Source organism: Theropithecus gelada, chromosome X, assembly GCF_003255815.1.
Source record: "Theropithecus gelada isolate Dixy chromosome X, Tgel_1.0, whole genome shotgun sequence".
In the NCBI taxonomy this organism is placed as follows: Eukaryota; Metazoa; Chordata; class Mammalia; order Primates; family Cercopithecidae; genus Theropithecus; species Theropithecus gelada.
In genome coordinates, this window is record NC_037689.1 from 108,328,795 (window position 1) to 108,471,127 (window position 142,333).

The 142,333-nt window shown below is 41.7% G+C and overlaps 1 protein-coding gene across 1 annotated transcript; it reads left to right on the forward strand.

The window, feature by feature from the left end:
• The first annotated feature begins 70,340 nt into the window (after positions 1–70,340).
• Positions 70,341–107,705, forward strand: RTL9 (retrotransposon Gag like 9). Its single transcript, XM_025372569.1, has 4 exons — positions 70,341–70,419; positions 96,512–96,627; positions 101,928–106,022; positions 106,564–107,705. The coding sequence occupies exons 3-4, from the start codon at positions 101,979–101,981 to the stop codon at positions 106,681–106,683; spliced, it is 4,164 nt and encodes a 1,387-aa protein (XP_025228354.1). The 5' UTR covers positions 70,341–70,419; positions 96,512–96,627; positions 101,928–101,978; the 3' UTR covers positions 106,684–107,705.
• The last annotated feature ends 34,628 nt before the right edge of the window (positions 107,706–142,333 follow it).

Sequence of the window (142,333 nt, forward strand, 5' to 3'; positions counted from 1 at the left end):
TATTTATGTAAATGTAATCATTTGACTACATGGTTACTTTTTTTTTGGCATTTCTCAATTATTTTGGCCAGTTTCTCATCCAAAAGAATTATTATTATAGCAACTTCTCAGTACAAAAGATTAATTATTGTAGTAACTTCAGTGCTCTTTTTCTACCAGATCCGCAGTTACTTTGTATTTAATAAGCTTTTCAAGGCTTTGTTGAACTTACTGATTTCCATTTCAGTCTTCTTTCTCATTTATTCTTTCGATACTAGAACCCACCAGGAAAAATTATTCAAAAGCTGGTAATAATTTAGGTGACTTGTTTTTTCTTCTGACCTACCTAAAGCAGTCCCTTTTTGCCTAAGTACTTAGTTTTCCATTCTGTCCCTATAACCTAGAATTCAACAAAACACTCATGATCCATGCAAACTATGAATTTGCTTTAAACTACACATTTACATACTACATTGTTAAACACAGGCTTTGAGAGAAAAAGTGCACTGCAACTAGAGACTTATGATATTATCTTGGCAGCAATTATTAAAGATTTTTAAAAAGTAAACCAGTGATACTTCCATCTCTTGGGTTATTGAATTGCTATTAAGAAGAATGAGGTAGATTTTTATGGGCTCAAATGGAAAGATATAAAAAATATACTGTCGAGTAAAATTAGAAAATCATAAAACAATATATAATAAGGTATAATTTATGTAGAAATATATATGTATGTGTATGTGTTCTTATGTATAATTCACATTTATGTATATGCATAGAAAAAGGTCTGGATGGATATAAGTCAAATTCTTTTCGTTGTTGTTATCCCTGAGAAAGGGGAAGTAAAATGGGTGGGGAAATGCATGTGAAAACAGGTTTTTACTTTTCACTTTTTGTAAAATTTGAATTTTTCACAAGTATATATTACTTTAAAAAAACTAAAAGCCCCTTATGCCATTTGCTGTTATCATCCCCAGGCCTGAATTGTTAAATGATCAAAAGAAGTTCAGTGATAGGACCTCATTGGCCTTAAAACAAGAAAATAAAAATAAAATAACAACAATAATAGTTGCCATTTGTTCAACAATTATCTTGAGTTAGATATTTCACAGGAATTATCTAATGCATGCCTTATAATAACCCTGAAAAGTAGGTTCTGTACGCGATTAGGTATGAAAAAATAAATCTCAGAGAGATTAATTCGTCAGAGGCCGCATAGCTGGTCTCTTAACCTGTTGAGGCTGCTATATCAAGAATACCCCAGATTGAGTGGCTTAAACAACAAACATTTATTTCTCACAGTTCTGGAAACTGAGAAGTCCAAGATTGAGATTACGGTGCCAGTGTGCTCAGTGTGGTGCAGGCCTTCTTCCTGGTTTTCTCACATGGCAAACCCAATTACCTCCCAAACCCAGTTGCCCTCTCAAAGGTCTAACCTCCAAATACTACCACATTGGAGATTAGGGCCTCAACATATGAATTTTGAGGAGAACAAAATTCAGTTCATTTGTATTTTTATACCAAATTCAGCTGGTAAAAGCAGTTGGGCAGGAATTTCAACATGGATTTATCTGGCTCTTAAACCTGTGTTGTTGTTACTGAACAACATAGCCTAATTGCAAGTACATAAATGGAGTTTACAATGGTGCTGGGACTATTTTTAGTATTTTTATACTGTTCTAAGTACTTTTTGTATATAACAATTCATTTATTTCTCACAACAATTCTGAGTTAGGTATTATTATTGTTATAGTTTTATCATCCTAATTTTTCAAAATGAGGAAACTGAGATACATACACATTACTTGTCAAATGTGTAAGTGGCAGAGCAAGGATTTGAATGAACCCAGGCAGTCTTATCATACATGCCACTGCATCTCTAGGGATCATGTGTAAGAAAGTCCTGTATGTGTCTCCCATTTCCCATTCTCCCATCAACGAGATTACGGAAAAGATGACGAATACTGGTAGAACCCAGACTTAATCAAGCTAAATAAAGTTGGGGCTCAAAGAAAGCCTGCCATCTTATGCTTTACAAATGAATTCTTAAGTATCTATACAATTCTCAGTAGGCTATCTTTCAAAAATACTTCCATCTGAAGTGAAATGTTCCCCAGTTTGAAATCCAGAATAAGGTATAGGTCTGTCCCTTAAGACATTCTTGCCCTGTTTTGAGAATATGAAACAGAAGAATTGTGCCATACCAGAGGAGAGAAAATAAAAGTGGGCCTGAGGTTTCCATCTTTGGTGAGAGGCTTCTAGTTTCAAATAAAGTTCACCTTACTCCTCAACCTGATAAAAGGTACCTATAGAGACCCGACGGATAATATCATACTTAATGGTGAAATACTAAAACTCTTCTGCTAAGATCAGGAACAAGAGGAGGATGTTCACTCACTCCACTTCTACCTAACACTGTACTGGAAGTTCTCAACAGGGCAATTAGGGAAGAAAAAGAAATAATAGGCCTCCAGTTTGGAAAGGAAGAATTCAAATGATATCTATTTGAAGATAGCTTGATCATATACACAGACAACCCTAAAGAACCCACAAAATAATTATTAAAGTAAATAAAAGAGTTCAGCAATTTGCAGGAGAAATATACAAAAATCAGTTGTGTTTCTACACACTAGCAATGAACAATCTGAAAATGAAATTAAGAAAATGATTCCAGGTTGGGCATGGTGACTCATGCCTGTAATCTCAGCACTTTGGGAGGCTAAGGTGGGATTGTTGCTTGAGCCCAGGAGTTTGAGAACAGCCTGAGCAGCATAGTGAGACCCCCATCTCCACAAATAATAATAAAAAAATTAGCTGGGCATGGTGGCACACACCCTGTGATCCCAGCTACTCAGGAGGTTGAGGCAGGAGGATCACTTGAGCCTGGGCAGTTGAGACTGCAGTGAGTCATGATCGCACCGCTACACTCCAGCCTGAGCAACAGAGTGAAACCCTGTCTCAAAAAAGAAAAGAAAAGGATTTCATTGCATCAAAAGAATAAAATAGGAATAAATGTATCCAAGAAAGTATAAGAATGTACACTGAAAACTATGAAACATTTTTGAAAGAAATGGAAGAGAACATAAGTAAATGGAAAGAAATTCCATGTTCATTGTGTGCAGGAGACAATATTGTTAAGATAGCAATACTACTCTAACTAATCTATAGATTCAACACAATCCCTGTCAAAATCTCAGTGGCTTCTTTGCAAAAATTGACATGATGATCTTAAAATTCATACGGAAATGCAAGGGCTCCAGAATAGCCAAAACAATCTTAAAAAAGACATTAGTTGGAGGATGCACACTTCCCAATTTCAAAACTTACTACAAAGCTGCAACAATCAGTATGGTACTGACATAAGGATAGACATATAGATCAATTCAATGGAATAGAATGAAGGGTCCAGGGATAAACTCTTACATTTATGTTTGATAGATTTTCATCAAGGGCACCCAGACATTTCCACGAGGAAAACAGAGTATTTTTAACAAATAATGCTGAGACAACTGTATCTTCACATGCAAAAGAATGAGGTTGGACCCCTTCCTCACACTATATACAAAAATTAACTCAAAATGGAGTGAAGATCCAAATGTAAGGCTAAAATTATAGCACTATTAAAAGGAAACATAAATGTAAGTCTTCATAGCTTTGAATTAGGCAATACTTTCTTAAATAGGACACCAAAAAGCATAAGCAATAAGAGAAAAAATGATAAACTGACTAAATCATAATTAAAAATTTTAATGAATCAAAGGAAATGAAAAGACAACCCAGAGAATAAGATGTGAAAGTGTTTGCAAACCATGTTTGATAAGCACTTGTATCCAGAATATATAATTCTTACACAACTCAATAAAAAAGACAACCCAATTTAAAAACAGGCAAAGCAAAAGATCTGAATGTACATTTCTACAGAGAAGATATACAAACAGCCAATCAGCACAAGAAAAAGATGTTCAGCATAATTGTTAGAGAAATGCAAACCCAAACCACCATGAGATACCCCTTCATACCCTCTAGGGTGGTTATAATTTTTTTTTAAAAAAAGAGATAATAACAAGTATTGGCAAAGATGAGGAGAAAATGGAACCTAAAGGGAATATTAAATGGTACAGCCTCTGTGGAACATTGTCTGGCATTTTCTCAAAGAGTTAAACATAGAGTTATTATATGACCCATAAATTCTACTCCTAGGAATATACCCAAGATAAATGAAAATACATGTTCACACAAAAACTTGGATATGAATGTTCATGGTTGCGTTATAGCCAAAAAGTAGAAACAGCTCCAATATCCACCAGCTGATGAATGGATAAACAAATGGTGGTCTATCCATACAATGGAAATGAATGGAATACTGATACATTCTATAACATATAATGAACCTTGAAAATATTATTCTAAATGAAAGAAACTAGTCACAAAACCCATCTATTATACGAGTCTATGCATAAGAAATGTTTAGAATAAGCAAATCTATATTGGCAGGAAGTCGTTGGTGGTGCCCTAGGGGTGGGGTGGAGAGAGGGTTTGCCAGGTAATGGGAGTGACTACTGATGGGCATGGAGTTTCTTTGTGGGGTGATGATAATGTTCTAAAATTAATTATGGTGATGTTTGCACAAGTCTTTGAATATACTAAAAGCCATTTAATTCAACACTTTGAATGGAGAGAGCATATGGTATGTGAATTATTTCTCAAGAAAGCCTCTAAAAATTTCACCTTGAGTTACTCATGCAGCTGCCAAGTGTGATTAGAAGCAGTGGCATAATTAATAAGCAGTTCCCCTAAGACTTTCAGATAGATAGCTGTCACATAAATTAATTCACCCAACAAATATTTATTGAACATGCACTGTGTTAGCCACTGAGAACCAAACAGAGAAGGTGGAAAAAAAAACTGCCACCATGAAGCTTACATTCTGGTAGAAATATTAACAAAACTTATAGCATTTATTATTCACTTACTACAATGCCAGGCATTGTTGTAAAACTTTTATATGTCTTCTGATTTAGTCTTGGTAGGTTGCACTTTTCTAGGAATTCATCCATTTGTTCTAGGTTATCCAATTTACTTGTGTATAGTTGTTCATAGTAGTATCTTATGATATTTTGTATTTCTGTGGTATTAGTTGTTACGTCTTCTCTTTCATTTCTGATCTTGTTTATTTGAGTCTTCTCTCTTTTTTTCTTTGTTAGTCTGGCTAACAGTTTGTCAATTTTATCTTTTTTAAAAACAAACTTTCAGTTTTGTTAATGTTTTCTAATTTTTTTCATCTCTATTTTGTTTATTTCTGCTTTAATCTTTGTTATTTCCTTCCTTCTGCTAAGTTTGGGCTTACTTTGATCTTCTTTTTCTAGTTCCTTGAGGTGTAATGTTAGATTGTTTATTTAAGAGCTTTCTTCTATTACGTTGCAGGCATTTATTGCTATAAACTTCCCTCCTACGACTACTTTTGCTGCATCCCATAAATTTTGGAATGTTATGTTTCCGTTCTTATTCCATTCCGTTCTTGTTTATCTCAACATATTTCAAAGTTTCCTTTTGAATTTCTTATTTGACTCATTGATTGTACAGGAACATATTGTTTAATTTCCACATATTTATGAGTTTTTTAAGGTTCCTCCTGTCGTTGATTTCTACTTTCATGCCATTGTGGTCAGAGAAAATAATATAATTTCAATCTTAAATTTGTAAAGACATATTTTGTGGCCTAACATGATCTATCATGGAGAGTGTTCTATGTGTACTTGAGAATGAAAGAAAACCATAAAGACCCTACCAAAATCTGTTAGAACTGATGAATAAATTCAGTAAAGTTTCAGGTTACAAAATATGCAAAAATTAGTAGTATTTCTATATACTAACAATGAACTATCTAAAAAAGAAACTAAGAAAATCCTATTTATAATAGCATCAAAAAATAAAATGTTTAGAAGTAACTTTAACCAAGTAGGTGAAAGATCTGTATAGTAAAAACTATAAAATATTGATGAAATAAATTGAAGAAAACACAAATATGTGGAAAGATATCCCATGCTCATGCATTGGAATAATTAGTACTATTAAAATTTCCATACCACCCAAAGTGATCTACAGATTCAATAAAATTCCTGTCAAAATTCCAATGTCATTTTTCACAAAAATAACAACCTAAAATTCATATGGAACCAGAAAAACTCTTAATAGCCAAAGCAACTTTGAGTAAAAAGAACAAGGGTGAGGCATCACACTCCCTGATTTCAGCATACAGTCAGCCCTCTGCATCCATGGGTTTTGCACCTGTGGATTTGACCATCTGTGGATCAAAAATATTACCAAAAAAGTGTCTGTACTGTACATGTACAGACTTTTTTCTTGTTATTATTCCCTTTAAACAATATAGTATAAGAACTCTTCACATAACATTTACATTGTATTAGGTATTATAAATAATCTAGAGATGATTTAAAGTGTGCAGGAGGATGTGCATAGGTCATACACAAATACTATTCCACTTTATATCAGGAAATTGAGCATTTGTGGATTTTATTATATGTGGGACATCTTGGAACCAATCACTTATGGATACCAAGAGATAACTGTATATTAAATAAAGCTATTGTAATCAAAACAGCAAGATACTGGCATAAAGACAGACATATCAACCAATGGAACATGATAGAAAGCCTAGAAAGAAACCCAAGTATTTATGATAAATTGACTTTCAACAAAGGCGCCAAGACTATACAATTGGGAAAGGACAGTCTTTTCAATAAATGGTGTTGGGAAAACCGGATATCCACATGCAGAGGAATGAAACTAGACCCCTATCTCTCACCAACTCAAAATAAATAAACTTGAACATAAGACCTGAAACTGTAAACCTACTACAAGAAAATAGGGAAAAAGATCCACAGCATTGGTCTGGACAATGATTTCTTGGCAACAAGAAAAATCAGAGGCAACAAAAGCACAGACATAGGCGACAAAAGCAACATTAGACAAATGAGATTGCATCAAACTAAAAAGCTTTTGCACAGCAAATGAAACAATTAACAGAGTGAAGAGACAGCTCACAGATTTGTAGAAAATACTGGGAAACATACATCTGACAAGGGACTAATATCCAAAATATATAACGAAATCAAACAATTCAATCGCAAGAAAACAACCTGATTAAAAAATGGGCAAAGCAAGAGTTCAAGACCAGCCTGGGCAACGAAGCAAGACCCCTGTCTCTACACATTATTTTTTAATTAGCAGGATGTGGTGGTGCACACCTGTAGTCCTAGCTACTCAGGTTGCTGAGGTGGGAGGATTGCCTGAGTCCGGAAGCTGGAGGTTGCAATGAGCTGTAATTGTGCCATCACACTTCAGCCTGGGCAACAGAGCAAAACTCTGTCTCTAAACATTTTTTCTAAATTTAAAAACATGGGCAAAGGATTTGGATAGACATTTCTTAAGAGTTGTGAATTGCCAACAGATATGAGAAAAAAAATGCTCAACATCTATAGTCATCAGGGAAATGCAAAGTAAAACCACAATGAGGTATCATCTGTTAAAATGTCTATTATCAAAAAGATGAGTGATAAGCGTTGGTGAGAATATGGTGAAAAGAGAACCCCTGCACACTGTTGATTGGAAGGTGAATTCGTATAACCATTTGGAAAATAGTATAAAGGTTCCTCAAAAAACTAAAAATAGAATTGCCGTATGATACAGCAATGCCACTTCTGGGTATAAATCCAAAGGAATTGAGATCAGTATGTCAAAGAGATATCTGCACTCCCATGTTCATTTTAGTATTATTCACAATAGTCAAGATGTGGAAGCAACCCAAATGTCCATCAACAGATGAATGGATAAAGAAAATGTAGTACCTATACACAATGGAATACTATATGGCCTTAAAAAATAAGAAAATTCTATCATTCAAAACAACGTGGATGGAACTGGAGGATATTATGCTACGTGAAATAAGCCAAGCACAGAAAGACAAATATTGTGTCATCTCCTATGTGAAATCTTAAAAAGTGGATCTCATAGAAACAAAGAACAGAAAGGTGGTTACCAGAGGTTAATGGGGAGGAGGAGGGTTGGGGAAAGGGAAGATGTTGATCAAATTATATAAAATTTCAGTGAGACTGGACCATAACGTTTTTTCTGTTTGTTTGTTTTTGTTTTTGAGATGGAGTCCTACTCTGTTGCCCAGGCTGGAGTGCAGTGGCACTATCTTGGCTAACTGCAACCTCCGCCTCCTGGGTTCACAAGCGAGTCTCCTGCCACAGGCTCTGCCTCCTGGGTTCAGGCGAGTCTCCTGCCACAGCCCCCTGAGTAGATGGGATTACAGGCATGTACCACTACACCCAGCTGATTTTTGTATTTTTTTTAGTGGAGATGGGGTTTCACCATGTTGGCCAGGCTGGTCTCTAACTCCTGACCTTAGGTGATCCGCCTGCCTCAGCCTCCCAAAGTGCTGGGATTACAAGCGTGAGCCACTAGGCCCGGCCAACTAGAGGAATAACTTTTAGTGATGTATTGCACTACATGGTAACCACAGTTAATAATAATGTATTGTATATTTCAAAATTGCTAAAAGAATAGCTTTTTAGTGTTCTTACCACAAAAGAATGATAAATTAGTGAGGTGATAGATATGTTCATTAGCTTGATTGAATCTTTCTATAATATATACATAGATCAAAACATCACATTTTACATCACATATATATATATATACACCTTATCATTTGTCAATTAAAAATAATTTTGAGAGGAAAAAATAATAATATTTTGTATGTATTATATTTAACGCCCACATCAACCTTATGACATATAATATTATTATTCTCATTTTACAGATGGGATAACTAAAGCTCAGAGAATGAAGTTACTTGCCTGAGGTTGCATGGTTAGCAAGAGAGCGGAAGGAAAATGGAATCACTTCTCCCTGATTTTCGAGTCTGTGTACCTAACTACTACATTATAAATTTTGCATTCTTATATTAAAATATTGAAATGAGTAGCTCAATGAATTTAGCATCTATTTTTAAGCATTTTTGAGAATTACTTTTCAAAATTCTTCATTTCTGTCTTCTTTTTTCAAACCAATTCATTAGTTTGAATTTTGCAAATAGAAAAATGAGAACTGAGTATGTATACATTAGCTTAGATCTATTAGTATAGATCACACATATACATGAAACTTAACACTCTATTTTTGAAAGATTTAAATGAAAATTTAATAAAATTTTTAGATAAGTACATGGGAAAATCAAGTGTTTGGTGGTCCTCCAAAGTAATGTAGGTGTATCTAATATGTTGCACAGCAAGTGTTGAGTGATATATATACATAAAATCAGAAAAGAAAAAGTAACCGCTTCATAAATCTTATAAATTGTGCCTTTTTACACTTTTTAAAAATATTTCAGCTTTTAATTTATTTGATTAGAAGCATTTGAGAGACTGATTTCTTGATATGAAATGCAAGTACACTCATTAGTGATCATGGTCAAGACCAAATGGTCGGTTTCTGCCAGCAAACGATTAGCTTTGATGACAGATGTGTAAACCAAAAATAATTAAATTATTTGGTAATCATTCTTCCTTGCTGTAGGCATTAAATAGTATTAGATCTTTAGGCATGAAATATATTTAATCCAGTTGTTAGATATAGTTACATTTTCAAAGCTGGATGAATCTTGTATTCTCACTGAGTACAGTTCTCCAACTGATGTGTCAAGGATGATGCTTGTATCATCAATCACAGGAGGGAAATCCTCTGTGATTAATGCAGGGAGGAGAAAATACTATGCTTTTCCCTGTGGGTGCAGGGCATGTTTCTACACACCCACATTGTGTGGGAGGCAGAATGGTTATACTTGCCCTTCTTGGATTTCTTCTCAAGGCAAGACCCTGGCCTCATCCTCCAAATGCATGTTCCAGTCCCTCTCTCACATCAGGGGTGCTTATGACACTGACTTGGATAACTTTTGCAAAATATACTTGCCTGGCCCACTGTCTCCCCATTGGACATTTGCTTCATGAGGAGTATCATTTCTAGGGTAAAGGCAAGGATTTTGAAACAAAAATTTTTTTCTTTGCCATTTTTTCAGAAGAATCATATTTAATGAAATTAAAAATAAAAATAGGTGATTTTGATGTTCACCCTAGGCTAAGAGGACCACTGCTGTCTTTGAGGCATTTACAGACATATGGAAATCTGAAGCATACTTAGAGTTGCGGGTTCTTTCTCTGTAACTCTTTTGAACTGGGCATAAACCTCAAATGGAGTGTAAAATGCAGAGTGTTGTCAACTTATCACTCTAAGAATATTTTTTTGCACTTTTTTAGTTTGGAAGGGTCAAATTGAGATGACAGAGGAATAGTGGATAAGAGCTATAGTGCTATTAAATTACATTCTAGAGTTGGGAAAATCGAGACCCATAATCCTAGGAATTATTAATGATAAGAGCTAACACTTTCTGAGTGCTTGCCACATGCCAGGCCCTATACTGAATGCATCATGTCCATTTTCTCATTTGATCCTGACAACCACCTGTGAGGCCTCATTTTAAAGACAAGCAAGCTGAGGCTCAGACCTTGGATTTGTCCAAGGTCACCCAGTTGGTCATTTACAGAGCCCTGATTCAAACTCTCTTTTGCTTGATTACAAAGCCATTGCTCTAAAAGATTAGATTATACTGTCTGTATTTGCTTCTGGGAGCTTATGGAATTCACTCCTATCTGTTCTCACAAGGAACTCTATTGGGTTTTGAAAAAGGCTGAAGAATTGAAAAGAAACTTTGTAGGCTGGGAAACATAGTGTCCTTTGAGCAGTGAGATAGGCTAAGCTCAGAGGACTGGGTTCTGGAATGTAGAAAGGAGACGTGTCCACTGGAGAGCAAGTCAGAACTTTCGTGAGCCCTGCTCCAGGTCCCAGGAGAAAGTGCCAGCCATGAGGATTGGAGTATTGCCTGGTAAGGAGAAGATTATTATTTTATCTAACATGTTCTTCTATAATGCTCTATATGCTAGGCACTGGTCTGCACTGCTCTAAGCACTTTATAAATATTAACTCCTTTACATCTTATAACACCTCCCTGAAAATAGGCGTTATTATTACCCCCATAATACACATGAGTAAACTGAGGTTCAGAGATGTTAAGTAACTTGTTCAAGGTCACACAGCTGGTTAAGTGCCAGAGCCAGGCTTTGAACCTAGGCAGTCTGGATCTAGTGGCTGTGTTATATTGCTTCTCAACAGAAACTTGATTTTTCTTTCTTCTGTGTTCATCATCCTTTCTCAATCACTCCTGGGCAAGTCTACTTTGCTAGCAAATTTCCCTTACCCCTTTGGCTTTTTTTTTCACCCATGAATCCTCTAATGTTTTCTGCAGCTTCTTTGAGCTCATTCTTTATCCTCCACACTGCCTTCTTTGGCATCACTCATGAACGACATGCTCTTTTCATTTGCCAAATATTTTTTCCATAAATTATCCCATCTCAACTTGGGAAGTCACAATGGGAAGTATTGTTCCTATTTTGTGAATGAGGCAACTAAGGCAAGCAACTTTCCTGAAGTCTCACACAACCACCTAGTGGCAAATTGGACTAGAATCCAGATTCTCTGATTCTGAATCTAATGTTCTTGTCCATTGCATCATCTGATGGAATTTATCTATTCATTAATTTGTTTATTCATTAATATTGTAAAAATATACTGAGTGTCTTGCTGTATGTTAAGGCACTGGCTGCAAAAGTCGGTATAAAAATTGTTGCTCTTAAGCAACAGACAACACAATGAGATTAAGTCTCACCATAAAAAGTTAAATAGCAGCACATATACTAAGTGCCAACTGAGTGGTCTGGTCACATCGTACAAGAATTTTGATGCTGGACATGTAGCATCAAAGACCGCTCTATGAGAAAGGTGAGACTTGAATTTGGCATAGAAGGGTACTTAGAACTTAGAGAAGAGAGTGGAGCAGCACTTTCCAAACCGTGGGAATGGTGTGCATTAAAGCAGTCCTTCACAACCTTTATTGTGTCATGGCATGCAGAGAAAAGCATAGTATTTGTAAAGCACACTAGGATGAATGGAGGAAGCAGTTTGACATCTAGAGGCAAGCATCCTAGGAGTTTCAACAGCACTGCCTCTGGGCTCAGCTGAGGAGAGAGGAGAAATCTCATAGGCTTAGACACTTGTAATATGTTTGGGAAGGTCTGCACTAGGTATTGGGGCATACTGTGGTCATGGTGGGTCTAAAGACCACTGACAAGGTCACAGGGATGAAATGAAGGGAATTTCCAGAGAAGCCATAGTAGATACCATTGGAAGGAAAAGTTATGGGCAAATGATGAAGGACTGTTGAATTTTATTCTGTGGACCTACAGAATAGGTAGGCAAAATATACATAGCACTGTTTTAGAAAGATTCCACTGGTTTCCATATGGAAGATTAACTAGAGGGAAGAAGAGTAGTCAAGAGGCTATTACTGTTGTCTAGATGGGAGGTGATGTTATCTTGAACTAGATTGATAGTAACAGAGACAGAGAATGGTGGGCAGAATTGAGTTATATTTTGAAGGTAAGAAAGTCAGGGTTTGTTAATGGAATTGCACAAGGGAGAGTAGAAGGGAGGTGACAAAGAGGATTTCAAATTTTCAAGTTTGAGCAAATGCTTATGAATAGTGATGCCATTCTCTAAGATAGAGAGCCCAGGAGAAGTAGAAAGATTTTTTTGGAGGGGAAGGACAAATGAGATGATGAGTTTCAAGTTGACGTTTGGAAGCAAGGAAACCAGTTAGGAGGCTATTTTAAAAGCCAAGTAAGACAAGGTGAGATCCTGGACTATAATGGTAGCAGTGGGAATGGAAGGAAAATGGTGAATTGAGAGACATTATATAGGAAGAATTGACAGGATTTTGTCATGGACTAACTTCTGGAGTTGAAAGGTAGAGGAAGGTTTAAAGCCTAAGATCTCTTCTGTCCTTTATCTTCTTAGTGATGCTCTGATCTTCATGGCTTAATATACTATCTATTTGCTGATGAGTCACAAATCTGTATCTCCATACTTTTATGCCCAACTGCCTGCTGGACATATCAACTTGCATGCCTAACAGGTATCTTACCTAATAGTAATAGTAACTTACCATGTTCAAAACTGCCCCTGCCCACCACCCCCAATAAAACCTGCTGCACTCACAAAATCTGCTCCTCACAGTCTTCGCCAACTCCCTAAATACCAATTTCATTCTTCCAGTTGCTCAGGCAGAAGACCTAGGAATCAATCTTGATTTTTCCCTCTTTCATATCCTAAATTTATTTGATCAGCAAATCTTATTGGTTCTACCTTCAGAATATATCTAGAATCTGACCATTTTTTCATTGCTACTATCCTGGTTTATATCACAATGATCTGCTTCCTGGATTATATTGCACTAGCCTCCCAACTATTCTCCTTGCTTCTGTTCTTGCCATCACTTAAGTCTATTATTCTCTCACTGCTTTTTGGAACCAGGATAATTTTATTATGTGAATGTCAGATCATGTCATTCCTCTGCTCAAAACTCCTCCAATGGCTTCCCATCTGACACTCAGTAACAACAAAACCCCTCATAATGGCCCATAATGCTGTATACAACCCAGATATTGACATATTCACGTCCTTCAGGTGATGGATCAAATATCCAACTTGGTAAAATCTTCTCTGACTACCATATTCAGTATTGCAAGTGCCTTCTCGCCATTTTCTATCTGCCTTCCATGTTTTATTTCTTTATACTTTGAATACTACCAGATGATATATGTTTATCTATTTATTTGTTTATCATCTATCTCCTTCTGCTAAAACAGGAGCTGGAAAACTTTTTCTGTAAAGGTCCAGATAATAAATATTTTAGGCTTTGTGAGTCACGCAGTCTTTAACACAACTACCTACCTCTATTATTGTTATACAAAAGCTGCCATAGATGAGCATGACTGTGTTCCAATAAAACTATATTTACCAAAACAGGGGGCAGGCTAGATTTGGCTAATGGACCATAGTGTACTGACCCCTCCTAGAATGTAAATTCCAGGAGGGCAAGGACTTTTGTTTGCTGCTGTATCTCCAACATCTAGTATAGTACCTGGCACATAGTAGGCACATGATATATTTTACTGAATGAATGAATCAGTGGGAGATTGGAGAGCTGTGGAATAAAAAATATATATAACAGAGTCATTGATGGTGCAGAATCCTGAGCAGAATCTAGCTTTGGATGGGTTTGCGGCATATCAATTCTCCTTCCTTCTTTTTCCCCTCATCCCTACACTAACAGTTAAACTTGTCATATAAAGTAAAAGTTGCTTTCATTGCCTGTGCAACTCTCCCGATGTGTGAAATTTCATCTGACTTCCTTTACTGTTGTCATTTGTCTATTTAACCCTCCTGACTCAGACTCCCGCTAATAACAATAATAACTCAAATACTCTGTACTAAAACCAGAACGCTGAAATCAGTATTTTTAATTAATTTGAAACAACTGCTAGCAATAGCTTCTATTGACAACTCTACACTTTTCAACACTTAATCATATTCTGAAGTACTCCCAGAAGCTAGGCAACTGTTACTGTTATGATATGAGATGTTATTTTCCTTCCATGCATTTAATGTGAATGGTTTGTTCTGAAAAACTTCAGCTTTCATGTACTCCTAATGGTAAGAATCACATGGTAGGAAATATGATAAATGAAGTATTTACCAGTTCTTACTGACTATTCTTTCATACTTCCCTGGATCTCTTACAGGCACTAAAGATATCCTGTAGTTATATGACTTCCTATTGAAAATGCACATTCATTCATTCATTATTTTATATAGTCATCCACACATTGTTAACATTTACCAAACATTCACTATGTATGTGGTATTGTGCTGGGGGCTTTATATATATTTATTCATTTAATTCTTATAAAACACCTAAGTGATATATACTATCATAATTTTATAGATGAAGGAACTGAGGTACCAAAAGCTGAAGTAATTTGCTCAAGGCCCCACAACCAGCAGAAAAGGAAGTTAGTATTTCAACCCAGGTCTGCCTAACTCTAGAGCCAAGATTTATCCATTGTTTTTCATCACCTCCACAAATATTTACCATATGCCATGCAGCACACTAGGCAGTACCTACAAGGATGAATAGGGCATGATCTCCTTAGCCTTCCAGAGGTAACACTAATTGGGGCTATATGGATGGGAATGCAGTGTCAGATGCAGAAGCTAAGGAATTTTCTGTTTACAAACTGGTGGGTGAGAAAGTAGACACAGCACTGTGAATTTGTGGAGTTTTGAAAAATGGACCGAGGGCTACAGACTGAGAGCGAATAGGGCCACCAACTCTAGAATTAAGGTCAACCGATAGGGTAGAAACATGCCATTCTCAGGGGCTTAAGCTGACAAAGAAATTGCCCACTGTAGAAATGAGATTGGCTGCCCACAGAAAAGTATTTACTGATAGATAAGGGACCTCCCTATATGTCATTAAGAAGTAATGCTCTAAAATGTAATCAGTGGAAAACACAACTGTAGCCTTGGAAATGCTATGGCTGGGAAAGTCCATATAACTAAGACGGGGTTCATGATATTGTGACATGTACATACAAGTTATTTGACCATTATAGAAAGAAAAATAAAAATAATTAGAAAGAGAAGTTGCTTTTATTACTCTGTGCCCTGGCCTACTGACACATTTATTGGCTTTCTGATAGGATGACGGATGGATGCAACAGACTGAATAAACTACATGACTCCATCTTTTCAGATCACCCAACATAATATACTATCTCTTCACTCACCAGTAATAACAGTCACCATACAACTAGTGCCTACACTGAGCCAAACACTTTACATAAATTATCTTATTTAATCCTCAAAGCAACTCTATGATATCATAGAGTTCTATTATTAGTTCCATTTTCAAATGACAAAACTGAGGCTCAGAGAGGTTACGTGACTTAAGCCCATAAAACAAAATGAGTGGTATATTAGTTTACTGTGACTGCCATAACAAATTGCTACAAACTTGGTGGCTTAAAACAGCAGATATTTATACTGTCACAGTTCTGGAGGCCAGAAGTTCAAAATCAAGGTGTTGGCAGGGCCATGCTCCCTACACAGGCTCTAGGGGAGATTCTGTTACTTGCCTCTTCCTAGCGATTCCAGGTGTTGCTTGGCTTGTGGTAGCATCATTCCAATCCCTGCCTCTGTCTTCAGATGGGCTTCTTCCTTGTCTCTGTGCCCCATCTCTTATAGGGACACTTATCATTGGATTTAGAGCCCACCCTAATCCAGGATGATCTCATGTAGAAATCCTTATCTTACATACATCAGCAAAGAGTCATATTCTAAATAAGTTCACATTTTGCGGTTCCAGTTGGATGTAACTTTTGGGGGCGGGGACACAATTCAACCCACTACATATAGCCTAGCTGGGACTTTAGCCTATCTGACTCCAAAACTCTGGCTCTTTCCACTAACTAAAGCAGGCTGCTCCCACCAAACAAATAGCCTTTTGTCTTTATTTGGTTTCCTAAGTAGATTTCCTACTGGGATTTATCAAGATGAATTAATCAATTGACATTTTGGCTTCCAAATTATTGCCTTATAAGTTTAGGTTGTGTGAAATTTGTCCCGTAGAGCCTGATCAATCCCTGGTTAAAATGGACAAAATTGAGTTTTGGAACCTGTGAAGCTGATGAATGGATCCTGAGGACCAAGGTCCATTTAGAGTGTAAGCATCCCACAGCCTACCAGCCATACTAATTTCTTGACTATATATGTGACCATAATATAATGGTATAGCACAATATTCTGAGTCTACAGAAGAATGTCTAATCATCTAAGAGCTTACAGGGTGAATTTTTATGTACCTTTATATCATATCCAGAAATATTCCCAGTAGTGCCTACTGTATTTGTTCCCGAGCCTTAGCTCCCTGCATCAAGTCACAAGGAAGATGTCTCTAGGAGTTCATTATCACATTCAGACAAGGATTCTGTAGAAAAATGGGAATCTAGAAACAGTAGGGACTTCTTGTACCTCTACATCAGTGTCTTTGCAGGGCAATTGCCCTAGCTGACCAGTTGACACTGTCCTGCTCACACCTTAATTATGAATAAAATATTCCTAGGGATGTCTTTCTCAGATTGTGATCAGTTTGTGGGCCACCTATTGTGGGGGTCCACTGAGTGACACCTGGGGAGCTAGTTAAAAATGTCAGTTTCCTGGTCCTTGTAGTAGGCCTACTGAGTTAGTATATCTGAAGATAGGGTCAGGAGCCTGTATTTTAAAACAGGATTCTGGAATAATTCTGATACACATTCAAGTTTGAGAATCATTGCCTTCTGGTGAAATCAGGCTTCCATGACATTGAAATACAGAATAAACTCCAAATGTTCATTTGCAATTCCAGCCAATAATCACTCACCATATTGCATTCTTGCAGCATGATCTGTATGCTTTAGTTCATGTGACAATATCATTTCATATGACTTAATTTAAATGAAAGCAAAGGCAGTTATGGCAAGATTTCTTAATCCTGCTCTCCTGAGACAATTTACATAATAACTTTTGGGGAGAATGCAATAACCTCTCTCTAATATCTTAAACTGATCTCTAAGGTTCCTTTTGGCTCCAACATTCTGATTCTAAGAATGTTCCTAGGGTTTCAAATCTGTTTGTGCAAAACACATTGCTTGTTACAGACTGAACCTATTTTCCTTCTTCCAGGCAAGAAATTTCTGAAGAAAATTAATTGCTCATGATCTTTCTGGGTGTTTTCTAATAACATATACCTTCTCACAATATTATTGCAAAGAGTGAGTGAGGTAATATATGCAAAGTGCCAAGCATAGTGCCTGACACAAGGAAGTGGTTAGTAAATACGCATACTGCTTCCAGTGCGTTGTGACAATACTATCTCTTGAATTATTGAAAATATAACATCAGGAAACTTCAGCTGAATGAAAACTAGGGAATTAGCTGTATTGACAATATTAGGTTTATTTGGCTTTAGGGGAACTAGATAGAACCGAGATAGAACCGAAATCTCTGCGGACTGGCTCAGCTGCGGAATAGTGAGATGGCCTGGGGAGGACATGTGTTGGCTCCTGCCATGCATATTGTCTTGGAGAAAAGCTGCTGTGACTCTGGCCCAACAAAGGTTTTGTCCTAAAAGTCAGCTTCCAATCCCCAACATGCTTCTTAAGCTAGCATTTCTCAAAATGTGTTCCATGGAGTACTAGTTTCTGAGGATGAATGTTGACAGTATTATGTAAAGAGCTCCATGAACAAGCAATGTTACAAACCACTGGATTAGTCAAATGTGGTCTACTGGCTGCGAGAATATTCAGAGTCCTTAATAGGTCAACAGATAATGTGAATCTCCAAAAACTAATGGGGTATACTGGATTTAAAAATTTTTGTGACAGGGATGGTGGTGAGGGACTAGTGGTTCTGAGAAATGCAATTATGAGAACGCTACTCCAACGTGACTAGTGACTTGCTAACAAAGTGACTTGCTAACAAGAATGGACACTTTGCAGCCCTTACATGATAGAAGTTAAGAGAACAATTATATGCTAAACCACAGAGTGCTGACCCTCAACTCCCTAGTGTCTCCATTTTCTTCTTTGCTCAGCTTAGATTCTATATCCATCCTTAAAGTCACTATTTAGCTTACACCCTAGCTTCCCTGGGCTCTCTCTGCTTTCGTGTGATTTGAATAACAGACATCCAATCGTTGTTAAATCCTACTCTCTGTATTCCCAACCTGCCCCAGCACCTGAATGAGATTAGATAAAAGCTTATAACCGTGCTAACCAGTCTTGCTTAGATTCATGACCACTAACTTCAAATGGGCCCTTAGTACTATCCGCTAACTTCACTACAGTTATTTCATCCATTCATTCCTGAATGCTCCTGGATGACTGTTTTACATCTTTCCTTTCCTCAAACTTCCAACACTTCTTTCTACATTTTCCCTTTCAGCTGCTACGTTGCTTCCTATTTCACTGAGAAAATAGAAGTTGTCAGAAAAGAACTCCCACCAACCTATTTGTATTTGTATCCACACACTCTGCCTTCCCTCTTGTCACTGTGAGCGAACTGTCTGGGATTCCACTGAATGCTGACTCCTCTACTTATGCACTAGATTTTATTTCTTTTTGCCTAATCAAGGTCATTACTCAAGTCATTCACTCCTCCCTCATGACATCAATTTTTCTTTCATTGAACAACGTCTTCAATGTTTAAAAAATCTGTTCTCTTCACCCAAGCCACAGCCCCATTTCTGTCTTCCTTAGAGCAAAAATTCTGGAATGAGTTGTCGCTGCTCATTAGTTCCAATTTCTCTCCTCTCATTTTCTTTTGAATTATCTCCAGTCAGGCTTTTGCCATCATCACTCCACCAAAATGATTCATATCAAGGTCAACAATATCTCCTCAGTATTAAATTCAATGGTCATTTTACGATTCTCATTTTTTTTTCACCCAACAGCGCCATTTGACACAGTTTATCACTCTCTCCTTGAAACACTTTTTTCTTCCACTTGGCTTCCAGGACACCGTGCAATTCTTGGCTCTCTTTCTACTTCACTAGCTACTATTTCTTAATATCCTTTACAGGTATGTCTTCATTTTCCTGATAACTAGGTTGTCTGATTGGCATCTCAACTTGAAATTATCCAAGGTCAAAGTGACTATTTTCCTTATACCTGCTTCTCCCACAGCCTTCTTTATCCATTCTTCTGGTTATTTAGGCCAGCCTTGGAGTCTGCCTTGACTCCCTTTTTCTCTCACACTCCAGGTCCTATCCATCAGCAATACTTTCAGCTGAATAGTTCAAAATTTATTTATTTAGAAATAGCATCTCACGCTGTCACCCAGGCTGGAATGGAGTGGCACAATCATAGCTCCCTATAACTTCAGGCTCCTGGGCTCAAGGGATCCTCCCACCTCCGATTTCCCAGTAGTTGGAACTACAGGTACTCACCACAGTACCTGGCTAATTATTATTATTGTTATTGTTATTGTTATTATTTTGTAGAAACAGACCTCTTGCTTTGTTGCCCAGTCTGGTCTTGAACTTCTGGCCTAAAGTTATTTTCCCACCTCAGCCTCTCAAATTGTTGGGATTACAGGTATGAACCACTGTACCTGGCCTAAAAGTATATTTAGAATCTGAACACTTCTCTACTGCTATAACCTTAATCCAAGCCAGCATCATTTCTTACTTGGATCATTACAAAATCCATTAAACATGTAAATCAGATCATGTCATGCTCCTGCTCAAAACCCTCCGTGGCCTTTTATATTGTTCACAATAAAAGCCAAAATCTTTAGAATGACCTACAGGATTCTACATGAGCTACCTTCATTCCTATTACCTCTCTGACCTCATGCCCCGCCACTCTCCTCTTTGATTACTGAGACCAGCCATATGGCTTACTTGCTGTTTCTCAGACATACCAAGAAAACTCCCAGAGGTCCACTGCTTTTCCCTCTAACTAGGCTGTTTCTTCCTCATAGAGTGTCATGCTTACTCACTTGCTTCTGTCAAATCTCTGTGCAAATGACACTTTATCAGTGATACTTTCTTTACCATCCTTTTTAAAAATTGCCACTCTCTGCATGCTTCCTACCACTTTACCCTGCTTTATTTTTTTCTCCATAGTACTTGTCATTTTCTGATATAATAATATTGCTTGTTTATTGTCTATCTTCACCACTAGCATGTAAGCTTCAGGAAGGCAGGAATTTTATTTTGTTGCGTGTATCCCCAGTGTGTAATGTGGTGGCTAGCACATAATAGATGCTCAATACATTTCAACTTATTATAATAAAGAATGATTCCAAGTGCAATAGGAATTCCAAGATTCCTGGCATCTTCAGATGGACACAGATATCCTTCATCATCTACAGCAATCCCCCTCCCAGTGCCAAACTCTGTGACACTGCATGTCTGGTAGTGAGTTAATCTTTACATGAGGACTTCCAGGAAGTTCCATACATTCTTAAGCAAAGTACTCCATTATTGAAGCTATTTAATTCCTAAAAAGATCTTTGCGGCCGGGTGCGGTGGCTCACGCCTGTAATCACAGCACTTTGGGAGGTTGAGGTGGGCAGATCAGGAAGTCAGGAAATCAAGACCATCCTGGCTGACAGAGTGAAACCCCATCTCTACTAAAATACAAAAATTCAGCCAGGTGTGGTGGCACATGCCTGTGGTCCTAGCTACTTGGTAGGCTGTGGTGGGAGAATCACTTGAACCCAGGGGGCAGAGGTTGAAGTGAGCAGAGATGGCACCACTGCACTACAGCCTGGGCAACAGAGCAAGTCTCTGTCTCAAAAACAAAAACAAAAAGAAAAACGAAAACAAAGAAAGAAAGAAAAGAAAAAGAAAGATCTTTCCCAAGGGTCCTTTTCTGATACATAATATTTTTTGAATAGGTATTAGGTATACATGATACAAAGTGCCAAATGTTCAAAGAGCAAGTAGTGAAAAGTATATTCTACCACCTCCCGCTACTACCAACTTATTCCAAGCCACCAGCATTTTTAAACCGGAATTAAGGCACAATTTTTTTTAGAAACAGAAGTTAGATGATGTCACTCCTCTGCTGACATCAGCCTGGGGCATGTGATCACACTCAAGGTAAAAGCTAGAGTCTCCCTCTGCCCCCAGACACCAAGATCCCTTCCTGGAGGCAAACACTCTTACTAGTTTATTGTGAAATTTTTAGAGATAGCATATATATTATACACACATACCTCCGTGTGTATAATTCATTTTTAAACTGTACACACTATTTTTTACATTTCTTTTTTCTCACTTTATTCTACCTCATTCTTTTTAATAGCCACAGTTGTATCAGTATGGCTACTGTATTCTCCAGAGATTCTTAGTCTGGAGTCCATGTATGGGTTTCATTGGGTCTATGAATCTCCTGAAACTGCATGTTGACACCTGTGTGCATGTGTACGTGTACATCTTTTAGCAGAGCAGGCCCATATCTTTGATCAGATTGAAAGGAATCTGAGACCCAAAATGTGTAAGAACCACTGTATTGAGTCTGAATCTGCCTCCTGAAACACCTACCCTTTAGCCCTATTTCCACTTTTTGGAGCAGTTCTGTCAGGACCTGGTACATAGAGGACATACAACAGGTAACTTGTGAAATGGATGAAGAGACAACATAAAATGAATCTATTCTCTCTCTCTCTTTTTAATTTTTAAAAAAATTTTTATGTATTTATTTATTTTTAAAGACAGTATCACTCTTGTCACCCAGGCTGGAGTGCAATGGCACAATATCGGTTCACTGCAAACTCTGACTCCCAGGTTCAAGTGATTCTCCTGCCTCAGCCTCCCCAGTAGCTAGGATTACAGGCACCTGCCACCATGCCTGGCTAATTTTTGTATTTTTAGTAGAGACAGGGTTTCACCATGTTGGCCAGGCTGGTCACGAACTCCTGACCTCACGTGATCCACCACTTCAGCCTCCAAAAGTGCTGGGATTACAAGCGTGAGCCACTGTGCCCGGCCTATTCTCTCTTCTTTATGTTAGCTTTTGGTTAGCCTGAGGAAACCATCATTTTCTAAGTCATCCCTTTTCTAAAGTTAATGACTTAATTTTCTTAACTTTTCCTAATTTGACGTGGTTTCCAAACCTGTAGGCTTTCCCTCCATGCTCTAATGTGGGTTTCTTCCTCAAATGCCATCGGGGCAAGTTGATAATTTTAAAAAGTGAAGTGGATCAGATGTGAGACAATGGCAAGTGGTGGGACCTGTGGAGTCCACCTGGCGAAGATGTTCACATTCAAACTCACGTATAACACATCCATAATCAAACAAAAAATATTTTCAGGACAGTTTTGGACTATGGGCAGGCAGCTTGCAAATCTAAAAATTTGGACCTCCTACAGTTTGTTGATACTCCTTTCACATCTTCTGCACTCTATCAATTACTTTTGTCCTCCCCATAGGCCTGACAATTTAATCAAACTAAGGTAGTGCCTGCATCTCAAATACCCCTTAAGATTCCTTGCTATTATTCCCTTGCCAATATGGCTCTCTCTGTATAAAATGCCTTTGTGGAATATTCTCTATTTGCCCCTCAAGATCCACTTTTAAAAATAGACTATTTTTTAGAGCAGTTTTAGGTTAACAGCAAAATTGAGAGGAACATAGAGAGTTCCCATATGGCCCTTGAAGATCCAGTTTTCACCCTTCTTCACCCTCTTTGTGTACCTCCCAAGACTGACCTTTATAGACTGCATTAAAAACTATTTTTAGTTATTGTGGGTACATAGTTGGTGTATATATTTTGGGGGCACATGAGATGTTCTGATACAGGCATGTAATGTGAAATAAGCACATCATGAAGAAGGGGGTATCCATACCCTGAAGCATTTACTCATTGATTTGCAAACAATCCGATTACAGTCCTTAAATTATTTTTAAATGTACAGTTATCACTGGCTATAGTCACCCTGTTGTGCTATCAAATAGTAGATCTTATTCATTCTTTCTATTTTTTGTACACATTGACCATCCCCAACTCCCCGCAGCCACCCACTACCTTCCCAGCCTCTGATAACCATATGAATTGGCTTCCTTGTCCTCTGAATTCTTCTTGGATATGGCCAGTGTAAGGCACTAACAGGGAATTGGAGATCAGAGACAGGTTAAAGTCTGGGTATTCCTTCTCCTGGCTCCCTCTTTATGGAGTGCGTGCAACTTGGCTTCAGCCTGTTAGAAGGATCTGCTGTGAGTATAGCTACGGCTAGGTTCTGGTTAACTGCTCTCTCCCTTTGGCTCTTCAGGTCTCAGGGTGGTAAGCGCTCTCTGGGGTGCTTCACCATCCTTTCTGCTTTCCCTTGACAATGCTCACACTGTTATAAACAGTCCCTTCATTAAACTCCACTCACTTCCCTGTTGAATATGCCCTCAATTTCCTACTAGATCCTTTACTATTACAAATGCCTTCAATTCCCTTGTGTACTTGGTATATTCCCCATTGTTAAGGTCCCAGCTCCTGGGACAATGTGGTGCATTCCTAGATATCATTTCCTCTGAGAAAGTTAACTATTCCCCCACCTCCTTGAGAACATTTTTTACAACACCCTGTGTTTAGATCTTGGGTTTCTTATCATTGGGAATGAAGCCTATTCATTATTGTTTTCTCAACTCCTGGCCAAGTAGATGTTTGGTGAGTATTGGTTATCTTTTTTGCTTTGTGAGGAGGATATAAAATCAAGGAAGGAGGATATTTGCTTTTTATTTATTTCAAATTATTTGATTTTAAAAGAAATGCCTACACATTATTTTTTAAAAATTAAAATGAAAAGAAAAAAGTAATAAAAGTGGCACTGCCCTTCACATCCATGCTAGAAGTAACAGTGGTAATGGTTTTTGCTGTGCGTTCTTCCAGTATACTTTTATGCACATAAAGGCTTAAGTTTGTGTACATAAAATGTAGACTCACATATTTTTCTGTTCCTTGCTTTTTTTTTTTTTTTTTGCTTAACAACACGGCTGTATTTCTATATCAGTCCATGTAAGTATACAGACCTACTTCGTTATATTTTATGGATGCACTGTATTTCATTTGATGAATTTGCTGTAATTTATTTAACGAATTCTCTATTATTAGTTTATCTAATATTTTCACTGTTAAAAGCAACACAGCTTAAAACACAGAGACATACTGGATCAAATTTAAGCCCAAAAATATATGGCTGAACTCCAGAAGCAAGAAAGGAAAACTGTCAGATTCCAGAGACCAGAGAAAACTCACAGTCACAGCAATGAGCATAAATTGAAATGTCACCACTCACAGGAAAAATGGGACCAGGTATATTCCTTAAAGGATGAGGTTATAAGTCTTCTGTAGGGCTTAGAATTGAGTTAGAATTGTTCTTCCTGCGTAAAACAAGGAGTAGAAGGATGCTGCCCCATTTATTATTTAAAAGCAGATTTCTCAAATAGTCAGGGGCACAATAATAACAAATCTTATTTAGTACTTACTATGTGCCAAGCATTGTTCTACATGTTTTACATGTATTTATTTATTTAACCATCACAGAAACCCTATGATATTAGGTACTATTATAGATTCCATTTTATAAGTAGGGAATAAAACATTTAAGTAACTTGCCCAGCTAGGAGGTGGCAGATGTAAAATTCAGACTCAGGCATCCTGACTCTAGGACCATACCTGTAAGTAAATGTGCTATACTGCTTCTCCACAAACAGGATGTAGGTCATCTTCCTTAGGATGAGGTGGAAATAAACTCACCCATAAGAAGTTTAAAACTTTAAATCTGAGCTGCACACTAGTATGAAACCAAAATTCGCAGTACCCACATAAGGCAGGCACCCTGGGGTGAGAACTTAAGATAAAACCTGGCTCAGAGCAGGAACACAATGAAACTCTAGCACAGGCAAATGAAAAACCGCCTGTAGGCCCACCTCCATAACTCAGAGTCCAATTCTCACAGCAGGGTTCTAACAGAAAACAGTTCCTGCAGAAGATAAGCTCACATGCAAAAAAATGATAAAGCACATGAGGAAATTGACTGGAATTAGTTAGTTGCTATATACAAGAAATGGGAGAATTATGTCCTAAGGAACTACAGATAATACAGTAATCTGAAAGGACTTTATTTTTTGGGTTTTTCCCTTCTTTTCATAGCCCTCATGTTGTATGTTTGAAGGTTTCAAGATGTAAAACAGGAACACAATACATAAGGCAAGAGCACAACTTTCCTCAGTGTGTGTACACCAAATAAATAGGCCAGAAATGAAGAATATAGAAAATTTGGGATGAGCATTGTAAGATTTTAGTTCTAGCCTCAATGAAATATTTAAAAAGCCAATTGACAGTTTAAACTACAAATACGTTATGAGTGAAGAGAGAACAAATGGAATAACAAATAGAGCTGAGATAATCATAGAATATAGCATGGCACTATAAAAATGCTAAATATGAAAGGGAAAATAGAAGACACACATGATATAACAAGAAACTTCACATTCATCTAATAAAGCTCCAGAAAAAATAGGAAGAGATAATGTTCAAAGAGAAATAGCTGTTAATTTTCTAAAACTGAACAGGACATTAGTCCTGAGATTAAAACCATGTACCTAGTTCTAAGCAGAGTAAAGACAAATTGATACCCTGTAGATGCAACAGGGTGAAACTGTAGAACATCAAAGATAAAATGAAAATCTTGAAACCTACTATAGACGAACAATGCTGCAAAATATTTCTGTAGAATAGATTCCTAAACATGGAATTTCTGGGCCAGGGTACATGCACATTAAAAAAGTGAGTATGTTTTAAATGCATGAGTGAGTGAATTAATGAGTCTAGTATTATTTCTCTCAATCTAAACATATATTTATTTTAGTACAACCTGAGATTGGATCCCCCAGCTATCTATTTATTTATATATTTGTAACTGTATCACCACTATTGATTTCTATTAAGCATAAGACCAATTAAAATCCCCAGGACTTTTTCAAATGAAAGGCTATCAAATGAGGTCCTCTTTAACATGTACTTAGGCAATTAATCTTTAAAACTTAGAAGCAGGGTTATTAAGATATTGGTGCGATCATTGAGAGCTCGAGCTGTTAAAGAAGGTTTCATAAAGGAAGTAGGACTTAGGCTGCGTAGAATTTATTTTCAGTGGAGGGTGCAAAGGACAGCTTCTATGTTTGTGGGATGGAGGTAAGAAGAGTGATAAGGTGCATGAATAGACCATAGGATAGGAAATGAGCTTGGGGTGGTTATGTGGAGGGTGGGTGAGTAAAGAGATAAGGTTCAAGGGAAGGGGTGGGGCAAGATTATGGAGGGCCTAGGAAGCCAGGGAGAGTGTCTGCATATGATATTATACATGGGCAATTGGAAGTCCCTTCAGCCTTTTTAAAGGAAATTATGTGCTATCTGACTGGCCAGAGAAAGGTTAACTAACACAGGAAGGAGGAAGGAGGCTGGGTGAAGTAATGCAGGCCCCTAGTTCTCCTGTTTCTGCGTTACTGGATAGGTTATATAGCAAGTAGTCACGCTTAACAAATAGCTCAGGGACACTAGGGTGACTTGATGTTAAACTGCCTGACTAGTGAGAACTAAGTGTAATAAAACTGGAATTGCAAGACTAAAAATGGTATTTAGGCAGAATAGTCTACTAGCAAATTCAGGGTGCTTTAGAGCTGAGTGGGAAATATAAGAAGGAAAGATGCTGGATGCAGGGGAACAAGAGATAGAATGAGAAAGTGGAATATACACTGGAATGAGCAACAGGAACCCTTAGTTCTAGTCTCAGCTCTACTCCTACTAACCGCACAACCTTGTGCAGATTACTTAAACACTGAGGCTAGTTTCTTTCTCTGCAAACAACCTAGAATACAAACTCTAGAGGGTGGCAACCAGATCTGCCATGTTCATCATTGTATCTCTAGTCACTGGTACAGGGCCTAGCACATAGTAGGGGCTCAGTAAATTTTGGATGAATAGATGAATGAATGAATGAATCAATTAGAGCCTGCCCTGCCTGCCTCACAGAGTTATTATAAACTTCAAATGAAATCAGGGATGGGGAAATATTACATGAACTTAAAACACTGAGCTGTCCAATGGTAAAATACTACAGCTACTACTCACAATTATTATTTTTAAAATTAAATTAGAATGCTATTTGTAGTACTTTAAGGGTGAAATCATAAGTGGGCTAATGATTTCAAGTTTTCTTAGCATGGAAAGTAAGAAGAAAAGGAAAAGTATAAGACATTTTGAGTGAGGTAAATAACACATCAGGATCTGTGTTCTGAACCATGTTCTGTCATTTGCATTCAATGTGTTCATGGTAGGGCTAATATTGATGTCAGTTCTAGTTACCATTCATTGACTACATACAGTAATGCTATGTCTTGTCTGTCCTTAAAAAAAAAAAAAAAAACAGAAAACCCTTCAAAGAAGGTAGTAGTATTCTCATTTTAGTGATGTGGAAACTGAGATTCAGAAAGGTTAAATGACTTGCTTAAAACCATGGTAAGGAGGTTGCAGAACCAGACATTTTCTCCCAAATCTTTTTGTCTCTGAAGCCAGTGGGAAAAAACTGCAGATAAATAGATTTCTTTACACCATAAGGATGCCTTTGCTAAGAGACAGTACTTCAAAGATGGAATGGGCTGCCTCCTGAGCTAATGAGTTTCTCATCACTAGACGCAGGATCGCTATGTAATTTGCAGGGCCCAGTGCAAAATGAAATGGCCTTATGTCCAGGAAGCTGGTCTTGACTGGTAGTTTGCAAGCAGAAGTTAGCCTGCCTCCAGACAGGGATGTCAGAGTGAGGCGTCAGCATGAGCTGATGCACAGGACCAGATGGCCTTCATCTGATACTCCATGGCTCTATTCTATTAGCACTACTGGGTTAAGGGAGCATCCCAAGGTAGCTAACATGACACCTTAGAGGCTTCAAATGAGAAAGAATTTTATAAGAGGACTCGGAGAAAGTCATGGTGCTATGATCATCTGGGACACTGAAAACATGCTCTGCCCTATGAGGCAGCACCAACACTCAAAAGAAAACAAAAAAGAAACTCTTTTAGTGAAGGTGAAGTGTAATGAAAAGAATTACACAGATGTGGGTTCAAATCCTGGCTCTGGCAATTACTAGCTAGCTATTTGCTTTTGAACAAATCACTTAAACCTCCCTGCGACTGTTCTGTCATCTAGAGTATGATCATAGTACCTGCCTTGCAGGGGTGTGGGGAAGGAGGCAAGTCAAGTGTGTCTGGCACTGGGTAAGCCCTCCATAAATGTTAACTGTTGGTTGTGTTTTTAAGCCGTTGGGAGTGGTGATGGTGTGACATTGGATCATTTGCCTTTCCTTGAGCACTTAATGGACCAATAGCCAAATCTGCCAGACCCACCTAGGGGCATGGAAACCACTTCCCACTCTAATGCTGCTAACTACAGCACTGCAGTAGTGGTAGGCAGTGGGTGAAAGTGGAGTGGGATCACTAGTAGATAGTAATAACAATAAACTTTCCAGGAGAACAGGGCCCTCAAGCTTTTCTCCTAGCCTTGAAGATGCTCACAGGAGATAACTGCCCAAGTCCAATCTTGGAATCCTGCTAGTTGAGTGTTTTACCCACAAGGACATTTCATGAGATCAGGACTAAGAATAAAATTCACTCCTGCCCAGTAGAGCTATATGCATTAGTCACTTGGAATAGCAACAACCTTAATATCTTTCTATTTGTCTGCAAACCCCACCATCCCACCTCTTTAAAATTCTGTGAAATGGCCAGAATAGCGTAACACCGATACCTACAGTTTTCCAGGAACTTCATTGTCCCTTACGCAACATAGAAAGAATGGTATGAGAACTAAGGGAACATTGCAGTAAATCACAGAATTTCTTGGCTTTCTTTTTTTCTTTTTAATAATAAAAAGCACTCCAATCAAACTAGTAATTAACTTGGAAAAGGTTGGAACCGTTATGTACTAATCCCCGCCCATGTCCATGTGCTGCACAGTATTTTCTTACTCAGGTCTGGTGGAACATTTCTTTTACTTTTGTTTGAAAAATTACTTTTTATTTGGCCTTGGGCTGCTATCATAACTTCTCTTTTCACTAGATTGCATAAGCCATACATCTGCACACATTTTTGATTTGTACAGGGAGTTTGAATTTTAATATCTACCTCCATCTTGAAAACCTCTCCTCTTTTGTCCTTTTCTTCAAGATCCTGATTTCCTTGTGGACATTCATTTTGAAATCTTACATAAATCTTGCGTTATTCTGCCCATTTTTTTGGCTACAAGGCTCAGCTGTGGTGCTATAAATGTGAAATATTTCTATCATAACCTATCTTTGGGTATGGGAAGGTCCTTAATGTTGGAGGGAGGAAAAAAGTAGGTCATGGAAGTTCATTGAATAATTACTTATTTTAATAGATGTTTATTTTCATTCACATTTCTCCCTCCACTCCACCCCTTGTGGCAGTACCCTAGTTCAGCTCTTCATCCACTCTCTCCTTGACTGTTGCGATAGCCTCCTAAACAGTCACTCCACATCCAATCTCCCCATATCCAAAGTATCCTAAACATAGCTACCAGTCATCTCTCTAAACCACAGCTTTTGGCAAAAGATCCTTAAAGTTTCCCTTTTGCCTAATGAGTAACGTACTAGTTCCTCATCCTGGCATTCAAAGCTTTCTATGTTTATATGTTTGCCTATCTTTCTTTTCCACCTTCTTTCCCATTACTCGTCTGCACATAGCTTTAGCTTCTGCCAAACGACCATTCTTTGTTTTCAGAACACACCCTATATTTTCTAGCATCAGTGTTTCTTCCATCTGGAATTAACTACCTGCCACAGAGATCTCTGTTCATCAGCCTATTCATTCTTTAATGCCCAAGACACATGCCACCAATTTCATTTGAATGGTCCTTAGAGACACTGAAATGGCGCCTGCTGTACACTCGTCCACCCTCGACTCCCGCTTCCCACTGCTGGCTCTGCCAGTCTTGTGAAACATTAACCTTTCCTAACAGCAAACACAGCTTCTCCATGGAGAAGACACTGAAATGGCACCTGCTGGACACCCGTCCACCCCCACCCCTGCTGCCTACTGCTGCCTCTGCCAGTCTCGTGAAACATTAACCTCTCCTAACAGCAAGCACAGCTTCTCCATGGGGCCTGCTCACTCTGGCCGTCTGGTCCCACCATTTTTCTCACTACTCAAATAAAGTTTGGAGACCTTTCCCTGATTTTTAAAGAACATGCTAGCTCTTTCGTGATACTCGTTATCATACCACCCCCATCTGCTTTTCATTGTACCTTTCAATTGCTCTCTAGTGTTCCATTCTTGATTGTTTTCCATTTCTACTATAGTTTTCAAGGAGAGTCTTTACTTGGCCTACTTTCTTAGTAAATGGTTTGGTGAGATTCTGATTTTCATCTGATATTAATTCTTTCTCCATGAGGAACAGAGAAAAACAAAAAAAAAATATTGCCTTTAGTTATTCTTTTCATATTCTTTGAAATTCTGAGTCACAGAAGTCTTCTGTTAGGCTGCTACCTTCATTTTAAGAGACTTCCCTCAGTGACAAATTGTGACTTCAGAACTAGAGAACATGGCAGCCTCTCGTGGCTTTCTGCTCAGTCCTATTTTTCTTTTCTGGATCCACTCCGGGCCTTCTTTAAAGTGACTCAACTTCCCAAGCTTGTGATTTTATGTATTTTAAAAACAAGCCTTGTTTTTTCAACTCATTCCGAAATGTGGCTGCCAAAGTAAATACCCAGCCCTCTCTAACACATACATACCCTCTTTCACACACACATGCACATGTAAACATACTCCTGAGGGATGAGGAAAGCAATGGTAAATGGGGAAGCAAAAAAGGACCATTTTTCATTTAGACAGACTTCCCAGTACTGATGAACTAAAATTCAGGGATTTGTGATTTGAAATGCATGGATGGCCTTTGAATGGTCTTTTCAAATCCCCTAAACATATCAATTTAATAATTTATTGAGCATCTACCATTTGATGAGTGCTGGGTAGATGTAGCTATATATATCATATAATTTATTTCTCGCTACAACTTTCAGAAGAGATTATTATAATTCTTATTTACAGATGAGGAAACTGAGTCTCTGCGAGAGGAAATGACTTGCCCAACATCTCTCAGTCAGTAAGCAGCAAATCTGACTTTGAAACACGGGTCTGATTCCTTATCCCCATCAGATTTCCCAGGCATTCTGGTACAGTTGGTGTTTCAACAGATGGGAATGGGGCAGGGTGAGAAAGATAGTATGCATAAAGGTACAGACATGGGAAAATGTAGCTACACATAGGACAGTAGTAGGAATTAAGGTCGCAAAATTGTGTTCGGGACAGAACACACAAGGATTAGAAACTTGAACTTCCTTCCATTGTCTTGAAGGGGCAGTAAAAAATTTTGTAGTAGGAAAACAACATAATCAGAGAGCCAAATCAAGAATGCAATCCATTTACAACAGTCATACAAAAAAAAATTAAATACCTAGGAATACATCTAACCAAAGAGGTGAAAGATCTCTACAGGGAGAATTACCATACACTGCTGAAAGAAATCAGAGACAACACAGATAAATGGAAAAACATTCCATACTCATTAATCAGAAGAATCAATATTGTTAAAATGGCCATACTGCTCAAAGCAATCTACAGATTCAACGCTATTCCTATCAAATAACTAATGTCACTTTTCACAGATTTAAAGAAAGATTTTAAAATTCATATGGAATTTAAAAAGAGCCCACATAGTCAAAGTAAACCAAAGCCAAAAGAACAAAGCTGGAGGCATCACATTACCCAACTTCAAACTATACTACAAGGCTACAGGAACCAAAATAGCATGTTGCTGGTACAGAAAAAGACATATAGATCAATGGAACAGGATAGAGAATGCAGAAACAAAGCCACACACCTACAACCAAGTAATCTTTGACAAAGTTGATTAAAAATAAGCAATGGGGACAGGACTCTCTCTGCAATAAATGGTGCTGGGATAACTGGCTAGCCATATGCAGAAGATTGAAACTGGACCTCTAGCTATCACCATATACAAAAATTAACTCAAGATTGACTAAAGACTTAAATGTAAGACTTCAAACTATAAAAATTCTAGAAGAAAACCTAGGAAATACCCTTTGGACATCAGCCTAGGCAAAGAATTTATGACTAAGTCATCAAAAGCAGTTACAACAAAAGCAAAAATTGACAAGTGGGATCTAATTAAACCAAAGAGCTTCTGCACAGCAAAAGAAGCTATCGACAGAGTAAACAGATACCCTACAGAACTGGATAAAATATTCGTAAACTATGCATCCGAGAAAGGACTAATATCCAGAATCTATAAGGAACTTAAGTCAACAAGCAAAAAACAACCCCACTGAAAAGAGGGCCAAGGACATGAACAGACACTTTTCAAAAGAAGACATACAAGTGGCCAACAAACATGAAAAAATGTTCATCATTACTAATTATCAGAGAAATGCAAATCAAAACCACAATGAGATACCATCTCACACCAGTCAGAATGGCAAAACGTCAAAAACAGCAGATGCTGAAGAGGTTGCAGAGAAAAGGGAATGCTTATACATTGTTGGTGGCAATGTAAGTTAGTTCAGCCACTGTGGAAAGCAGTTAAAGATTTCTCAAAGATCTAAAAATAGAAATACCATTTGATCCAGCAGTCCTCTTACTGAGTATACATCCAAAGGAAAATAAATCATTCTACCAAAAAGACACCTGAACTTGTATGTTCATCACAGCACTATTCACAATAGTAAAGACATGGAGTCAACATAGGTACCCATCGATAGTGGATTGGATAAAGAAAATGTGGTACACCTGCACCATGGAATACTACCCAGTCATAAAAATTAACAAAATCATGTCCTTTATGGGAACATGGATGTGCTGAAGGCCATTATCCTAAGCAAATTAATGCAAAAAAATCAAAATATCACATATTCTCACTTATAAGTGGAAGCTAAACCTTGGGTACACATGGACATAAAGATGAGAACGATAGACATTAAGGACTCCAAAAACTATCTGGGTAATGGAATCAATAGAAGCCCAAACCTTAGCATCATGCAATATACCCTTGTAATAAACCTGCACATGTACCCCCTGAATCTAAAATAAAAATCAAAAAAAAAAAATAAACAGGTGCATTTTAGGCAGATTAATCTGATTTAAGTCTGAATCTACGCTGTTGATAGTATTTTTAAAAATTCTTTCCTAAGAATTCTTTATTCACTCCAGGCCTATGCTTTGGCCAGAATTCTCTCTTTGTTTTTCAATACTTTAGTGAAAATTCAGAAGGCCATGTGGAAAAAAACATAGAAGAAACAAACCACACACAAACACAAGATAATTATATACAAGTCTGGGAAGAAAGAGCACAATGGGTCATGATGAACTTTATTGAACAGAGGGTGAATAAGCAATGTTCTAATTGTACAGGAAAAAAAACAACCCAGCAACCCAAACACCACCGACAACAATAAGAAACAAAGGCAGCCAGGATCTGGGAGACATGGATGAAGCTTGTGAAAATGGCACTTTAATACTTTCTGATTCCCTTTCTTAAAATAGCAGAAGAGAAACTAAAAAGGATGAAGTGGAGAACCATAGATTTGAGGGTTAAACTAAAAGGAAAAGTAGAAAGGAAATAGGAAGGAAGGGTGTAACTCATAGCTGGTTTTGATATATCATTGCAGTCTGACAACCAAGGCCGTCTCCCTGCATTAGAAGGCCACACTAAAAGTAGATGAGTTAAAAACAAACCTCCCACTGGTCATTAGTTTGGCAAATTAGTGGGTTATCTCTTAGAGTCCTCTGTTTTTCTCCTTCCCTTTTCCTCTGCATTCAATTTGTCACCCATTCCTACAAGTCTACCCCAGAAGGGTTGCCTGAATCAAAGCCCTTCTCCCCATTTCCACTCACGGGGCCACTGTGTTAATTGAATTCCATGTCATTTCTCAGCTGGACCAGGCTTCCTGCCTCTGATTAGTTTCTTCCTTCCTCTAGTTGAGGCTTCAATCTGCCCCAATATTGAGCTTCCTATACTCTCTGGCTTATAAACCTTCTTTGGTGACCCATGGCCTATAAGGTACAGTAGAACTCACTCAGTTTTACATGATGCAGTGGGAGCGGAATCAAAGGGTTCCCCTAGACCCACGGATGAAGAGACGACTAAGGAGCTAAGTCTGGGATCAGAAACTCTTGCAAAAAGCCAACTAATAGCTTTTTCCTCCTCATCTCAGAACCACCCCTCTTCCCAGAGTGCGTGTATATGAGATGAGTTACTTAAGATTGCACCCAACCTGATGGTAGATTGGAGAAGGTTATCTGTCCCTTTCTCAGTTGAATATAAGAGGGTCTTCTTCCCAGGAGGCTTGCCCACAACAGTCTTCTTTTCCACCATGGCCCATCTCCTTTCCAAAGAGTATACATTTCACACCCTCCTCCCTTCAAGAACTCCTATCTTTGCTTAGCAAAATTCATTTCCCAAGCTTGGAGAGAGGAAAGGGGCCTTTTCCCAAATCAGGGGTAAATAAAAAGGGGCAGAATCTTACAGTAGACATCATATTAGAGCTCATTTTAATGAATTCTTCTACTGTATATAAGGTCCTCACTTTCTTATTACTCAGTCTACCACTCCAGTTTCATCTTCCACTTTTACTGCTTCTCCCCACCCCTTCACAATCCTGACATACCCTAAACTCCAGTCATACTGAACTTTCCAACATTCCTCAGATAAATCAAGCCTTTGCAGAAATTCATGCACAAGCTGTTCCTTCTCCTTAGGACATCCTTACTCTTATCTCGCCAGTAAATTCCTACTCTCCTTTAAGACCCTGCGCAACTATTGCCTCTTCTGGGAACTCTTTCCAGACTGTTCCAGATAGAATTAATTAATCCTCCTTTGAGCTCTCATAGCATTTTTCCGTGTCCCTATGATAGCACCATCCTTATCATGGCAAAACAATATAACAACTAAAGGGATGGGCTCTGGAGGCAGACTGCCTGGGTTTGAGTTCTTACTCTGCCACTTATAAGCTATGTGATGTTGAGCCAATTACTTCGCCTCTCTTTGATTCAGCTTCGTCATGTATAAAACAGAGTAAATAAGATGATACTTGTAAAGCCTTTCGGACAGAACCTGACACATTGCAAATGTTAGTAAATATTATACATCATCATTTCTTCTATTGTTTCACTGTTATCATATATTTAACCTACTTGTATATGTAATATACATGTGTTATTATATAGCACTATTACAGCATTACTTAACTTTTGTTGTGTCTGTGTCTTGTCTGCCAAGCTGGTTTAAAGTGTTTTGAGGGCAGAACCGTTGTATTACTCTCTCCCCCATAGTGCCTGGTGTTAAGTATGGGCTCATTAAACATTTGTTGGGATCAGTATACTATAGTGAAAAAAGCACTGGAATCTGAGAGATTTGGGTTTGGATCTTGATTCTGCTCATAATTGTATGATCTCAGTCCTCCTGAGCTCCAGTTTCCTCATCTATAAAATGAGGGTAATAATAAGAGTACCTACCTCACAGGGATATTTTAAGAATTAAATAACTTAGTACATATAAAGCGTAGCACATAGTAAGCACTCACTAAATGGTTTTTATTGCCAACTTTGTATCCCTTTGCATTTAACTTAATAAATACTTTTACTTGAATGAATGAACCCAGCCATCTTCTGGAACTTGAGGATCAAGGGAATCCAGGCAGATACTCTGTTTGTTCCTAGGAATCCAGAGGAAAATGTGAGTCATCTCCATTCTGTATCATGGCTCACTCTGAACTGGGTCACCATCCTCCAGAAGGTGACAGATGTGGCTGGCTGAGTCACTATAAGAGCTTTTCTATAAGGATTTGCCCAACCCCCCACCATAGCTCACTGGACATAGTATCTTTCATATTAGGTGCAAGGTGCATACCCTTCCTGAAATGGGCAAAATAAAGAGGTGCAAAACACCTGGGGAATCAGAATGGCTATGTATTCACTCCTCTTTCTTATTCTGTTGCCTCTTTCCTTTGTTTGGTTTATTTGCTAACCAGCTTTCCCCACACTCACATCTAGTGTAGCCCAAGTCTGTGCAGAGAAGACACTTTGAAAGCCTAAGACTCTATCATAGTTCCAGCAGAATAATAGAAAAATAACAAGTGTTGACTATTCAGTTCCGATGTAGCACTGTATTGAAGAACATAACACTCTGGATCCAGATGGCCTGAATTTGAATCCCAGCTCCACCACCAACTAGCTGTGAGACCTCAGGCAATTACTTAACATTTGCATCCCTCCATTTCTCCATCTGTCAAATAGAAACAATAAAAGTACTTACCTACCTCTTAGGATTTTGTGAGGGTTAAATGAGTTAATACATACAGAACACTTAAAAGAATGTCTGGCACATGGTAGGTGCTATACAAATATTAGCTTTTAAAAACAGCTTTATTGAGATATAATTCACATACTGTAAAACCACAAAATTCACCTATTTAAAGTGTACGGTTCAGTCATTTTTAGTATTTCACAGAGTTGTATAACCATCACCATAATCTAATTTTTAGAAAATATTCATTACCCCAAAAAGGAACCTCATACCCACTGGCAGCCATTTCCGTCCCTGCAGCTCCCTCTCCCCCTTCCCAGCTCCAGGTAATCACTAACCTACTTTCTGTCTCTACAGATTTGCCTCTTCTGGACATTTTGTATAAATGAACTCATACAATAGCTTCTCTCACTTAGCATAACTGTCTTTTTAAAAATTGCAACTTGCATTTTAGATTCAGGGTGTACATGTCCAGGTTTGTTACATGGGTATATTGCATGATGCTGAGATTTGGGGTGCAGTTGATCCCATCACCCAGAGAGTAAGCATCCAATAGGTAGTTTTTCAGGCCTTGCCCAGCTCCCTCCCTCCCCCGTCTAGTAGTCTCCAGTGTCTGTCGTTCCCATATTTATGTCCATGTGTACCCAATGTTTAGCTTCCACTTACAAGTGAGAACATAGCATAATGTTTTAAAGGTTCATCCATGTTGTATATGTATTAGAGCTTACTTCCTTTTTAAGGCTGAATAACAGTTCATTATATGAATATATCACTTTTTTTTTCCATTTTATCAGTTGATTGACATTTTGGATTGGTTCTATCTTTTGGCTAGTATGAATAATGCTGCTATGAATATTCATTTACAAGTTTTTGTGTAAAGGTATGTTTTTAAATCTCTTGGGTATATATCTGGGAGTGGAATTGCTGGATCATATGGTAACACTATGTTTAATGGTTTGAGGAACCACCAAACTATTTTCCAAAGAGCCTGCACTATTTAAAATTCCCTCCAGTAGTGGGAATGAGGGTTTCAATTTTTCCACATCTTCACCAACACTTGTTGTTTTATTTTATTTTATTATTATAGCCATCCTACTGTGTGTAAAGTAGTATCTCATTGTGGTTTTGATTTGCATTTCCATGATGGCTAATGAGGTTGAGTATCTTTTCATGTGCTTATTGGCCATTCTTATGTCTACTTTGGAGAAATGTCCCTACAAATTCTTTGCCCATTTTAAAACTGGGTTGTCTTTTTATTATTGAGCTGTAATAGTTCTTATATATTCTGCATGCAAATCTCTTGTCAGATACATTTGTGAATATTCTGTCATTCTGTGAATTGTTTTTGAATTTTCTTGAAGCTATTATTATTAAATAGACATTTATAAGTTCACATATAATAAAGAGGACAGATTGTATTGGAAAGAATGAGATCTAAAATCACCTGATGTACCCTACGGTACACTACCCTGCTCCTGCACTCCTTTGAAATTAAATTCAAAACAGATCAAGCTTCTCCTCTGTGCCAGGCACTGTGGGGGAATAAGACCTAACCTCTATTCTCAAAAAGCTTTGTAACTCAGAAGAGAAGATGCAAACATGTGGAAACTTAAATAATTAGAACATATTTAAATGGCAGTTCAGGACCACAACAGAAAAGATGCCACAGGGCACTGTATGATTAATTTCCAAATGAATTGCATGGAAAAGAATTGCTATGGGAACTCAAGGGAGGGAGAAAGCACTTGGGGCTGAGGTGGTCGGGGAAAGCTTTAAGGAGAAGGGATCTAAGCAGTCTATAATTAACTACAGCCATGCCTGTGTAATACTAAACAAAGACTTGAAGAGAAAAAAAATATTGACTGTTTTTGAGATGAGGCATATTAATGATTAAATTGATACCACCATTTCTTTTCAACCTCTCCAGAAATCCCCACAGTCCCACCTTTCCAGTGAAGACTTACATGGCCTCTGTCTAGTCCAGAGGTTACCAATTAACAAAGTTAACAAGCCACATCTGGCTTACAGACACATTTGGTTTGGCCCAATTAAAATATTAGAACTAGCTGGTAAAACATTTAAGTGGACAAATTTCACATAAAATATTAATTTCCAGTTTCTCTAGAAAAATCAGAAGACCTGGCCACCCTGCATTGGAACATGCATTCTCTAGGACCATGGCCAATGGCATCCCTGCTTGCACCTGCAGAATTCAGTTTGAGACTTCCTAACTTCCTAGAATCATAGTTCTTAGACTAAAAGGTATCTTAAGAGTGCATCTGTTTCTATTCCCTGCCTTTGGGGATGTATGGTATTATAATATTACTCTTAATTTACAACTTGATTTAGAATGTCAACTAAAACCCGCAGAGATTTTGACTTGCCGCAGGCCACAGGGCTATTAACTGGAAGAGGGAGGGCTAAAACCCATGTTCTCTACTTCTCAACGGAATGTTCTTTCAACAATCTGTCTTTACAGTCTGGATGCATATTGTTCAGTAGCATTCTTCTGGCACTTCCTAATCACTGCTTTGTGTTGTTGGACGATTTTTGATATGATCGTTATCTCTCTTCAATGACATTGTAACATCCCAAACTGCAGAGGAACCCACATCAAGTTTTTCTATGAAAGCCCGTGACATGGAGCACAATGCTTTGTACTAAATAGGCACTGAGGTGATATTTGTTATTGATTGATAGGATTGTGAAGAGCTCAGTATGTAACCATCCTTCCAAACCTAGGTGTGTTAAAATGTGTTTATTGTTCAGAGACAAAGGTCTGGTACCTTTAAGAAGTCTCAGCTTTGCAATGAGTTTGTGGGGCAGCTTCTTGGCATAGATCCTGGGGAGGGACAGGGAGGAGACCATTATGCAGGCACATGTCGCTAGGATGTACCTTACTTTGTCTTGGCTGTTTTCTGAATGGTAAGAGGAAGGATGAAATAATAGCAGGTATAGGAAAAGTGATTTAAAGCCTTGCCTTAGAAGATCAGTGGTTCTCAGGCGTGAGGGTGCATCAAAAGCCCCTGGAGGGCTTCTTAAAACACAGATTGCTATATCCCACCCCTGAGTTTCTGATTCAGTAGGTCTGAAGTGAGTGGGGTCCACAAATATGCAGTTCTAATAAGTTCTCAGGTGATGCTGATGATTCTGGTCCAGGGACCACACTTTAAGAACCATTGCTCTGCCAGGTAATTGGCTCAAGAATAGCTAATTAGAGAAATCTGAGCACAGTTAGCAACTGGAAGCAAAAAGTCCATGAGGAAACTGTGTGATGTATGTAGTGGGGAGAGTGTGAATTGGCTAGGAAACCAGAATGGTTGGATTCCAGTACCAGGGGTATCATATCTTTTTAAGCAGTGTCCAAAGAATAAGTACTTTTTAATTCACATATTCCTGATTCATTTTACTAGTGTTTCCCAAAATGTGCACTGTGGAACCCTAGAAGATATTAATAGGTATGCAATGAGATTAAAAAGGATCCATAGTCAAAGAAGTTGGAACATTTTGAGTTAAAGAAAATTGAACAGGGTTCTTTATGGCTTCTAAGAGCCTTTAAAATGTGAATGAATGCACTGCAAATCTCCAAGGAAATACAGAATATGCAGTATTTATTTTATTAATTTATGCAGAATATTCAGACTTAGTTGACAAAAGATCCTTTGTTAACTGTTTTTCTGTAAAATGTTGTTTAGGAAACCCTCATTAGTTTACACCTGAAATGCCACAATATTTTATCAATAGATGAGGTTGCTTGCAACAGTGGAAACAGCACTGGACTGAGAGTCAAAACATCTGGGATTTTGTTCTGTCTCTGCCACTTAGGTCTGCCACAAGTTGGCTTGCTACCATGAAAAAGATGGGTATGACTGAAATTTATCATCCCTTTGCAAATGGTAGCAGCCAGTAGCTCCAGCCAAAATAAGTAAATAAAATCTCACATTGTCAATTTTTTAAAATCTAGTTTACCATACCCTTAAGGTTATTCAATCTCTTTTTGTTTTTTTTCCTCATGTTACCTTGTGTAACAGGTATTCAACCTTCAAAGCCAGAAACATGAGAAGCCTTATGCTGAGAGTTTGGTAGAAAGGAAGGGAGAAAGGGAGAAAGTAGAAAGGGAGAAAAGGAGGAAGGGAGGAAGGGAGGAAAGGAGGAAGGGAGGGAGGGAGGAGAGGAGGAACAGCAGAAAGAAGGAAGGAAGGAAAAATAAGAAGTCAGACAGTCGGGTCATTACAGACCATGATTCCATCTGAAAACAAAAGGCTGAGAAGCATAGATACATCCTGTGTTTATTTGATTCCTGGCTCTAGGAGAAAGTTTTATTTCACCAAGGACACTGAGTCAGCTCGCTTGTTTACCACAGAGTATTGGAAGTGTGTGAAGTGTGTTTGTCCCCCAATTAACCATTAGTTGTTTTTCTTCACTTGAACAAGATACAAACTTGATCCAATGGAGAAACATTGCAAGTTACATGTGGCAGGATGCCATAAAATATCTACATTGATATTTAAATAAAACACATGCCTACATTAAACAATGTTTGAAAAGAAACTGATGGGATTCAAGGCTGAATTATATTTACTGAATTCCTACAAGGTACATAAATATATGAAACATGGAGTCCCTTATAGATCCATAATGAAAACCTATTTTTTTTAAACACAAGGGTCAATTCAAGTTGAAAAATAAAATAAATGTTTACAAGCTTTCTGCCTTTTTTAAAATTTCAAAGTAAAAATAATATTTAATTGCATTGAAATTTATACATATATTTTAATAACTCTGATTACCTATTTGATTGCATAAAAGAATGACGAGAACATCAACACTGCTTTTAACCACAATATTTGAGAAGTAGCAGCTCAGAAGTGTTTTTTAAAATATTTTATCTTGAAATCAGATCTCATGTACGTAGGTGAACTGAATATGCCCACAGAGGATCTCAGGGGACTCTCCACTGCTGTAGATCCAAAAAGCAGAGGGCTAAATAGAAATCTCACATGCTGTCGTCCAGCAAAATAGAGATGGCTCTGCTGAGTTCTTAGATCATGTTTAGTTTCAGGAGGGGTTGAGCTGTAATGACAAAATTATCTGGTCACTCTAAACAAACAGTTAATTAATCTAGTCAAACAAACTTATCAGTCATGAAGGTGAAATTGTTCTTTCATCTAGAATTTGATCATAAGGGCTTCCAAGAAGGAAGCTTCTTGTGTCTCCCTTGTAAATCCTTTCTGTAGTATGCCTTTCTTTCCCACGACTGTTGAAAATTATTTATTCTTGAACCAGCTTCAGTGGTGAACAGCAGCTGGTTGCTACCTTCTCATACCCATTTTTTGGTCAACTGCAACATGGTTATTCAGCATAGCCTCGACTTCAAAAGGTGCCTGATTTACTCTGGGATTGGGAATGGAGAGAATAATTTTGAAGCTCTTTCTCTTTGCCTGTTTCCTTCCTTCCTTCCAGAACTTTGGGTTATTTTCTAGTGATCTTCAGTGTTAAAAGGTGTACTGAAAGCTCTTTTCTCCCAGGCTGATTTTCAGCCTGTCTACTGAGCTTTTTTGGGTTTGGTTTTATAGAAGGAAGTCCCCTTTTTTGGTTTTCCCCACATTCACGCTGAGGCTGTGAATGTCCACCAACTCAATTCTGAGCTACAGTTGAATAGTGTATTAAGAATACATGTAACTGCCACATGGGCCCTGGACTGCTGAATTCATGATCAAATCATTGTTTTCCCAACCATCATGCTTGGGGGCACCACATCAGTCTACAGTGAACATGGATTAATAAGTGCTGATTTAGACTAAATAGTTTTCTGATAAGTGGTACATTAAAGATTTCTCTTCCCCCTTTCTATGATTTGTATAGTAGCCACAATTTTCTATAACATTATTGCAGCCTCCCAGTACTACTTTAATGTAGAAATCTTGCACATTCCTACTTCTGGCTTTTGCTCAGACTACGACTCTATGGCAGTGGCAGAACCGTTTTAGGAATGTCTTCTGCTGTAATTTTCTCTTCCTCCCACCACTTCCACTTTAAACTTCTGGTATATTCCCTAATCAAAGAGGCATCTAAGTTGTCTTTAGTGAGAAACCATCTATCTATACAAAGCCATAACATGTGAATGAAAAGGACATACTGTCAACTCTCTTGTGCCAGACACCCAGATGTTGGCAAGTAGTACTTGGACCGAACAGCCTAGTCATTGAACAGCATCCTCTTCCCCTTTTTTAATTCATCCAGATGTTTTGGCATCATAAACACATAACCAGATTTCATCCCTGATTTTGTCAAAGGCTTAAAAAACGTGAAAAATATTATGCTTCTCCTGTGATGAACAGTTACCAATGAACTCTGTTCAAAAGGGAAAACAGATAATGTTTCATTTTAAAAGACCAATAATATTGAATTAAGATAAAGTTCCCATGAGAGTATATTTTACATTCTCATGAATCGCGGATGAGTTTATTATGATCCATGCTTGTAGGAAAGACTGACAAATAAATTCATATTGATTTGACATTTAAAATAGCATGTCTAAAAATGTACAGCATCACATTAAGTGTCAAGTAATTATTCAACTATCAGCTTCAAATGTACATGGGAGAAAATGGGTCCAGAACCCAAAATGTAGTGAAAGATTTAAATGCTCACATTTCTACCACAGGTGTTTTGTTTTGTTTTGTTTTGTTTTGTTTTGTTTTTTGAGACAAGGTCTCACTCTATCACCCAGTCTGTGTGCAATGGTGTAATCATGGCTCACCGCAGCCTCAAACTCCTGGGCTCAAGTGATCCTCCCACCTCAGCCTCCCAAGTAGTTAGAACTTACAGTCATGTGCCATCATGTCTGGTTAATTTATTTTATTTTTATTTTTGTAGAGACAAGGCCTTGCTTTGGTGTCCAGGTTGGTCTTGAACTCCTGGCCTCAAGCAGTCCTCTCACTTCGGCCTCCCAAAGGACTAGGATTATAGGCATGAGCCACTGTGCCCAGCCTTCTATCAAAATTTTTAAAGAAGCCAATAGCATACATTTACAAGGGCTCACGCAAGAGTGCCTTTTGAGCCTGTGTTTGACAGGAAATTTATATTCAGATCATTGTGCCCAGAGTATATAGAGGGGTTACAGCAAAGTGCTGTACTTTGGGTTACAGTAAAGTGACTCAATTGATGTACCAAGATATTGATCATTTACACCCTTTAGGCCTGAAAAATATATTTTTCTTTGTGTTCCATGAAATTAAAAAGGCAAGGAAGCATTAAAGAGACAGCAATAAAAAGACTTGATGGTATATATATGTGAGTTTGAGTGTTTGAGCTGGGGTTGTGAGTTTGTGGGTGGATTAGAAAGCATATGGCTAAAGACATGTGCAACAGATGCAAGGGCCTGGGCTTTAGCCTTCCCTCTGAAACTTCTTTACGGGGACATGTGCAGAAACAAGCCTTGCTTCCTGGATTAAGACCACATTTGCACAATTTGCACATTGTCCCTCTTCTTGGGCCTGCTTCCCACCAGAGATTGCATCTCCCATGAAAACAAGGCAAGAACTAAAGCACTTAAGAGAGCTGATTGTGAAGTCCAACTACATGGGTTCAAATCCTGGTACCGTCATTAATTAGCTGGGTCGTTTTGGACCAGTTAACTTCCAGGACCCTCACTTTCCTCATCTACACAAAGGGCTAATAACAGTATTTACCTCATAGTTGTTATGAGAAATTAATAAATTAAGGCATGTATAGTGCTTATCCCAGAGCCTGGCAGAGAGCAGACCCTAGTTGATCATTATTATTATTGAGCAATTACTATGTACCAGGTGCTTTATTTTCATCTCTGATCCTCACAACAGCCCTACAAGGCAGATACTATTATCTTCAGTTTACAAGTGAGGAGGCTGAAGCTCAGTGAGATAAAGTACACTACTCAAGGTCACACAACCAGGAAGAGCAGAAACCAGGCTCCAAGCCCCTCTGTCCCTCACTCCTAAGGCCTGTGCTATTTGCCATATCATCATCCCACTGGTGCTTCTAAAAGTTTCTTCTTCTAGAGTTCATCCCTCTTCTCTCTTCATCCGCCTCTTGGCCTACCCTGGCCTGAGAACTACTTGGTACAAACCTATACAGCAGGTCCTTGAATAATGTTGTTTTGTTCAAAGCCCTTTAATTATAATGTTAATGGGGAAAATTTGGTTTTCCCCAGGGCCACTGTCCATGGACAGGATGGCGTCCTGTCCAGGGTGGTTCCCACCTTTCGTGCTCCTTGTGTTGCCAGGATGGGCTCTGGCCACCTGTGACCCTGAACTGGAATAAGCGGGTTAGAAAATAACTGAATGAGTGAATACAAATTATTGGAAAATGAAAACTTGTAAAGTACACAATGACCATACAAACCCATGATAATAAATGACACGATAGGAAAGCGCTCAGTGAGTCGCCACTTTTGTGATTCTTCTGGAACTACTGGGTGGGCAGGAGGGGCTCCTTATGATTTTACTTTGCAAATGTTTATTCCTTGACCTGACCCGCCATCGCTACAACCGCTGTCACTCATTGATTCACCAAAAATTCGGAAAATAATTCTCTTACTTGTTCTTATTAATCTTTCCTAAATGTATGTGTAGCTTACACTTATTGTTAACGTTTAATTAACTTATTAATGTTTAATATTATAAGTGTTTGGGTGGTTTTTGTTTATTTGGTTTTTGTTTGTTTGTTTTTGAGACAGGGTCTCACTCCTCTCACCCAGGCTGGAGTGTAGTGGCGCAATCACAGCTCACTGCAGCTGCAACCTCCCAGGATTCAGGTGATCCTCCCACCTCAGCCTCCTGAGTAGCTGGGACTACAGACATGTGCCACCATGCCTGGCTAAATTTTTGTATTTTTAGTAGAGACAGGGTTTCACCATGTTGCCCAGGCTGGTGTTTGGATCTTTATTTAGAAGTTTGGTGATATTTTTTGTGACCAGAAATAAGCTGTGGGTACTTAACTCTTGTTTACATCAATTAACCTACAGTAAAATTAGTTTTGTTATTCGTTGTTTCACTTAAAGTCCAGTTCCCAAGAACCTGTCAAGGACGTTCAGTGAGGACTTACTGTACTCAGAGACAGCAGAGAGCAAAGGGCAAGAAGGCCGGCTGAAGGACGAGGAGGCCTAGAGCCCCTTGCCGGCTTTTGCGCATGCATCTGCTCCTGGTGGATGACTCACTTAACCTCTCCGTGCTTCTGCCTTCTCAACTGGAAAATGGAATCTGTAAGTTGCGGCACTAGGGTTGCTTCTGTAACATTCTACTTGGCCTCCAGGAAGAGGAGGCCATCCCTCTATATGTCCAGCCAGCATATGGGGGACAGTGGGGCTGTGTGTGATTCAGCCGGTGGTGTGCCAGCCTCAGGCAGCCCTAGGCTTATACTCCCAGATCCTGAGCTAGCAGCTGGAGCTTTGGGATCTGGAACTGTTACAGGGCCAAAGAACCTGCTCAGTTGCAGGGCTGTTTCTAGATAACTGCCAGGGTGTGGGAAAAGCATTTGTCATGGAAGGTGGGGAGTGTGTGTAGGTTGTTTCAGGGGCTGCTTTGTGGGAAGCCAAACGTTTTGGCAATGGGCTCAGAACTGGCTTTCCTTTTTGGGTGTCCTCTAAATTTCGAGGGTGCCCCCAAACCAGAGGGTGACCACTTCTGCTCTCCCTAGCCTAGTGGGGAGATGAATCTGATCTTTTGTCTCAAAGCCCACATTGAAGAGGACCATTGCATGCTTCATCACCGGGCTGTGATTCCGAGACCTCAACTCCTGTCTTTTCCCCTCTTCACCAGGGCAGAGGCTAGACTGTTTCCTCTCCTCTCCCTGAACAATAGCAGTGCCCAGATTTTGGAGGACATACCACCTACCTGGCACTGTGCTAAGTACTTTGCCTGCATTTCCTTGGTAATCCTCATGTCATCCTACAAGGGAAGTACCATTTTGTCATGATTTAACAGAAGAGGATACAAAAGCTCAGAGCCTGGAGGTGACTTGCTCAAAGTCACACTGATAGTAAGTGATAAAGCGGGGATTGAAACACAGGTCTAAATTTTGAGACAATCTTTTTTTTTTTTTTTTTCCTCTATTTCAATTACATAATCCTGTGCATGTTTGAGGGGGAGAGACAGGTGAGAGAGTGATATGGCAATTTGCTTGTGACCTAAGGAGGCCCTGAAATCTCCTGGGGATGAGGATGGGGGTCCTACATGAGTTGCTCAGGAAACTGGTAATGCAGCCCACACCAGAAGTCAGTGATCTCCAATGTGGAGGGCTCCAGGTCTGCCTAGCTGCTGGCCACTGGAGGCCAGTAAAAGACAGCTCCAGTGTCCTTCTAGGCTGGAGGTGGTTCTTACCTCCAGGGCTTATGGAAGAAATTTTCAGACAAAACTCTGCCTTTCCAAGCAGAAAAGTACTTTACAAAGAACATAGAGAGGTGAAGTGGGCACTTTTCAATTTTTGTCTGATTATCTAATATCTAAATGCCTTTTCTTCACTTTGGAATCCTGACTTGACCTGTTTTGTGCCCCGTCCGCCCACCACCACTGAGTCAAAGCTCAGGGCCTGGCATCCAGTATTAGTCATACTATTTGTTGCCTGAATGAATGGGGCTGAACCCTGGTCTGACTCTAAAATACATGCTTGAAAAAAGTTATTATGGAAATTTTCAAATACATACACAAAAGTAAAAAATATAGTATAATGAACCCCCAGGTATCCATCACCCAGATTCAACATCTATCATGATTTTCTATGTTAGCTTTACCTACCTCTTTTTCTTTTTCCCTTTTATGCTTTACCCCTACATGTTTCATTATGCAACTCAAAAATAGGGATATTTTTACATACAATGACGAAATTATTATCCCCCTGTCACAAAACTAACAATAATTCCCTTCAAACCATGCTCTTGAGCACTACACTGGAGTTCCTCCATTCTACTTTCTTTCCCAGTCCCCAACAGGAAGCATTTCTCAGGCATCTCCTCTTGTACCTCCTCAGAGCTGGAATTACCGTTTGATGTGTATTGGGTACTCAAAATGTGCCCTTTTAGGTAAGCAGGCGGCCAGATTCCCCTCTCCCTGTTTTATAAAGAAGAATGGAGACACAGAGCTATTAAGGGCCTTGTACAAGGTCACACAGTCAATTAGTGACTGATAAATGGGACTCAAGCACTGTGGCTGGGTCTATACAGCCCCAAATACAGTTTGCAAGGAAATTAAGTGAAGGGACTCGTGTCCTGGGGACAGTACCATGTGTTTTCTGTTGCTGTTGAAGTCATTGCACTTCACCCATCAGAACAGCCTGATTGATGGGATCAGTTGGACTCCTATGTTTGTTTTCCTCCATCTGACTGGATTGCAACAATCACCTACAGGCAGGCTGGCCACATCCATGAGTTTTTCTCTTCTTTTTTCCATGTTCCTGGAGCTGACTCGAGAGCCCTCATTTCTCCTCTCTTTCTAGGCTTGGACTAGCTCTCTGCCAAAGCAGATGACTCCCAGATCAGCCACAGTCTGGGACAGGGCAAATGTGAGAAGCAGAAGGACTAGCTTAACTGCTTTTCTGTTCCTGCCTCCTTCTTGTTCCAAAGACTTACTTTTATGTGCTGGGCTCTCCTGAGCTTGACCTCCATGTCTAATTCTCTAGACCTCTTCCACTCCCCTGATATCCCAGCCAGAATTTTCCAAGTAAGTCTCTCAGAGCCTTGTGTTCCAAAATACAAACTAGCTAGTGGAAAGAAGGAACCATTGCTGTTGGCGAGTAGATGACTGATCAGTCTGAGTCCAACCAGGAAAATAGAAATCACTGAGTATTTATTTAAGGGAAAAGGAATTCAATGCAGGGAATTGATTACACAGGTGATGGAAAAGCTGTGATGCCAAGCAGAGGACAATGAAGCAACCTAGAGATTAGTCACGGCAGGGAGCTGCTACTGTTCCTTGGCTAGAACCTCAGGGCTGGGACACTTAGTAGAAACTTGAGCCACAGTAACCTGGTCAGCAGAGCCAGAGCCACAAAAAGAGACACACTCACTGCTGGGGACACCACATGAAGCAGAGGGGGAGGGAGAGAGAAATACCCTGGTTTCTCTCTCCCTTTTGCTTTCTAATATCCTAACAGTGCCTTCCATTGGCCAAACCCATCAGAGCCTGGGGAACAGCCTGCAAAGGCCAACCTGCCCCAACCGCTTCCCTGCTACAAGAGCAGAGATGTGAAAAGGAAGGAATGGACTTGGGGCGCAAACAGGCCTGAACATAGCACGGGTCTCCTCCTCCCCGCCACCCCCCAAGTAACTTATTTAGATATGTTAGGGTCTATTTGGAAACAGTGCATTTACTCAACAGAATGATTCTAAAGCTGACAAGAAAGAGTTGTAAGGAAAAGGGGGTGGGTGGAGCACGAACCCGCTTCCTTGACTACCTGCAAGTCTTATCATCCAGATTCTACCCCAGTCCTCTTATTTCACTTCCTCCTGCATGCTCCATCCCTCCTCCTCCCACGCATAGGCTGACTCCAACAAAGGCAAGTCGGCCATTTTGCTTTCTGGCAGTGTGTGATGCATTCATTGGCTCCCAGGACTGTGTAAACCCAACCTTCTTGCCTGCAGGGCTTCAGCTTGGCAGCCAGGCTCTGAACTGCAATGCTGTCAGGCAGGTAAACCTGCTGGCACCACAGTCCCGAAAACATATCTCCTGATTCCTCAGGTGTTCTACAAGTTTGAATGTGTAGGTGAAGGGAGATGGCTGGGAGGGGGAAAAGAAAGACATCAAACTACTTATGTGCTTCCCCACACCTTATTTCGTTTACTCTCCACAACTCCTCAAGGCAGATGCCCTTCTGCCCATTAAAAAATAAATTTTTAAATCTTAGAATAATTTTAGATTTATAGGACAGTTGAAAAGAGAGTACAGAGAATCCCTATGTATCCTTCACTCAGTTTCTCCTGATGTTAACATCTTACAAAATCATCTTATGTCTGTTTTTACAATTGATAAACTGGGGCTCAGAGAGGTTAGTGACTTGCCCAAGGTCATAGAGCTAGGACACAGCAGAAGAAACAGGCATAAATCCAGTTGATCTTAACTGTATCACAACACCAAGTTGAATTATTTGTTTCCAACTCATTATATTAAGTCACTCTCTGAACCTTGAACCCTTCACTTCACCTCATAGTTGGGTTGTAAACATTATCAGAGAGGATTTCTCCCATAGATCCATAGTATGTTAACACTAAAAGGTACATCTAAGACCATTTAATCTAGGGAAGGCAAATAAGTTTCATTTCATTTGCCAACTTTAATTGAGCAGTAGAGACTGTTTGGAATCCAGTGCTGAGAATGATTCTAAATCTATGTCTTTGCTCATTAGGAAAAAAATGCTATGATTGATTACTGATGCCTGCCATAGATGTTGACTAGGAGAGTGGTGGAACTCGTGTTACCTATTAGCCATCTCTCAATGAATGTCTCTGCCTCATTAGTGGTACAGCTCAGAACAGAACTCAGGCTCCTGACTCATGGTCTCTTGTTCTTTCTGGTTTACAATGGACTCACAATAACAATAATAATAATAATATAATACAGTGTATCACCTAATGAGTGTCTACTCATTGCCAGGTACTCTCCTAAGCATATTCCACTTTCTGTACCTTACTTTTAATTCTCACAACAACCCTTCAAGGTAGGTACATTTATCCCCAAACTTAGAAATGCAGAAGTCTAGGCTAAGTGAATTTTTAAAACTTACCTAAGGTCCACAGTGAGCAAGTGGTAAAGCTGGAATTTAAATGTAGGCTGGTCTGGCTCCAAAGCCTAAACCTTGTGGTCTCACTTCCTGCGAACACAATGTTGAATTTGCCCTCACAGCAGGTGGAGATGACCTTGGTCCCATTGCTTTGATTAAGACTAAACTGGAGTGGAAAAAATCATTTTTGTGCTTACTAATTTTCTTAAAAAGATTTATCCACAGGTCATTACTTAGATGGAACTGATTTCTTTGGGCTGTTTCATATTAGATGTGATAAAAATGGACATGTTAGGAGAGCTGACGTGAAAGGCGACCTGGTTCACTTACAAATAAATGATTAATATAATCTCATTGTGTGGCTAGTCCGCATTACTGATTCTCTCACTTGGGAGGCTCAGAAAAACAACGGGTCAGAGAATGAAATCCTTGCTAGAATAAGACTATAGTGTGGGATGACCATGGATGAGTCAGGGAGAATAAGAAGATAATTAACTAAGAGGGAGTTCTATGGAGTTTGAAGATAATTAAAAAATGTTCCTTCTCTATCCTAAGAATATCTGACATTATTAGCAAAGGCAATGAATAAGATAAGGGGAAAAGGTGAGTTAATTAGAATTATGAGATACAACATTTCAAAGAAATTGACAGGGATCACATTTCAAAGGAAAGACAGTCAATTCAACCGACTTCATTAGAGCAATTCAACATTGATTAGGGACATGTTATGTGTGTGGCTGTGCTCTGTGTGCTTACAGGAGCTACTGAGATGCTGTAATCTTCTTTCCTGACATTCTACTGAATAGATACCCAAGTTTTGGCAGCGCAGTGAAGAATCTCTTACACACAGATTTGGGTGCAATTTCTAAAACTGTTTCTGCAAAATAGTATTATGTGCCACTGAGTAGATAACTTGTATGCCAGATATTACTGTTCCTGTCAGGCTAAATGTTCAAACAACATGGAAGCCTCAGTGATAGCCAATCCATTATTTATCTACCTATATTCACTTCAGTTGTCAAAACTATTCTAAATATAAGGAATCCCTTCCTTAGAGGCCCCAATATGGCTTTCCTTACTGTTCTGAGTCCTTTCTAATTGGTTAATGCCCATGCCATATTGGTTATCATAAATTTTGAATATCATCTTTTCTCTGCTCAGAGGTGTCGCTCAGTAATACTCTACCTCTTCTGACTCCTCCTCCAGTGTAATCTCTCACCAGTCCTCACTACGTCCTGAACTGATGTTCCAGCTCCACTTAAATCTGTCATGCTTTGTCCCTTAACATATGGTATTCCCTTTACTTGGAATACACTCTCTTTTCTTGTCTGCCTAACAATTGCTGCTTGTCTCGCAAATATTTTCTCTGTGAAGCTTTCTCAGTGCCCTTAGGTACCCTCAGAGCCCTCCTAAATTTATCTCTATTATAATGTTTTATATTGTATGGCAAGAGTTTGTTGGATCTTTGCCCACTTGAATGTGAGCTCCTTGAGAACAGGGACTATTTTATTTATGTCTCAGTCTCTAGGGCACAAAAGAGGGATTCAGGGCTTATGTGGTAAATGAATCAATGAATGTTCCCAGTTCTTCGTCATCTTTAGAGGCTACTTCCAGAGCTTTTAAATTTGGACTCCCTTTTCTTCCAAGAGGTGGTGAAGAGCAGGGTAGATGGACATGATATTTAATGAATTTCTTTTAAGTACCAGACATTGTGCTGAGCCAAACAATCATACATCTCAAGTCGATGTTTTTATTTTCATCCTCGTTTTACAGATGAAAGTGGAAAATTCAGACCAGTCACTTGCCACATTCAGAGGAGTAACAAAGATACATAGCAAGTAGGCTGCAAAGCTAGGATTTGAACCTAGGCTCCAACACCTGCATCAGCTCCCTTGCACTGTGCACTCTTCCCTCGCTTGTGTGTATGGCGAGCAGAGTCAGCTCTGGGCAAAATGGTGAAATAAGCCAAATTTGTCTTTAGCGTCTTCAGACTCCCAGTCTGTCTCGGGGACCCGGTGCTACAGTGCCACCTACACACTGCAACACCTACTACGGCTCCTACAGCCCATCCTGCTGAGAGCGTCTCCTTCCCAACTCCTTTAGGACCTTGACCTCTGGTTTGTTTTCTGAAGGTAAACTGCCTTAACCTAACCTTTTCCAGAGCACATATTACATTTATCGATACCCTCCCAGAAAGCAGTCTTTAGCTTAGGAGCAGGCAGCTCCCACGGGAGGCATGTAGGTGTTTCTGTGTTGTGGTAAGGGGAAGGGGTTGCCTGGGGGCCTCTATCAAGATACACCAGGGAGGCTCCCCCTACAACCAAAAGGTGTTTGGCCCCTTTCTCAGATGGCTGAGGGCCCTGGAGTCAGATCAATAAGCATTTGAATCTTGGCTCTGCCATTCACTGATTGCGTGATTTCCCACAATTAATCTCAGTGAGCCTTTGTTTCCTCCCCTGTAAAATGGATCTAATAATAGTTCTCATCTCCTAGATGTGTTGTGATGATGACATGAGATAACACAGTTACGGTGTCCAGTACAAAATAAGTATGTAAAAATGTTAACTGTTCCCTTAAATTCATTTTTACTAGTCTTCTGCCTCACCCCCATAACCACCCAGGGCTCTCTTTGCTTCTTTGTTTCTCTTTTCCTCTTCTCACCAACAAGTATCTTTCTTCAAAGTCTCCCTTTCCTTTCCCAACTCCCTTCCTCCAGTATGCTCAACCTTTGGCAACCCTCTGTCCCACACTCTCCAGCTCAATCCCAATTCCAGATAATCTCTCTTGATATCCAACTGCATGACCTGATTTGAATGGGAAAACAGAGTGAAACAGAATCCCTTCCTCTGAGGAATGTTGCTATGGTCTCTCTTAGATCAAGAAGACAAGAGCTGACTTGGTGGCCCTACATCATAATCTGATGAGCACTAAGAAGGCTCACCTTGCCTATAAATATTTCTTTTTTGCCTATGAGTGATGCCAGAAACCGTCATAGTCGGCATACAATTCCTTTGAGTCAAATTGCAAGGTTTGTCTGTCAGGGTTGCCTTGGTAAGGCAGGGTTATTATTTATATCTGAGTGCAAATTCCTTGATCAGAGCCTTTCCTGTCAGGGAGAGGAGACGGAGGGGTTCCAGGGAGGCTACTCCCCAAGGAAGAGGAAGGCTGTGCTAGCATGGGTGGGGCATGTGAGTGTGGGAGCTCAGCTGACTGAGAGCTGTGTCCCCAGCTCCAATTTGCCTAGGGGTGGGCCCTGTGTGTTGCAACAGATGTGTGCTTTGGAGTCACCAAGGTTGGGAAGCCAGGCCTCAGAGGGAGTGGCTGGAGGCTGATCTCATCCTGAAATATGTGGGCTTGGATTCCCAGAGGGTGGAGAGGAGGACCAGTCCAGAGAGGAGGACATGCTTTTAGAGGGAGGTCTAAAGACAAAAAGAGGGCTTTAGTTATTTTTTTGAGCTTAGGTATAGGTGATGGTTGGGGGTAAGTGAAAAAAGAAAATAGTTTCTGAAAGGGGGGTGTCTCCTTCCATGATTAGGAACAGAAGAATGAGCTCAAGGACTTCCCCCTTTTCTTCAGGAAGCAAACAACTTCTGAGGGTGTGACAGGGTTCAGTGGGTGTTCCCCTTTAAGGGAGGTTAGCCCCTACGTGAAGCTGCTTGACTGGTAGAGGATAACTGGGTGTTCCCCAATCCAGATAAGCAGAAGCTCAGGTGCCCCTCCCTGTAGGCTTTTCAGCTTTCTTTATCACTAGCTAGGCAGGCCCTGCCATCCTTGGGAGTAGGTATGAGAGAGGGAGTTGGGAGGCCAGGCTTTCCCTGCCCCTGCTCTTCACAGAACACAGCTGAAAAAGGAAGGCCAGAGATGCGACACCCCCCAACCCCAGGGATTCCACCACACATTGCAAACCTCACAGAGGATGCTTATTCTACAAAATTTGTGGGCATATTCATAGGGACTATGGAGCTAAATAATTTGAAAACAATAACAAAACCCATTTACTGATTATTTGGTTGATAAAGACCTCATTCTTTCAAAGCATGTTGCTAGGAGCCACTGAAAGTGGACTTGACCTGAGGAGCAGCAAGGAGCTTCCTCCTACTGTATACATGGACACACACAGACATACACACACACGTGCGTGCACATGCACACACACACGTGCACATGCCCGACTCCTCCAAACATGTCCGTGATACCAGGGCAGCAGAATTGGGACACATTAGAGACATAGGCTCTGCCCGCATTCTGAAGCTCCCTGTCATTCCCAGATCCTGGTGCTGGGCCAGACTCCCCTTACCCAGACTCATAGTCTCATAGCTATCATTCCAAAAACCCAAAAGCTCTGGAAACTGAGAGCCTTTGTAAGTTTATGACAAACTCATTTGGCAGCGCAACTTGAACTGGCATGAGGTTATTTATAGTCTTTATTTTTCACACCCTGTGTGAATATTCATGTGTTTTTGCTTCAGAAATATCAATGTACGTGATTACTGGGTACTGCCTCAGACCCCACTGGAGGTGATATATATGTGCTATATACACCCTATCGCCTTTTAAAAGTCCAAAGCATTCTGAATTCCTTCAATTATACTATGCCTCCCACTGTCTTATAATGATCTGTTTGGCATGTCTCCCTCATTAGCCTGTGAACTTCTTCTCCGGTGCTCAGTACACAGTCCAGCATGGGGTGGAAGCTCGACTAATGTTTTAGGAATGAAGAACGAACAGTCTTTAGTGATTCAGGAGACTTGTTGTCATGTTCTTTCTTACATCTAAACTAAAGTACGTCATGCTACCATTCGTTTATTCTGTGCCATCAATAGCGAGGAAGAACAGTTGGTCAGGCTCCTTCATTTTTTCCCTCTTGAGGCTAAATCGTCCTTATAATCCTAATGCCTTTAACCTTTTCCCCTAGATCCTCTTTTCCAATCCCTTAATCATCTTCCTTGCTGTCTTCTGAAGTCTTTACAAGTTCTTTCCTTCTGAAATTGTGGCCTAGTGCTTAGGATAGGGTTCCAAAGAGCCCGGCTATTACACATAATAGGCCTCTGGTTTCTATGGTGCTTTTCCAATCAGTTTCATTTGGCTGGGCTAAGAAGCTTTGCCTTTAAAAATACACTTGCAGGACAAACTCTAGGGGCATGAATGACTTTCTCCTGAGCATGCTGGTTGGTAATAGGAAGGGAAAACAGCACTGTCTGATCATAAGAAACTGTAATTACGAAAGCTGAAAGCAACAGGTAACACCTGCAATAGGCACCTGCATACAAAAACCACTGTTGATAATTACGGTACCTCAGCCTATTATTTTTACCTTGGGAGAACCAGCCTTGTTTGTGCGCATCATGTGCCTTTTCTCTAATAAGGTTCCTAAAGGCCATTTCTGACCACTTCCCATTAAATTCAGGGAGTGAACCTGATTCTGTCAGGGTTGCTGCAAAATCACCGGATTAAGTTAAACTCACTAATTAAGCCTGTTAGACTTCCTGTAACTCACAATTTTTCTTGGCATAAGTAAAAACATTTGACTCAGAAGCAAAATGTATTATATTAATAACCAGGAAACAACAAAATACACATAGTAGCATTTTCGGAAGCAAATTCTGTCATCCGCATTCTGTTGAAACTGCCATTGTCATTTCTCCTAATAGCCTAAAGTGTTTACTTTTGGGGTGGAAACTATACATACTGTGATGGAGATTCAGAGATACAGTTCTGTCAGTTACATTCGAAAAATATATTCCGGTGTGCTTGTTGCTTCCCCCAAGCATGAGTCAGAGCCTTTTGTGGGGTTTTGTGCAAATGTATTTTCTAAGAGGCGCTGTTGGGATTTTGCATACAGGTCATTCTTTTTAAAAAGGTCAAATTGCAATTTTTCTATCCTTTCCTGTGTTGTTATCCCTCAGGCAAGAAGATGTAGAATGCCAAATTGCAAAGGGAGCTTGTAAAGAGGGGAATATTAAAATTGGACGACCAAGAGCTCCCAGAGAGGGCCTCAATGGCTGAAAGGAGCCCCTCCTGGGCAAGTGGGTGGCAGCATAAAGCCAAATTAACCTAGGAGGAGAAGGTATGGAACTTTTGGAGAAACGCTTTGTTTACCTCACCATCTTACCACGTCCAGCTGGCTGTTTCTCCAAGAATGTTAGTGCTCCAGAAGGGAGGGAAACCTGTCCCCATTGCTAATAGAAGAGGTTGGAATTTTCTTTCAGAGTTTCCAGATGTCCTTGGCAAATGCTAGTGATAGTCATTCTCTGTCTTTTAATGATTATAATAAGCTGCTTTTTAAGGGAACATTAACTGTGTGACAGGCTCTATGCTAAGTGTTTTATATAAGGTATCTCTATTAATCTTCACGATGATCCTTCCAAAAAGGTATTGCTATTACCCTCCATTTCCATAGGAAGAAACTGGCTCAGAGAAGATGGACAACATGGGCAAGATCACCCAGCTAGTAAGTGGAGGAGCCAGAACTTAAACCCAGATCCACCTGACACCAACACCTGGTTCTGAACCATGGTGTGCAAGTCCTTGTAAAGTCAAACAGCCCCTTTAATAAGCTCGACTATATTTTCTCTTTTACCAAATCGCAGAACATCTGGTCTGCTTAATTTTATGAGACTGTAATTACAGTAACGAAAAGGATGTTAGCTTACTCTGAAAACCCTAGCTGAAGGGCTTTCTATTGCTTTGTTTAGAGATTTGTTCTTTTCACTCCACCTCCACCCCCTACTCCCCAAATTGGATAGTAAGTTCTTTAAGGAAGGTTCTGGAAAGTTTTTTTGTTTTTGTTTTTGTTTTTTTCCTTTAAGTTCTGGGTTACATGTGCAGAACTTGCAGTTTTGTTACTTAGGTATACGTGTGCCATGGTGGTTTGCTGCACCCATCAACCCATCACCTACATTAGATATTTCTCCTAATGTTATCTCTCCCCTAGACCCCCACACCCCACAGGCCCCTCCTTGTTTCCATGTGTTCTCATTGTTCAACTCCCACTTATGAGTGAGAACATGCGGTGTTTGGTTTTCTGATCTTGTGATAGTTTGCTGAGAATGGTGGTTTCCAGCTTCATCCATGTCCCTGCAAAGGACGTGAACTCATTCTTTTTATGGCTGCATAATATTCCATGGTGTATATGTGCCACATTTTCTTTATCCAGTCTATCATTGATGGACATTTGGGTTGGTTCCAAGTCTTTGCTATTGTGAACAGTGCTGCAATAAACATATGTGTGCATGTGTCTTTATCGTAGAATGATTTGTAATCCTTTGCGTATATGCCCAGTAATGGGATTGTTGGGTCAAATGGTATTTCTAGTTCTAGATCCTTGAGGAATCGCCACAGTGTCTTCCACAATGGTTGAACTAATTTACACTCCCACCAACAGTGTAAAAGTGTTCTTCTTTTTGGTTCTGGAAAGTCTTATGCCCCTCTGCTTTCTATAGTTCTCATAGGGCCTGGCATACAGTGTGTACTCCATAAATATTGACTGATTGATGAATGTGTGGATGTTCCGTGCAATAGTTTTTGGGTTGTTCAACACCATTTCTTAATGCTAAGCAAATAGGTTAGAACCTTCAAGATGTCTGTTGTCTTAATCTAGCTGCTTGCACTGAGATAACTTTTTAATATCATCTCTGCACAGGAGCTGAATGCTTTCTTTGGCACCTGGATGATTGATTGTGTTTTTCTCCTTTTCCTCGGAAAGCTCTGGTATTGTGCAGATGCTGCTTTAGGTGATTAACAATGCTGCCAATTTCACCAGCCACCTTTGCAGACAATTCTTGAATTTTATAGGAAAGTGGAAACCTGTTTAAGTATAGTTTCTAGTTAATTCTGCTTCCCCATCCTGGTTTTCTCAATGCTACATAACAGATTTTCTTTGTGGAATGAGACAGAATAGAAAAAATAAAAATACATTCTTGATGGCTGAGAGAAGAGAGTCCTTAAGATTTTACCAGCTTGGTATTTCTCACTGTTGGAACTTCAACCCAGGATGCAGATTCATCCTAGTGAGCCCCACAGGAACCTCTGCTTTGGTCTAGAAGATACAGTGGAAATATATAGGATAGGACAGATAAGGTCAGCAGAAGCCAGTTTTCAGCACATACCATGTGATTGCTAGAATAATAAAGATAACAACCATTTACTAGCAGATTACTACGTGGCAGGTACTGTGTTAAGCATCTTATAGACATTCATTGTTGTTGCCCTTTTTCCAGGTGAGCAAACTGCAGCTCAGAGAGTCTAAGTGAATTTCTTTGTCTTTAAGCAGTATGAGATAGACCCTGGACTTGAACTCAGGTCCGCCTGATTCCAGAGTACATAGTCTTTTTGCTACAGTGCTTTGCAGGGAACTGTGCTGGCTTCTCAAATGGTTTGGGGCTATCTGCGTGAGGCTGACAAGAAAACTATTTAAAGGCTGGTAGAAGAGGGCCCTAACAGAAGGTCTGACTCTCATTTTCTTTCTATTTGCAGAAGATAATTATTCCCTGTTTCAATATCAGAAGGGGATCTAGTTGAAGGCAAAAGGCCACAGGGTTCTGGTGAGGCACAAGTTCAAACCTTGCTGTAGTTGGACCTGTTCTACTGACTATCAACAACCTGGGTCCATGGGTGATGATAGTGTCTGGGGACTGGAGATTGGAGGTTCAGAGTGGAAGAGCTGGCATATGCCGCAAAATGCACCCTCTTGGGATGGAGCAGGAAACTCAACTGCAGCTGTTTAGTGGGGCACCCAAAGAGAGTGGCCACAACAGATACCAATTTAGAGAAGCTCTTGACTTTGGTGAAAGCAGAGGTCCTGCCCAGCCTAGCTGAACTGAGCAGGAGTAGGTGAGGCTTAGGAATCCTACCAGGTGCTAGTAGCAAGGATGGGACTCTAGTCCTTGGAGGCAAGGGTGAAGGAGTTCGGAGCCTGGGAAGAACCAGACAAAACCCCAGTCCCACTGAAACTGAATGACTAGACTGGTGGCGCTCAACTGAGACAATACTGCCCCCTAGGGGACTTTTGGAAAATGCAAGAGGATATTCAGAGGACTGGAAATGGGGATGCTAGATGTTCTCAAAATGCCCACAACAGACTTGCAAAATGAAAAATAGTGTAGCATCCCGAATGATTTTTGAATGTTCTGCTGGACTTCTATGGAGCTGAAATCTGCTTTTCTAATTATCTAAACTTTTACTATAAATGTTTTATACCTAAGTACAAAGAGTTTTGCTTCCCCCGCCCCGACCTGACAGTTTTAATGAACTATTCTGTAAAAATATGGAATATTACACGGTTACAGAGGTTCACACAGACTCATTCATTCACCATTTCAGGAAATCGTGTCAACAGTTGTGATGGTGCTTTTGGAATTGATCAATACAGCATATCAGTTTGTGTCCATAACTGTTGCATTCATGGGGATTCTATATAAAGGCACAAGCTTCTGACCACTTCATTTAATCTTTCAATGTAGTCCTGTGTGAGCATTTACATAATTAAATACATAGTGTTTTATTATGGATTGCTTTATTTTCTCTTTATATGGCAGGACATATATCTATCTTTTTGAACTTATGAGTGTAGGTAGATTATAGTACCTAGAAATTTAATTTCAGGATAGTAAAGGGGTGAAGCAAAAGCAGATTTATTATAAAAAAGAGGATGTTAAGTCTGATAAGGTTGAACACCACTGTGCTAGCCTGATGGCTTCGTGAGGGTCAGGACCATGTCTGTTTTGCTTCCGTTTGGCCTAATTAACTGAGGTGCTTATAAATAATGAATAATGAATGTGTATGCAAGCACACAGCTGGAGTCAGGCATGTAGGTCAGCATAGTCGGGGTGTATAACACTGGCAGGAGATGGGGACTTTTGATCACCAAAAGAGGGCAGGATCCCAGTTATCAGAAGAGAAACTGTAGTTCAGAGTTTGCCTCAAAGCTAGAGCGTCCTAATGTCAAGGCCCAGGGCTTCTTACAGTCCTCTTATCTCGAGACATGCTGGAGCCAAGGGACTGACGTCAGATGGTCCCAGTGGTGAAGAGTTGTGTTTACATTCTCACTTGCTGGTATCAATCATAGGGGCCCAAAGACCTCACTGCCTAAAAAGAGGGCTGTTTTCCAGCTTGGCTGTACCTCTTTGCATTGTTTTGTCTGGCCAAGACAGAGAGGATACCAGGGAAAATGAGGCTCGAGTATTGTATGTATAATCTGTCAATGCCCTCCATGCTCCCATTAAGATCTCAGGCTGTTTTGGCCTTCAGGCAGATCCAGCCCCCTTATTTTTCTGTTGTTGCTGCTGCTGTTGTTGTTTTTTTTTTTTTTCCACTCCCCTGATCCCATCAATAATATGTGTACTCCTTCCTTCTGGGTCCTGTCCTCAAAGGTAACTGCTAAATATCTGACAAATGAATCGCTAAAGCCTTCAGGGCTCCTGATGAGAGAATGGGCTCCCACTTAGCATGAAGGGCAGGGGGCAGCACCTCACTTAGAGATATGATGCATAAGTACAGAGGGAGGTATTGAACCGCCTGTTGTCAGGAGCAGAAGGGACCCTGAGGTCATCTGGTTCACTAGATCCCAAACCTGGCTGTACAATGGAATTACCAGGAATGCTGTTGAAATACAGATACAGTGTGGCTCCTAATCCTCAGAGTCTGATTCAGTAAGTCTGAGATGAGGACTTGAATTATCTGCATATTATTAACAGTATCACTGGTGATTTCAATGAGGAACCTAGTTAGGGAAACCACTCAAACTGACTTCCTCATTTTATGAGTAGCCAGTTGAGTCACCGAAGGGATGATGACTTGCCCCGGGTCACATAGCAAGTCATGGCAGAATTGGAAATGGAACTCGGAGTTTTTTCTCCGCTGTATTGGTGGTGGGACGATCTGACATTATTAGTGTGGGAAGAAGGACCTTAAATTTCACTGTACAAGCTGCTGCTCACTCTGCCTAGAGGTAGAGGACAGAGGGCATCTTAAAGGTTGTTTCTCCTTATAATAAGCAGTACATTTACTTCAGAGTTTGGAAGTGAATCAACAAAATACCCATCAAGATTAGTAGGACAAGAAGAACTCGCCAATATCTTTGACGATGTCTATCCATAAAAAGCCAAGTGAAATAATGGAGGTAATTATCCACCTATTTTGTTCGAACAGTTTGACCGAAAATCTCCTGGTAACTGAGGGAAAATAGAAGCTTTTAAAAATTGTTGTCTTAAGTAGCCTGAATGTCATCAACTCCCACTTCACTTTTCTTTTTCTGTGGAGATGCTCTCCCAGATGCCTGTCTCCTGGGGGTAGCAGCTTTCCACAGACAAAATGTCCACAGCTTTGGGAAGTATGGAGGGAGAAGGGAAATATTAAGTGAAATGGGATGTCAGGTCAAGCTGCGTTGGTTTTGATGTAGTCACCTGTCCTTTCAAGATAACCTTTTGGATCCTAGATCTGTTGTAGCTGGGGCCTTGGGACAAGTCCCGGCAGCCTCCAAGCCACAAGCTTATCATTTTGGCATAATTCAAGGCAGCCTCCTTGAAAGGCTCCACGATGGCAGCTGCTCCATTAGCAACTGGATGAAAGCAATGCCAAATCTCTTTATTTAAAATTAGACACTTCCTATTTTGGTTCCTAAATGGCAAATTTATCTGCTCTCTGCCTCCAGTCTTCTGTGTCCAAAGCTGCCTTAATGTGAGGTATTTCAGCAGCAATCAGCAAGTGTCCGCCTATTTATAAGCAACAGAGCTGCCATGGGTCACTGCACTTGTATCTCTGAGCAAGAGAAGTCAGGGGGTCCATTGGAAAGGAAAAATGCTGTGGCCTCCGGCAGTGAACCTTGGCGTGGGTCAGGGAAGACAGTTCAAGTGCACCAGAGAATGGAGCTGTAATGAGTTCAGTTGTGTATCACTGGCATGGAAGTCAGCAGTCCCAATATCTAGGAAGAGTTTGGTCACCACTAATTTGCTACATGACCCTGGGCAAGAGTTGCCCCTTCTTGGGCCTCAGCCTCAACATTTCTGGGGAAAAGTATGCACAATTTAATGCATGGTGCCATTTACTGTGACAACCAGCCTGCCATCAAAATATAAAGCTGAATCTTTATCTCACTCCTTATTCCAAAATATAATCCAATTAGGTCAGATTTAGATGTTAAAAAGAGAACCATTAAAAGATTAGAAGAAGGCATAAGAGAATATTGAGGTAGGGAGTCTTTGCAAAGCAACAAGAAACTGAATGATAGATTTGACTATGCAAAATTTTAACAACTTGAGTATGGTGAAAGATATCTCATGCAAAGTGGAAAGACAACATATAAACCAGGATAAAGTCACAACATAGAAGGAAGACAATGGTTTATTATTCAGAATACTCCAACAGCTCCATTGTAAGAGGTGTGTTATTTTCTTTACAGTACTTACCATGATTTGCAATGACATGATTTAGCTATTTGCTTTTCTATTATTTCCTCTGCTTACATGTTAGCTTCATGAAAGCTCAGGCTTTGCTAACTCACTATTATATTTCTAGTGCTAGACTGGTGCCTGGCATACAGTAGGTACTCAGTAAATATTTGTTGAAGGAATGAATAAATGAGCTTCTATAGATCAGTGAGAAAATGATGAACAATTCACTAGCAAAATGCTCAAAGAATAATGAACAGGCAATTCACAGAGGAAACCCAAAGGGCCTATGGCCTATTAAAAGGAATTCCAATCAGTAATAATTAAGAAATGCAAATTAAAACAATATTGAGATGATTGAGATGTCAGTTTTTACCTCTCAAATTGGCAAACATTTAAAAGGTCACGAAAACCCAGGGTTTGTGAGAATGTGGTGAAACAGGCACACTCATTCACTCTTGATGCACACCTGGAGGACAACTGGAAATGTTCTTTGAGTCAGCAAGTCCTCTCTTAGGAGTTTATCTTTGCAAAATGCTCCATGTATAAGGATGTTCATTTAAACATTATTTGTAAATAGGAACAAATTGAAAAAACTAAATGACCTCGGTGAAGGACTGGTTAAATCATCTATAATACATCCCAATAATGACATACTAAGCATTACTATGCTAATGATTAAGAGTTTGAGCCTTGGTTAGACTGCCTAGGTTTGACTTCCTCCTCTAGCTTTTATGAGCTATGCGACCTCGACCAAGTTTCTAACCTCTCTGTGCCTTTTCTCATCTGTAAAATGGGAAAAATAACCATTCATGAAGTGGTGAAGAGTAAATAAGATAATTCATGTGAAATATTCAGATAGGACCTGGCACAGAGCATTTAATAATTGCTATATTATATTTCAACTACTAGTATAATGACGACAATGATGATGTAGCCCCAAATAAAGACAAGCAAGGTCTTTAAATACTGATGTGCAATGACATCTCCAATATAGTATTGTGATAAAAGCAAGTTGCAGAAGAGTAAGTATAGTAGGATCTGATTTTTGTTAAGGGTATTATATGTTACACATACAGGAAAAGACTGGAAGGATAGACAGACTGTCAACACTGCGGAGTAGAATAGGAGAGGTAGATTTTCCCTTGAGCAATAATTAGAGTTGTTTGAAACAAGCATGTGTTACTTTTATAATAAACAAAAGATGTAAAGGGGAAAAAAAGCTCCATTTGGAATTCCGAGGACAGTTAATCCCACCAGGCTTCACATCCCCCAGTTCTTGGCCACAGCCCAAACGTTAAGCCTCCTTGCTCGTCATCTGTCCTCTCCCATACCATCCTCATACTGCTCAGTGCTCCCATCCCCGCCACCCCGACTCATCCACCTCCCCACTACCACCCTCTCTCACTCTTCTCAGTACCCTCTGGAAGGCTCCACCTTGCAGTAAACAATTCCCCCTGCACCCTGGATAAATTTTACAGAACACTATTGTCTACCTCCGGGCCTGAAGTGCTGAAACCTGAGTCTCCACGGCGGATCTCACGGCTTTGCCACCAGCGCCCTCTAGTGGACACTGTTCACACTCCCACAATACAGGCACCCTAGGGCTAGGAGGTGGGATCTGTGCTCTAGCTTCCCCTGTTTGCTTCCAGGCTGTTAGTCCTCCGTCCTCAGCCAAGAACTCCTCCTTCTCATGCCATCTGGGTACTTCTCTCCTCGTTGACGCTTCTTTATAACCATCCCCTCCTGGTCAGCCCCCCTTCCCCACATTCAAAGAAGAGTTCGACATCTGGCTCACTGTCTTCTTCTCCACCCCAAGTCCTGACATCATTCTGGGTGAGTTGGACATCGTGATCCATGTACAGGACACACTCTCATCCTAGCCTTACCATGCTTCATCATCAGTCAGAACCCCCTACCATCTACACCTTGCTGGCTGGCCTCAACACTCTTCTTTTTACCTCAGGAGGCTCTCCAGGTTTCTGAGCCCCCTCCATTCATTTCTTCCATCCCATCAGCCCCTTTCACCTTACTACCTTCCCTCTCCATCCTCCAAAATGATGATGATAAGAATAACAACGAATATGTATATGCCAGGCATATACTACCCATCTTATGACATCATTTCAATAATCTCATGTTATCCTCACAATAACTTTATGAGGAAGGTACTCTTGTGGTTTTCCTTTTAATGAGGTGACTGAGGCTCAGAGAGGTTGAATGACTTACCCAAAGTCACACAGCAGAGATGAGATTTGAAGTAAGGTCTGTTTGCTTTCAGAATCTTGTGTATATCCCCAACTCCCTTGCCCTGTGTCTTTCTGCTGCATCCATGAGGCAAAATCCCAAGTCTGGATAAATTTAACTGACAGTTTCCTCCTCTGTGCTTATGCCCAGATGGAGGAACATTGCTGGAGAAAATCCCATCACTTTGTTGGTTAGTCCCACCAGAAAGTCATAGTTTCCAACCTCGGCGGGGCCCCTCGACTCAGCTAAACAATCCTTCTAACTAACTGTCCTGACAATAGCACTTGCAAACTTTCTCCATAGCCCTCTGGAGTCAGACTGTCTGAGTTAGAGTCTGCCTTGGCCACATCCATGCTCCATACCATGCCAGCCTTTAAGAAAGGGTGAAGTGGAGGAAAAAGGATGAGGGGAAAGGGGAAGTGACATGTATTGAGTGTCTTCTAGGTACCAGCCACTGTGCCAGGTGCTTTGCATGCAGTATTTCATTTAATCCTGCCAGCAGCTCTGCAAGGTCAATACTCCTGTTATTTTTGCTTTACAGAGGAGGAAGCTGAGGCACAGACAGGTTAAGTCACTCACTAACGTGACACAATTTGTACGTGGAGAAGCCATCTCATTCGTTTAGACCTTCCTTATCTTGATGAATTATTGTGACAAGCTGCTAAATGGCTCCACTGTTACCTATCTCACGGCCTACAATCTACCTTCCATTCTGTTGCTGGGACAATCTTTCTAAAATGCACACTTGACTGTGCTACTACTCTGCTTAAAGTCCTTCCAGAGCTTCCCCTCAGTCTTCAGAATGAAACAGAAACCTTTGATCTTAATGATTTGGCCCCCTCCTTCCTTTCTCACTGCATCCACTACCACTTGCCCATGCAGTCACACAGAAATATTTTTGGTCACCTGATGACACCTTGCTTTCTTCTGAAGAAAGAAAAAAGCATATATATATATATATATATGTTCTGCCTCCCCATCCTCCACACCCTTTCCTGTGCACCTTAAATGCTCCTCTTGTGTGCTTTCTCAGCATTCGTGTTTATCTCAGTGTGTTATAATTTCCTGCTGTCTTGTCTGTTTCCCCCATTAAACTGGAAGCAGCTTGAGAACTGGGATTGTGCCTTAGTCATCTCTGCACTCCCCAGGGCCGTAGCACCAGAGCCATGGTTAAATCTATGTTAGCTGAATGACTGAATGAATGAATGAATGGAGTGAATGAGAGAAGAAAAAGCTCTCACTTGGAAAGTTTAGTGACATGAGCTGTATGGTATCTGATTCTTGGCTGAAGCTGCTGCAGTTTTTCCCTATGACTACAGTGCTATAAAAATATGTCTGCACGTGGATAAAGACTGGAAGAGAACTTTCCACACAAAATTAAGAGTTGTGTTAGAGTGGTGAGTGATGGATGCTGTTTTCCCCATTTTCAAAATGTTCTTTAGTACTGCTTTTGGATTGTTTTGGCAACGTAGCAGACATTGTAGAAATGGAATCTGGGGCTCCCATGGAGGAACCGACAACCAATATGTATTGATGTCCAATGTACTCTGCTGGGTTCTGGGTGCCGTGGGGAGACGGGTGGGTAAAGGCGACTCATTCTGACTCAGGTTTGCATGGTCAGGTATCTTGCCAATTAGGTTGGATTTGCTGGAATAAAATGAGAACTTTCAAGAATTTTCCAAGCTCCTGGGTTGAGGTATTTATTTTCTCCCAAAGCTGGGCCGCAAACAAAGATGGCTTTTGTTTGCAGTAAAATACTCATTCCTTCAATTTTGTCCTGCAAAGTGACTTCTACAGCTTTGGGAGTCAGGTTTGCTGAGTGGGGAAACTGATTGTCCATATTTCGGTGGTTTAGAAATGACCAAAAATGTTTGCCTTTTCTGGCTCTTGAATAAAATGTTTAGGAATTACATTGGCAAAATGATGAAATTGTTCCTTTACTGCTGCAAGATTTCCGAAACTATATATTGTGTGTTAACTCAGAAGAGGCAAAAAATGGGAAGCAAACTCAGATGATGAATACTCTGCCTTAATTGGGTGCTTACTCACTCTGCCGTGGCAAGGCACTGTGTTCTGGACTTTGGAAATATCTCATTTAAAACTCTCAACAGCCTGTGGGGAAGGGACTGTTATTGTTCTCATGGTAGAGATGGTCAAACTGAGTTTCATAGAGGCTCAACTCTGAAATCATAAGACTAAGATTTGAAGCCAAGTTCAGCTGGTTCCATGGGCATGTGCTAATCATTTGGCAACAGTGCCTCTAGACTAGTCTGGCTACAAAGGGACAGAGGTATGTATTTATTTTGACTTAACGAACAGTTGTTTAGTGTTTACCATGTCCTGGGCACATGATAACTGCTTTACAAATGTTAGATTATTTACTCCTCATAGACAACCCTGTGAGGAGGTACTATTATTAATATCATATGACAGGTGAGAAAATGGGGGCACAGGGGTGTTAAATCACTTGCCTGGGGTCAGTCAGGCTAGCATGTGACAAAGCCAGAGTTACAATCCAAGTGGCCATGTTCAGGTGTGTGGCCCATTACCTTGACTCTGTGCTGGTTAGCATGCTACCCCCTGTGCCCTGTCTACATAGCTCTGGCTCAGAAACACTGAAGACATGGGCCTCTTTTTGTGGTTTTGTAACATATTTGTACTTTTTAAAGTATTGTCCACCATTAAAGCTCTACGTTCTGCTTCTAAGGGTCCTGTGGGGTTGGTGGGAAGAGCGAATACATACTCCGTCCTTCTATAGCAAGACTATCTTAGAGGCAAGGTTGCCCAGTGGTTAAAGCATGCCCATGGTGCCAGCTGAACTCACCTTCAAATCCTGGCCTCATTATTTCAGAGCTGAACCTCTCTGAACGTCTGTATCACTATCTTTGCTAAAGGAAGAGGAAGCTTTCTCCCGATATCTTCATTTACTTCCAGTTTTTGGTTTTGTGGGGAGAGCTGGGTTTCCTCCACAGCTAGGCGCTGGTGGCGAAGGGCTTTTGGACTGTCACCACTTTTCATTCAACAGATACTTCAGGATAGCACCCTTCAAAGGCAGTCTGTTTGGGGTCACCAGGAACAGACAGAGTGCTCTTCCCTACTGCGCTCATCCCACCTAGTCCCATCTATCCTTCCTTACTCTGAGTCCCTCCTCTCAGCACTGCCTCATTCCCCAGAGCCAGGCCTAGACAATGGTGGCTGCTCAGCTTGGAGGGAGGGGGGATGAAGAGGCAGCAGGCCCAACCCACCAGCTTGAAAGCTTCATTTGACAGGGGAGGAGGCACATCTGGTTTGGGTTTTCAATTCAATTCAACAATGATTTATTGTGAGTCTGCCAGCTGCAGAGGTTCTGGGCTAGGCTAGGCAGCAAGAGATGCAAAGATAAGTAAAATACTGTCTGTGCTCTTAAAGGAGTTTTCTAGGTTGTAGAGGTGTGTAGACCCAAATGAGCATTTTTTTTAATGTGATAAGCCCTGTGCTTAGTAGTTTGCCTTGCCTACATTATTATGTCTTTGCATCTTCCCAGCAGGTTTTGTGATGGAGGTGGGTAAACTATTATCCCTTCATTTGACACACATGAGGAAACAGAGCCTCAGAGAGGAAGAGACTGGCCCAAGGTCACATGGTTAAGAAGTGACCAAAGCAGTCCTGGAACTATTACATTCTTCTGCTTCTCAGAGATGATGAAGATGATGATGATGACAAAAAACACTTACTGAGCTCTGGAGGCCGAGTCTTGAGCTATGTGGGCTGCAGATATTATTTTATTGGCAACTTCCAACATCCCATTGAGGCTGATGTTGTTATCCCTTTTTCTAGAAGAGAAAATGGAGGTAGCCTTGGGAAGTGATGGAGTTGGAATTTGAAACCAGGTCATTCCAGTCCACCAGCCTGTACCATAAAAGAGGTAGACACGGGGTGGTATGTTCAGGGGCAAGAACAATGAATTGTGCCTGGAAAGGCTTCATGCCAGAGATGGCATTTACATTTGGCCTTGAAGGGTGAGATGGGGTTATGCTTGGTACAGTTGGGAGAGAGGGTATCCCAGTTAGAAGGGATAATCTGAGCAAAGAACCCAAAGAGATGACTTGTGGAGCATTTTGATTGAGAGGTTGTAGGTTCATCCAGCATGCAGGCTGGGGACTCTGGGTGTAGAGGAACAATATGAAGGAAACCAGAGATACACCTGATGGTCTTCCACATTTTTGTCAAGTTGAGGTTCTTATTAAGAGCAGGTACTCTGCCCCAAAGGCTTTTCAAATGATACTATCTTGCAACCCATGAGCAAACACCCTCGAGACTCTCACTGTGTAAATACTACTGTGCTGAGAGCTGCAGTGAATACAAAAGAAAACAACTCAATTCCTCAAGTGTGTGCCGAAGGCCCCCGTGTGGTTGAGGAGGCAAGATACACACAATCAGGAAAAGCAGCAGCTAGCACAGGCAGCTTGCGATGAGGGCCAAAAGAGTTTTCCCAGCCTCAGATTTCAAGGAACATGAACGAGAGGAAGGCAGGCAAGCTTAAGGCCGGGTGGGGCAATCAGTGTAGCTGGCATCAAGGGCTCTGGCGAGGCCTCCCTTCCCCAAACTGCCTCGGTCCCCAACCATGTCTTGACCTCCCAGAGTTTGTTAGGGAAGATGGGACCTTATGGGATGAGAGACAGCCCATGGGAGCTGGGAAACCGAGCCGAATACCTGATATTCCTGATCCTCCAATTTTCTACACTTAGTCTCATTTCCTGGCAGCTCCTCCAGCTGCTGAATTGTATGTGTATGTGTGAGCCGTATTTTAAATTAAGCAGTGAGTTCTTTCAGCTCATCATAAACATGCTAAAAAGCTTCAGCCACGGCCTGAGCCCACCCCCGCTCTTTATACACACAGGCAGCAGCTGGGGCCACTCGACCCCACACTCTAATGTGCATTGCCTATGACTCACCAACAAAAACGACTGTATGTTTCAGTCTCCCTGGGTAGCTGATTCCTAGTTGTGGTGGGAAATCTCAGTCCGATTTGGAAGGCAAAGGGCCTCAGCCCCGCCCTACCGACTGTGAATTCTACAACATATGGAGCGCCTACCTTGTGCAAGGCATTGTGGGTAAGTCCATTCATCTCTCTGGGCTTTCCATTTCCTCAGCTTCAAAATGCATGTACTAATCCTGCTGGCTTTACCTCCCTCCCAGGGCTGTGTGTCTTAGCCACACTGGTCTTTCCATTTCTGGAGCATTCTCAAAGTCTTTTCCTGCCCCAGGGCCTTTGCATGTGCTCCTGCCTGGACTGCCCTTCCTCTTGCTTTTGGCATGGGAGGCTCCTTCCTAACCTTTCAGTCTCAGCTTAATGTTACCTCCTGAGATGAGCCTTCTCTGACCACCCACAGTTAGATGCCTCCTGTTCCTCCCTTACATGTATTTTATTAGCAATGCTTCCTTAACCCCACTTACTGCTCTGGGTAATTATGTCTATTTATATTTGTCTTTTTATGGTATGTCTCTCTCACTGGAATGTAAGCTCCAAGAGGACAGGGACCTTGTCTGTGTCACTCAGCAATGTGTCCCTCTCCTCTAGAGTGGTGCTTGGCACATAGTAGGCTGACATAAGCAAAACCATCTGGAAAATATTTTCTTCCTGAGGTTCTTGCCAGACATATGGTTGCTGAGGGAAAAATTATGGCAGAACTGTGTCATTCCATAGGAAAAAAATCAGGCTAAAAGGGAAGAGTTTGTTGAAAACAGTTCTGTTTTAGAAACCAGTCCTTTGAGTCTCATCGCCAGACACAGTCTTATGAAATTAAACAAAGAAATAAAAAGCATAAAAGCTAAGTTTTTATTGGGTATTTACTATGTGCCAGGAACTGTTCTAAGTGTTCTACACAGATTATCTCATTTAATCCTCATAATAACCCAATGACGTCATCTCTATTATTAGCTCCATTTAACAGATGAAGGAATTGAGGCTCTGGGATGTTAAGTAAAGTGCCCAAGGTCACACAGCTAGCAAGAGGCAGGACCAAAAGTTGAACCCAAGGCAGTCTGAGTCCAAGTCCACAAACTAAATCATCTCACCTGCAGCCCCTACATCATGTTACCCTACACCTCCCACGCCACCCCCAGGCACCATTCTACTACAGCACTGGCCACATTGCAGAACAGGGGTTTGTTTACTTGTCTGTCCTTCCTATGAGGAGATTCTCAAGTGCAGAGACTGGATCTTCTCCATTTTTGCTTCCCCTGTGCCTGGAAGAGAGCTTGTTCTGGAATAGCTACCAAGGAATATTCGTTGAATGAGCAAATTAGTGAGGGAGTAAGTGGATCCATATTCCTCAATAATTTTCAGGCTTCAGGCTTATGGACTCATGTGTATTTCCCTGGTCAAGCATAACACTGGGCACAAGGGTATTCTGGTGCAAGAGGTCCCTCTCACCACAGGGTACAAGGAGGACTAGCTCTGACTGGGAAAACCAAAGCAGTGTTCCACGGAGCAAGGCGCTTGATCCCAAAGGTTTCATTTTGTCATCAGTCTAAAAAGTAGCTGGACCTGTTTAGGACTTAAACAAACTTTCAGTGTTCCAAGCCCATCTCAAATCCTTTGCAGAATGAGGCAGGGTGTGGGGAGGTGGTGGTGGGGCAGTTATAAATAAACAAATACCCACAAACCGGCTGGTTTTTTAAACAGAATTTGCTTCAGTCATTGCTGCACCACATTTTCCCAACTGGCCTCCGTCGTGAGAACAAGTGGGAACTTTCATACTGAATGGCTTTATTTTTATTCCGACCAGATGAATGGCAGGAGTTTTGGCTCGGGAAGCAGGTTTCCGATCCTCAGCACACAGTTTGCTGCCCTACTGTGCCCCGTCCATCACACACAGCGCCCTGCACAACATACCCAGTCATTGCATCTGCTGCCTCAGCCCTTGAAAATAATTGGGTCATTGTTTTATTACACCAGCGAGAGAGCTGCAAGCCTGTTAGGATTATGTCATTGATATTTGCGTGAAAAGGCAATCATGATATGCTGGTCATTTAACACAGCTGGGAATGCAATTGTGTTGTCATTGTTTAAGGTTCTCATCCAGCCCCTCTGACTTTGTTGCACAGCCCAGCCAGTGTAAATGGATCGCTCTGATGTATGTCACCTTTAAAATGCTTTCTAGCCCTTCAAGGGACCAAGCAGGATTTAACTCTTTTCATGCACTTGGACTTTGCTGCTTGTAGGCACAGCAGTCTGAAGGTGAGAGATGCTTGCTTTTCATGCGTGTGGGAGTTGTGCACCCTAGTGGCAGGATGCTGCAATACAGTGTCATTTGTTCACTAACTGCTGCTCAGAGCCAAGGACAATTTTGGCTCAAGAACAAATGAGACCTAATGTCTGTGAGGGAAGACTATGTAGATAAGCCACGGGTCAGAGTTGTGTTGCGACTTGTGTTGTGTGCTAGTTTCAGTGGGACTTGTGCTTTCATTGCAATTGTCACTATGCTCAAGCAGGGGTCTCTGCTAAGTAAATTCAAGCATATTTGCATTTATCGACAGGTATTACTGATGGCAGAAAATCTTATTTCCACATAAGGCAATGAGTAACATTGATTATAGAAGTGTAAACAAAGCTCAAATTCATGCGCCATTGCAACTCATCGATCCTCTTCTACTGGCACACTAGCCTGAGATTTATGGCATATGGCCATTAAAGTATTGTTCAGAGGAATCTGTTGCAGACACCTGTTCATCCCTCTTCTGGTCCCGGTCCTTGCCAAACCAGCTCTGTGCCTTTGCCAACCACCTTGAGGTATGACAGGAAAAGTTGACTCAATAAGGGAGTCAGCTGAAGGGATGGAGCGGCTTAGATGCAAATCACCAAATCCCAGTGGCCATGGCTATAAGGAACACAGATTCCTGAAGTTTTCTTGGCAACTAGCTCCAACTGCTTTGCCTTCTTGGTGCTTTGGTATTTGTGTTGTTCTAAGTTCCCAGCTTTGATCTGTTTTTGCCTTATGGCTTCAGCTTCCCTTTCTGGAAAATGGGGCTCTTGCTGGGATCAAATGAGAGAACACACCCAGACTTGGCATAGTGCCTGGCACAGAGTAAGTGCTCAACAAATCGTACCTGTCGTCTCTTTTTCCCTGTCCAGGTTTCTTCTGGTTCTGTTCTCTGTACCTCCAGTATTGGCCCAGAACCAGGACGTCTTCCCTCCCCTGACTGGCAAGTCAGATTACCTGGCCCTCAGACAAGCTGGGCTCCCTTTTCTGGCAGCCTTTTGTTGTCCTTACCTGTTGCCATGTGCCACTCACTGTAACCACAGGCAGACCTCTGCCAGTTGCTGACATTAACCTATTGAATCCTGGCAGAGAAGAATGAGTTTGCAGATTGGAATTTGCACGTCTGGGCCAGATACGAGACCAGGAGGCAAGGCCATATTTGCCTGTCCTCCCCACTTGTGAGCAAATCACCCACATTCTGGTTAAAACCAGATGTTTCACACCCATGACTGCAATGCCACACATCAAACAGTTGCTCACAAAGAACACAAAGTGGTTTTCACCTCAGAAATGTAACCTGCTGGTCACTTCTCAAATTTCCTAGCAGCAACTACCATGCCTGGGTATTTTTCCCTTAAAAATGACAACCGTGTTGGGTCTCCTGTAGGGACTTTAATTTGGAAGCCCTGGGAGAACTTATATGCTCTTTCCAAGAGGGTCTCTGATGGCTTTAATTCACATGGAGTTAATATATTGGAAAAGATAAGAGATCTTCCCCAAACTCACTTGCTCCTTGAAAATGCTATTCAGTTGCCTTGGCGAACAGCCAATCCAAACATTAAAAAAGAGATAGAGAATGCAGGAATCCTAAATGCTATTCTCAGTGCATGTCCAAACAAGAACTGGGGGCTGAGGGGCAAAGAACAGAAAGAGGAGAAAAGACAGCTTTTGTAGCCTAGGCCATGAGTTGATCCCACCCCATCATGTCCTGTACCCTCCACACTCATAAAGAAGAAAGAGGAGGCTGGGCACGGTGTCTCATGCCTGTAATCCCAGCACTTTGGGTGGCCAAGGCAGGCGGATCACCTGAGGTCAGGTGTTGGAGACCAGCCTGGCCAACATGGCGAAACCCTGACCCTACTAAAAATACAAAAATTAGCTGGGCGTGGTAGCACATGCCTGTAATCCCAGCTCCTTGGGAGGCGGAAGCAGGGGAATTGCTTGAACCTGGGGAGGCAGAGGTTGCAGTGAGCTGAGATTGTGCCATTGCACTCCAGCATAGGCAACAGAGTGAGACTTGGTCTCAAAAAAAACAAAAAAACAAAAACAAAAAAAACCCCAAAAAACAAAAAACAGAAAAAGAAAGAGGAAGAAGACAAAGACAATGACGAAGATGAAGACGAAGACGAAGACGAAGGAAGAAGAAGAAGAAGAAGAAGAAGAAGAAGAAGAAGAAGAAGAAGAAGAAGAAGAAGAAGAAGAAGGAGGAGGAGGAGGAGGAGGAGGAGGAGGAGGAGGAGGAGGAGGAGGAGGAGAGGAGAAGACAAGAGAAGAGAAGAGAGAAGGGAGAAGGGAGAAGAGAGGAGAAGGAGAAGATGTGGTGGCATCATGACTTTTCTGCTAGGGTTAATTGCTCAGCCTGAGAGGCTCTCCAGGCTGGCAGGCCACACTAGAGCCAAGAGTGAAGGGTCCATTCAGTAAGGTCACTGCCATAATCAGTTCTCAACCACTTTAACTCAGTTTTTCTGTTGCTGCTTTGTTGGTTAGTGGTGTGTTTGTTTCTACCCATTTGGGAGAAGGGTAGGAAAGGAACTAAGCTGATCAACTATTCCACATGTGTGAGGCCCTGTATTTGTCTTTTCAAACACTTATTCACACTCTGAGGGACTCACTCAGGTCCAGCAACTGTGTGGCTGTGAAACAGGAGTTTCTCTCTATGCATTCACTGGGAATGGTTTGTACTGATCATGCTATTTTTCCAGTGCTTTCAATGTTAGATGTTGCATGGTAAGAAACAGGTGGTTAAGTATTGAGACAGTTCTTATTTGGAATTGTCTCTTCCTCCTTCTCCTCTCAGGCAGATGCTAAAGGATGTCTGTAGTTTTTTTTTTTTTTTTATGGCATTTTGCTAAAGATACACTTTCATTAATTCATCAAATAGCTTTTTTGAGACATTATTATGAGTGAGGTGTTGTGCTATGACATGCTTTATATACCATATCTTATTTCATCCTCACCACAAAGCTGTGAGGTAGGTACTATCATTATCTTAATTTTACAGTCAAGAGACTGAGGCTCAGGAAACATAATGCAAAGTCACACTCAGTTAATAAGTTGAGAGCTAGGATTCAAACCCAGGTTTATCTGACTCACTTACACTATACTTCCTCCACATAGCACACTGTGGGCCTGTCACAGCTCTTGAGGACAAAATTCATTCTTAGAAAAGTTTCCTTACTCCACTTTTTGTTGATAGTTACTACTGCTGCTGTCGCTGCTGCTACTACTATTACTACTACTGCTACTGTTTCTCCTCCTCTATTTATCCAGAACTGCATTTTTCCAGCACTCCTAGGTTCTTTGAACCCAGCTACCAGTTATAGAATTTAAACCCAGGCCTGCATGAGTCCATTGCACCCATTCTACTTTTCTGCACTGCTTGTAATGTAACACAGGAGGTATGGGACATCCATAAGTCAGGTAGGTAATTGACTGCAAGCTTAACATTCACTCACCAATCATTTATTGAGCACATATTTGATGAGCAGCCTATGGATCCTGCCCTGGAGTTGTTCATAAGAACTTCCAGGCAGACAACTATGGGATGAATACATTTGAATTTATTAAATCTACATGCAAAAAACCATGCATGTCATTATAAATAGTATATCAGAATATGTGTAAATGGGGTTCTGTAAAAGGTTTGAAAGAGGCAGGCCTGGTTTAGTAGTGAGAACAAGGAGCAACAAGGCTCTGCCACCAAATAACAACATGAGTGTTGTCCCCTTAATCTCTCTGGGCTTCTGTTTCCAGATCAAGGACCTCAAAATAATAGTCATAGTCACCATTTATTGAGTACTTGACTGTTAACCAGGCAGTATGCTAGGTGGTTTTCATTTAGTCTTGACAACCAGTATTGTCACTTTCTCTTTTCTACAGCTGAGGCTCAGAGACATTAGGTAATGTCTAGGTCACACAGCTCTTCAGTGACCAGTTGTTTCTATGTCAGAATCCTCTTATAATCACTGAGTTGTATCACCTCCCTTGCCTCCTGACCCAACTCCCAAGTCAAGTTTTCTCTATGTCACCTGAAAATTAAAATTAAAGTCAAGGATAATCTTGTTCAACTGAGCCAAGAGGATAAACATTAGAAATAGCAATTAGTAGGTAGAAATGTTGCCAGGAAGAGCTATACAAAAGCATAGAAAGGCAACCAAGGGAGTTAATGATGGGGGTGTGGCAGGGGTTGCATGTTGATGGGTAATTGAATCCTGGCCAGCTCTTACCTTCTTCCTTCACCTTCCCACTCCGCGATTTCTCAGGCTTCTCTAGAGAGCACAACCCACCTAAAGACAGCCTGTGCTGCCACAGGAGGGCACCAGGCCAGGAATGGCAGGCCTAGGGCAGTGGGGCTCTGGGCTGGGAACCATAAATAACCACTTTAATGAAAACCAGCTTTGGCCAAAAGCCTTGTCATTTCTTAAGAGGTTCTGTGCTTCTTCTAATGACCTAGTTACTTGAGAAAGGCCTAGCCTAACATATACAACAACAACAACAGTTGCCCTATAATGAGTACTTACTATGGGCCAGGGCCTGTGCTAAACACTCACTAATTCATTTAATCCTCACACAGCCCTACAGGAGCAAGTACTATTATTTCCCTCACATTACAGAGCAGGCATCAGGCTGAGAGAAGCTAAGTCATTTGCTCAAGATCATATAGCTGGTTGGAGCTGGAATTTGAAGCCTGAAGCATCTAGGTCCAGGGCCTGAGCTCTTTAATTCCTATATTTAATGAATGTCTGTTGAAGGAATAAACAGATGAATGGACAAATGTATTCATTTCACTTCACTTTAACAAACATTTATTGATTGCTCTGTGTCAGCTCCTGTGCTAGGCATTGAGGAATTACAAGTTTAGCACGCGTGCACACACACACACACACACCCCCTGCGTGGCCCTTGCCCTCCAGGGGTTCACAAAAGCATTCTGTATTGTGGCTTGATTTCTTCTGGAGAGAAGTAATTTGAATGTCTCGAACAGCAGTTTTTAATGATGCTATTAAATTTAACCTAAAGCAGGGGTTGTGCACCGGTGAGCAAAGTGTTTCAAATGAGAATGTGTCTTTGATTAATCATTGATTCAGCCAGAGAATAGTTACTACCAGAAATGGAGCTGCAACTCCTATTATATTAGCTAACTCTTCCTCCATCTATCATGTCTCTATCTTGTCGAACCCTCCCACGATACAAAAGTTATCTGTACCCTAATGGACAATTATCCCATCCATCATTCCTGCTGGTCTTGTTGATTGCTGGTAGTCTACTTGCCCACGGAGGAGACTTACAAATAGTCACGACCAATGATGCACTGGAAAACTGCTCATTTATAGACATTTTAAATCTATGTAGAATGAATTACTTTTCAGGCTGTCCTTAAGCTGCATTTGCTTTGTTGGTTATGTAAAAGGAGATATGAATTCCTTACCTATGTGTGAGACATGGCGTCTGAATATTTTTAAATTCCTCTAGGCAGCAGCCCTATACATATTTGTTAAAATGACGAAAGAATAAAGTAAACATACCTAGAGTAATTCCAGAGGAGCAGGCTTCATACCTGGAGCTTGGGTGAGTGGCCATCATGTCAGTGTAGTCACCGTCTTCCTCTTCCTTTCTAAGTACTTTGAGGAGAATCCCAAGTTGATTACGGTCAAGGCGAGGACTCCTGGTGCTGAAAATAGGGATTGAGTGGACAATGAGAGATGCCTGTTGAATTCCCTGGGACTATTGCTGAGATTTGAGGGCAGAAATGCCCCCCTCTCCCATGTCCTACCCTAAGCCTGATAACACATTTTACTTTTTGTTACAGTAACTACCATGCCTAGTAAAATTGGAGTCACTGGTTGCCCAAGGCAAAAACCCAAGAGTTGTAGTTCACTCATCTTTATTTCTCACCTCTACATTCAGTCAGTCACTAAGCCCTGCTAAGTGTATTTCCTAAGCATTGCTTGAATGTCACCCATTTTCACCATTCCTACTGCCAGGGCTTTAGGTCAGGACTCCTCCCACCTCCAGACATCTCTTGCCTTGATTCCTACAATACCTTAATATTTTCTCACCTTCTCTCCTTTCTCCTCTGTGACCATTCTCCTCAAAGTGACCTGAGTGATCTTTCAAACATGCAAATCAAATAATTTCACACCTCCACCCCCTCCACTTAACACTTGCAAATAGCCTCACAACACCTGAGACTTGAGGCTCTCAAAATGTGGGTCCTGGGGCCAGCAACGCCAGCATCTCTGGCAACTTGTTAGAGTACGTACTCATTAGAGTACCTACTGAATCAGAAACTCTGAGTGCTCACCCACTCTGTGTTTAACAGCCCTCCAGGTGATTCTGATGACCACTCAAATTTGAGAGCTGGCCCCCTAGAGCCATGGTTCTCAATCCTGGCTGCACATTCAAATAAATGGAGGGAGCTTTTAAAAGTTCTAATGCCTCTCCTGCAGACTAATTAAATCATTTTCTAGGGGTGGGATCCAGTCATAAGTATTTTTTAAAAGTTCCCCAGGTGCTTCTTATATAGAGTCAAGGCTGAGAACTATTGCTCTATAGGATGAAGTCCAAACTCTTTAGCTTGGCATTTAAGGCCTATCTCTTTGGTCATAACCACCCCCGCTCCCATGCTCTCGCTTGTTCATTCTAGAATTGAATCACAGGGAGTCATTTACAATTCTCTTAGAGCCACACACGGTCTCTTACCTCTGTGCATTTGCACACATAACTCCCACTGCTGTGCCCATCCCTTCCTCCCTCCCTTCACCCAGCTAACACCATCTCATCTACAACACATAACTCAGAAGACACCTCAAAGGAACAGTTTTCCCTGCCCATCCAGTCCGGGTTAGATGCCCCTCCTCTGCACTCCCACAGTGTCCCCATCATAGCAATGGACACATTCTCTTGTTTTTCTCTGGTTAGTTGTCTGCTTTCTCTACCAGTCTGAGAGCTAGGATCCCCAGCATGGCACACAGTAGATGTTCCATTATTCTGTATGTCCTGTTCCCTCTTTTTGGAATGACCTTCTGTGCCTTGTCTGTGGCCTTCAGGATGCAGCTCAGATATCACTTCTTGGGAGTCTCACAATTCTCTGTCTGGACCCTTTCTCTAGGCTCCCACAACAATCTAAATGTAATCTGATCCTAGCCCTTAGCACACGGGGCTATCAGGCTACCATAGTCTGTTTACTTATCTGCCTCCCTCACTGAACTGTAAGTAACTTGAGGTTAGGGATAGTGCCTTGTACATTCCTGTATCCCAGCTCCTAGCCCAATGACTAACACATTATAGGTGCTCAGTAGCCATAACCATCTGCAGAATGAACAACTGAATCAATGATGACCTTTTCCTCTTCTCCATATCTTCAGCCACTATTTCTGTCCAGGCCCCCGTTGCTTTATTGCAATAGCCTTCTGACTATTTCCCATCTCTCCTTTCTCTGATGCCATCTGAACACTCCCTGCTCTCCAAGATGTGGCTTTCTAAAACTATAGTCACCCTATCCCTCCCCTGCTCAAACACTTTCAGTCATTCCTCATTGTCTGCAGGGCAAATATCAAAGTGGAATTCCAGATCCTTCCTTCCCCAGAGTGGTCTGCCTCCCCAACCATACCTCCCCCCGATTCCCCTATGGAAGACCAGCCATATCATCTGTGGGTCCTGGTGAAAAATGAAAATGTGGAACCCTGTGTTAAAAATAATCAAGGATTTCAAGATAGCGGCAAAGCAGAGCATTAAACCAAGCGTGGGGCACTTCTGAGTGCAGGGTCCTATGCGACGGCACAGGTCTGCCCCTATATATATCCAGCACACTGGCCAAATGCACTTGCTCCTCCTTCAACTGCTCTGTAGGTTCACTTTCTCCATGGCTTTTGTCAGGCTGTTCCATCTCTTCTACCCCACTGGCCAATTCAAAGCTTGTCTTCCCTGTAGATCCACCCTGTTCTTCAAGAATTGCTCAAGTCTCGTCTCCTACTGTTCCAGACCACAGTAGTTTCTACCACACAGCCTGCTATTAATAATTATTTTTATATGTGTATAGTCTTGCTTCTCTACTGAATTTTAAGCTACTTGAGGGCAAGGACTCTATTTTGTTCATCTTTATGTTTTTTTGTTTTTGTTTTTATAGACTTAGCATAGCACTTTGTAATAATCTCACTTGTTGAGTGACTCAGGGAAGAAATAATACAACTCCAGTCATTGAATTTGCCAAAAAACAGTAGACACTGAAAACCTGATTTAAATCCCTCATTATTAGCTATGTAACATTGAAGGAGTCACCTCACTTCTCTGAGCCCTAACTTTGCCATCTATAAAAAGATGATACTTAGAGGAAAAAGTTTTTTGTTTTTTTTTTGTTTTTTTTTTTTTGACAGAGTCTCCCTCTGTTGCCCAGGCAGGAGTGCAGTGGCATGCGATCTTGGCTCACTGCAACCTCCGCCTCCTGGGTTCAAGTGATTCTCCTGCCTCAGCCTCCCAAGTAGCTGGGATTACCGGCACATGCCACCATGCCCAGCTAGTTTTGTATTGTTAGTAGAGATGGGGTTTCACCATGTTGGCCAGGCTGGTCTTGAACTCCTGACTTCAAGTGATCCACCCGCCTTGGCCTCCCAAAGTGCTGAGATTACAGGCATGAGCCATCACACCTAGCCAGAAAAAGTTAGTTTTTGTTAGTATCTTGTTCTTTGGTAATGTTTTCAAAATCTTCTTTTGTTTTTTAATACATGTAAAACTTATTTTATATTTTATATCACCTAATTGCAATACCTGAGGTCTTTGAAGACCTGATTCTGTTTTCATTGTTTCTGGCTTCATCATGTTCTTTGTAATTTTGGATTATGAGTTCATGTTCAATCTGACTTTATCCTTGGTAATCCTATGAAAACTGGGTTGTGGGCATGTTCTTCCAGGGAGGATTTGTGTTTGGTTCTACCAGGTGCATCAGGGCACTATTAATCCAGGACTTCTTCCAGTGAATTGTTTAGTCCCAAAGGCAAGGGTCATGTCTTCTTTGTGTATATGACCCCAGGGCTTAACTCAAGGACTTGTAGATGCTCAATATATATTTGTTGATTGAGTGCATGAATGAATACTTGACCAGCTTCTCTTGAAGCCCAATAAGAACTGTGACCTCTGGTATTAAAGAACAGTAGGCACATCAGGAAAATAATAATTACTAGCATTTATTGAGCCACTATTATGTGTCAGATATCATTCTAAGTGCTTTGTGTGTATTAACTCATTTAATTCTCACTATGATGCTGTGAGGTAGGTTACTATTATTATCTTCACATTACAGAGGAGGCACCAGACTCAGACAGGCTGAATAACTTGGCCAAGGTCACATAGTGAGTGAATGGCAGAACACAGATATGAACCCAGGCACCCTAGAGACACATTTACTCACCACCCTGTATTGGAGAATCAACAGTAGTGACAGAAGCAATAGAGTGGAAATTTTCAGTACTGCCAAAACTACGGGAGCCATATAGGCCACACCAGGCATGAGAAGGAACTTGGCATGGTCTTGTGTTGTCAGTTAACCCTTGTATGTAGGGTTTTCATTTCCCAGCTAGAAAAGGAGTAGTTTGAAAGCAGGAACTATGAATTACAGCTCTTTGAATGCTCAACAGAGATTTGCTGAGTGAATAAATGACCGTTTTGAAATTAAACACAGGAGTGCTTTGAATAAATTACTTTGCATCTTGCATGTCAAACTGAAATTGGTGAGACATCTTTCACCCTGTGTTAAAAACTAAAAATCCCTAGATGTGGTCATAACAGAGCTGGTTATAATGACACATTGCATTTGTACTAGTGTATAATACTCAAGACTCCCTGAGAAAAGGAATAAAGAAACTTGGATTTTGCCTTCATAGGCCCTGAGGCGGTCAGAAACCAAGGGCCACTGTGTTTGTAATCCATTCCTTTGGCTGCTCTTCAAATCTAGGAGGACCTGGAGGAAAGGGGGGCTTTATTTTCTATCTTTGCCAAGATCAGGAAATAATTTGTGAACTCTCAGTAAACATTCTGGGGGCCTTCCCTCTAACACTGCTTTGGTGAAATAATATCTCCAGTTTTCACCAATCTTGGTTCAATATTTACTTGGGGGTTTGCAGTGATCATGGGGACAGGGCTCCAACATGAAGTGAAGGTTCATGAGAAGGAAAATGAGGGGAAGGCTGTGTGTGTGTGTGTGTGTGTGTGTGTGTGTGTGTGTGTGTGCTGGCTGAGGGATGAAGGTGGGAGGAATACCAGGATTCTGAAGCAATGAGAGCGGGATTGGGAGAGAGAGTGCATGTTGAAGAAGAAATAACTTCACCAGTTCACATGGGCTTCTTTTCAAGGGTTTTTCTTTATATAAACAATTTGCTTGGTTCCAATTAGAAGCCCACATTGGGCAGTTAGCTCCAATTTGGCAGTTCATTCTTAATTTGGCTTTCCTTATGGGTGGGAGGGAGGGCTGACAGTTAAAAGGTTGATGGGAAGAACTTTGGTGTCCTGGTGTAAAGACAGACCCTGGGATCAGAAGTTTGCCCTGATGACTTTGCCAGTGTGCTCATTGCCCCTGTCCTGCTGGTGGGGGGAGGGGGCATACAGCAGGCCCTTCTTTCTCATATGCCCTTGACAGACCAGGACTCACTGCTAGAAAACCCCAGGGGAAGTCATTGCTGAAGATTCTAATGTGGGGCACGTTAGGTTTGAGGAGCATGGGGAACATTTGGGCAGCTGGCAAGGTCTGGGCTACCAGGAGAGATTTGGGAGTTAAAAGCATATTAGGTGAGAGTTGACACTGTCCAAAGGGAGTATATAGAAAGAAAAGCAGAGGAAAGGGCTTGTGGAGTCATTACAGCCTGTGAGGTGGGAACAGGGTTTGGGAGTACTAAGGGTTTGGGGAGGGTTTGTGTGTTTATTCGCCCATTCATTTATTCAACATTTCTTGAGCTTTATGCCAGATGCTGAGTTGAAGAGGAAGCTGGGGATTTAAGAGGAGAAGAGTTAAGAGGGGATCCCTGGGTGGATCCAGATGAAGGAGAAGGGAGGGGCTAAGTGCCTAGGCTCCCTCTTGCCAGGAGAGCACATCTGTTAACACAAACCTGCATCTGTATCTCAGCCAGCTCTCTTCCATTTCATCTCCTCCTCTCTACCCACACTCATAAGACAACGAGCCACATGGTGGCTTCCTACTCCCTTGTACCACTCTACCCCCCACCGGGTTCTTTCTAGGCACTTAGCTGTGGCATCAGCAGCACCCCTTCTGAGAGATCAGGCAATCCCCAAGGGTGAGCTGGAGAAGGCGCTGTCTGTCTGGCTGTAATTAGCCCCAGCTGCTGTTGCGAGGCAGCGTTGGGGGCCGTCAGGAGTGCAAATGCATGTGTATGAACCTGTGAGCGTGGCGCCTCATTGCTATCACTCTATTTTTCACTGTATTGTGCGCTGGCTGCAGCCTTGCTGCTCTGAAACCCCTCCTATCCCTGAGGATCCCAAAAGACAGAGTGTTCCACAGGCAGCACCAGCTTGAATCACTAATGCTATTAAGCAGGAGGACAACAAATATAGGCCCCCATATGTCCTGGATATGCAAGTCCCTGCTCTCTCTTTCCCCACCCCCGCTTCCTGAATGTTTCCAAGTGAGTGAAGTCCCAGCACTTGAAATTAGCAACACCTCACTTCTGCACAGCCTTTTGGCAAAGAGCTTTCACAGCTGCCATGTCATGCATCCTCAGACGCTTCTAGGAGCAGCATTTTATAGGTGAGGACCCTGTGGTTCAGGGAGGTGGAGAGATTTGCACAGGCTAACCCAGACAGTTAGTGGCAGACTTGTGTCCGGGAAGCAAGTCCTCGACCTCCTGGCCTGGTGGCCCATCCCCAGCAGAGCACTGCCAAGAGGGCTGCTCCCGGGTGGCTCCAGCTGCTGCTGTCTATGAGCTCGTGAGAACCTGTCAGCTGTGGCTCGAAGACCTGCCTCAGTGATTGCTGAAAACGCTGAGAGTGCTGAAAACCAGGACCCTCAAGCCGAGCCTGACCTCAGATAGTTTACTGAGTACTTGTTATGTGCCCACCACTGTGCTGGTGCTTATGGGAGACACAACAGGGGTATTGCATAGCCCTTGTCCTCAAAGAAGTGATAACTTGAATGGGGAGACAACTCTTAGATACCAAGTCCAAAGGCCATTCCAAGGACTTTTCTCTCTTCCACTAAGCAGTCTCTTGTCAGCGACAATGACACAGGGACCCCCTTCTGAATTCATCTCTCTTATCGCAGCCCTGGGGTAGAAGGGGATGTGAGGATGACTAGGAAGGGTAATGAGGAAGGGCAGGGAGACGGGGGAAGAAAGGGAAAAACTGGAGCTCCTAATAAACACCAGGCACATTGTGAAGTTTATATGTTATACATAGATCATTTGTATTATGTGTATCACATATGTACGTGAACATACACACACAAACACATACACAATCACTTTCCAGGGATTGACTCATCTATTTTGCTCATTCTCAATCATGAAAAGAGCTTAGGACAGTGACACTTAGAAAGCACTGAATGAGTGTTAACTAGCCTTTCTTCTTATCATCATCATTTTCATTGTCATTATCGGCATATTATATGAATTATCTCATTTCTTTCTTCTAACTACAGGGCGTAGCAACTATTCTTTTTATTTCCAGTTTACAAATGAGGAAACCAGTACCTTATTTTATCCAAGCTTGTGGGTACTGAGAACATAAAGAAGAATTCAAGATGGTTCTAGGCAAACTTTGGGGCTTTCCCTATCTAGTGGGAGGGACCAAGGCACACATAAGCCCTCATGGTCCAAGGGTGCTGTGGTAGAGGAACCTATCTGCGGAAGTTGAGGAAGGCTCCACAGATGAAGGAGGATTGAGCAGCATCTTGAGGGATGGCAGGTTATGTCAAGAGGAACAGTAGAGGCAGGGGAAGACATTCCAGGCAAAGCGAACAGTATTTACGTGACAGGGCCTAGTGCATGTTTCAAAAGGCAGGACAATTGTAGCTGGGTGCACCACTGGCAGCAGCAGGAGGGAAGTAGACGAGTGTTTGGGGTCAACTATTCAGAGCCCTGTTGGCCAAGTTGACGGTTTTGTTCTGTGAGCAAGAGGGAGCCACTGGAGCTTTTCATTAAGGTAGATTCGGGACAGTCCTTGCCGCACCAGGGTGTGGAAGGATTGGAGGGAAGAGAGGCCAGCTGCAGGCAGACCAATTGGGAGACCATCTCCAGGGTCTGGGCAAGAAGCGGAACAGGCTCTGAACCACGACTGTGGCAGTGAGAGCCGAGAGGAGGAGATGGCTCAAGGCACATGCCAATAGGTAGAAACCTCAGGGCTGGCTGTCATGGGGTCAAGGAGAGGGAAAAGGTGACAAGGATCCTGAGGTTCCAGCTTGGGTCTGTGGTGATACTGTCAACTGAGGCAGGGAACACAAGACTGTTAGTAGAGAGGGAGAGTGAGGGGAGACAGGTGACAAGGTCCCTTTGGACTTGTTTGGTTTGGGATGCTAGATAGTGGACATGTCCAGGAAGAAACTGGGAATCTTGGCTTTGAGCCAAGGCAAGACATGGGGGCTGGACGGCCACCACGGTCAAGGGGTATTAGTTGGCCTCATGGGACTGGACGGGGTTTCTCCTCTCCCATTTTACTCCTCCAAGGCAAGGGCTAGGGACAGAGCCAGGTGAACCCCAGTATTTAATGAGGGAGGTGTTGGGGGACACCAGCCCGGAGTGAGGAGATAGCCTTCTTTGGACCTTCCCAGAAACATCATCCCCTTCCCCTCATGATCATGGCTCTTGTTCCAGGGCTGCACTCAGGCTAGTGATAGAAGGAAGGGAGGGATGGAGGGAGGGAGGTAGGGAGGAAGGGAGGAAAGAAGGGGAGGAAAGAGGGAGGGGGGAGGAGGAAGGAGGGAGGGAAGGGGGAAGAAGGGGCGGAAGAAGGAGGGAGGGAGGGAGGGAAGAAGGAAGGAGCTCTGTGCACAGAACTCATGCCCACACAGGTGCCATGAAGCAAAGACAGGACAGTCACTTCAGCTCTGGAGTTCTTTAGTGTGGGAGTGTCTTCTAACAAAACCTAATAAATTGACAGCTGTGGATTTGGGGCAGCAAGGACAAAGACCACAAGTCTACAGTGACCCCTGGAGCACTCAGTGCTACTGACTGCGTCTCCACTTTTGCAGAGCTGGGAGCACATTCATGACAGCATTTTTCAAGCTCCTGTCTGTGCAAACCACAGCCGGTCTCCTAGGAGTTCTAACACTTTAATTAGACCTAGCAGGTCCCAGAACAAAATCCCATAATCCCAAAATCTATAGCAACAAGTTAGGCATGAGAGTTTTAGTTACACTCTGGATGTAAGAGAACCCTAACTGCCACTTTCTTTCCGAGTCTCTGAATGACCCTTGACTAATCCCATTATCAGAATATTTATCCAGGATGGCCTTGGTCTCTGACACCTTGAGGACTTATACTGATTTCTCTGTTAAATCCCTGGAACCATACCAATAATAGTTCTGAACATTTTACACTCATCATCTCATTTATTCCTCACAAATATTATAAACCCTGTTTATATATATGTATAATATTTATAGTAACAAGAATAGCAGACATTTTGCTGAGGCGAGGCATGGTTCTAAACAGGTTACATGAAGTAATTCATAATTCCACACAAACAGTACTATGAGGTATTATTACCGTCTCCATTTTACAGGTGAAGAGCAAATCACAGAGAGATTGAGTAAGTTGTTCAAGGTCACACAGCCTATAAGAGGCTTAGACTGAGAGTCAAAGCCTGCCAGTGTGGCTCCACTGTGCTATTAACCAGTAACGTCGTCTATAGCCCCAACTAGCTCAAAATGGTTCTAAATGAAGAATCGCTGTGTGTTTTGCACCTCAGACTGCTAGCATCGCTGATTTAGGTCTGGAGTCTAGATAATTGAAACTACTCAGGGTCTTTGTGAAGTAGCTTAGGAGCTGCTGCTTGGACAAGACAGGGTCAGGACTTCGAAGGCATTTCCATGTGCTCCTGGAGAGTCAGGATGTAGGTTGGGGTTCATTATGGGACCCAGCTGTGTGACTTTCCTCCCCACCCCTTACCCCCATTCCCCAAGATAGAGTGCACTGTTTCTTAAGGTGTGGCTTAAGGAGAGCTCTGTAAACATGCAGATTCTAGGGCTGAAGCACAAACCCACTCTGTATCTCTATAGAGGTAGCTGCCGGAATATGCATTTTAGTGAACTCTCAGGCTGAATTACTTTGAGAACCATCAAAGTCTACTTTGACAGGATATAGTCTTGTCTTCTGGTTCTAGAAGTACCATAAGCCTAACTAGAGGTGCTTCCCACTCCTCTTTCCTGCTGAGCAGAGAAGCAGGGAAGACTAGAACGCAGAGAACATGCTGAGGGCATGCCTGTACAGAAAGCTGAGCTGCTTGTCACCACATCCCTTGAAAGAGTGAACTCTGTATTTCCAGGAGAGGATGGGGAGGGACAGAGAGAGGAAGCTATGGAAAGCCTCTGGAAGCCTTAGTACCCTGGGGCCCAGACAAGGGAGTCCCCTGAGGGAGGTAGAGAGTGGGGCTATTGGAGGAGGAGAGCAGCTATGGACCAGCAGCCTCAGGAGGTGAGAGTCACAGTGGGAGTGACCGTGGCTTCAGAGTGATGCCATAGCTGCAGTGAGCTGTACGGGAACCAGAGACCCAAAGTTTTCTGTAGGGCTCCTTTTGCTTTGTTAGTGCTTCAGGAGTTGAATCCTTCTGGACCCTGCTCTCCCAGAAGTGATTCCATTTCACCACTAGGAGGTGGGTAGCAAAGCTCAGTCTGTGGTTGGGGAAAGCCAAGGAAATGATTTCATGAATCTTTAGCAGTGAATCCATCTATTCAGTTAGCTGGGAGATGGAGCAGATCAGAACTAGCGGGAGGAAAGGCTTAGGAATGCTCTCTAGTGGGACTTGGAGGAAAAGGTGAGAGGGTGACATTAACTGAAGGAGATGGTGAGCCCCTGACCCCTGCAGTTGTGAGACTTGCACAGAGTGGGATGATCTGCTCTTATAACCTATCCTCAGACAATGAAGCATAAGCAGAGAGCCAGGAATGTTAATCATTGCTGATTTTTGTTAAGCATTGTTGATTTTTGTTAAGCATTTCCTTTGTACTAGGCACTGTACTGGGCTGTACAGGCATCATCACATTCAGTCTTCACAACATTATATGATAGCTCCTATTACTGTGCCCATTTTACAGATGAGATTTAGATAGATTATACCACTTGCCCAAGGCCACACAACTAGTAAGTGGCTTAGCCAGATTTTGCACCCAAGTGGTTTTAATCCAAACCGTGTCCACTAGGCCTTAGGAAGGAGCCCACATAGAGCTGTGGGGATGCTGCATCCTTGACCTGTGGCTGTACATGGGCAACCCCTCTTCGTACCTTATAGCTCTTGGTAAATGAAGTGAATCACTGTATCTACCATGAATCTCCTTGGGAATGAGTTCAGTGCTGGTATCAGAGGAAGGAAAGGGTGGGAAGAAGGTCTCAAAAATCTAAATCTTAGTGTGGTCCCCTCCTTTGACCTACCCACTCTGGGCTGAAGAAATGCCAGGATTGTAAGGGCAGCAGATTGTTAAATCTATTTGTTCCATGTACTGAGGCCTCATAACATTTTTGGAGCCCTTGTTCAGTGACTCAGGCAATTCAGCCTAAGGGTACCTTTGCAGGGAGTTCCCCTATCTCTTATCCTATGTTAGTACGTGAGATTCTTCCTCCTTATTATACCCCGGTTACATTAAATGGGTCTTTTCTTATTCCCCGAATCCTGAGTCTCTGCCCGAATAAGTTGCCTGTACTCCATTTTAGCAAGAATAGAATCTTCCCTTTCTGCCAACAGAGCTTCTTGGAACTTTGGCCTTGCCTGGGTCCTGCTTGCAGACTCCTGTTCTGAGGCTCATGTTTGTACCTAGAATGATTTCATGTTCCTCCTCTCTCTTTGTCCCTCTATCAGAACCTGCTTTCAGGATGGGAGATTTAAGAGACTGATCCTCCCAAGAGGTTGGCATTTTAACTGATGCCAAAGCCCGGAGTCAAAAGAATTATATACTTAAAAATGTTCAAGCCCTTGGGAGCGGATGGAGAGATTGGAAAGGCTGATGGAACATTCTTAATGCTCCTGGAATGCCACAAGGTGGACATAAAATTCAGGCTTCCGCCAAGACAGGACTTGGATTATTTTGGTTATAATCAGAATCCGTAATCTGCCCCCACCCCAGCACTTTTGATCAAAAGTCTTCCAGACAATGAACCTCTATGATCCAAGCATCATTTTCTCAGAGCTCCTTAGAAGAAGGAGAGCTAAGAAACTTCATGAATTACCAAGGACCAAGCAAACAGGCGGTAGTGAAGTCAGAAACAAATTCCTCCTGAGACTCGTTTTGTCCTATAGCCTGAAAACAAATCCAGTCTCCGCCAGACATAAGGTGGAATTCATGTCTTGATTTTTTTAGCACTAATATTAACATTGTTCTTCTCAAATCCTCTTCAGAACCAGCGCTTTTAGAACACAAATTAGAAGCTGTTTATTTTGCCAATTAGAGAAACTAAAGGCAGCCAGCCTTGGCCAAAGGAACATCTTATCCTTTGCCTTTGCTAAGGACAATGTTCCTTCTATTGTGCTCTGTGGAAATAAAAGGGCAAAATGTGCTTGCCTTCTTTTATTCTTATTCATGGCTGAGGGTCATATGAAAGTTTAGAGAAGAGCACAGTTTTCAGTATGGGTCGTGGCAGGTTTTCCAGAAGGCTTCTTAGCCAAGATATTCCCCTCCCCTCCAAACAAGTTACGTATCCCTAAGAATGATTTGGTCTCAGTGTTAGGGGAAGAGGGTAGGTAGCAGGGCCTGGCTTTGTCATCCTGGGCTAATTTGAGGGGACTTCAGCAGTCCCCAGCAGAAGGAAAAGAAGGGCTGATTCTCCCTTTGTGAGCAGCCATTGGAGCTGCTTCAGGGACTGACAAGCCGGCCAGAGACAATGTCCTCTCTCTGGAAAGCAGTAAAAACATCAGAAATGCTCCTTTCCTGGGGAGCCCTTAGTTATTTTGGCCTCTCTTTCCATTAAAATAGGAAAGCATTGAAAGGGACCATTCGTGGCACAGCGTGGAGCCTCCCCATTGTGGCAGTATTTCTAACTGCGTTGAGAATTAACCACATTGCTCTTCCTTTTTACCATGGAGGAGTTTCTAGATTTTTATTTATACCCTACCGCTTACAACATCTTTCACTGTTTCAGCAAATGACAGCATAAAAGATGGAGAAGCCAGCAGGGGCTGTGCCCACAATAATAGCTGTGGTTGCATTTAAGACATTCAAATGCCAAGGGTGCACTTCTCCCATTAAGTCCAACATAAGAAATCAGGTGTGCACAACATTGATGAACAGAAGACCCCAAAGGACGGGTGGAGTTTCTGGTATGCTGTGGTGGGGGGTGGTGGGGTGGTGAGGTTGGGAAAGAAGGAACAGGCATTTTCATTTTCCAAACTAAGAAGCAGTTTCGGGTGAAGGGGAGCGGTGGGGATGTCAGAAATTCTTCTAACGCCATGGACCTGCCCACACCTGAGTCAGATAATGATGACCTTCCCCAGGCCCTGCTTTCTTCTCCCCCTCCCCAAAAGACAGCATGAGCATGAGTAAGCCCGGTACTTACAGGTGCAGAAGAATTTGGAACAGGAAAATGGAGCTTACAGGCTCCCGAATGCCTGCCGAGTCAGTTGCATCAGATTAGGAAGTGATGATCCTAAGAATAAGATGTTTGGAAAATCTTGTCCCCCGAAAGCCCCCTGCTTTGTCTTCTCAGCCCACATCCAAACTCAGACCACCCCCAGGATGTCTCTCATCCTGCCAGACTGCCTGGTGCCTCCGTGCCCCTTCCCGTGAGGGTGCTGGCAGCCACACTGCCTCTTTGAGCCTGTGGCCCGGCAAGGTAGTCAGGCTCATGGGATTAGGTTGGCAGGAGCGACTGTCCTCTAAACGATTAGCCCAGAGAAAGAGAGAGAGAGAGCAAGCAAACCCGAAAACGGGTCCAGGGTAGAGAGCTCCAGGTCCTTAGCATGTTCCTGGCGTATTCCGAAAGTGGCATCCACAGCAGAGAAAGTGTCCCAAAATAGCTCAGGCTGCCAATGCCTTGCTGAAACCTGAGAAAGAATTGCTGAATTTAAAGATCTGGGTCGCTGTGGGTGTGTGATCAAAGTGCAGATTTGTTGGTAGGAGGAACTCAAGCCATGAGCTTAGGAGTGACATGAGGTCACTTGGGTCATGTCCTGCCTTCTTGTTTCCAACTTGCTGAAGTTGGTAGCAGTGTCAGAGAGCTCCTCTGTGGTGAGGCAGGGGTTCGGAAAGAGGTCCTAAGGATGCTGTTTTCATGCCCAGGTCTCTGATGCGCTAACAGTATGAAATAGCAGTGCTCTGTTTTCTGCATTTCAAACAAAGGAACTGATACTATGCAAAGGTTTCTTTAGGTTATTGCTCCATGACTGATGAAATTCCCTTTTCAGTAGATTTTTCATTTCTTTTGGCCTTTGGCATAAGTAAATGTCAGCTTCTTAAAAATCAACAGAGAAGAGCAAACAGTAGGGTCTCTGTGATTTTCTTGGGATTTGAGAAATCTCCCCTCCCTAGCTTCTGACTGGATCGTGTCTGTACATTGCTGCCTGTGGTCCTGGGAAGGATGAGGTCCACCCAGACATGCTGTCTCATTTTTGTATTTGCTGAGATCTTGGGACACTGTCCTTTCATCAGGTATGTCAGAAACCTTAGGATTGTCTGCAGAGAGTGTGGTTCAGTATGTGGAAAGGTCAGCATATGTCATTCTTGGACTGGCCCTGGGGTTTAAGAAGAAAAAGCCCAGAATTTGGTTTCCAATCCCAACTCTGCCTGTCTTTTGCTGTATGAATTTGGGCGAGTCATTTCTCTTCTCTGGACCTCAGTTTCCTCTTCTGTAAACTGAAGACAATAATCTTCTTCCTAATTCTAACCCAACTGGTGTAAAGAGTAACTCAAAGAGTTGAAAGAATGCTACAAAGGGCAGGGTTTGGCACTTTCAGTAAGTGGTGACATTTTTCAGTTCTTCAAAGTCCCTGATTGGTAGCCACTACCTGCATCCACATGCCTATAGTGAGCCCAAGACATCCCACAGTACTAGGCACTATGAGCTTCATGTCTAAGAGTCTAAATAGTTTCCACTTTCAAGTTGTGGGACTTTTGGCAAGTAGCTCAATGCTTAGCAGCTCAGTTTTCCCATCTGTCAAGTGGGTATACAAAGTAGTAATAATACAGGTCCACAATCCCTTATCTGAAACTGTTGGAGCTAGACATGTTTTAGAGTTCACAATATTTGGATTTTAGAAAAGCAATGTGGTACATATAACATATGTATCACAGCTTAATGAGATCCAAGATTATACCCTGTCATCAAACTCATTAATATTTCTAAATGGGATAAATGAATAGCCTCATGTCATTTCAGGCCTAGTTTTGCCACCAAATGAGCTTGCCACAAAATTTCAGTTTTCAGAAGCTTTAGGATATCAGAGAGGCACATAGGAAATTGTGGATGATGAAAGAAGTTAATACTTATTTTGTGCATGTAATGTACCAGGCATTGTTCTAACTATGCATTAACTCATTTAGCTGGCCCAATAAGCCTATGAGGTAAGAAGTATTATTTTATCATCCCCATTTCATAGATGAGAAAACTGAGATTCAGAGGTTAAATCACTTGCTCAGGGTCCCAAAGCCAGTTAGGAGCAATGCTGGGATTCCAACCCACACATTTCCGCTCTTATCCACCTTCTCTGCCTAATCCATGGGGTTAAATTGAGGCTTTAAATGCCTATAGGGGCCGAGCAGGTCACTGAAAAAGTAAAGGTGGCCCTATGGGTACTGAGGCAAACTGGTGAGCACATGCCTCACCTACAGGGAGCAGGTTGTTCAGCTCTGGCTGATTGTTGCTATATTGGAATTTGGATCAAAGTCTTTCTGTGTGTGTGTGTATGTGCACGCGTGCGCGTGTGTATGTGTGTGTGTGTGTGTTTCAGAGAAGCCAGAAATCTAGCTTTCTATCTGAAATTTCCTGACTTTTAAATGTTGGCAACTAATTTTAAAAAATGTTAAAAACATTGTACGGGTCAAATAAAATCTGTCTGCAGTCTGAATTTAGCCTGTGGCTGCCAGTTTTCAAGCTCTGCAATGAGTAAATAGATGTGAAAGTGCTTTGGAAACTTAAAAACGTGCTCTAGAAACAGAAGAGTCTAATTTTAGGGTTATATCTTGTTTTTTCCTTGACTGTGGTCTAGTTTTTAAAAAACTTGTGTTCCTGGCCTGATGGAGATGAAAAGTCAGAATTAAATAGAGACTTCAGTGAACTTCAGTACTTCATTCCTTTGGCAGGCTGGATAAATGAGAGGCCTAGGTGTACTGGATGGACTAAGCCTCAGAATTCCTGCCACACCCACAAGCCCCTTCTAAGGAGTTTCCATCCACAGACCCTAGCTGAGGGAAGTAGCAGTTTCTTATGAATAGGTGACTATGCTTGGTACCACGTGATCCTGCTTCCCCCTAGCAGTAGCCACTTGAGCCAGGAGAGGGCATCTGATCCATGAGCAGTCACTCTATAGGCTGGCAAATAGCCTATGAAGGAACCTGGGATGAGAACTTTGCCTAGCAAGTACAGTTACTGAATTTAGACCAATGAGAGTCTCTCTCTTGGGGAGTTTGAATACCAGACCTAGAAAGAGTGAGCAATTGGCAGCAAGGGCAGAAGCTGAACACAGAGAAGGCAGGCAGCAGGGACCCCGGATAAGCAGGACCAGGAGAGATTACTGAACTTCAGCTATGTGCCAGATTCTTTACACGTTGTTTTGTTTAAAACATTCAAAGAGCATGCGAGGTAGGTACTGCTATTATGCCTGTTTTACAGATGAGGAAACTGAGGTGAAATAACTTGAAGTATTGGGGTTCAAGCCCAGGCCTGTTTGAAGTTAAAATCAGAGTGTAGGAACCTCAAAGCCAGTGGTTCTGAAACTCTAGTGTTTCAGAATCACTTGGGTTAAATGCAGGTTCCTTGGCGTCACCCCAGACCTATATTGAATCTGCTCTTTGAGGATGGAGCCTCCCTCCCCTTACAAATCTGTGTTTTAGCAGTTTTCCCAGGGAGCACTTGATGCAGGGTTTCCCCATCACACTTTTATTTTGAGAAATGCAGTTTCAGAGGGTATGGCAAGTACTGTGTACTGTGCTACCTTTACCTACAGAATGAAGGTCAATGTCAACAGATGTGGTTAAATTCCAATTTAAAGTCTTGGAAATGGGGCCAATTATGTAAAGAAGAGGACATTAGTTTGTTCTCTTCTCTCATCAAGGAAGTCTGCATTGTTACCAGTTATTTGAGAGAAGATACGATTGAGATGAATGCCCAGTAGTTGTAAACATGATCGGATCTGCACTTCAGGGTGGGTGCAGAGCTAGCATATGTTCACTAAGCATTTTCCATGAGCTGCGTAAACTGTAGAAACTCAGTGCTCTGGCAACAAAGAACATGAGAGAAAATTACCAAATGCAGATAGACATATTGTAAACCATGGAGCTTAAAATGTAAACCTACTTGCTAGGCTGATCATAGAGGTTCTTCTCAGCCCTAGAGAATTTGTGTAAGAATCCCGTCCATGCCTTTATTTACACCATTGATTAAAAATGCTAATCAGAAGAGGATCAAGACTAGGGACCTCCTTCTAGGTTGTTGCAGAACTCCCACTCTGGCAATGGTATTCAACTGGTTTTGAATTTTTCTGCTTTAAGAACTCTCCCTGGGAAGACTAGTGGTCTGAAGTTTGCTTGGAGAGTCTCAAGCCAGAAACTGATTTGTGGTCCAAATGCTTAATGGCATCAGACACATATTCCTACAAGAGAGACATGTGGTCCAAGGGGTGGCACAGGTCAAATGTGATGGCCAAGTCCCGCCTCAGCAGGGCTTGAATCCGCACTTGGCAACTTTTATTTCTCTCTGTCCATTCCTGTGGATAGTTTATCTGTGTTAATGTCCTCATTTAGGCTAAGGTCAAACTCTGTTCTTCTCTCTTCTGGCCAGAAAGACTTCCTGTTTTACAGGTATATGATCTTCTCTGTGTTGATATTTTAACTCTGAGTGATTCTCTAAAGCAGGTCCTTGGACAAATGCCTATCTTCCAGGAAAATTGCAGCAGTCCACCGTGCAATGAGAAAGCCTGAGGACTAGGTAGAAAATGTTTCGCAGAGAAGAGAAATCTATTTGATGTATTATTCTTTATTCTGAGGTTATTTCCTTCTCTTTTGACATTGAAGCCCTTTCTTTTTAGAAAATGATGACTTGTGGTTGTTTTGTTCCTTAATGCTTTTACTTGGGAAAATAAAAATCTGGGAGTTCAATATCAGCCCCTCAAATTTTGGGTTGCATTAGCTGCAAGTCTGGGAACTGGTCTAATTTTGAGTGTTCTGCTAGCACCTCTAGGTACCTCCTATTGCCACTTATGTTCTAAGTGCTTATAAATTACCTGCTTCGTAATCTGCAGCAGAATCTCTCCGAGGACTGACATCAAGCTTACAGCTCTGGAGTTTACGGTATACTGGTCTGTAGTTTCCTTATTTAAGAAAATTGGGACACTGCCCATTTGCAGTCCTCTGGTATCCCTCCTGTTCTCTTTGATTCCACAGATCCTTCAGGCCGGCACCTAATGCAAGGCAGTTCCGTTTGCTCTTCTTATAATGTTCTTTTCCCTATAGGGTTGGACATGCATATACATGTTGTTTGGGGAATTTGCAGCACATCCAATGAAAGCATAATTCCCAACTAACAGTCAAATCCTTTTCTTTGGAGCTACCCAGAACACACCTACCCTCTCTTCCATATGACAGCCCTTCAGAGACTTGAAGACAGTGTGTGACTCTCCTGTGAGTTAAGAGCACTGGCTGAGTCAGACAGACCCGAGTGACAAGCCCAGCTTCACTCCCTCTCAGCGGTGAGAGCCAAGGTAAGTTACTTCATTTTAATTTCTCTGTAGTTCAGTTCTTCAGCTGATTTAGAAAATGGGAGTAAAAAAACCACTTTATTGGTTTATCGTTCAATAAATAAGATGAGGTATGTAAAGTGTTTAACATAGTGCCTGGCATAGTAAGCACTCAGTAAATGCTAGCTATTTCCCCCTCTTTATTTATAAAGAGCTGATGGGCATTTTAAGTGTCAGGGCTGTGGGGGAGGAAGGAAGTGGGGAGAGTTTCTACTTCCCTGAATGATCAAGGAAGGCAGAAGATCCTAAAGTAGACCAGGTATTTCTTTAGCCTTAGGTTGTCTGTTTTCAGTTATCTGGTTGCCTATTTGCTAGGGCTTGGGGAGAGAATATTGTTGAGAATCTAGGTAAAGGCTTATTTTCAACAGCTGGAAAGCTATTTGTTGACATATTGAACCAGCTCTTGTTTATTCTTATTTCCCCGAGCAGCTAGCCATGCAATCCCCTAAACTCAATTACCTTTTGTGAGGCGGCAGGAGCATGACACCTCCTAGCCGTATTGATCAGTGCAGACTGGGTGGGACGTGAGGGACCTGAGAGATGCTAAGCAGCAAATTCTGGGCTTTTCCTTCCTTAGAAGGCCTCTCTTCTCTGTGTTCCTAGAGACTCTGGCTTTAATAGAACAGAAGTCTATGCCTTACATGGGCTGAGCAAGCAAGAACCCTCTCTCAGTAGCCTCCTTAGAAGCGGGCTGATGAAAATAGTCACAATGGGCCAGAACTTGGAACCCTGGAGTGACCAGTGCCAGCATGGTTTTCTAACTGCAGCTCTTTGCACACACTGGGTTTTGCAAGCAATTGAATGATATGAACTCTGAATGCCATTGCAGCTAGAGAAAGTTTGGAAGGAGACACACCCAACTGTGAACAGACAGAGGAATGGGACTTGCGGAGGATGGGGGGTGGGTGGGGTGGGGCATTTTCAGGACTTTAGCTTTATCCGTATGGAGGATTTCAAGTCTTTATCCTAAGACTATATTCCTAGATTACTTATGTAATTATTAAACATAAATAAAAGTTAGAGAAAGAAGAAATTATTTTTAAAAACAAACCAAAAATAAAACACAAAATAAAGTGATACAACCATTAAGCTTGTTGGGGTAGAAAGGTTGCTTGGGTGGGGGTGGGGGGTGGATATTGGGGATTCCTAGAGAGAGCTTGCAAGGAATGGAGTGAAAAGGGCTTGAGAAAGAACCCTAGGGAAACATATCTTTAAAAAAAAAAAATTAACTTTTATTAGTTTTTTTCTTTTTGTATGATGGGTCCATTATAGACCAATGAGAAAATACAGATAAGGAAAATAAAAATAAAAAATCCCCTCTAATCCCATCATTCAACTATGGCCACTGTTGGCGTTTGGTATACATCTTTCCAGATTTTATTTTTTTTCTATGCAAAAGTCTACGTATTTATCTTTATGATAATCAGATCCTCATGTACACATTAGAATATATTTTCAATGGCTATAATAATGGCTGCTACAATTGCACCATGATTCATTTAATCATTAAATGAGTTGTATCCTAACATTAGACACTTAGGTTATTTCCAAAATTGTTGCATTAGAACATAAACAGTGCCCTGCAGCTGTGTGACATTGGGAAAGCTAGTTAACCTCTCTGTTTCTCTGGTTTCTCATCTGGAAAATGAAGGTGCTAATAGAACCTACCTTGTAGTATGTTGTGAGTGTCAAATGATATCATGTAGGTAAATTACTTAGCACAGGGCCTGGCACAGTAAATGTTAGCTTTTATTGTTAGGTGTGTTCATAATAATAATAATAGTTGTTGTGAGGCCATTGTTAATAGAATGGCTATTCTGTGACTTTTATGTATTTAATTTTTTTCTTTGAGGGGAGAGGAGAGTGACTGGAATTTTTCTTTTGTGTAGTATACTATAGTGAGCTCTGGAGTCACACAGAGCTGTGTGCTTTTGGTCATGTCAATTCATCTCACGGAGGCTCAGTTTCCTTACCTGTGTACTGAGAATTTAAAGGATCTAGCTCACAGGGTAATTGTAAAGATCAAATGAGATAATGCTGGTGAAGCCCTCAGCCCCATTCTTGGCATATGGGAAGAGTTCAAGGAATATCAGTTGTTGTTGTTGTTATTATTACTACAAGGATTCAGCTATTTGTAGTAAGAAAGATTCCTTGCTTTGTGGTGTGGGGATGTGGGGGCGATGGCAGTGAGTAGAGTACTCTGAGTTTCTAATCACTTGTCTGATTACAAAGAGATAAAATTATTTTGGAAACAGAATGGCCAGGGCTGAAATCTGGGCTTTTAAAAAATTATTATTATTATTATTTTATGTTACTGTGGTCACGTAGCCTTCTCCAAGCCCATTTCCTCATGTATAAAATGGGAATGACCTCAATGCCTACCTTACGTGTGTTGCTGGGAGGTCGGAATTACATAATGCATGTGTAGTGCTTAGCCCAAGTGCTCAGTTGTTGTTGGTTGCTAATGATGAGGTTTATAACGACCTGAATGCCTCCCTTGTCAAACTCTATATCCCTATACCTGGGCTGCTTGAACTTCACCTGGAGGCTTTGCCCTATCCAAGGCTCAGGGACCAATTCTCCTTAGACTGAGGGTTTCTCCCCTTAGACTGAGTGCACCAATTCAGGAAAACTGGAGTACTCCGGTAAACCTTTCTGCTAGCTCTACTCTGACCTTGTGCCCCAGTTCTAGAAAGCAGGCTGTAGCCCTATTTGTATGAACAAGCCCTCACCTGGTATGCTCAAGGCTGGTGTGTTTTTCTTGCTAGCTGTCTGAAATCCATGGAGCCTTTCTGTTGAATCCTAGTCCTGTGGCAGGGATCTGGTTGCTGGATTTTTCTCTGTGTCTCTGACCCTGGGGTAAATTGCCTTTGTTATGATCACCATTACAGGGCTCTATTAAGGTGTTTGCTTGCCAGCCCCCACTGTCCATCCTCCCAAACCCTCTTTCCCTGCACCTGAACCTCTTTGAACGTTTCTGATGCTGTTCCACTCAATCTCCAGCCTCAGTTTCTTTCCCTCGAGCCCTCTGCCTGTGCTTCCATGTCATATCAGTTGCAGTGTCTGGGTCCCAGGACTCCTGTGTCTACTCAACCGCAGAGGGCACATATCTTGTTTCCTGAGCTGGGACCCTTTTCATCGCATCTTTTTAATTGTGTCAGTCTCCTCTTTTCTTTGGGTAGAGTGGGGTGGGGCATACGCTGGTGGGACTGTTTGGGGTGACAGGGAAGAGGGGTGGAGTTGCATAGGCCAAGTGCTAAAGCAGAGCTTCTGGAGGACTGTCAAGTGAAAGGCGGCCAGAGGCAAATGTCAGAGCCTATATAGAGGCAGGAATCTGGGACCAGAGAGACAGAGCAAGCAGTAGCAAGTCAGGAGCAGTGGGGCGGGTGGGCGGGCAGGCTGGCTGGCGGGCAGGGGGGCGTGGCAGGGGATAGCAAAGGGAGATTGCAGAGAACAGCTGTTGGTACTGGGTCTTTAATGAACTGGCTGGGCACGAGGTATAAGTTAATTGGCCATAGTAAAAGAGCTAGGGGTGCAAAGGATACTCTCTCCCTCTTCTCCGTCACTGGCAAGGTAAGATCTTTCTGGGTTTTGCCTGGTGGGAAACTGTGGCATGTTCAGAAATTTTTCTGAAGATGGGAGGTGGAGGTCTATGGCCACTCTTTTGACTCATCTTTCCCATTGCACCGATTATCACAATAACCAGGGTGTCAGCAGAAGGCCCGCATTTCTTTTGCGACAACCCATCTTGGGGTTGTCCGGGCTGGAGACAGAGGCAGGGGACTTGGTAGTGTGACTGAGTAAGGGGGAGAGGTGGATCTTTATAGCACAGCGGTGAAGAGTAGGGGGCTCTGTGGATGGAGCCAGGAATCTATGTGACCGCAGGCAAATTATCAAGCTTCTCTGGGTCTGAATTTTCATATTTGTAAGATAAAGGACGGGTACAACCGAAATCTCTTAGTGTTGCTATGGGGACCACATGAGATGATACATGTAAAGTGCCTAGCACAGTGTTTGCCAGTCAGTGCATGCTAAAGAAATGTTCACTGTTAGCATTTCTGTTGCAAGTTTTCTCATTATTATGGAATCACAATTCCATGAGGTTGATGACTTTTGTGACATTGTCCCAAAGTAGCAAGTTTTCTGCTTTTGGCATGAGCAGGCTGTGGGGACATGTCAACATTGTGTAATATTTGCATTGGCTTCCAAGTCGTGTGTCCAAAAGCCCCTTCTGGGGCTGCCTATTGGAGCAGACTGGAGGGGTGAGGCTCTGGATCGCCCACCCCCATGTCATCAGAGAAACTTGAAACTTGGACATGCTAGAGACTGGGCTTTAAGTGACCCATGGTCTAGGATGTCAGAGAAATAATTGAATGCAAGCTCAGGGATGCCAAACACTAGGCAACCCCCAGGAGGGGGTCACAGTCAATGATATACAGTTTGTTACTGTTGCAGTGACCCTATTTTAGCCTTGACCCTGGCTAATCTGAGAAAGCTGGTAAAATGGGGATAATAGTATCTATTGCCCAGGAGATTGCAAGAACCAAATGGGATAATGCTTACAAAGGCCCTTATGCTATAGGAAGTTGTGAACAGTTGTCTAAAGTACAGTGCCTGGCACATACTATGTGAAGCAATAAATAAATAGTAGTAATGGGGTGGTGGTTGCTGTTATTAATAAGAATAATGAAGACAATAAGCAGAATTTTCAGTTCATGGAATGTTGCTCTCAGTCATTGATCAGATAAATGTCTCCCTTTTCCTGAGGAGAACATTCAGGGCCATCAGAGTAGTAAAATGAGGATTAAACCGTTGGCAGAATTCAATGAACTCCAGGAACTAATGATTATCCTGGGGCAAAGGACTTTCTTATTCAGGCCTGCCAGTACCTTGGCTGGCTTGTGAGTACTGCCGTGGGATAGAATACAGGCCAGGAACCTGCATTTCTCACACTTGGCCAGAAGGTGGTGCTGCTGCTTTATTTGAGTCAGGACTGCCCAGGCTCCTGGCTGCGGAGGTTGCTGGCGTTTACAGCATTTACAAACTGAGAGGCTGTGGGTTGGTTTGAAAAGGATAGAGGCAGAAGGGATATTTGCTCCAACTCCAAAGTTGTTCATTGCTTCACAGCTTCTTTAATCTGATAGCCTCACCTTCAATGCCGTATACCTGAGAACGCATAAAAACGGGTCTCCATGAGCAATTTGTCTATTTCCCAATCTTCTTGATACTGACTTTTGACCTCTAAACTTGTTTCTTATTTACAGGTTTTCTTGCCGCTTGGGCTCCTTCCACACTGTCCTGTGGCTGTGGCAGATATGTCAATACCCTTACATTCACTGCGATTCAACAATACAATGAAGGAGGAAAATGTTGAGTCCCAAAACAAGCCGATGGCCTTCTCTGGACCAATGACGGAGACCAGAGCAGACGTACAGATTCTGCATTCTCATGTACAGTTGCCTATAGTCTCAACTTCAGCCTCAGACCCTGCAGGGACATCCACACAGTTGATGACATCTCCAGCCTTTGACACCATGTCTGCACCTCTAATGGGAGTACCAAACTCTGGAGCATTGTCCCCACCCCTAATGCCAGCCTCAGACTCTGGGACACTTTCCCCACTGCTAATGCCAGCCTCAGACCCTGGGGCACTGTCCCCATTGCTAATGCCAGCCTTAGATTCTGGAACATTGTCGCCATTGCTGTCCGCTTCAGAGTATGGGGTAATGTCCCCAGGGATGATGACAATTCCTGACTTTGGAACGATGTCCACAACACTAATGGTAGCACCAGATTCTGCAGAGATATCACCATTGGCAATGCCAGCTCCATCCTCTGGAGCGATGTCTACCCCTATAATGAGCACTTCATCCTCTGAGGCAATGTCCACAGCATTAATGCTAGCTCCAGATTCTGGAGAGATATCCCCAATTCTAATGCAAGATATGAATCCTGGAGTGATGTCTACACAGCCAGTGCCAGCTCCCAGCTCTGAGGCAATGTCCCCATTGCAAATTACAGATGAGGACACCGAAGCAATGTCCAAAGTGCTAATGACTGCTCTAGCCTCTGGAGAGATATCTTCGCTGCTAATGTCAGGCACGGACTCTGAAGCAATATCCTCACTGATCATGTCAGCCCTAGCTTCTGGAGGAACATCACCCCAGCCAACAAGCACCCAAAACTCTGGGGGAATACCTACCCCTCTCATGTCAGAGCTAGACTCTGGAATAATGTCTTCACTTTTAATGTCAACTCCAGGTTCTGAAGTTATGTCCACACCGCTACTGTCAGTCCCAGATGCTGGAGAAATGTCCACATTACCAAAGCCAGCTCCAGATGCTGAAGCAATGTCCCCAGCAGTAATGACAGCTCTACCCTCTGGAGTGATGCCCACCCAAACGATGCCAGCCCCAGGCTCTAGAGTGATGTCCCCATGGTCAACACAAAATATAGACTCTGAAATCATATCTTCTCTGCCAATGAGAGCAACAGCCTCTGGGGAGATGCCTGCACCACCAGTAAGAGCTTCAGACTCTGGAGCAATGTCCACACCGCTAATGGGAGCCCCAGCCTCTGGAAATATGTCTACATTGCAAAAGACAGTTCCAGCCTCTGGAGCCATGACCACCTCACTGATGACAGTCCCAAGCTCTGGAGTGATGTCCACAGAGCAAATGTCAACCACAGCCTCTAGAGTAATGTCCGCACAGTTAACAATGGCCAGAACTTCTGGAGCAATGCCCACAGGCTCTATGAAAGCTGTGGCAAAACAACACAGGAGAGCCACAGCCTCTGGAAAGATGTCCAAGCCACGGAGGAGAGCTCCAGCTTCTGGAGCAATGTCCACCGAACGAGTTATGGACACAGCCTCTGAAACAATGTCCGTGCCACAATTGACAGTCCCAGCCTCTGGATCAATGTCCATGCTGCAAATGAGAGCCCCTGTCTCTGAAGCAATGTCCATGCCACAAATGAGAACCATGGCCTCAGGATTGACATCTGCACCACAGATGAGAGCCATGACTTCTGGAGCAATGTCCACCCCACTAATGACAGCCCAAACCTCTGGATCAACATCCACCCTGTTAATGAGAGACACAGCCTCAGGAGTGATGTCCTGTCCACAAATGAGAGCTCTGGCCTCTGGAGCATTGTCCAAGCCACTAATGACACCCAAAGCCTCAGGAACGATGTTCACGGAACAAATGGCAACCACAGCTTCTGAGGCAATGCCCACACTGCTAATGAGAGACACAGTCTCTGGAGCTCTGTCCATGCCGCAAATGACAGACACAGTCTCGGGAGGGTTGTCTGCGCTGCTAATGAGAGACACAGCTTCTGGAGCAATGACCACATCACAAATGACAGCCACAGTCTCTGGAGGGATGTCCATGCCACTAATGAGAGCTCAAGACCCGGGAGTAACGCCTGCCTCACTAATGAGAGCCAAAGCCTCTGGAAAGATGCTCGGTCAGCCAATGAGCACCCAAGATCCTGGAGGGATGTCCATGTCTCCCATGAGATCCATGACTGCTGGAGGGATGCAGATGAGTGCCCCAAACTCTGATGTGATGTCCACACCAACAATGAGAGCCTGGACCTCTGAAACAATGTCCACGCCACTAATGAGAACCTCAGACTCTGGAGAGAGGCCCTCACGGCTCAAAAGAGCTCCATCCTCTGGAAAGATGTCCCTACCACTAATGAGAGCTCCAGCTTCTGGAGAGATACCCACGTCTCTGAGATCCTCAGCTTATGGAGCCATGTCTGCTCCACAAATGACAACCACAGCCTCTGGAATGATGTCCATGCCACAAGTGAAGGCTCCCATCTCTGGAGCAATGTCCATGCCACTAACAAGATCCACAGCCTCTGGAGGGATGTCCATGCCACTGATGAGAGCCCCAGGCTCTAGAGTGACATCCACATCACAAATGATGCCCACAGCTTCTGGAGACATGCGCACACTACCAGTGCGAGCCCCAGCCTCTGGAGGGATGTCCCCACCACTAGTAAGAGCTCCAGCCTCTGGAACTATGTCCACACCACTAAGGAGACCCTCAGCCTGTGAAACTGTGTCCACAGAGTTAATGAGAGCTTCAGCCTCTGGACATATGTCCACTGCACAAACAACAGCCATGGTCTCTGGAGGGATGTCCAAGCCATTAACGAGAGCCCCGGCCTCTGGAACAATGCCCATGCCTTTAATGTCAGCCATGGATTCTGGAGAGATATCTATGCCGCTAATGGAAACCATGGCCTCTGGAGCAATGTCCACATTGCAAACCAGTGTTGCGAACTCTAGATCTACGTCCTTGCCACAAACAACATACACAGTGTCTGGAGGGATGGCCACAGCGCCAATTAGAGCCTCTGCTTCTGGAGCAATGTCCACATCATTTATGAGACCCTCAATTTCTGGATCGATGCCCATGCCACTACCGAGAGCCACAGCCTCTGGATGTGGCATGGGGATGTCCATGCCACAAATGACAGCCACAGACTCTAGAGGGAGGTCCATACCACTAATGAGGGCCTCAGGCCCCAGAACAATGTCCACACCACAGACAGCCTTTGGAGTGATGTCCACTCTGGAAACCAAAGCCACAGACTCTGGAGAGGCTTCCATCTCTCACAGTAACATCACAGCCTCTGGATCAAAGCCCACACCGCACATGACTGCCACAACTCCTGAAACTACGAAACCACCACCAAAGGAAGTGCCATCCTTCGGAATGTTGACCCCAGCACTCTGTTACCTCTTAGAAGAGCAGGAAGCAGCCCGGGGCTCATGCTCTGTGGAGGAAGAGATGGAGATTGATGAGGAGAAGCAAATGAAGGGGTTTTTGGACGATTCAGAGAGAATGGCATTTCTGGTGTCTCTTCATCTGGGAGCAGCAGAGAGGTGGTTCATCTTGCAGATGGAGGTAGGAGAACCTCTCTCAGATGAAAATAAGTCTTTCCTGAGAAGATCCCAGGGCGTATATGACTCCCTATCTGAGATAGACATCCTCAGTGCTGTTCTTTGCCATCCCAAACAGGGCCAAAAGTCAGTCAGGCAGTATGCCACTGACTTCCTGCTGCTGGCCCGACATTTGTCTTGGTCTGATGCCATTCTACGGACCAGATTTCTGGAAGGACTCTCAGAAGCTGTTACCACCAAAATGGGTCGGATCTTCCTGAAGGTGGCTGGCAGCCTAAAGGAGCTGATAGACAGGTCTCTGTACACCGAGTGCCAGCTGGCTGAAGAGAAGGATTCCCCAGGCAACTCAAGCCAGGTTCTGCCAACAGCCTGTAAGCGGAATAATGAGGAGGCCATGGAGGATGAACTGAGCTCTCAGCAGCAGACTGAGGAGGTAACGAGGGGGAAATCCACCGAAGGTTTTTGAGCAGAGAAATGAGGAGGTCACGACAAGGAATACATCCTGCTTCCTTGAGTAGAATCGGGAAGAGGCAAGGGGGAGGCATGGAGCTCCTAGACCATTAAACCCTAAGCTGGAGTTTCATCAAGTGAGCATGGCTCTGCAGTTATTTTGGGTATGTTAACTACTTTGAGGAGCAATGTCCTGCCCAAGTTACTGAGGACGTGGGATAGTTGAAGTACGAATTCTTCTCATTATGAGGGAACTGGCTGGGCTCAGTTCCAATTCTCCCCTTGTTCCAAGTCCAATTCTAATAAACGGGTCTTTTGGGAGCTGGGGCCCATCTACAGCAACAGGTGCTGTGGAGTCAGGTCACTAAGGAATTAGAATAGCCTACTCCTTGGTCACACTGTATGCAAGTCAGACAAATTAGCAAAGTGCCTTGATCTGCTAGGTTACAGAACTTATCCAGGCAGAACACCCCTTGTCATAGTAAGTGTGGCTCTTACCTCTGTTGTCTTTTTCTCACTTGCAGCACCAGCATGTTCCCAAACGCTGTTACTACCTGAAAGAGCACGGAGACCCCCAAGAAGGTCTTCATGACCACCTTGGACAGAGCACAGGCCATCATCAGAAGGCCCATACCAACAAGTAAAACTCCATGGAATCTTCTCCTGTGATATCTGACTCGACTGCTAACTGGAGGACTGGTTCCTGGACCCATTCCATTCAACTACATCATAAACCTTGTTGCCTTCACCCTTCAGCCTCCCGCTCCAGGCACATCCCACCTTACCTCTCACTTGGCTGATTTGACCTTCTCTTTCACCCACATGCCTATGACCTGCCCTGACAATCAGAGTGTGGACCACAGGAGTGTATGGTGTATGAAGTTTTGAACTCCCATCACCACCGAGGCCAGTACTAGTTCTTGGTCCAGGGAGAAGTCTAGGCAGGATAAATCATATCTTACCTCAAAATCCCTTAGTGTATCTTGCCATGTGTCAGCTGGCAAACTTGAGGAAGCCCTGGTTCTATTTCACCTGGCAGGGGAGCCTATAAGGAGAGTGATGCCCACTCCTATACCACCCTAGTAACCCAGTAGACTTGCCCTGTATGCCCCAACTCATAGCACCTAAAATGGGTCTCCAGGGTCCTCGCCCTGTTTATAGTATCCATCCTGAACCATTCGTTTTGACCCATAATAATAATTATAGTGATAGTATGATGGCTACCAGTTATTGATAATGTATCTATCATGTGACAGGCATTGGGCTAAACTCTTGACAAGCACCATCTCACTACATTCTTACAGTAACACAACTTGTTCTTGTGTTGTCAGCTTCTGACCTCTTGATCTGTTGTTTCTGGCCTTTGTTGTGTCCCTCAGTGCGCGTTCTCCAGCTCTGACCTCTGGGTGACCCCCTCAGTTGTTGATTGCTCTCACTCCCCTTGGCTATTGTGCTTCATGGCCAGCACTCTTGATGAGGGTCTTGGTCTATAAACAGGCATAGATAGTTAGAACATAATGTGAGCAGTGTTTGCCTTCAGGTGGTGGGGTTATGGGTAGTTTTTATTTTCTTCTTTCTACTTCTCTATACTTTTCAGATTCTCTACAGTAAGCATGTATTACATTTATAATTATAAAAGTAAATAAACTTCATTTATGAAAAAAGAGTTCATTGTGGCTCCTAGAATTTGATTTACTGAGTCCTTTATTCCACCAATATTAGTTATGTAACTTATGTCAGCTACTGTTTGGGGGACAGACAGATAAGAATCCTGCTGATATGAACATTCCATTCCAATGGAGTGGGGAGAACAAGAACACACTGAACTTAGATTGGAATTGTGAAAGCTGTGAAGAGAAGAAATCAGGACAATGGGGAATTTGATGCAAATAGGACCAATTTATGTATTCAATAGTAGTCCATATAATTGAGTTACTCAATAATCTTTCAACAACAGTAGGAGAGACATGATTAGAAACTTATTTTGGATAGTTAAATTGGCAACAGTTTGGAGACAGGATGGAGGAAGGGATCAGAGAGCAGCTGAGCCCTCTACTTCAATAGTCCACTTAACTGACTGGCTGGGTGACTTAATCTAGGGTGGTGGCAGTAGAGATGGTAATTCATGGACAGAGACCTAACCTTCTCTGAGTACTCAAGTCCACTGCTCCAGGACTCAAGTCCTCTGCTCCATTACCCTTAACTTTGGGTCTGATTTCAGGAAGAGGAAAATGATACTCAGGAAAGACAGATTGGCAGACAAATTGGCAGCCCCTTGATACTGTACATAAGAATCTGGCTGTGCGGGTTGCCTGCAGCTGCCTCAATCACCAGTGCTTTTGCCTCAGGAAAGAGAAGGTGCGATAAGTCAGGAAATACGAATTCCAGAGAGATGGCTGGCCCCTGGGGACCCAGCTTTCCCCCTCTTCTCTGGGTCTATTGGCTCACACCTAGCCCAGTCCAAGACCGAGTGGAGTTTGGACGTCCTTTTTCGGCCAGGATTGCTTTTAGCTAGGAAAAGCACTGTCGAGTTTTCTCTTTGCTGAAAAAGAAATGGATAATATAGAATTTGCAACTTATGCCTGGAAAATGTATACAGAAAGGACAATGTCCTAAAAATGAACCTTATTTTCTCATAGCCATGCTAATGGAGAAGGATGGCAATTCTTTTATTTATTTTTCTCCCTAGCCATTCTTCTTCTTATTGTTTTTGCTGTCCTCTCCTTCAAGCTAACGTCACTAGAGATAAATGGAACAAATGAAGCCCAATCGTACCCTGCCAGAGCTCAGTCCCTGTTCTTCTACCCATCCTAAAGGTTTTATTTAGAAATGTTTCAAGAGCCCCTCAGCATCTACATGGAGCTGGGCTATTATATGCCCAAGTACTTGACACCATTTCATCTGCTATAAAATGGAGTTTCAAGTTTTTCCAGGCCTCACTGGTCCGCGGGCAAAAATAATGTCCCATAAGCAGGAAAATCTTGGATGTGATGGACCACTGTCACCACCTGTGTTACAGGATCTCAATCCCTTGAAGGTTTCCCCCAATTATTTGTGGCAGATTTCAGAAGTTTCACATGCTCTGAGATAGTCCTCTCCTGTTGTTCTTTGACTCCTACCCTGTCCCATGGGGGTCAGCTGCCCACATTGCCACTTGAGGGGAGCCACTACACCCCACCCAGATACTGGCAGGTGCTTCTGGCTGTGAGAACACAGAAACCCCTCCTCAGAGGAGGCGTGGATTCTGGAGTGTTCACAGCTGCACACCTGAGTGGAGCCTAAGTGGTGCTGCCTTCTCTTTGGTAGCCTTGGCTGACGGAACTGATGGCTCCCCCTGAAGGGTGGAAATGCCTCTTGGAATTCTGTGCCACACATTATCACCTGGACACGCAAAAAAACATTGCTTCTACCACACGTCTCAGTGAGGCCTGCATAAGAAAAACAGCTTCAGCTTCTACCTGCAGCAACATCTCCCTGACCTTGCTCAAACGTTCAGACTTGGTTCCTGTGCCAAGAACAAAGGCCCTCAGGTCCTCTATCCAGACCCACGCTTCAGTCCCCATTTCTGTGTTCTTCTACCTGGTCTCTACTCCTGCTGAGTAGAGACTCACCCAAGGTGCTATAAATCCAGATTTCTTCCAAATCACTTTGTTCCAGGTGATGAAATGCCAGGAACCCTCTCCACACAACCAATCTTTGGGGCACAGTGGGAGAGCAAATGTCAACCTCTCCTCTTCCTTCATCCTTCTGCCATCCTGTCACCCACCAACCTTGTCTCTGTTTCTGCTCCTCAGGGAACAGCATAGAGAACTTTCTCTTAAAGACCACTATTCCCATACAAGTACAGGCTCAGGCTCAGGCTGCTGCTGAATGATGAATGCCTCAGACAGTTTCCAGTCATTTCTGAGTTTCACTTTGGGCTCAGCCAGGCTCAGTCCACTGGACTACTGGACTACACTGGACTACTTTGATCAGATCAAATGAGGGACCCTTCCCCTCCATTTCTTCCAATACACCATTGCTTCAGACATTGAGGCACTTTCAACCTCATTCTGCAATCAGAATATTACAGATAAAATAACTCATGCTATAGAGAGACTAGTCCCCCTATGGATTGTGTGTTTTCTTCCTCCTCACATGGTCTGAAAGCAACTTGAACAATTGTGGGACAGGGGAAGCAAGCTGCTAGATCTCTTATGACCAAAGGGAAGATTTATAGAATAGATACTGTAGTAGTTTGAAATGACACTGGATGGGGAGACTTTTCTTTTTCTGTCTTTTTTTTTAAATTTTTAAATTTTTTTAGACAAAATCTTGCTCTGCTGCCCAGGCTGGAGTGCAGTGGTGCAATGTCAGCTCATTGTAATCTCTGCCTCGTGAGTTCAAGTGATTCTGGTGCCTCAGCCTCCCGAGTAGCTGGGATTACAGGTGCCTGGCACCATGCCTGGCTAATTTTTGTTATTTTTAGTAGAGACAGGGTTTTGCCATGTTGACCAGGCTGGTCTCGAACTCCTGACCTCCAGTGATGTGTCCGCCTTGGTCTCCTGAAGTGATGGGATTTACAGATGTGAGCTACCACGCCCAGCCAAGACTTGACTTTGAGTACTTCTGTCTCTCCCTCTAACAAGCTGGATAGTTTTAAACAGGCAGGACACTGTATCTCTTGAGACTTCAGTTTCCTCTTCTCTAAAATAGGAGTAATTATTGTTCTGCAAACCTCGCAGCATTGTGGGGTAAAGATTTGTGATAGTGCTTGGAAAAATCAAATGCAAGACATACAAATGTAAGAGCTTGTTACTGTCTGTTGAGGGGGATCAGACTATGCCACTCCCAAATGTGTCACTTTAGCATTGTGATTATTTTGAGCTGAGGGCAATTAAGAAGTGCAATTAAGGAGTAGCAAATGCAGAAAGAGTTCTTTGCACCCCCATATGCGTTAAAGTAGGACGTAAATTTCCCTTTGTGAAGATGTTTCTCCTCTCCTCTCCTGTACCATGAAAAAAACAACCATCATCACTAGAGACAGAAAGTCAGCACGAACATAGGTCTGTATAAACAAACTTTTCTAAAACAACCTGTATCTTCTATTAGTTTCATATATATATATAATATATAATACATATGTTATGTATTATATATTTTTTATATATAGTTTTTGAGGGTACAAGTGGTTTTTGGTTACATGGATGAATTGTATAGTGATGAAGACTGAGATTTTAGTGTACCTGTCACCCAAGACACTCATATTTACCTTCCCACAATTTACTTCCCCTAGAAGCCCAAACCTCTTTTCCTTTGTCTTGTCACTTCTCCATAAATTATCACCCTTTGTTAAAATGGCATATAAGCCTCCAGATCTTACCACTTCTTTGTGTCTTCAGTTCTTTTCTCTGAAAGCCCCTGTGCATGTAACAATTGAAATATTAATATCAAACAAAATTTGCATTTCTTTCCTCCTGTTAAAATCTGTCTTTTATTAGTGTGATTTTCAGGTCCCAATTACAGAACTAAGAAGACAGAAGAAAAGAATGTTTCCTCTCTTACATTTGCTTGGCCATGAGGGTGTTGGGAAGTGCATGGGTTAGGATAGGACTAGTTGGGACATATTCAGAATCCAATCTCTTTAGGGGTTCTATTTAAACTGTGAGGGCAGATTTACAAGTAAATCCAACACAGAAAACTGGCAAAAGCCACAGTTTAATATTAGCACCTATGGAGCACTTAACTATTGAGCACTTAACACAGGCTCAAGCGCTAGACTAATTAAATTATCTAGATTATCTCATGTAATCTTTACAACAAGCCTGAGAAGTGGATGGTCTCATTAATCCTATTTTACAGACCAGGAATCTGAGTCACAGAAAGGCTAAGTAACTGGCCCAAGGCTACAGAGCTAAGAGGCAGCAGAGCTGGGATTTGAGCACGTGCAATCTGACCCTACAGCCTACACATGCAATGCTCCACTGTATGTACAGCTTCGTTATTCAGAGCCAGATGGCTCCTGTGAGCATTCACCCTCTTCTCCTGAACAAATTTGCCACCGAACAGCAACCGATATTTGAAGTTCATAAAGTTGGAGGTCTGAGCAAAAATGGCCCTGCTTTTCTCTTTCTCTGTCTTAGATCCAGATGTGAATCTTCCTGGAGGTATTTGGGGGAATGTCTTCAATATTCAAGGAAAAGAATCAAGAGTTGCAGAATTCTATTGAGCTCAAGAGATTCTGCCAAGGATCTCACTGTAGCCTCAGAGTGCAGTAGTCTCTGTTCTGAGCTCTGGCCTAAGAAGGAGGATAAGATTCTTTCCTAAACATCTTCCCTTTGAGCAGATACGCATCTTGGACCCAGATTCTGTGTGGAAGGGTATAGGATTCTGAAGCTGGAAGGCATTTTTATGATTACACCAATAGCTGACACTTCTTTCTCATCACTTATTTCTCCCTCCTTTTCACTTCTCCCTCAGGAAAGGGGAAATGTGGGTAAGGAAGAAAAATGATTAGTCCTTTAGATACTCCATATCGCTGCCTTCCAACAGCACCCCCCTCCCATGGAAGGTTAACCTAGTTTTAACATTGAGGGGGAATACACACACTAAAAAGGCACCAGACGTTTCTGGTTTTGGCAACTTGGTAGAGATAACCTAGAGTGGCTTTTTCCCATTGCAGACTCAGAGAAATGTTGGGTGAAGTGTGAGAAAAAACTCACAACTGAGCCTGACATGAAGAAGGAACATCCCCAGGGACAACAAACAACGAGGGATCTTAACAGCAGAGCAATAAGCTGTTGAGCTCTCTAAGGCTTGTGTAGTGGAGTGAGAAGAGATCTAGGCTAACTATATACAGTGTTTGAGGAGCAAAACGCTGGACCTCTAAATTCCATACACTCTGCTCTGCTCAACTATCACGCAAGAATAAGAATGAAACAAAAACATTTTCTGACAAAACTGAGACAATTCGCCCATTCTCAAAAAACGTGCTGTACTTTGAACTAGGCTGGGCCTGGGAAAGCTGACAAAATTTACAAGAAAGAAGCCCCTGCCCTTTGACAAACTTTGCTGAAAATTTCACTGGTTTAAGCACTGATGTGTAAGTGGATATTAAACAGACTGACCCTTGTTTTCCCACAATTTCCTCTAATAGCTTTTTAAAAATTTATTATATTTTGGTAACAGCTTTATTAAGACATAATTCACATTCCATATACGTCACCCATTTAAAATGTGTAGTTCAGGCTGGGTGGAGTGGTTCACACCTGTAATCTCAGTACTTTGGGAGGCCTAGTAGGGAGGATCACTTGAGGCGAGAAGTTTGAGACAAGCCCGGGCAACATAGTGAGATCCTGTCTCTAGAAAACAAAATTTAAATTATCCAAGTGTGGTGGCACATGCCTGTAGTCCTAGCTACTTGGGAGGCTGAGGCAGGAAGATTGCTTGAGACCAAGAGTTTGAGGCTTCAGTGAGCTATCACTGCACCACTGTACTCCAGCCTGGGTAACAGAGTGATACCCTATCTCTAAGAAAATAAATAAATAAAAAGTAAATTGTATAGTTCAATGTTTTTTGGTGTATGCACATAGTTGCACGACCATCAACATAATCTAATTTCAGAACATTTTCATCACCCCAAAAAGCAACCCTATACTTTTTAACAGTGACTTCTCATTCTCCCCCCTCTCCTCAGCCCCTGGAAGCCACTAATCTATTTTCCGTCTCTATTGATTTACTTATTCTGCACATTTCATATAAATGGAATCATATTTCGTGTGATCTTTTGTGATTGGCTTCTTTCACTTAGCATAGTGTTTTCAAGGTTCATCTGTATTGTAGCACGTATCATTACTTCATTCCTTTTTCTAGCTAAATAATATGTCCTTGTATGTATATACCACATTTGTGTATATGTTACTCAGTTGGTGGACATTTGGCTGTTTCTACCTTTTGGCTGTTATGAATGTTGCTGCTAGGAACATTCGTGTACAAGTTTTTGTGTGAACATATGTTTTAATTTCTGTTGGGTAGATATCTAGGAGTAGAATTGCTGGAGCATATGATAACTTTATATTTCACCTTTTGAGGAACTGCCAGACTGTTTTCCAAAGCAGTTGCACTATTTTACATTCCCACAAACAGTATGTAACCATTCCAAGTTCTCCACATCCTTGTCAACACTTGTTATTATCTGACTTTTTGATTATAGCTACCACAGTGGGTGTGAAGTGGTATCTCTCTGTGGTTTTGAATTGCATTTCTGTGATGGATAATGATGTCGAGCTTTCCTCTGATACATTTTTATTACAAAGATAACCATCCTGCAACATATTGCCATGAATATTGTTCAGAGGCTCCACTTTGGAGAATATGCTGGGAGAAGCCATGGTACTCCTTACTCTCTAGCCCACCCTTATATATGCTATTGCCCCAAACCACTTTAGGCAATATGCTATTGCCCCAAACCACTTTATATGAAATTTACTTATTCTGCACATTTCACATAAATGGAATCATATTTCATGTGATCTTTTGTGATTGGCTTTAGGATGTTGGAGTGAGTTTGCAGGCAGATACTCCTGGCCTTGCTTAGACCCATAACAACTTTCAACTGCTGCCTTGTGCAACAGCAATTACCTGAGAGCAAAGGTGAGTGTGGACTTATATTAATATTTTAAGGTTTGCTGGAGGCCCAGGAACCTGAACTGAAAGAGAATTCCCAGGGAAATGTGGCCTCTCTCTTACAGATTCTTCCTTCTTCCACCAAAATCTAAAATAACCTAAATGCAGAATTCATTACTGTGGTCACTGATTGGAATAGGACCCTTTTTTATTCTGACACCCCTCAGAGTTTCTCCATAACTTAATCCCCCAAAACACTTCCACTCTGAGAGGGAAGGGAGGAAGAGGAAGAGGGAAGAGAGGGGAAGACGTGAGTCGGGAGAATAATAAAATGACTTAAAAATCTGGGTTCCAAATTCCAGCTGTGCCAGTGACAACCTGTGCCACTTTGTGGGAAGTTACTTGACCGTTCTGGGCCTCAGTTATCTCATCTTTACCATTGTTTGACTCTCATTTGGGAGCCAGACCAGGTGATAATTCCCTTCCCCTTTGGACATGCATCAGGTGTAGGAAGGTGTCTAAGTGGCCTGGGGAGCAGATTGCTGGGGGAAGCCCACTCTGAGCCATTGCTAGAGGGCAGCATTGTTTCAGTAATTATTCTAATAATGCTGTCTGGGGTGTGACTGGCTCAGAATTCTTTAATTTAAAAATATAGTTTCCTCCTCTTCCATAAGTGGCATTCTTACAAAGGGCAGGTAATTTCTGAAAAACTGTAGAGAAACCAGAAGAAGGGTGCTTCTGGCCCCCTGCAGATTTCATTTTCCGTTAACAAATTTAAGGCAGAAAAATAAAGATTTTATACTTTTATTTCTAATTAAACCTATTTGATTTTGGTCTCCTTTGGATACAGTTGCACAAATATATTTTCCTCTTGGAAATTTCCACCAGCATCACCAGGGAAATGCTCAGGTTCACCGGAAATCTCTTCCAGAGGTTTGCTTCACAGGTTCAGTGACAAAATTTCTTATCAGGGCATTTATTATTTTCAGGCTCTTCCTTCCTTCGCTTATATTTATTACAGTCCAATAATGGAATACTTAGGAAATTGGTTTGTTATAAATAATTATCCAGGCCAGGTGCGGTGACTCACGCCTGTAATTCTAGAATTTTGGGAGGCCGAGGCGGGTTGACCACTTGAGGTCAGGATTTCAAGACCAGCCTGGCCAATATGGTGAAACCCTGTCTGTACGAAACATGCAAAAAGTAGATGGGTGTGGTAGCACATGCTTGTAATTCCAGTTACTTGGGAGACTGAGGCAGGAGAATGGCTTGAACCTGGGAGGCGGAGGTTGCAGTGAGCTGAGATCACACCACTGCACTCCAGCCTGGGCAACAGAGGGAGACTCTGTCTCAAAAAAAAAAAAAAAAAAAAAAATTTCAGAGGTTCCCAATTAAATCTTTTGATTACTTGCCATATTTTACAGTCCGTAAGTTTCTATATGTCAGGGTGGCATCCCAAGCCACTCAAAACTGGGGAAAAAATATACTGTGTATGGCCACAATAACTGTTCAAACCATGTATTTCTAGCTCTGTCTCCTTTGGCTATTGCAGATTCTTCAGTCACCCTCTGAAATCATGCTCCCTCAACCTCAGTATGCACACAAACTATTTCTAGGAGATGCAGGGGTTGCCTCACATGTAATGTGCTCCTAATGACAGGTCTATCACCATTCATCAAGGGAAAGAAGAAAATATACACATTGCAACTGTAAGTAGGGGGCAGATACATTTTCACTTAACATGTACTCCAGTTACTTGGTAGTGGTAGAGCATTGTTCAGAAGGATTCTCAAGTCACATTTACTATCCATAAGAAAGTGCAAGCAAGCAATTAATTACTAATGTCTGCTAAGAACAAGGGTGTGGGTGTATAAATTTTAAAAATTGCCATCCTTAAGGTAAAGTCATGCAAGTAGTTTTAATTTATTATTAATAATGATAATAATAATATATATTTAAAAAAACAATGCAGGATATTATTTTTGAAAACCTGGGATACCTCATAGAATATCCAGGCAATGACTGGTCCTGGGGGTGGGGAGTGTACAGCTGATCCTCAAGAACTCCTAGAATCAGGCAGTTGAATGCCACCAGCATTCTTGTTTTTTCTTCCTGCTTCGCATCTCTGCATCTCTCTGAACATCGACATCTTTTCATTCTGTAGGTTGACTTTCTCCACATGGTGGACCATTTAGGCCTCTAGTCCTACACGAATATGGCAACCACCAGTCACATGTGTATATTGAGCACTTGAAATGTGACTAGTTCAAATTGAGATACACTGACTATAAGTGGAAAGCATTCGCTGGATTTTGAAGGTAGAAAAACAAAGAATGCAAAAAAATCTCATTAATTAAGAAAACATTGATTGCATGTTAAGGTGATAACATATTGGATGTATTGTGCTAAGTAAAATATATTATTAGAATTAGCTTCACATGTTTCTTTTTGAATGTGGCAATTAGAAAATTTAAAATTACATACTTGGCTCACATTATGTTTCTATTGGACAGCGTAGCTCTACAATGTTACAACTTATAGCTACTTGGGGAGTGATGATTGATTGAGTTCTCTGGGACCACAGCACAAAAAGTGAGCAAAAGGGGCCTTACCGGTGAAGTTGAGCCAAGTGTTCACCCCCTAGAGCATTTCTTTATGGCCCAAGGGAGAGGGTCATGTGGGAACATCGCAGCTCCTGCTGGGACAGAAAATTGGAGTGGGCAGAGAGACAATTCCCAGAAGAATAGAGGAGGCTGCTGAGTGGATAAAGCAAGACATATCCTCTAATTCAGAATCATTCTAAATGTCTTTTTTTTTTTTTTTTTAACCCTCAAGCTCCCACAGCCAATGATAAAAAAAGTTCCATTGATTTTACCTCCACCCACTTTTCTTTGTCCTTTATATATCCACTACTCTGTTAGTTCAGTCACTGTCATCTCAGTCATTTGCAATCATTGGCAAGTGACATTAAAATAAGCATATGACAACCAAATGACTGTTTCTTCCTTCAAGATAGGCATTTGGGAAGGCATATACCCATTTGCAAGCAAGATAGTTTGAATTATGTCCAGGTTCTGCCACTCATAATGCATATGACCAGAGTTAAGTCATGTAGTTTTTCTGGTACTCAGTGTGCACATCTCTAAATTGAGAACAGTATGAACCCTACTTACCAGTGTCATTGATGATACCCATGGAAAAACTATTGTGAGGATCCTTTAATATGCAAAGTACTATTTTACAGATTGGATTAAAATGCAAAAAACAGCTGTGCAATGCCTCCTTTAGAACTGCCTTTGTTGCCAAGACACATTCACCCAATACCCTCAGCAGATCTTCTTGCTTTGAAGGTAGATTTGATTTTGGAAATGTTCAGAAATCTTTAAGAATCAAGTCTAGTGAATGATGTATGCTCAAGCTGAGTAATACTAAGTGTGGTTAAAAACAAGAGGTATGAATGTAAAGCAATGGTACTGGTTTTATTCTCTCCCCAAGAGAGGTTGCAGACTTGTTTATTACAGTGGCATTCATTGCTAGACTAAGTGGATAATTGCTAAAAGCAGTTTGACTTTTGGGGAATCCAACCTCTACAATATCATTTTATGCTTTAAAAAACTCTTTCAAAAATTATTTCTCTTGAATATCACCAACAACCCCGTAGATAAAGTATGTCCTATTCCCAATTTAGAGATGTGAAAACTGAGAACCAGAAATGACAAATAGTTCTGATGACAAAGCTGACAGAGGTGAAGCCTGGATGTGCTTAGACCATTTGGCTCTGAGCCTGATTTTCCTGTTGGACATGCTGTCTTACTGGCATCTCCATTTCTACACATGTAAATTGTAATGATTATAATAATAAAGATAAGACAAAAGTACAGAGAAGCGAAGTGATTTGTGCAAGGTCACAGCTGGTAAAGTGTTAGAGCTTAGATTTGGATGCAGAAACTACTCTCAGTCTGCCTGCTGACCTAGGCATTTCCTGAAGCATTCAATTTCTTTCACAATCAAATCTTCCTTTTTTTCTTTTTATTTTTGTATAACAGTTTTGCTAAGATTAGTTGACATATTACATAATCCACTCATTTGCAATGAACAATTCAATGCTTTTTAGTATATTCACAGAGTTGTGCAATCAATACCACAATCAATTTTGGAATGTTTTTATCACCCCCACAAAAGAAGGCCTGTACCCATTAGCAATCATTCCCCATTTCCCACCACCTCCCTAGCCTCCTGAAACCACTAATCTACCTTCTTGCCTGTATAGATTTGCCTATTATGGACATTACATACAAATGACATCATACTTTTAGGGCTGGCTTCTTTTACTGAGCATTTTCTTCAATATCTGTCCATGTTGTAGCATGTATCAGGACTCTTTTTTTTTTTTACTTTTTAGAAAAAAATTTTAAATTATAATTTAAGTCCTGAGATACATGTGCAGAAAGTGCAGGTTTGTTACATAGGTATAAACATGTCATGGTGGTTTGCTGCACTCATCAACCCGTCATCTACATTGGGTATTTCTCCTAATGCTATCCTTCCCCTAGCTTCTCAACTCCCGACAGGCAATGTGTGTGTGATGTTCTCCTCCCTGTGTCCATGTGTTCTCATTGTTAAACTCCCACTTATGAGTGAGAACACAGTGTGTTTTGTTTTTTGCTCTTGTGTTAGTTTGCTGAGAATGATGGTTTCCAGTTTCATCCATGTCCCTGCAAAAGACATGAACTCATCCTTTTTTTATGGCTGCATAGTATTCCATGGTGTATATGTGTCACATTTTCTTTATCCAGTCTATCATTGATGGGCATTTGGGTTGGTTCCAAGTCTTTGCTATTGTGAACTGTGCTGCAATAAACATAAGTGTGCATGTGTCTTTACAGTAGAATGATTTATAATCCTTTGGGTATATACCCAGTAATGGGATTGCTGGGTCAAATGGTATTTCTGGTTCTAGATCCTTGAGGAATCGCCACACTGTCTCCCACAATGGTTGAATTAATTTACACTCTCACCAACAGTGAAAAGCATTCCTATTTCTCCACATCCTCTCCAGCACCTGTTGTTTCCTGACTTTGTAATGATCCCCATTCTAACTGGTGTGAGATGGTATCTCATTGTGGTTTTGATTTGCATTTCTCTAACGACCAGTGATGATGAGCATTTTTTTCATCTGTCTGTTGGCTGCATAAATGTCTTCTTTTGAGAAGTGTCTGTTCATATCCTTTGCCCACTTTTTGATGGGGTTGTTTGTTTTTTCTTGTAAATTTGTATAAGTTCTTTGTAGATTCAGGATATTAGCCCTTTGTCAGATGGATAGATTGCAAACATTTTCTCCCATTCGGTAGGTTGCCTGTTCACACTGATGGGAGTTTCTTTGCTGTGCAGAAGCTCTTTAATTAGATCTCATTTGTTGATTCTGGCTTTTGTTGCCATTGCTTTAGGTCTTTTAGTCATGATGTCTTTGCCCGTGCCTATGTCTTGAGTGGTATTGCCTAGGTTTTCTTCTAGGGTTTTTATGGTTTTAGGTCTTACGTTTAATTCTTTAATCCACCTTGAGTTAATTTTTGTATAAGGTGTAAGGAAGGGGTCCAGTTTCAGTTTTATGCATATGGCTAGCCAGTTTTCCCAACACCATTTATAAAGTAGGGAATCCTTTCCCTATTTCTTGTTTTTGTCAGATTTGTCAAAGATCAGATGGTTGTAGACATGTGGTGTTATTTGAGGCCTCTGTTCTGTTCCATTGGTCTATATATCTGTTTTGGTACCAGTACCATGCTGTTTTGGTTACTGTAGCCTTGTAGTATAGTTTGAAGTCAGGTAGCATGATGCCTCCAGCTTTGTTCTTTTTGCTTATGATTATCTTGGCGATATGGGCTCTTTTTTGGTTCCATACGAAATTTAAAGTAGTTTATTCTGATTCTGTGAAAAAAGTCAATGGTAGCTTGATGGGGATAGCATATAATCTATAAATTAATTTAGGCACTATGGCCATTTTCACCATATTGATTATTCCTATCCATGAGCATGGAATGATTTTCTATTTGTTTGTGTTCTCTCTTATTTCCTTGAGCAGTGGTTTGTAGTTCTCCTTGATGAGGTCCTTCATATCCCTTGCAAGTTGTATTTCTAGGTATTTTATTCTTTTTGTAGCAATTGTGAATGGGAGTTCACTCATGATTTGGATTTCTGTTTGTCTACTACTAGTGTATAGGAATGTTTGTGATTTTTGCATGTTGATTTTGTATCCTGAGACTTTGCTGAAGTTGCTTATCAGCTAAAAGAGATTTTCATCTGAGACAGTGGGGTTTTCTAAATACGCAATCATGTCATTTGCACAGAAAGACAATTGGACTTCCTCGCTTCCTATTTAAATGTGCTTTATTTCTTTCTCTTGCCTGACTGCCCTGGCCAGAACTCCTATGTTGAAAAGGAGTGGTGAGAGAGGGCATCCTTGTCTTGTGCAGGTTTTTCAAAGTGAATACTTCCAGCTTTTGCCCATTCAGTATGATATTGGCTGTGGGTTTGTCATAAATAGCTCTTATTATTTTGAGATACATTCCATGAATACCTAGTTTATTGAAAGTTTTTAGCATGAAGGGGTGTTGAATTTTATCAAAGGCCTTTTCTGCAGCTATTGAGATAATCATGTGGTTCTTGTCATTGGTTCTGTTTATGTGATGGATTACGTTTATTGATTTATGTATGTTGAAACAGTCTTGGCTCCCAGGGATGAAGCCGATTTGATTGTGGTGGATAAGCTTTTTGACGTCCTGCTGGATTCAGTTTGCCAGTATTTTATTGAGGATTTTTGTATCAATGTTCATTGGGGATATTGGCCTGATATTTTCTTTTTTTGTGTGTGTGTCTCTGCCAGGTTTTGCTATCAGGATGATGCTGGCCTCATAAAATGAGTTAGGGAGGAATCCTTCTTTTTTGGTTGTTTGGAAGAGTTTCGGAAGGAATGGTACCAGCTCCTCTTTGTACCTCTGGTATAATTCGGCTGTGAATCCATCTGGTCCTGGGCTTTTTTTGGATGGTAGGCTATTAATTACTGCCTCAATTCCAGAACTTGTTATTGTTCTATTCAGGGATTCGACTTCTTCCTGGTTTCATCTTGGGAGGGTGTATTTATCCAGGAATTTATGCATTTCTTCTAGATTTTCAGTTTATATGTGTAGAGGTGTTTATAGCATTCTCTGATGGTAGTTTGTATTTCTGTGGGATCAGTGGTGCTCTCCCTTTTATGATTTTTTATTGTGTCTTTTTAATTCTTCTCTCTTTTCTTCTTTACGTGTCTGGCTAATGGTCTATCTATTTTGTTAATGTTTTCAAAAAAACAGCTCCTGAATTCATTAATTTTTTTGAAGGGTTTTTCATGTCTCTATCTCCTTCATTTCTGCTTTGATCTTAGTTATTTCTTGTCTTCTGCTATCTTTTGAAATTGGTTGCTCTTGCTTCTCTAGTTCTTTTAATTGAAATGTTAGGGTGTTGATTTTATATCTTTCCTGCTTTCTGCTGTGTACATTTAGTGCTATAAATTTCCCTGTAAACACTGCTTTTGCTGTGTCCCAGAGATTCTGGTATGTTGTGTCTTTGTTCTCATTGGTTTCCAATAACTTATTTATTTCTGCCTTAATTTCGTTATTTAGCCAGTAGTCATTCAGGAGCAGGTTGTTCAGCTTCCATGTAGTTGTACAGTTTTGAGTGAGTTTCTTAATCCTGAGTTCTAATTTGATTGCATTGTGGTCTGAGAGACTGTTATGATTTCTGTTATTTTGCGTTTGCTGAGGTATGTCCAATTATGCGGTCAGTTTTAGAATAAGTGTGATGTGGTGCTGAGAAGAATGTATATTCTGTTGATTTGGGGTGGAGAGTTCTGTAGATGTCTATTAGGTCTACTTGGTCCAGAGCTGGGTTCAAGTCCTGAATATCCTTGTTAATATTCTGTCTCATTGATCTGTCTAATATTGACAGTGGGTTTTTAAGTCTCCCACTATTATTCTGTGGAGTCTAAGTCTCTTTGTACATCTCTAGGGACTTACTGTATGAATCTGGGTGGTCCTGTATTGAGTGCATATATATTTAGGACAGTTAACTTTTCTCGTTGCATTGGTCCCTTTACCATTATGTAATGGCATTCTTTGTCTTTTTTGGTCGTTGTTGGTTTAAAGTCTGTTTTATCACGGACTAGGATTGCAACCGTTTTTTTTTTTTTTTTTCTTTCTTTCCATGTGCTTGGTAAATATTCCTCCATCCCTTTATTTTGAGCCTATGTATGTGTGTCTTGGTATGTGAGATGGGTCTCCTGAATACAGCACACCAATCATCCTTGACTCTTTATCTAATTTGCCAGTCTGCATCTTTTAATTGGGGCATTAAGCCATTTAGCCCATTTACTTTTAAGGTTAATTTTGTTATGTGTGAATTTGATCCTGTTATTATGATGCTCACTGGTTATTTTGCCCCTTAGTTGATGCAGTTTCTTCATAGTGTTGATGGTCCTTGCAATTTGGTATGTGTTTGCAGTGGCTGGTGCCGATTGTTACTGTCCATGTTTAGTGCTTCCTTCAGGAGCTCTTGTAAGGCAGGCCTGGTGGTGACAAAATCTCTCAGCATTTGCTTGTCTCTAAAGGATTTTATTTCTCCTTCACTTATGAAGCTTAGTTTGACTGGATATGAAATTCCGGGTTGAATATTCTTTTTTTTTTTAAGAATGTTGAATATTGGCCCCCACTCTCTTCTGGCTTATAGGGTTTCTACAGGGAGATCCACTGTTAGTCTGGCGGGCTTCCCTTTGTGGGTAACCCCAGCTTTCTCTCTGGCTGCCCTTAGCATTTCTTCCTTCATTTCAACATTGGTGAATCTGATGATTACGTGTCTTGGGGTTGCTCGTCTCAAGGAGTATCTTTGTGGTGTTCTCTGTGTTTCCTGAATTTGAATGTTGACCTGTCTTGCTAGGCTGGAGAAGTTCTCTTGGATAATATCCTGAAGAGTGTTTTCCAACTTGCTTCCATTCTCCTTGTTACTTTCAGGTACACCAAACAAATGTAGATTTGGTCTTTTCACATAGTCCTATATTTCTTGGAGGCTTTGTTCATTCCTTTTTCTCTAATCCTGTCTTCATGCTTTATTTTATTAAGTTGATCTTCAATCTCTGATAGCCTTTCTTCCACTTGATCAATTTGGCTGTCGATACTTGTGTATGCTTCACATAGTTCTCGTGCTGTGTTTCTCAGCTCCATCAAGTCATTTATGTTCTTCTCTAAACTGGTTATTCTAGTTAGCAATTTCTCTAACCTTTTTTCAAGGTTCTTAGCTTCCTTGCATTGGGTTAGAACATGCTGCTTTAACTCAGAGGAGTTTGTTATTACCCACCTTCTGAAGCCTACTTCTGTTAATTCATCAAAGTCATTCTCTGTCCAGTTTTGCTCCCTTGCTGGTGAGGAATTGTGATCCTTTGGAGGAGAAGTGGCATTCTGGTTTTTGCAATTTTCATCCTTTTTGTGCTGGTTTCTCCCCATTTTCATGGATTTATCTACCTTTGGTCTTTGATGTTGGTGATCTTCAGATAGGGCTTTGGTGTGGATGTCCTTTTTGTTGATGTTGATGCCATTCCTTTCTGTTTGTTAGTTTTCCTTCTATCAGTCAGACCCCTCTGCTTCAGGTTTGCTGGAGTTTGCTGGAGGTCCACTTCAGACCCTGTTGCCTGGATATCACCAGCAGAGGCTGCAGAACAGCAAAGATTGCTGCCTGTTCCTTCCTCTGGAAGCTTTGTCCCAGAGGGGCACTCACCAGATGCCAGCCAGAGCTCTCCTGTATGAGGTGTCTGTTGACCCCTGCTGGGAGGTGTCTCCCAATCAGGAGGCATGGGGGTCAGGGACCCACTTGAGAAAGTGCTGTGCTGTTCTCTTCAGAGCAGGCAGGCAGGAACGTTTAAGTCTGCTGAAGCTGCGCCCACAGCCACCCCTTCCCCCAGGTGCTCTGTCCCAACGAGATGGGAGTTTTATCTATAAGCCCCTGACTGAGGCTGCTACCTTTCTTTCAGAGATGCCCTGCCCAGAGAGGAGGAATCTAGAGAGGCAGTCTTGGTACAGTGACTTTGCCAAGCTTTGGTGGGCTCCACCCAGTTCAAACTTCCCGGTGGCTTTGTTTATGCTGTGAGGGGAAAACTGCCTACTCAAGCCTCAGTAATGGCGGACACCTCTTCCCCCACAAAGCTGGAGCATCCCAGGTCAACTTCAGGCTGCTGTGCTGGCAGTGAGAATTTCAGGCCAGTGGATCTTAGTTTGCTGGGCTCAATGGGGATGGGATACACTGAGCTAGACCACTTGGCTCCCTGGCTTCAGCCCCCTTTCCTGGGGAATGAACAGCTCTGTCTCACTGGTTTTCCTGGTGCCACTGGTGTATGAAAATAAACTCCTGCAGCTAGCTCAGTGTCTGCCCAAATGGCCACCCCGTTTTTTGCTTGAAACCCAGGGCCCTGGTGGTGTAGGCACCAGAGGGAATCTCCTGGTCTGTGGGTTGCAAAGACTGTGGCAAAAGCATAGTATCTGGGCCAGAATGCACCATTCCTCATGGCACATTCCCTCATGGCTTCCCTTGGCTAGGGGAGGGAGTTCCTTGACCCATTGTGCTTCCTGGGTGAGCTGATGCCCCACCCTGCTTCTGCTCACCCTCGTGGGCTATACCCACTGTTTAACCAGTCCCAATGAGATGAGCCAGATACCTCAGTTGGAAATGCAGAAATCATCTGCCTTCTACATGTATCTCGCTGGGAGCTGCAGACTGGAGCTATTCTTTTTTTTTTTTTTTTTTTTTTTTTTTTGAGACGGAGTCTCGCTCTGTCGCCCAGGCTGGAGTGCAGTGGCCGGATCTCAGCTCACTGCAAGCTCCACCTCCCGGGTTCACGCCATTCTCCTGCCTCAGCCTCCCGAGTAGCTGGGACTACAGGCGCCTGCCACCTCGCCCGGCTAGTTTTTTTTTGTATTTTTTAGTAGAGACGGGGTTTCACCGTGTTAGCCAGGATGGTCTCGATCTCCTGACCTCGTGATCCGCCCGTCTCGGCCTCCCAAAGTGCTGGGATTACAGGCTTGAGCCACCGCGCCCGGCCGGAGCTATTCTTATTCAGCCATCTTGCCTGCCACTCCAGACTTCTTTTTTTATTGCAAAAGAACATTCCATTATATATCACATGCCACATTTTATATATTTATTCACCAGTTGATGTTTTGGTTGAGTTAACAAGATTTTATTGCTTACTTACAGTGTGCTAGCATAAGAGGTAAGCACTAGGGGTGTAAAGATAAATAAGACCTTCCCTTTGAGAGATGAGAGCATAGTATAGACTTCTACAGCTTGGAGCTCATTAGCTTTCTTTTTTTATTTTTAAAATTTTTAAAAATTTCAATAGGTTTTTGTGGAACAGGTGGTGTTTGGTTATATGAATAAATTCTTCAGTGGTTATTTCTGAGATTTTGGTGCACCCATCACCTGATCAGTATACATGGTACCCAATGTATAGTCTTTTACCCCTCACCCTGCCACTCTTTCTCCTGAGTCTCCAAAGTCCACTGTATCATTCTTATGCCTTTGTGTCCTCATAGCTTAGCTCCCACTTATGAGTGAGAACATACGATGTTTGGTTTTACATTCTGGTTACTTCACTTAGAATAATAGTCTCCAATTCCATCCAGGTTGCTGTGAATGCCATTATTTCATTCCTTTTTATGGCTGAGTGGTATTCCACGGGATATATACATGTATATATATGTATATGTATAAATCACATTTTCTTTATCCACTTGTTGATCAATGGGCATTTGGGCTGGTTCCATATTTTTGCAATTGCAAATTGTGCTGCTATAAACATGTGTGTGAAAATACCTTTTTCGTAAAATGACTTCTTTTCCTCTGAGTAGATACCTATTAGTGAGATTGCTGGATCAAATGGTAGATCTACTTTTATTTCTTTAAGGAATCTCCACACAGTTTGCCATAGTGATTGTACTAGTTTACATTCCCATCAACAGTGTAAAAGTGTTCCCTTTTCACCACATCCATGCGAAAATCTATTATGTTTTAATTTTTTTGATTATGGCCATTCTTGTAGGAGTATGGTGATGTCTCATTGTGGTTTTGATTTGCATTTCCCTGATCATTAGTGCTGTTGTGAGTCTCCACACGCTGCTCTGTCCATCTGAGTGGGAGTTGCAAGTTAGCCCTGCCTCCTATCCAACATTTTTCGGAGCTCATTAGGTTTAGAAAAGTGCTCTCCTTTTATGGATTCTTCACTGGGAACAGGATTTATGTCAGATAACACTCCTAAAAAAAGGACTTCACAATCAAATATTTCTAACACCTGCCTATCTACTAGCCCTTGGCATCAAACCAAAGTCCTCTGTGTCCTTGTATTAGTCTGTTTTCACACTGCTATAAAGGACTGCCAGAGATTGGATAATTTATGAAGGAATGAGGTTTAATTGACTCACAGTTCCGTGTGGCTGGGGAAGCCTCAGAAAACTTACAATCATAGTGGAAAGGGAAGCAGGCACCTTCTTCACAGGGTGGCAGGAGAGTCAAGTGAGCAGAGGAGGAACTTGCCAAACACTTATAAAATCATCAGATCTCATGAGAACATACTGACTATCATCCGAACAGCATGGGGGAAACCACTCCCATGATCCAATCACCTCCTACCAGGCTCCTCCTTAAACTCCTAGGGATTACAATTTGAGATGAGTTTTGGGTGGGGACACAAAGCCAAACCATATCAGTCCTCTATGTCAGTCCTCATTCTACTGACACAGCTCTCTCTGACGACCTCTTAGATAGTACATCTGGTGACACACACAACTGCCTGTATGCACACATCCATAGTCTCATTTTAGAGTGGGGATTCAGAATCTGTGTTAGAGATCTATAACTACTGCCACAAATGAACCTGAAAGTTTCAGTTGCTTAACGCAATAGAAGTTTACTTCTCACTCGTATAATAATCCAGTGTTGGTGTTCTTGATTCGTGGGTAGCTTTCTCCATAAAGTGTTTCAGGAAACACTGGCTCCTTCCATGCTGTGCCTTGACTATACAGTAGGGCCTTAGATTCTATTTCATTAGTGAAAACTAGTCACATGGCCTCATCTAGATGCAAGGAGAACAGGAAAATGTAGTTTTTTTCTGGGCAGCCACTTCCCTGTAACAATTGTACTCTAAGGAAGAGGGAGTACAAATTTTGGTGGACTACTATCTTTCTCTTATCAGGAATGCTCAGAAATGTTGCAAGTTTACACAGCTGTTAAGTGGGGGATAGTAGATTTAAAAACAGGTCTGTCTAAATTCACAAGTTGTTCTCTTAATTACTATGCCTTCTTATAAAAAGGCAGTTCTCTTCTGATTTTTAAAAGAAAAATATTTCCTTCTTTAAAACAAATTGAAACTCAGCTAATCTATCTCATGGCCTCCAACTAGACATTTCAAGGTAGAAGTACTGGGAAAGCTGTGTTCTAGCAATGCCCTTGCTCCAGACCTCATTTTTGTATATGTGGTTCATAGTCAGGAATTCTGACATGACTGTAATGATGTTCAGAGTTCTCTTTTGAAGTTTTGATTTCCATCTTCCTTTTCCAACTGATTCTGTCCTTACATTTCTACATTATACTCTACTAGTTGCTCTGAGTCCACTAATTTTTCCCAATTTTTAGGAAATGAATTTACACTTTGTTTTCACATATACTCCAACAGGTTTGGTGGGGGAAAATAAACAAATGGCAGTTTAATGTGTTCAAATAGTTGGATATTTTTAAAAGCCAATAATTCAATGTAAACAACTGCTTAATTGCAAAATTATTAGCTAGTGGTTTAAAATTCTAAAATCAGTTATTTGATTTACCACCACCACCTTCTTTCCTCAGAAATGCTTTGGGATTCCACAACTTCAGATGTGGCCAAAAGAGGTATTTGTATTTCCATGTATCTGCGCTCTCTGACAAAATTCTCCTTCCTTTACTCACCTCAATTCAAATACTTTCCCCCCCAGAATCCTGATTAGAAAATTCACTGGATACATTAAAATAATTGAGATACATGATCTTTGATAAAAACACTTGACCCTATGAGGAACTCCTGGTGATGGCTGCGGAAAAAGTTGTAGATGTTATTTAGGGAAGGAATCCAAGTATTAACAAGACCAAGATCTCAGCTCTTCTCATGGCCTTGACTCAAGCTTTCAATTTCCCTCTGGAGAGAAGACCGTTAACCTCTTAGCCAATACTTTGGGAAGGACCAAAAAGATCAACCTTATATAGCAAGAAGTCCCATTCTAAGTTTAAATTGTGCCTGTGTTTGGGACTTAGATGTATCCTTGCATGCAACTCTACCTGCATGAGGGACTGAGAAGCATCCGGGAAAAAATTTATTCTAACTGGACAGGAACCAGGCTGGCAGGCTCCAATTACACAACCTTAGTTGGGGAGAGAAGGATCAATCTGGAAAACACTGTTTTATGTCACTTAGATGTGTTTGTAACTCATCCCTCCTTTGACAGAGTGTAAATAAAATGAGAGACTCATTCCTTTCATTTCACCATAGAACTCCATGAAGATTTGATGCCTTGAGGACTCCAAGTGGCAGCCCATGGAAACAGAAGCAGTACCTAGCAGAGGTGACAGTAGCCAGCAAATACAGGGGTACCCAGCAAAACCCTGTTATGAAGGCAATGGAGTTGAATCTCAGAATGGCAAAGTGAGTTGTGAACTATGAAGAATAAACCACATTTTGCTGACTCTGGTCTCTAAAACCTGAAAAGGTTTTTCTGAGTGTTCTGGAGGATGCCTCATAGGTATGCACAAAGAATACAGTCAGAAACCATTTGGAGTCTGTCATTTTTCCCTTTAGCACTCTAGCAGGCTTTTGCAGACATTACCCCAGCCCAAATTCTGAAATGAGAATACAATTAGGTGCTCAGACAGGAGCAGAGGTCATTCACTAGCATTTGAATTAGCATCAGGATTTCTAGACCCTAATTAAAATGGCCACATTCTCAGGATCCAAGGTGCATGAATGTATGAACCATGCGGAAAAGCCAAATTCTTTTGAACTGGAGAGACAAATGTTGGATGAAAACTGGCCCTGGCAGAAATGGGATTGTAAGGATTCAGAGCTGCAGTTCTTGAGTATTATAGAGCCAAATGCTGCTGATAGCATTATCTACCAAAGTAACTGCTTCATGTTATCAATTTTCAGGGATTTTGTTTTATACCATTTGGCTTGTTGAACTAATAAGACTTCAAGGTGGTACAGAACATCAAATACTATCTTCATTTCTGACACGAGGAAGAGGAGGTCATGTGCCACCAAAGGCAGTGATGAGGCCCAGAAGTCATTGACCACTATTCCTGCTGCTGCTGTTGCTTTCACTTGGCCTTGCTATTGAGGATTCTATCTCTATCATGGACACCTCAGCCTTTAATATTTCTGTTTGCCCAAACTGTGTTGTAGTGAAGGTTTGATCTTGACAGGACAGTGATGCTCTTTTGTTAACAAAAAAAATCTGGGCCACAGATAATTCAAGACAGAGATGTGTAGAAAACTTGAGGAAATTCACATTCAGAAACATATAATCAGCCATTCATTCATTCATTCATTCATTGGGCATTTATTGAGTGACTAGTGTATATTTGCCTCAATCATAAGTGTTTATTGACTACATATATCACTAAATGAGCATCTAAACACAAATGTGTGACTGTGTCTCTCTTCAGGTGCTCTGAAGGAAAGCAAAATTGATTTAGCTATTTTCTCTTTGTTATGCATTTCTCCACCTAATCCCTTTGCCTTCCGTGAAGAATTGTTATAGATGATCCAGGAGAGACCCAAGTATGATAGACAGGTCAATGACTCCACAAAGATATCCATATCCTATTTCTTGGAAACTATGGATATGTTATGTTAAATGTCAAATGGGAATTAAGGTAGCAAATTAGCTGGTCTTGAGATTGAGAGGTTAGCCTGGATTATATGTGTGGGCCCACTGTAATCACAAGTGCCTTTATAAGAGGAAGAGAGAGGCAGTAGAGGGAGAACCAGAATGATGTAGCATGAGAAGAGAAGAACTCGACTTGATGTTACTGGCCTTGAAGATAGAAGAGGAGGACCATGATGCAAGGAATACAGGTGGCCTCTAGAAGCTGGAAAAGGTAAGAAAGTAGATTACCCCCTAGAACCTCCAGAAGGAATACAGTTCTGCTTACCCCTTGATTTTAGCCCAGTGAGACCCATTTCAGATTTCTGACCTCCAGAACTATAAGGTAATAAATTTGTGCTGTTTTAAATCACTAAGTCAGCATTAATTGGTTACAAAAGCAGTAGTAAAAAAGTACACAAATCAGTTGTCTAAATCAATGGTTCCCGATTTTGATGGTGCAACAACAGTAGAGCTTTGAAACTCCTGATGCGCAGGTTACTTCCCAGATTAATCAGAAACTCTGGGGGTAGCCTCAGGCATAAGTTTTTTTTTTTTTTTTTTTTTTTTTTTTTTTTTAAAGCTCCACAGGTAATTCCAATGTAGAATAGGATTGAGGACCACTGGACTAAATAAAATTTTTGTATCACTATATTTTAACCGTGAAAATCTCATTTGACTGAGAATAATCTCTTCTTGCTTATTTCTACCAGTTTGTCTTCCAGCAGGACAAGGAAAAGTGAAAAGAGACAAAAGCTCCAGAATCTCTGGACCATGAGGCCCAGAAAGAAGAGCTTAATACAGCTTCCCAAACAATTGGAGTGAAAGGTAAAGCATGGCCGGATGCTTGCCCCAAGTTTCTGTTTTGGTAGATTCAGCCACTTCTAAATGTCTGAGTATGTATTTCTATATAAAATACCATTTGTTTTATCTTCAGTATGACACCTAAAAGTCATTGGAAAATGGACAAATGCTGCCAACTGAATTTTAAAGGTGACCTATCAAGACTTCCATGTGAGACAGTAAAGTCAATTGAGTGCCCAACCAAGTAAATTCATCACTCACCAGAAAGCAGCGTGAGCCATAACTCACTAGTACCAGCCAGTTGGAGTTTAGAGTTTTGGATATAGATAAAGTAAGTCTGAGAGTTTTTTTCTGATGAATGAGGACTGAAGAATAGGCTGTATATGAGATTAACTGTGCCTTTAGAAGGAATGAATTATACAGACATCCCCTCTACATTCATGAGGGATTGATTCTAGGATCCCCATAGATACCAAAATCTGTGGATGCTCAAGTCCCTTATATAATATGGTGCATATAACCTACACATCCTCCTGTATACTTTAAATCATTTCTAGATTGCTTACAATACCTAATAAAATATAAACACTATGTAAATAGTTGTTTTACTGTATTTTTTAAATTTGCATTATTTTTGTTGTTGTATTGTTATTTTTATCATTATTTTCAATTATTTTCTATCTGCAGTTGGTTGAACGTGTAGATATGGAGGGCTGATTGTACTCTGAACCTAATCCCTCCTCTTGATTCAGGAAGAATTTATTTACTCTGGCAGATTGGCCATGACATATAGACAATATGGGTACAAAGAGTCACATTAACTCTTTCTGACCACTAGAGAACATGACATTGAATTGCCAATCTATTGAGAAAGACATTGTAGATCCCCAGTTGACTCTGTTTTCTGATTTGGCAAGGGGCTGATGAATTTCCATACATTCATGGAGAGCAGAGGGTGAAGAATGTAGAAAGCCTACTTTCATTCAAGGGAGTGGAACACGTATGCCATGTACCCTAGGTTAATGTCTGGTCTTAGGTAGATCAAATACTTGCTGTAGAGTTGACTCCAAAGGACTGAGTAGGGATAAAGTGACCAAGACCAGTGTGCCGAGGCTGACTTGCAGCAGTTGATTAGCACTAATTATGTGCATCTCTTCCTAACTGCTTTCAGCGACATCATTTTGGTAGCTTAAAATCAGCCATGATGGAAGTATTTACACTACGGAAATTGGCAAATACTACAAATCAACACCCATCCACCCTCATCCTTCCTTCCCCAGAAAGGCAGTTGTTAAACATTTACCAACACATTGGAACTTAATATACAGTAAAACAAGCCGGGTCTGAGAGGTGTGATAAAAGAGCGAAGAATGTTTTACTTGGAGAAGAGAAGACTTGGATGGACATCATTGTGCTATATGGGAAGAGGGATTAGATGTCATCTTTATTTCTCTAAATGGTAATTCATAACACTGCACACGTGTGTATGTGGCAGGGGGTATTCCATGGCAACTGCTCTTAATTCAATATAAAAAATAATTTATTAATGTGCAGCACAATTTAAAGAAGAAATAAATTGCCTCAAGAGGTAATGAGCTCTCCCATCACTGGAAGTGAGCAAACAGAAGTTGAAAGCTCACTAGGCAGATGTGTTGTAGATGAATTTGAAGTATTAGATAGTATGGGGACTGGACTTTATGAAATCTAAGGTCTCTTCCAACCTGAGTTATTTTTGATTTTGTGAATATATAATTGATAGATTTAGAAGAATTTAAAGAGGTCTTAGCATTGATAAGGGTTCAAAACCAGTGTAAGGGGAAATGTTTTATAACAGCTCAAAGAAGGCTTCTTACTCCATTCATACCATTCTCCTTCCCAATTGGTTACCTGCATTCCTCTCCATAGCAGTAACTAATGGTAAAATAAGAAGAACACAAGTGTCCTCATGTCCCCACCTTTATCCTTCTTTCTCAACTACAGATTGACACTGTTAAAGAGGGTCTTGCCTCTATCAGTTGACTGTATGTATCTTAGGAAAAAGCCTTAAATATATTTTGTTTTTGCCAAGTGCCTCTGAAGCTTCAGATGCTACCTCAGAATGTTTCCCAAAGTGAATTGAAATAAGAATTCTACTCAAGGCAGGAAGAAAAAAAATTCACTCTAAATTAAGTAGGCATTGGAAAGAATTATACAATTAAGAAGAGTAGTTACATATTTATGTTGCTTGAAGCTATATTCTATAAAGTCATATCAAACATAGAAGCCATAACAATAAACATAAAAGAAACAGAGAGGAGGTTAAGTATATTAAAAATCTTTCCTGGGGAGCTCCTTTTTAGTCTACTGACTATTTTCATTAAGCCAACAATGATTTCTTTAAGATCTGAGGTATACGGGTCAGTAACGGCTTCCATGGTTTAGATTGTTATCTACCTGCATGGGGTGTTTGAGGTATTCACAGAATGAAAGCAAGAGAAAAACTGACTTTTGAAGCATCTCCCTCCTTTACCTCAACCCACTTGGCTGTTGATTGAATGGAATGAAAACTCTTTTCTCTCCCCCTCTTTGTGTGTGTGTAGCTATTAATGTGATATATGTGGGTGTGAGTGGTATATATGTATAACAGGTTTGGGAGTACTTGGACCTTGTTCATAAAATAACAAACATTTTATGATTAAAGCACTGCTATAAGAGTATTTCTGGATTGGTAGAGTAAGGACTTCCAAAAATCCACTCCTTCATAAAAGCAACAATCAACTAGGAAAAAATATCAAAATCAACCTTTTAAAAAACTCTGGAAATTAACCAAAGTTGTGATAACTATTCATTCAGGAAAAATCAATAAATCTTGACAAGAATAGTGAGCTTTGTGGCATTTAAACTTGTTCTATTTCCATGTCTCTCACCCCAGCACAGAGGTAGCCTTGAAAATCAACAGCTTCACAACTATGGCTGTTGTGAGACCCAGAAGCCAGGCAGTCATGAGGAGGCAAAATGGGTTTGAAGTTCCCCCATAAAGCCTTATTTCCAAAAAATTGTAATTGTTGGGCCAGACGCTGTGGCTCACATCGGTATTCCCAGCACTTTGGAAGGCCGAGGTGGGCAGATTGCTTGAGCTCAGGAATATGAAACCATCCTGGGCAACACTTTAAGGTAGCATCTGAGGCTTCAGAGGCACTTGGCAAAAACAAAATATATTTTAGGCTTTTTCCTAAGATACACACAGTCAACTGATAGAGGAAAGACCCTCTTTAACAATGTCAATCTGTAGTAGAGAAAGAAGAATAAAAAGCGGGGCATGAGGACACTTGCACTCTGCTTATGTTACCATCAGTTATTGCTATGGACAGGAATGAAGGCAACCAATAGGGAAGGAGATGGTATGGATGGGGTAAGAAGCCTTCTTTGAGCTGTTACTAATGTGTAGAAATTAAGCAATATATTCTTAAGTAATTAGAAAATGCTTTGAGATTAATGAAAATGAAGACACATTATACCAAAACTTGTGGGATACAGTAAAACTGTTCTTAGAGAGAAATTTATAGCTCTAATTAAAAAAAGGTCTTAAATTAGTAACCTAATCTTACACCTTAAGACACTGGAAAAAGAAGAGCAAACTAAACCTAAAGTAAACAGAAGGAATGAAATAATAAATACTAGAGTGGAAATAAATGATATAGGAATAGAAAGACGATAGGGAGAATCAACAAAAACAAAAGTTGGTTCTTTGAAAGGATTAACACAATTGACAAATCCTTAGGTGGATTGCACAAGGAAAAAAGATGACTCAAATTATTAGAATCATAAATAAAAGAGATGACGTTATTAACAACCTTACAGAAATAAAAAAGGATTATAAAGGAATGCTATGAACAATTATATGCCAATAAATTCGATAACATAGGTGAAATGGACAAATTCATTTTCCTTCCAACTTTTGTTTTAGCTTCATGGGTACATGTTCAGGTTTGTTATATGAGTAAATTGTGTATTGCTGTGGTTGGGTGTACAACTTATTTTGTTACTCCAGTAGTGAGCATAGTATCTAATAAGTAGTTTATTGATCCTCACCCTTCTCCCACCTCCCACCCTCAAGTAGGCCCTGATGTCTATTGTTCCCTTCTTTGTGTCCATGTGTATTCAGTGTTTAGCTCCCGCTTATAAGTAAGAACCTGTAGTATTTGGTTTTCTTTTCCTGCATTAATTCATTTAAGATAGTGGCCTCCAGCTGCATCTGTGTTGCTGCAAGGGACATAATTATAATTTCATTCTTGTTAATGCCTGCATAGTACTCCACAGTGTATATGTCCTACATTTTCTTTATCCAGTTCACCACTGATGGTCATCTAGGTTGCTACATATCCCTGTTTCTCCAGGATTGGTATTTTGTTTAGTTCATTTGGTGAAGTCATATTTTCCTGGATTGTCTTAATACCTGTAGATGTTTGTCTATGTCTGGGCATTGAATAGTTAAGTATTTATTATAGTCATTGTAGTCTGGGCTTGTTTGTACCCATCCTCCTTGGGAAAGCTTTCCAGATATTTGAAAGGACTTGGGTGTTGTCATCTAAGCTCCATCTGGTTTCTGGGGAACCCCAAGCCCAGTAATGCTGTGGTTCTTGCAGACTTGTAGAGGTGTTGCCTTGATGGTCTTGAACAAGATCTGGGAGAATTCTCTGGATTACCAGGCAGAGACTCTTGTTCTCTTCCCTTACTTTCTCCCAAATGAACAAAATCTCTCTCTCTGTTCTGAGCCTGAAGCTTGGGGTGGAGTGACATAAGCATCCCTGAGGCCACCACCACTAGGACTGCACTGAGTCAGACCTGAAGCCAGTGCCGCACTAGGTCTTGTCCAAGAACTGCTGTAACCAATTCCTGGCTACTGCCTAAGTTCACTCAAAGCCCTGGGGCTCTACAATCAGCAGGTGATAAAGCTAGCCAGGCCTGTGTCCTTCCCTTCGGGGTGGTGAGTTCTCCCAGGCCTGGGTCCCGAGGTGCTGCCTGGGAGTCACGGACTAGAGTAGAAAACCTTAGAAATCTACTTGGTGTTCTATTGTACATCAGCTGAGCTGGCACTCAAACCACGAGACAGTCTTTCCACTCTTCCCTCCCACTTTCACAGGAGGAGGAACCTCACCCTGTGGCCACTGCCACCACAGGCCCAAACAGGACGTACTTCCAGACTACCACTGATATTCTCCTAAGGCCCAAGGGCTCTTCAGTCAGCTTGTGGTAAATGCTGCCTGGCCTGGGACTCATCTTTCAGGGCAGTGGAATCCCCTCTGAACCAGGGCAGGTCCAGAAATGTCATCCAAGAGCCACATCCTGCAATCAGAAACCTCAAGAGCATGCTTGCTGCTCTACCCCACTGTGGCTGAGCTGGTGCAAGACAAAGTCCCATTTACTTTATCCTCTGCTTTTCTCAAGCAGAAGGAGTCTTGGACGGGCCTCTAGATTGATTCCATGTCTTTGTTATGGTGAATGATGCTATGATAAACATATATGTGTATGTATCTTTATGGTAGGATGATTTATATTTATTTGGGTATATGCCCAGTAATGGAATTGCTGGGTTGAATGGTAATTCTAAGTTGTTTGAGAGACCTCCAAACTGCTTTCCACAGTGGCTGAGCTAATTTACATTCCCATCAACAGTGTGTAAGCATTCCCCTTTCTCTGTAAACTTGCCAGTATCTGTTATTTTTTTGACTTTTTAATAATAGCCATTCTGACTGGTGTGGGATGGTATCTCATTGTGGTTTTGATTTGCATTTGAATAGAATTTGCATTTCTCTGATAATTAATGATGCTTAATGATGAAGTGTAGAAAGGACACTGAGAAGAATGTATATTCTGTTGCTTTGGGGTGGAGAGTTCTGTAGACGTCTATTAAGTCTGCTTGGTGTAGAGATGAGTTCAATTCCTGGATATCCTTGTTAACTTTCTGTATCGTTGATCTGTCTAATGTTGACAGTGGGGTGTTGAAGTCTCCCATTATTATTGTATGGGAGTCTTAGTCCCTTTGTAAGTCTCTAAGGACTTGTTTTATGAATCTGGGTGCTCCTGTATAGGGTGCATATATATTTAGGATAGTTAGCTCTTCCTGATGAATTGATCCCTTTACCATTATGTAATGGCCTTCTTTGTCTCTTTTGATCTTTGATGGTTTAAAGTCTGTTTTATCAGAGACTAGGATTGCAACCCCTTCTTTTTTTTTGTTTTCCATTTGCTTGGTAGATCTTCCTCCATCCCTTTATTTTGAGCCCGTGTATGTCTCTGCATGTGAGATGGGTCTCCTGAATACAGCAAACTGATGGATCTTGACTCTTTATCCAATTTGCCAGTCTGTGTCTTTTAATTGGACCATTTAGTCCATTTACATTTAAGGTTAATATTGTTATGTGTGAACTTGATCCTGTCATTATGATATTAGCTGGTTATTTTGCTTGTTAGTTGATGCAGTTTCTTCCTAGCATCAATGGACTTTACATTTTGACATGTTTTTGCAATGGCTGGTACCTGTTGTTCCTTTCCATGTTTAGTGCTTCCTTCAGGAGCTCCTGTAGGGCAGGCCTGGTGGTGACAAAATCTCTAAGCATTTGCTTGTCTGTAAAGGATTTTATTTCTCCTTCACTTATGAAACTTAGTTTGGCTGGATATGAAATTCTGGGTTTAAAATTCTTTTCTTTAAGAATGTTGAATATTGGCCCCTCTCTTCTGGCTTGGAGAGTTTCTGCCGAGAGATCTGCTGTTAGTCTGATGGGCTTCCCTTTGTGGGTAACCTGACCTTTCTCTCTGGCTGCCCTTAACATTTTTTCCTTCATTTCAACTTTGCTGAATCTGACAATTATGTGTCTTGGAGCTGCTCTTCTCGAGGAGTATCTTTGTGGCGTTCTCTGTATTTCCTGAATTTGAATGTTGGCCTGCCTTACTAGGTTGGGGAAGTTCTCCTGGATGATATCCTGCAGAGTGTTTTCCAACTTGGTTCCATTTTCCCCATCACTTTCAGGCACACCAATCAGATGTAGATTTGGTCTTTTCACATAATCCCATATTTCTTGGAGGCTTTGTTCATTTCTTTTTACTCTTTTTTCTCTACATTTCTCTTCTCGCTTCATTTCATTCATTTGATCTTCAATCACTGATAATCTTTCTTCCAGTTGATTGAGTCGGTTACTGAAGGTTGTGCATTTGTCACGTAGTTCTCATGTCATGGTTTTCATCTCTGTCAGTTCTTTTAAAGTCTTCTCTGCATTGATTATTCTAGCTATCCATTCATCCACTCTTTTTTCAAGGTTTTTAGTTTCTTTGCACTGGTTATGTAGTTCCTCCTTTAGCTCTGAAAGGTTTGATCGACTGAAGCCTTCTTCTCTCAACTCGTCAAAGTCATTCTCCGTCCAGCTTTGTTCCATTGCTGGTAATGAGTTGTGTTCCTTTGGAGGGGGAGATGCACTCTGATTTTTTGAATTTCCAGCTTTTCTGCACTGCTTTTTCCCAATCTTTGTGGTTTTATCTGCCTTTGGTCTTTGATGCTGGTGACATACTGATGGGGTTTTGGTGTGGATGCCCTTTCTGTTTGTTAGTTTTCCTTCCAACAGTCAGGATCCTCAGCTGTAGATCTGTTGGAGTTTGCTTGAGGTCCACTCCAGACCCTGTTTGCCTGGGTATCAGGAGCGGAGGCTGCAGAAGATAGAATATTGCTGAACAGCAAGTGTTGCTGTCTGATTCTTGCTCTGAAAGCTTCGTCTCAGGGTGTACCCAGCTGTGTGAGGTGTGATGTGCCGGTCTGCAACTAGTGGGGGATGTCTCCCAGTTAGGCTACTCAGGGGTCAGGGACCCACTTGAGTCTGTCCATTCTCAGATCTCAACCTCTGGAGAACCACTGCTTTCTTCAAAGCTATCAGACAGGGACTTTTACATCTGCAGAGGTTTCTGCTGCTTTTTGTTTAGCTATGCCCTGTCCCCAGAGGTGGAGTCTAGAGAGGCAGGCAGGCCTCCTTGAGCTGTGGTGGGCTCCACCCAATTCGAGCTTCCTGGTGGCTTTGTTTATCTACTTAAGCCTCAGCAATGGCGGGCGCTCCTCCCCCAGCCTCGCTGCCGCCTTGCAGTTAGATCTCTGACTGCTGTGCTAGCAATGAGGAAGGCTCCATGGGCATGGGACCCTCCAGGCCAGGTGTGGGATATAATCTCCTGGTGTGCCATTTGCTAAGACCCTTGGTAAAGTGCAGTATTAGGGTGGGAGTTACCCAATTTTCCAGGTGTTGTATGTCTCAATTTCCCTTGGCTAGGAAAAGGAATTCCCTTCCCCCTTGCACTTCTCAGGTGAGGTGATGCCTCACCCTGCTTCAGCTCTCACTGGTCGGGCTGCACCCACAGACCAGCATCAACTGTCTGACCCGCCCCAGTGAGATGAACCTTATACCTCAGCTGAAAATGCAGAAATTATCCATCTTCTGTGTCGTTCATGTTGGGAGCTGGAGGCTGGAGCTGTTCCTATTTGGCCATCTTGGGCGCCACTGGATATTCCCAAACTTCTTTGAGGTTTCATTCATTTTTAAAAATTCTTTTTTCTTCATCTGATGGATTGGGTTAATTCAAAAGCCTTGTCTTTGAGCTCTGAAGTTTTTCTTCTGCTTGTTCCATTCTATTGCTGAGACTTTCCAGTACATTTTGCATTTCTCTAAGTGTGTCCTTGATTTCCAGAAGTTGTGATTGTGTTTTATTTATGCCATCTACTTCACTGAAGAATTTTCCTTTCATATTCTGTATCATATTTTTTATTTCTATTGGTTGGACTTCACCTTTCTCTGGTGCCTCCTAGATTAGCTTAATAATCAACCTTCTGATTTCTTTTTCTGGCAATTCGGAGATTTTGTCTTGGGTCCATTGCTGGTGAGCTGATATGATCTTTTGGGTGGGTGGGGGTGGTTAAAGAATCTCATTTGATTATATTACCAGAATTGCTTTTCTGTTTTCTTTTCATTTGAGTAGACTATGTCAAAGGGAAGATCTAGGATTCAAGTGGTGTTATTCAGACTCTTTTGTCCCACGGGGTGCTCCACTGATGTAGTGCTAGCCCCCTTTCCCCAGGGATGTGGCTTCCTGAGAGCTGAACTGTAGTGATTGTTTTGCTCTTCTGGGTCTAGTCACCCAGCAGAGCTCCTGGGCTCCAGGCTGGTACTGGGAGTGTCTGCAAAGAGTCTTGTGATGTGATCCATCTTCAGGTCTTGCAGCCATGGATACCAGCACCTACTCCAGTGGAGGTAGCAGGGGAGTGAAGTAGACTCTGTGAGGGTCCTTGCTTGTGTTTTTGTTTAGTGGGCTGGTTTTGTGTTGGTTGGCCTCCAGCCAGGAGGTAGGTACTTTCAAGAGTGCATCAGTTGTGGTCCTATAGGGAGGAGGCAAACTTGCCCTAGGGATACCTGGTTAAGCATTCAGGTTTCTCAGGTGGTGGGCAGGGTCATAGAGCTCCCAAGAGATTTACCAGGGCAGGTATAGAAAGACCACCAGGTGGGGGCAGGGATAGGCATGTCTGAGCTCAGCCTTTCTTTGGGCTGGGCTTCCTGCAGCTGCTGTGGGGAATGGGGGTGTGTTTCCTAATCCAATGGAGTTATGTTCCCAGGGGATTATGGCTGCCTCTGCCGAGTCATACAGGTTGCCAGGGAAGTGGGGGAAAGCCGGCAGTCACAGTCCTCATCCCACTCCCATGCAGCTCACAGTCCTAACGTCCAGTCTCACTCCCACTATGCCCCCTCAACAGCACTGAGTCTATTTCCAGGCGGCTGGTGACCAGGGCTGAGAACTTGCCCCAGACCACCAGCCTCCCCGCTGAGAAAGCAAGCAGATTTACAGGTTTTTGGCATCTCAGGGAGCCTGCAGCAGTGATCCTGTCCTTAAAACGGTCTGTGGATTATCTCGACTTTTCTGGTATGTTCCTGTGGTAGTTCTTGGAGCAAAAGTTAATGATGTAAGTCTGCACACACTGCTCTCTCTGTCCAGGTGGGGGCTGCAAGCTAGTCCTGCCTCCTATTCGCCATGTTAATCCCCTCTGATATCTTAATGATATTGAGTCTTCCAATTGTGAACATGGCATGGGATGTCTTTCCGATTTTGGAGGTTTTAAAAATTATTTTTCAGCAATATTTTGCAGTTTTCAGTGAAAAAGTCTTTCACCTCTTTGGTTAAGTTTATTCCTAAGCATTTTATTCTTTTTGATGCAATTGTAAATGAAATTGTTTTCTTAATTTTCTTTTCTAATCGTTCATTGTTAAAGCAACTAATTTTTCTGTGTTGATTTTGTGTCCTGCAATTTTGTTGAATTAGTTTATTAGTTCTAACAGTTTCCTTAGGGAATCTTTAGTATTTTCTGCACATAAGATCATGTTATTTTTGAAAAAAATAATTTTATTTTTTTCTTTTCAATTTGGATAGCATTTATTTCTCTTTTCTTCTTTCTTTCTTGCTTTCTCTCTCTCTTTCTTTCTTGCTTTCTCTCTCTCTTTTTCTTGCTCTTTCTTTCTTCTTTCTTTCTTTTTTTTTTTTTTTTGAGACGGAGTCTGGCTCTGTCATCCAGGCTGGAGTGCAGTGGCTGGATCTCAGCTCACTGCAAGCTCCGCCTCCCGGATTTACGCCATTCTCCCGCCTCAGCCTCCCGAGTAGCTGGGACTACAGGTGCCCGCCAGCTCGCCCGGCTAGTTTTTTGTATTTTTTAGTAGAGACGGGGTTTCACCGTGTTAGCCAGGATGGTCTCGATCTCCTGACCTCGTGATTCGCCCGTCTCGGCCTCCCAAAGTGCTGGGATTACAGGCTTGAGCCACCGCGCCCGGCCTCTTTCTTTCTTTCTTGCTCTTTCTTTCTTTCTCCTTCCTTCCTTCCTTCCTTCCTTCCTTCCTTCCTTCCTTCCTTCCTTCCTTCCTTCCTTCCT

Coding starts and splice junctions, on each gene's coding strand:
- RTL9 (XM_025372569.1), top strand. CDS start 101,979: ATGTCAATACCCTTACATTCACTGCGATTCAACAATACAATGAAGGAG. Junction 106,023..106,563: donor CTCAGCAGCAGACTGAGGAG/GTAACGAGGGGG, acceptor TCTCACTTGCAG/CACCAGCATGTTCCCAAACG.